Genomic DNA, 142656 nt, shown 5'->3' with positions numbered 1-142656 from the left:
CACATGTGTGTTTATCTACTAATACTTGTGCAGTTAACTGACAATAAAATTCTTAAATATGGTTTAACAAAGCAATTTATTACTCTATAATTACTGCTTCATATTCAGTACTTGTTTGGCTGGCAGTTGGACATCTGCCACTCCAAATGGTAACAGAGCAGTGGCATTTGTACAATTTAGTTTTGCTTATGTGCACACTAGGACAGACAGGTTTATGAACTGCATGGATATGAATTTGCAGGATACATACTTGTAGCTAGAAATAGGAAGATTAATGTAAAATAAATGATGGTAAATAAACACTGCTGACTTTTAAATGCCTTTAAATGAGCCTTTAGTCACAGATAAAAAAGCTGTTGTCATAATTGAAAGACAAAAATGTCTTTAGTTGGGGGTTTGTGTCTCTTTGTCGACGCGTGTAACTGCTATTTGTGTAATGCATTTTCCATATTTGCTGGAGCCTTTCGCAGATCAGTGGGGAAGATGTTTTTTAAACAAAAGAAAGATTTAATAATCACTGCAAAAATGTTCAGAGGAACTCTGGGAGTTGTCTCCAGTCCCAACAGCTCAGCAGTATATGATCGTTTTATCTTGCAACATGCAAGTGCTAACACAGTTGACTCTTTCTCTGACTATCTCAAAAGCTTGAAGAGGAACACAGAAATGTTCATGGATCTTAAAAGGTTAAGAAAATGCACAGAGTTCCTTTATTTCAAAATATGTATCAAAAAATGAAATTTATAATGCTAGAAGGGATCCCACTCACGAGTGGTTATTAGGGAGAAGATGTCTACCTTTGATTGCTTTGAGTTTTCTAGACATGGGATTCTTTACACAAGCCTCATTAATTACAGCCATTTTTCAGTCATTAGCAGAGAAGCTGAGCTGCTGCATGAATTAAAGGTTCTTGGTTATTCTGTGGTTGTGGAAGTACTACAAAGAAGGAAGGAGGGTGTCAGGAGGAGAGAAGCTTCTAGAGAATGTTACAACTCAAAAAAAACCCAGAGCAGCACTGCTTTACTGTCGATCTCTTACTATTAATTGATCTGAATATTCCCAGTAGGCAAACTCTGGGTAGACTCTCAGTGATTTTGCTGGGCACTGTTTACATTTAAGGTTTTAGGTACAGATCCTTTTGTGCACTTGAAAATACAGCTGTAAAATACTTGAGGTTTTTGTGCTAACTCAAAAACCTGAAGTGTCTGACCAGGATATGTTTTTCCTATCTGTTTTTACAAATTAATTTCCTTGAAGAAATATGCTGCGTATGCACTGTGATCAGTGACTGAAAAACGGACATTTTCTGAGCAATCAGTGCAGTCAGGATATGCAGGGTCATTATTTCCCTTACAGTAAGGTCCAGTGACCTCTGGCAGAATACCTACTTGAGTACAACTGGGGTTCGGGAGGCAGAAGTAGCCCTCTCTGTCAATCCCAGCAGGGCAATGCACCCTTTGTGCCCTCCCTCCCCAGCCTCACAAGGTTCCTCTCCAGTTCTTTGCCTTTCCAGCAACTGGTGACTCAACCTGCCCTCCACGTTGCACAGCTTTCCTGAGGGAAATTCCAAACTTTATTTCAAAATTGAGATTAGTGTCCAGCAACATAGCTGTTTCCCAGCTGTGTCCTGGGGCTTTTATTTTATTTGGTTTTGCATTATTCCTTGGTTTCTTTGGACTTGCTTTCCGAATCCAGTGTCCTTGGAGTAACCCTGCAATGATGTGTTGCAGAGTGTGTGTCTCTTAAAGGATCTCCAGCTAGCTTTGTGAGCAAGAGAGTATTTTCTCTTGCAGCCTAGTCCAGCCATTGTTGTCCTGATTCTCCTCTCAAACAGAGGAGCTGGAGAAGGGGACAGGAGTGTGGGCTGGTTCAGCTGGAGAAGGTTCAGGATGTTAGTTTGAGACTTGACTTTTAGCTTTGAGGAGAAGGCAAGGCTTGGTGGTCTTTAGGCAGGAAAGCAGACAAGCCAAATTAGAAAAAGACGTGGTGTTGGGGGTGAGCTGAACATCTGCCTCTACCTAACAGCATGAGGTGAGTGAAGCCAGGCCAGTGTACATAACTCATACTGGCTGTGTCTCTCCCTCAGTTTCTTCCTTCACGTCTGCTTTTCTGTGAGTCATGGGTATATGGCACAGGACACCAGAGTATGTTTTGTATGAATTCCAACTAGTAGGATTTCAACTTTATAGTCATAAAACATGACCCTGGAAGCTCTCTGATTTATACAGTGTTTTAATGAGCTCATTATTTGCAGCGGAAGCTCAAGATGCTACTACCCCGTAGGCTGGATTTTTAGTAATTGCTAATTCCAGTTGGATAAGGATTTTCATTTGGACAAGATCCATCATCTAGGAATCAGATGCAGTATTAGATCAGAGAAGTCCGATAGAGCTGTGTAGCATAGTTGACCATTAAAAATAGTCTGGACACTGACAATCTTGGGACAGAGTATTTCTGTCATTTGTTCATCAGGTTTTCTTCATCTTCCCCGGTCAGCACCATTTGTTCAGGCAGAGACCTGCCTTCCAACTGGAAAGCAGCTACTGTGATTGATTCTAATGGGTGTTTTTACCTTACAGTGAGGAAACTCAAGGATACCTGAAAAATTACTTACATATCTTTGAGAAATATGGTCTGCAGATCTGGCTTTCTCTGAAATCAAATGGGTCACCAATAACAGAGAGCTAAAATGACCCAGAGAAACGGTTTTATTGTCACAGAGTGGAACTGCACATTTCTTCTAGGTACAATGGGTGTATTTTTCCTCTACAAGTACTCACAGTTTGCTGTGTAAGAAAGGGTATGTTTGTGTAATTCTCATTATAGACTTGATTGCTCTTGGAGGGAGTTTCCAGTGCTGTCCTCCTGCCAGAGACTGCCAGGTCTAGCACTGGGCCCAGATGGCAGCAGGGGTTGAGCTGCAGGGGTATTTCTACAGAGATTCCCTTTGTTCCCCCCACAGGATACAGATTTTTTTTTTTAGGTTTTAAGTCTTGTAGACTTAATGAAAAAAAAAAAAAAAAAAAACATAAACTAAGAGGTGCTCCAGGTGATATTTTGCTCATGAATGAAAACTGATGCCTTTACATTTTTGTCTTCCTTCAGGTTTTTCTTATTTTTTCAAGTCCTATTCACAATTGTGGCAATGACCCATATAAGCAGAGAGAACTAACTGTATGCAACATGCTGATCAGTGCATGAGTAAACAGCCTGGAAAACTGAAGAAGCAAAACATTTTTCTTTCTGGTACTAAATTGAAAAAATAAATTCAGAAAGAAGATGAGCAATGCACTTAGCGCCCTGTATCTGCAGGTCTAGCTTCTGCAAATGGGTACAGGTTAATGCCATCTCCATGAAGCTCCAGCTAGCAGCAGCAGTGTGGAAGTTCATGGCTTTCTTTACAAGTAACAGAGTGAAAACCAGTTGAGTGTTGCCAGTTTGTATGGCTCGAGCCTATTTTGAGCTGGTGAGTGCAGCCTCTAATAAGAATCAGCTCAATTGAATTGTGTAGATGCCTTGGGAAGCAGCAGAGAAGTGTAACGTGGTAGTGAAATCATACAGCAGATGTTGTTTTCGTTCACTTAAACAAACTGCTATGGCTTTGTGATCTGTGATATCACAGTTGCTTTTCACTTGGAGGTTTGGGGTTTGCTGGCTGCTAAATCTTTTGAGGCCCAAGTTTTATCTTCCTGTGAGGCCCTTCAGAATATAGTCTTCAGCACAGTACTCAAATGTTAAAACTCTTGAGTCCATCACAATTTCATTTTTCTTGTCCTTCTTTCTCTGTTCTGTAGGCTGCAGAGAATGATTTTAAAGACATTTCCTTTCCTTAAACACATTCCCTTCCAAGCTCTTAAGATATTCCCTCCCCCCCCCGCCTGCCTTTAAACTCTTCCATGCTGATTTCAATATGGTTTTTATATTAACTTTTTTTTTCTGCTTTATGGTACTTTTTCCACACTTGTCTCAAATTTGTCCTCTGAAAGTTTCCTCTGCCAATCTTTGGGCTACCATTTGTGCTGGGGACTTGGTTGATTTTGTGTACGGTTTTCAACTGTTTCATATCATTATTCAGTAAAACTAACTTCTGCCTGAATGCTTGCCACCCACCTTATTAACTTTTACTGTGTAGATACTATATTAAGTTACATATATAACAAAAAAAACAGTGTTTAAAGCTCGAACCTTCAATGTCTTGTATATCTCTTCCTGTATTTGGTTTAGATTGTGAGATACATAAGATCTGGACTTTGATCTTACTGTCTTTGTGGAGAAGAAGCTTCATTTTCCCTCTAGATAAAAAGCTTTTGCCAAGGTTTGTGGGTGGATCAGCAACTACCATTTTTTTTAATTTTCCTTTTTCAAGCAAGAACAGTATCTTGAAATGACAGTTGGATAGTGACTAAAGAATAGAGTTGGAGTTAGAAATTTTTGACCAGGAGTGACAAACTTTGAGTCTTGGGTTAGTGAATTAATTGGGCACTACTGAAAGCTTTTGATGGAGGTTGTCATATTAACTGGAAAAAGTTATGAAGACTTTAGAGAAAAGAAGTGCCTACATAAAAGAGATAAAGTTGGGCATTTAGGAGTGAAGATGAAGAGTCTGAGTCACTTCTGAGATCAGGTGCCTTTCTTTTATGACGTGTTCCAGGTAGCCTTAGGATTTTTCCTGTAAAGCAGTCCTCCAAAAAAAGATAGTTACAGATGGGATTTTCTATTAGTACTGCTGATAAGGGAAGGAATGTCACCAATCAGTGTTTGAATGGTTGCCGTGTATCTGAATCAGATTGTGGCTGCTGACTAGTTTCATTAGTCCCATATTTTCTGTTTTACATTTGTCACATAACATCTCACTTTTAATTTCCTGCCATCCGAGTAGGACAAAATGCAAAAGAATGTCATGAGTCATTAGTAGGAGAGACTTCAATCGTGCTGGACACCCAGGGGAAATCCACACTGATAGCAAGAAAGGGAGGAAAACAAGAGGATTTGAATTTTGAAGAAAGGCTACTCAAACTAATGCTACAAATATCTGGAAAAGAGCACCAGTGTGCATTATTCTCTGCCAGCTGCCATCCAGTGAGCATGCTAGGTTCTCCTAATGCTCAGCTCTCCTATCTCACGGCACAGTGCCTGGAAGGACTCTACCAGAGCTCTGAGGTAATACCCACAGCTTACTGTGCCACAAGTTGATATCTTTATTTGTGGTGAGGACTGGCAGATGCTGTGCTGGGTATACCCTGGTAACTCAAAACTGGCAGCTGCCAAAAGCTGTGCTTTCTGCTTGGGACAGACCCTTAAGCTTCGAGGAGTTGGCCAGGGTGCTGACACGAATATAGAAGAAGAAAGGTTGGAAGGAGTTAAGTATGATGAAAATTAAATGGATGATCACTCTGACGTTGTATTGGTGGTCACTGCTTAGTTTTAGCAGTAGCTGACAAGTAAGCTTCCTCATCTTAGTTGTTTCCTTCCAGTCTGACATCATCAACCTGTTTTAAAATAACATTTTAAATATGTTTTATTTTGTTTTCCAGTAAAGGCAATAATAGAAGCAAATCTGCCCTTCAGCAACAAGCTTATTGCATGTAATATTCTAACTTTACATCATCTCAGCCTAATCTCTTTAGACTTTGATTGCATTTTCCAGCTGTAAGCACTTGCTTTTAGTGAGCTTTCTAGATTGGTATTTCAAATGATCTGCCTATGTCAACTGTTTTCACTTGAAATTTACTTGCAAAATCCTTCCAGGTGTACTGCAAAGTAATAAGTCTGCTTGCTATCATCTTAGGTGCACATTTATCAAAGAACTGATGCTTTCTTTTCCATGAGGCTTCCGAAACTCTTGAAAAGCGTCGTTAAAATATGACAGGATGGTGTATCAGCTAATTGTAAAGCAAGTTTTTTCCTTGTAGTCCAGTTAATTGTCAATATCTTGGATTAGGAACACATTTCTGTAAAGGAGCTGTGTATTGTCATATTTGTCCACGCTGTTTCCTACAATCACAAGAAATGGCCAAGGATAGATTCTAACACTTTTGTTACATCCTTAAATACTGTTATTTTTTGTGTAATGGTCCCTTCAAAACCCCCCAACCATTTATTAATGCTTCAGAATGCCCTGCACTTGTGATAGGCAGAGTTAAAACCATGGTAAGAAAATTAGCAAAACTGGCTGCAAAAGTGAAGAACATGTCTGTTTGATTTAGCTGTTGATGTAGCTACCTTTATTCTGGCCTGTCACTTCAGAATATTTTTCCTTGCAATTGCTTTCATAATTAACTGCATAGTTGGTCCTCCACATTTTGTAATCTGCCCTATTAACCCTCTTCTGAGGAACAGCATCTCATGCAGATATCAGACTTCACTCATGAAAGACTTCAAGACAGATCCCTCTAGAAAAAAAAAAAAAAAATCAGTCATCCTTCCTCAAAAAAACCCATCAATCCAAGTTCTGGGTCTTTAGACATTTTTTCTTAATTTTTGTTAGCCTTTAAGAATTCCAGGAGGAGGAGTACAACTCCATTAAGCTAACCTTAAGTACTGGTAACAGAAACATTGCTTCTGGAAGGTACTGAGTTCTTATTCTGATGTACTTTGAAGCTTTATATATGAGATGTGTTTGGTGAAGTTGTTCATTTTTATTGTGTCAGGTAAGGATGGTCTAGTGTCTAGAGGAAGTTTGGTGTTTGAAAGTCCTGGCTTCAGTTTTATGCAGGTTTTTTTGTGGCTCAGGCACAATCTTCTAGCCTGTACTCCTCTTGCAGGGTTGTTGAGGATAAGTACACAGAAGACTGGGGTTGCTCAGACACTGCAGTAATGGAGACTAAATAGGTAACAAGGTTCTAGATTTGAGGGGGATGAGCAAAAACTTCTTAGTCCAGCAATGGATGTTTCACCATCTAAGTTTAAGTCTGCATTATGAATGCAGTTGTTGGATTTCTGGGATCACAAGGCTATCAGTTTTTTGTGAAGAAACATGTGGATCTTTAAAATTTGGACTTGTGTAGTAATAGCTTTCTCTCATTTATTTTTAGTATTATATACTTAAGAAGTAAGGTCAGCCTTAGTACAATCCCCTGTTAGGTTCTAATTTTCTAGTGTCTTTACTACACAGTAGCAAAGCACTTTGCAGAGAGAGGTGAGGGTAAAGAAAGGATAGCTTAATTGTAACCTAGGGCAATTCAGAAGCAGTTTAATAAGTGCTTTTTCTAAGACGTGCATACCAAAGAGAGGCTTGTGCATTAGAAAATACACCCACACTTTACAGGTTTGAACTGAGCTTTCTTGTGTGTGCACTTTGTTAGTCAGGAGTGTCAAGCGCTTTATTCTAATTACCTTTTGATTGTTTTGAAGAACACAAATGTAACGTGAAATACTGTAATCAGAGTAAAAACATCTACAAAAATATTGGCTGAACTAGTATGATGAATGCCAAGGGAATGAATTGTGCAGCTGGAATATAAAGCTTGTAGGGCCATAAATCGGAACGTATGACTTGACATAGCATGTTGGAACCACTCATAAATGAGCACCGGGAATAAAAATAAAATTGTGTCGTTAATAATTAATTTATTTTTTTCTAAAATTACCTCATTATCCCTCCCCAATCCAGTAAATCACTGAAATGGTTTACCTTTTTAGAATGGTACCAGCGTACATTTCCATATCCTGGAAAAACGAAGGCCTGGCAAGGGAGAAGCAGCCTATAAGATATAAAAGCACTGCCCAGCACGCTGACTTTAAACACTAAAACCTCCCAGTTGGCCACCAGCTCTGCAGCAGCAATGCTGCCTTTAGTTTTTTTGGCCTTATCCCAGCACTTTGCCTTACTGGGAGCTGCGCTCTGTTGCGGCCGGGGCTGAGACGCGTGTGGCTGAAGCCCAGTGTGCTCACACTAGTGGTATGCATCAGTGTTGGTGCTAGCACTGAGGGGGAGGCTCTCTTCCTGCCTCCTTTGCTTCCTTTCTTTGCCCATGGTGGATTTTTTTTTTTTTTTTTTCATCTATCTGGCAGCGTGTTGTCTGTTCTTTGAAACTGGTCCACGATTTGTGGCTTCTTTTGGGAGATGTTGCTGCTGCCAAATAAACTGGACTTCTAGATGTTCTACCTAAACTTCCCTTTTCCTTCTTTCAGTCTGTTACTGCTGATCAGAACACTCTTCTTTAGTAATACAAATATTATTTTTCAGTCCTTCCCCCATTTGGGGGGGGCGGGGGGGAAATCCCATGGATTGCATGTTGGATTGCTAAGATTTAGATAGCTGTTTGGTTTTGTTGTTTGTTTGTTGTTATTTTTTAAATTTAAGATCTTTCTTTTCCTTTTTAGTACTCCTTGTTGCTATATCTGACCCCTCTCTCTCATTTGTCCCTTAGTTTTTCTCATAATAGTATGCCAGCATCTATACAGAGCTAGATTAATGCAGCATTCTTTTGTAATGTATTCACTTTATCACATTTTTCTACGGTGTTTTATCTACCTTTTTAATTTTATCATTGCTATGGTCTATATGAACTTGCTCTTTAGATTTCTGATTTTATTTTAAATACCTAGGGAGATCTAATAGTCCCTCTAATAACCCATTAGCTTGAAGTGTTATTTATCTGTACCCATTTTTATAGTTCTTCAGGAAGCTTTCATATGTAGCTTATACAGTTCAGTAATTGCTTCACTATTTGTTTCCTTTGGTACCTTTCCCATATTTTTTTTTTTTTTTAATTAGAAATGTGGTGACTGATACCAATTGTAGCTGAATTGCTGAAGTTGCAACTTCAGTTAATGTCCAGGTAAACAAAATCAAGGCTTGCTTGGTATCTAGAAAGGAGAATTACAGGAGGTAAGAAATGGATCTTGTTGCTTAAAAATAAACACTTTCAACACCGCCTGCCACCATTTTTTATTTTTAAAGTTAGTGTTGGTCCTGTGCTCCAGCCTGGAGAAACACTGTGTTGTGTTTTACTGAGTAACAGGAAGTTTATATTGATCCTTCATGCACATTAGCTCGTAAGGAGTTTAGTAATTACATATTGGCAAAATTCCCATCGGGATGACTCTGTTTTCTCCCCTTGAGGTTCTTCTGAAATATCAAACGGAGACAGGAGTTTTCATTTCCTGACATTCTGAAGTGCAGTTATTGTAGACTTTGAAGTGGAAGATATAAAAAATGGCTGGTGGAAGTGAAAATCTAATTGCTATACTGCCCTCCTGGTGATAAGCTGTAAGCGAAAACAGCACAAGATTGAAGTTAGTGGCCAAACCAGCTGATTCTGTGTAGTTGGGTCTTCTGAACAATCATGAAATGCCTGTATTTTGAAACGTCAGCGATCCAAACCTCCTCTGGGTTCCAGCTTAGTTATTATCAACTGATAATATATAGCATATGCTATATGGAAGCTTGCTGGATTTTTTTCATATTAATTCCTCTGTTGATACTTACAATGCTGTGATAGGTGAGCTATGAAGTACTTGTATCTTAGCAAGGACTCTTGTATTAGGTTTGAATAATTTTCTTATAAGGAAGTACTTTAATCCTTCTTCAGTCTTTAAGCTGTTAGGCCATGTACTACTCCAGTTCAAATCTAATTTCCAAACACGTTTTTGTCTTTCATTGTTTCACCTTATCTGGTGCTGCTGGGCTACAGGACTACTCTTTTTATGTCTTTTTTCTTTTTTTTTTCCTGTTATTCTCTATGTACGTTCATCTTTCATATCTAGAAGATCCTTCCTAGAGATCCTTCCAAGAGAAAAATCTTTCTTTAAAAGAGAGGGTACCTAATGGTAGCTGGCAATGCTTTCAAATGTGCCTGACTTGTGTTGCTTCACAATTTCTTTACATTTGGTAAACCCTCTAATAACGAACAACTAGCAGCGAACAACTATGTACTTGGGGAAATGAAAACTTCATGAAAGTAAGGCCCTTCAAATTTGTGTACTCTGTAACTGTACCAAGCTGTCTGTATAACAGCATGCAGTATATTGTGCCCATGTTTGCCATATTTCCTCTTTGAGTTTTTGTCTTTGAGGTGGTCAGTCATTGTACAGATATTTGTGCGTTTATGATAAGACGCATATTTTTTTAGGACTTGAAGATGACTGAATGTACATGCATCGTAAAAAAAGACTTGTTGGTTTTGCTGTTGTAGAACAGGGTGCAGATGTGGTTTAACACTCATACAGCTGTCCTTCCTGTAGACAGAGGCCTGTTGAAATGATGTTTTGCATAAATTTGATTTTGTTCTGGTACCCATATGGCATTCTCTCAATGAATAAAACAGTATTTTGAAACAATGGTTTGCATTTAAACAGGCTTAAAGACTTCTATGAAAATTTGTAAGGTCAGTCACGCAGTCTACATTTATCATGATCAGACATTAATTTAACTTTATCTAGTATCTTTTTAATCTTTGTGGACATAGTCTGTTTTACTACTGTGGTAGGCCACCACATCGTGTAATCTGGTTCTTGAGTTTACTGAGCTTCACCCTGAAAGCAGGTGGGTTCATCGTGCTGCCCATTCCTGTTGGGAAGCATTTGTAAATATCTCCTCTTCAGTAGGAAGCTTTCCTGTTAATTCTAGCCCACCTTTATTAAGGGTCAGTATTATCCTTTAGTTCACATCGCTCCCTTTCGTTCTTGGCATTTACCCATGGTATATTTACAGAGCGCAGTTTTATTCCATCCAGCTGTTGTTCTGTTAGGCTAAGTGAGCTAAGCAGTTTTCGTCCCTTCTGATGTTGTAAGCTCCTGTTCATCACACTCATCTGAGTGATGCTTCTCTGCACCTGATGAGCTTTCTCTTCTCTTGTATCAATAACTAGAGAACAGTGTATTCTACTGTTGGCTTGCATGAAGACATTACTGTTTTTCCTGCCTCTGCTGGAAATAAATTTAGGTAATTTGGTGCCTACAATGGTGGCTTATGGTCAGTCACTCATCTTCCTCTTCAACTGGATTAATCCTACATTTAGAATAAGGATTCATATTCACATTGAAAGGCATGTTCTTGACCATCATATTTAATCCCATTCCTGTCATTTCAGTCCGTGAGTTCATTCATTTATTCTTCTGATAATCTAGTTGCCTTTCTGTTGACAGACCTTCTGATGATAAAGTGCTGAGAAAGCAGTCTTTGGTCAGTAAGGAAAAATGAGATCATTCTGTGGACCAGTATTCAAGGAATCCAGTATTCAAATATAAGAATAGTGCACAGAGTTAAATCCAGGTCCATCCATGTGCATTCCTCTAATTTCTGATATGCTGTATTTCTTACAGGCGTAACCAGTAATCTCTTCTTTAATTATTTTGCATACTTTCTACCTCATGCCTTAGTTGCAAATTCTCCAGTCTCTGGTTTGTCCCAAGGAGATCTGCTGCATTTTTTTTTCTTTTTTTCAAAAAAAGAAGAAAATCTGGTGAAAAAGGAAAATATTAGGTTTCCTGACAGTTCAACAAAAAAGGAAGTGAAACAAGTTTAGAAGGAAATACATAGTGAAGTTGAAAATAGGAAAAAAGTTCATTAACTTTAGAGTTATGGGTCTGTAGTTGTGTCACCTTTTCCTTCTTTCTTGGTATTGTTTGCTAATCTCTGTGCATATCCCACTGCTGTTTTTTGATGGAATTAGTAAAAATCCCTTTTAATGAATTTATAAGATGTTCTGTGTGAGGATAATCCTGTGAAGACTGGCTAGACTTTTATGAAATACACACTCCTAGGGACCTTGGGTTTGAAAGAGGCCTTGTAGTTTTTGTTCTTGAAAGAAGTAATTTTTCTAGCAGAACACCAGAGGACTTCATTGTTTCCCCACCCCCATTTCCCTTTTTAAAAAAATCTGCACAACTTTCAATAAATATGTTTTGCAAATAGGCTTGCTTAATTCATGCCATAAATGTTCTGAATAATATGGGCCAAAAAGTGCAGAAAAGGAGTGGCAGGAATTTACAGCTAGATTAGGTCTACGGTATTTCCTCTCTCAGCAAGATGGTCCTAGATTAAACACTCGTAAATTTTCCATAATTTAACATAATTATAGCTTTACAGGAAGCGTTGAAACCTTCTCTTTCCTACAGAAGAATCTGTTTTCTACATTCTTACATCCATCTGAAGTCTCTTATCCTACTGCAACTCTCTTCCGAAGTCACGTGCCTTCCCAGTTGCGGATAAACATCATGGGTTTTCTTTTGTTCAGCATTTTCATATTTGGATTTTTGCCAGATTTTTGACAGTTTCATAACGACATGACCTTGAACAGCGATATTTATATAATGGCTAATAACTTTCTTGAAACTGGGCATCATTAAGAACTGCTTTAGAAAGCAACAGATTCACTATCCAGACTACATGGCCTTTACTATACTTTTTGAGGCTGGATGACATCTTTGCATGATTTGTGGGAGGACGTGGTCAGTGTACCACACAATACCGAGTTTTAGTGGATTTCTTCCAAACCTGGTCTCCAATGAATCACTGCCCGTTGCAATGCTGAGGGAATGCGGTAAAAGGTTAATGATTCCCCAAAGAATTTAAGCATGAAAAAGGCCTTTTATATCGGTATAAACTTGTATGTCTCCGCAGAGCTGTTTTGATTTCAGCTGAGCTTCTTTTACATGGAGGAACTTACTGCAGAGCTGACTAGAGGAGTAAGATCTCTGGCACATCTCTGGTTTGCTTGTTATAACTCGGTGAAATTTATGGTTGTGCAGATGATGTTAAATCAATAAGTGATTTAAAGAAAGTCTCAAAAGAGATGCAGTTTTTATCTGGTTGAGAAGAATGTCTGAAACTGAGGTTGGAATCTACTTTGTGAGAATTTAGAAGAGCTAACTTCTTAAAGATAACTAGGAACACTTCTGCTTCATGTGTTCTGAAATAACCTTTCTTCCATTAGGGTTTGAATTTTCTGTAAACCTATAAAGTATGGATTTCTGTTCCCAGAGGTGCTGTCATACTTTGGGGTTGTATGATCATAGTTTGGTAGTTTTGACTTTTCTTTGGGATGGATCCTGAGAAGTAAAACTCCTGAAAAATTGTCTGAATCACTCCCCTAATTCAAGCATGTCCTGCTCACTCTTGTTCATTGTTTTAGAAAGTGAAACTCTTCTGAGATTTTCTGCTGAATAAAAAAGCCAGAACTAGAATGATTCTGGCCTCTCCATAGCCTCATACATTGTATTTTTCATTGAGATATTTGGAAATTGGAGTTTCAATTTTATATATATTTAACTAACTGATGGTGTGTGAAAGTGTGTGGTTTAATTTATGTAAGCAACATTCTGCCTTTTTTTTAATAGATTTGCTCTTTTTCCCAAATTGCATGTCATTTTATTCCCATTACATAATCTTTATGCTCAAAATTGTGATTTGTGGTTAGGCTGAAAAGCTGAATCTGCATCCCTTCTGCTGAGAAATGTACCATTTCCTTATGGTACTTTCCCTTTAAACTTCTCAATATTTCATTGTACTTTTGCATAGGCCAGGGCAGTTTGACAAAAACCATCTAAATCAGACTGGGAGAGTAGTCTTAATGAAAAAAAAAAAAAAAAGGTTCCTCCATGTTCTCCAGTGCTGGAAGAGTTGTCATGGCCCCTGGTATCAGAGCTGGGCTCTTGGCTTGTTCTTACTTTCTCCAATCTCTGCAACATGTGTCATTTCTTTGAGTTGCATCCCAGCTTCAGCAGGAGGGATGGAGAGCAGTGATGTCTTGCTGAATTTCAGGCTCTTGATAAGCTTTGACAGTTGCCTCTCATGCCAATCAGTAGTGGCTTCTGACTTTTTGCTATTCCTTATCGTGCCCTCTTACAGTCTTTGGTTTTATGCTGTGATCTGTGATGTAGCATCCCATCCGGCTTGGTCTGTGTGTGTGCGGTGAGTAGCACACTAGTAGCAAAGGTCGAACTGGTTTCATTTGGGAACGAGTCACCTCAAAGTATCTGAAGGGAGTGTGGAGGAGAAAGTTCCAAGAATAGGTTTAAGAAAAGAAAAAACAAACATTAAAATATCAGGCTTGAACTATTTGGGGCTTGTATCTGCTTAAGGAATCATGTTTTAATTCATGAGCTGTGCGGTCAAGGTAACCCTGGTTTTCTGCCTACTGCCAAGAAAGTAACCACCATCTAAGTCAAACCTTTTAGTTAAATTAGTATTATATTACTATCCACATATGTGAAAAAGTCAGAAGAGTTAAAATGTTCTTAGACTTCAAGTAGTTAACTGTGTTGTACCAACATTTAGCTTTGTATTATGTGTAAAAGCAGAAGACAACTTCCAGAAGGGTGTAGCTTTCAGGATGAAAACTATTGAACCTGTCTTTAATGCATGAATGGAGCTTTATTTATTTAAAGTGCATAGTACCCAATCCTAAATCTCTGCTTTTTGTTTCTGTCCCACAGGGAACACAGTGAGTAACCTGATTTTCATTCTACCTCCAATCTATGGTGCGATTCAGACCTATAAAGATGGCCTTGAAAAACGGTATTTAGCTGCATATTTTTGTCTTGCAGGTATGTGTAAAACTTAATTTGCTCTTTCATTATAAAGAGAGGTCAGATGTGCAATGAATATCCAAATATTTATAAACTAAGTACTTAAATCCAAATACTATGTGTGTGAAACATAAACCCCAATTTGTTATACTTGTTAATATTTACAAAAAAATGGTATTTGTTGGAGGGACATGAAGTTAGAATTCACTGAATAACTTTATGAGATTTTAATGTGATCTTTTTCTGACTTTAAGTCCCGCTCAGTGCATCTTAGCTTACTGTGTGCTTTTGTGATGATTTACAGAAGATGTCTTAATTGTCCTACTTTCAAACAGTTTCACACTATATTAATATTTTTGTGACAAGAAATGTCCAAGATCTTGAAGGAACTGGAAAAGCATTCTTTCATGAGTTTGAATTTGTTTTCAGTTTGTCTTTGGCATATATCACCCCACAACCTAACTGCCATTGTATCTGGACGTTCTGCAAGGGTGGAAGAACAATGGGATATTTGTACATAGGTGAACTGAAGGGTGGTCTTTTTTTTTTCTGAAACAGCAAAATCCAAAAAGAACCAACTTCCTTTAAAACTTGAATTATGCAACTAGAAGTCGTGTTCCTTATGAGAAAAGATGATGCTTGAGGATGGTTCAGTTTTGGCAGTTGGGTCTTGAAGTAGATTTTGCAGAATTTGTGTTTCACAAGATTTCTGTTTGCTACAGCTCCTCTCTCTTTGGAGGCTATCTATCCCAGTCTTCTCAGGGTGTGAGATTGTTTTATTGTAGATATTACTTTTAAGATTGGCAAACTTAAGTATTTGGACAACCATTGTTGAAAACCACATGTCCATATGCTAAAGGTATTCTTGAATCCAATTAAACTGTAATATACATTAAGAACAACTTTGTGGTTTTTCAGTTATGTCAGCTTTGCTGGTATGTGTGAAAGATAAGCAGCAACAAGGTACAGCTTTGGATGTTGTCTGAACACTTCCCAAATAGCCATTTGTAGGCTTTTTGTGGTTTTAAGTTTCATTTTTGTCTCAGTTTGGCAGCAGGAATTCCTGAAGGTCAGGGTTCCCTTTTAAAAAAGGAAAGAAACAATATGTTAGCGTTTGCTGAAGTTGACTCTTTGCATGTTCTTGGATCAAAATATCCTATGCTGCCATTCTTTTCTAAACTAAAAAAAAGGTAAAACTCGGTGTTTGAGACTTAGTATTGACCATAACTTGTGGTTACCTTTGTCAGTGACACTTCATGATGGACAAAGCATGCCACTATCTGACCAGAATGTTAGGCTGTCACACCAAGACTGCCCTGAGTGGGAATTTCTCGTATACTGTTTAATGTCTAATCAAAAAAACCCCAAAACTGTCTTTGATCACAATAAATACCACGGACTTCAGTTTGAGACTGTGCTTGATATTCGTGAAGGGGAGTTGAGCCTGGGTGTTTGTGGGCAGTGCTGGAGGGCGGTCCTGAGTTCCAGCTGGGCTCTGCTCATCTGTGACTGGGATGCCTTTGACTCCTGTCTGAAGTGATAAATGCTTGCATGGCTTGATTTTTATCTCATATGTTGGAACCTAACATTAAAGGTCACTCCCAAAAACCTTTCTCTTCTGTTTTGCTTCTGCTTCAGTATTCATAACGCTGGACTGTTTTATTGAAAGATGTGAAGGAGTATAGAAGGCTTTATAGTTTCTCAGTGAAAAACAGGAACAGGGTGGTTTGGAATCACAAGTGCCTTAACATTTATTCTACTACAGAATAAATGCAGCAAATTAGAAGATAAACAAAGTTTTAAATATAGTTGAAACGTGCCAGGAACATTGGCATTCTTTCTGTGCATGTGACTGCATGAGAAGCATAATGGAGATAGAGTAAGTGGACTGAAATTTCTTTTTGGAAGAAAGTAGCAGAGAGAATTCTTTCCCTTACAGTAATTTTATTTATTGACAGATTTCACTCTACTTACTTAATTTGTAACAAACAAGTACAGATTTCATCTGTAAAGGGATAGCAAATTTAACAGAAACTTCTGGTTTCACTTCGGGCACCATACTTCATTAAATACCATATAGCAGAGCTTCTAACTACCTGGTCGTATCTAAGGTTTGTTTTGATAAGGTAGAAATTATTTACCAATTCTGCTATGAAGATGGTGGAAGGGAGAGCATTTTAGTTATGTTTTAACAACTTTGAATCATTACTGAGATTTTACAAGATGTTAAAAAGACAGCTGTCAAAGTAGACATTAAAATTAAATCTCTTAGCATTTGAGAACATAGGCAGTGTTGTTTCTAGATGGTTTTTGGTCCAAATCAGCTGTTTCTTTTGGGTGCTTCCAGACATTTAGGTGATTGTCAGTTCCTTTGTGTTTTACCATGCCATGTTCAGTGCTTCACTTTATACCCCACAATTTCTTTTGCTGACATTTATTTCCGCTCTGAACCAAATGCGTTTTGAACTAGGGAAGCACTGTTCATTTCACATACATGCTAAGATCCAAAGTTGGCGGGACAAGAAGGGGGATTTCTAAATAACTGTTCAAATAAATTTCTTGTTCATTCTGGTGCCGAGACTGCACTTTTCAGCAAGTTCTTTGAGATACAGCACACTGTTCTCAGCCCTTATTTCTGCTGCCTTTCAGCTCAAAGGGCACGTTGTCAATGAACTCACTAGGAACCGGATACAATTTTTAAGCTTTAGAGAACTATTTAATCAACCTATAAATTATGATGAATAATCTTAAGCAATTACTTAACATGTTGCATCTCATGAATTAGATGGAACAAATCGTCAGACTCTCGCTATCTCAAAGAATAAGCAGATGTTTTTGGATGGCTCCTATGATGCTGTGGTATTGTAGCAGGTTCTGCCATATGTCATTTCCTCACTCATCCTGGGAAATTTATTCCCAATGATTCATATTCTAGATGGGTCTTGATTTTTAAAAAAATTAAAAAAAAAAAAAGAGAGTGTAAATCTTTTGGACCCAAGAAGATGAGAAAAAGCACTCAATGGGGTTATATACTTTATTAGATGCTTTACTTGAAATTTGGAAGGATTATTCAGTTTTTTATTTCTCTGGACTGTTTAACAGGGCTCAGTCATTCAAGCTGTGCCAAATCAGAGAAAGAAAAGGGTGCAAAGAGTTCTAAGTTAGACGTAGCCATGGGACTTCATAAACAACTTACTAAACTTCATTTCCAGTAAAACTCTGTATCTATGAAAACAGTTGTTAGAAGCCCTTCAGTCAAAGTTAATTCCCTTATTCTTACCTAACAGCCATAGAGGAGGTGCTTAGGCCATGTCGACGTTAGTAAATCAAATATGCGCAGGAACATTCCTGAGTGCTGAAGCCAAGTAGCGTGGAACAGCCCGTGTCTGTTCGTCTTAGCCTCCAAAACAAGGTGACCACATAGATATTCACTGCTGGGCACGGGCCCTGGGCTCTTCTGGCTGCTGGACTGTGCCTGGGAGCTGCTTGGGGAAAGGGCTGGTTAGAGCAGGACGGGTTCATGCTGCAGACTGTTCCAACAATTCACTAGTGCAGACGGTTCATTACAACGTCTGGGAACAGTCCCAGCCAAGCTCGAGATTACTTGTAGAGCTGGACCCTTGGAGTCAACAAGGTCTCTCCTGTCTCTTATGCTGTACAGGGAAACCATTACAGAACATAATAATTAAATAAAAATTGTTCATTTAATTCTCCTTTTTCATCTTGTTTCATCCCTGGACTGTTTACTGTTGTGTTGTTGTTTGGTTCAGGTCTATCACTGTAAGAAGCTATAGCTGGAATTCAGCTCTAGATTCAAACACCTAAACTTGTGTGTCTACCTGTGCAGAGGGATCTGCTTCCCACTGCAGTCAGTAAAGAATCATTTGGCTTATCGTAAAATATCCCCTTATTTGGCTAGCTGAATTATTCATTATAATGCCATTGTCTTTTGTGGAAGCTCTGACACCTAGTTCATGTGTAGATACCTAAATAAAGGTGTTTGCATCTGGAGAGTTTTTTCATACAGTGCCTGTATAATTTAAATTCAAACCACATCTATGAAATCCTAATAAGCTGCTTTTTCTATAAAGGCTTTAGGCTTATTATAAGACTTTTGAATGCTGATGTATAGTTTTGTATCAAAAGGAATTATTACTGATTATGGAATACTTCTGATTCTTCCTAAAACTATTGAAAGATGCACAGGGAGTATTTGTCCCTCTGGGGTTCAAATCCTGAGAGTTTATATGGAGCTGGATCTCCTGTATAATGTGAGATTATTTCTAGCATGGATATTACCCTGAAGACTTTGATGGTGTTGGAGCACAGTGAAATAACTGTGTATGAAATAAAGTTTGCAGATGCGTTGCTTTTAGGTCATCACTAACACAGCTATTTGATCAACTAGCTGTTACCATACACTGTGTTTGCTGCAGGACAAAAAAGACTGTGTTACTCTATATATAGCAGCTAACCTGACTTTGCATTTCCAGTCTTTTTAAGTGCTATTCTGATCCTATAATATTGAGACTTAATGTGTATTCTGTGCTTAATACATAATTTATGTATATCCCTTGTAACTTGAGAGGTTCGTTGATGTAAAAATGCTGAGTGACTTGTATCTATGAAAACTGAGTTACAGTAGTTAGAGAAGAAATGGTATTGCTTCAGATGGTGTTAAAACTTCCCAACCAAAAGCCTAAAACAAAAACTGTAACCCCCGCTTACAAGATAAGGAGCAAATCTATTGCTCGGTTTGTCAATGGCTGTATGGGAAAGTTGCTTCTGTTGAAAACTGGTATAATTGCAGTGATTGTGTTCACTCGTATTTTGAGAAGTACAAAGCTGATAGAACATCTTATTGCAGTGAGGATTTTTGTGAAGTAAATAAATCCCCTAGGAATGTTTTGATCCTGAAGTTATGCAATGAGGAGTGTACCTAAAGATACCTGCATTCCTGCAGAACCGCAGGTAGAAGATACATCTGAAGACATCCGAGTTTAAGTATTAAACCACTATTTACTGGAGACAAATACATGTCAAGCCCCTTGTAAATTTACAAGTTAGACTTTGTGTGACAAAAAGGTAGTGTGCTCTGGGCATGACAGAGGAAATAAAGATTTCCTTGTAATTCTTGGCACGTGATAGGTGTTTCCTCTTTTTATCCTGCAATGTTTCCAGCACCGAACGCTTTAACCCAGCATTAGGCCACGAGACAGCAACTCTGACCAGCGCAGCTCTTGGCTCACTGAGTGCAGTATTAGGTGTTTGTTCCCATCTGCTGGAGTTTACCCGTTATACAGCGATGTTAGTGAAGCAGAATTGACATACGCTTCAGCTGCTACAGTTCAGTTCATCATCTTTTAATGCAGTTTCCATCCTTCTTTTTGAAGAGGTTCATGAAGCTTTTTGCACCATTCTGTGTTAAGCTATAACATATGCCAAAGGTAGCAAATGAGAAACTTGGTTATTAGCTCGTTCCATATCTAGATGTAAAACGTTTTTAAGTTATCCCTCTGCAATGTAAAACATGCCTTTTTAAGCTATGCCTCTGCAATGAACAGGTATAAATGGATTATGTAAAGAATTCTGTTTCATTCTTTAGTCTTCACTTAAACCCTCTCTTCAGAAAGTTGCTATTGTGCATAGTTGCCATTAATAGTGTTTGAGCAAATGTTTGTGCAGTCTTGAGAGTGAGTGTCATCTGATGAATAATCTAGTCATATAATTTCAGCAGTTATCTACTGAATGCACTTAAGTACCAGACAGACTTGACCATGTTTGTGAGCTCTGTCAAGACTGCAGCAAGCAATATTACAGTCATTTCCAGTAGATATTTTTTATTTGTTTAACAAGTTTTCTTGTTTCAGGTAAGTATTTTCTTGCTATGAAATTATAGGTAAAGCATCATTCTCCAGCACATAGTAAAATCTCATAATCAGAGATTCTTCAAGTGTGATCATTACACAGAAGCAAGAGGGTTTTTTAATTATTTTTGGAAATGCATTGTAGCTGTGGGATTAATGACCTGAAACACTAATATCTGCAGCATTCTTGATTTTTTTCAAAGACTGGAAAGGAAAAACAATGTAGAAATAACTGCTTCTAATTACACAGGAGGAAGGGGAGGAGTTCAATAGCTGATTCTTAAGATTTATTGACACCAATAATTTTAACAAAAACCCCCCAAAAAACCCCAACAACAACATATTTTGTTAATTTAAAATTGGTTGGAATTTCTTATGCAATGATTTTACCCATATTTAAAAATTACACTTGTTACAAATTTTAAAGAGTTTGTGTCATGAAGATACTGAAGTCACTGTGACAGCGAGGATAATAGATGGTGCTGTTTTAATGATGATTTTAATGTGTTTTTTTCTTCAGAGTGAACAGTAGGTGTAATCTATTCTGTATATATCGAAAAATGGCTATGAAAATTTCTCATTAAAATTTCAATGAAGGTGAAAAACAGTTGTTGCTTATTGTTTGGAAAGGTTTTTCAGAAGCAAAACAATTTAATCGGAACTCACAGAAGTGCATATGGTTGTTTATATTCTGGTAGACAGCCATGCTAAATTTTTCCAAAGAATTAATGACATTAAAGTATACGGCAATAAGGTTTTAAATGCAGCTGTATTAGTTTTCTGTTTCAGTAAAGTTAGGTATTTCATTTCATTGAATGTACATAATCACAATTTTAGTCTAATGGCGTCTAAAGAAATTGTCTCCAGATATGTCTGTCAGCTGTCTTGGGAATCCTTTACAAAATGCACAGTTTGTTAGAGAGGGGTCTGTTTATCCATCAGTGAAATCTAGATGATGTAGGAAACATTATGCTCTTGCTGCAAAGCACAGCAGCAGTACCCAGTGATCAAGGCTTGACTTCAAATCTCTTTGCTTTCTCTGAAACTAGAGTCTGACGTTAAGCATAATTTCTTGAAGGAAGACAAGACATCGCATTAATGTACTAGTTCTTGCAAAATAAAAATGAGCTGGTGCTTAATGAGAGTGTTTAACTGATAACACTTCAAAGTAATGAGTGATACATTAAATACCAGCTTTGCTCTAAACAGTGAAATCTAACTTCCAAGAAACATTGTCCTTGTCTGACTGAAAAAAATGTGTGTGGGCAAAGTAAGTGTCTCAAATTAATTTCAGAAGTAAATTCAGAGTTTAAAAATAAAATATTTCAAATCAATAAAAATCATTACGTAGAAGGATGAGCTTCCAAGGAGAAGACTTGGAAATGGTGATCTTGTTTCACAGAACGTATCCATACTGTTGAATTTTGTTTACCCTGAATTTCTAGTTCTGAATTGTAGAAGCAATTCATTTCTGCTTCTAGAGCTGACAGAAAGCTCCTTGTAAAATTTACCTTTTAAAACTGGACAATAAGCAGAAATATCACAGGCTTTCAGGAGTACTAGCAGTTGAATGATGCTTTGCGTTACAGGATTGAGACGGATGTAGTTAATGTACTTAAAAAGAGGAACAGAATGATAATGTTGTATTCATTCTGGGTTCCCTCTGCTCCTCATCTCACTGAGATTACAGCAGTTCATAGGAGACAGTATTGAGAGGAGAGGAAGAGGACACCCGCCCCCCAAAAAACAAATTCAAGGACATCACTGGTGATTAAAGTAGGTAGCTGTGAAAAATTGGGGTTTTGTCCCTGAAATAGGATGCTGATGTTCTAATTTATTTTTTTTTCCAGTGAAGTTCATGCATTTAAGAAAATGTACCTGAAAGTTTCCCTTCTAGACTTCTATGTTAATCATAGTTTTGATTTGTTTTCAGCTGTGGGATTGGGATCTTGGTGCTTCCACATGACCCTGAAGTATGAAATGCAGGTGAGTATTGATAAGCAGCTGTGAATCATTTTATGTGTGTATCTCACTATATAGTCACACTGCCATTTCTTGACTAGATGAAATTCATATAATGTGAGTTAATCTACCTTCGGTATCATTGTACGTGACTCATGCTCTCAACAAAGAGAGGAGCATAGGTCTTGTTTCATTAGATATTTTCCACTGATAGATATACAGGAATATATACTTGCATCTAAAATAAGAACTATAATCAATTACTTACATTGGTGGAAGACACTATCCTTTGGGAAATCATATATTCTTTTTACCTGAGTTGCTATTCTAGAATTTTTACAGCTTTGGATTAATAGCAAGTAGTATAGGCTAGAGTTACTGTTATTTATTGTATCCTTTTTTTATCTTAAGGTTTCCTATTACGATTTCTATTTATCTAGATGTACTTGTAGCATTAATGTGGAAGTAATTATCTTTTGAGTAGCAATAATTGAGTCTTCTCTCTTATTCTCAAGTAGAAGGCATTCTGTAATAAATCACTGGGCCTAAGGATTTGGTCCTGATGTTTCCTGTTTTCTAAAGGGACACAAAGAGTCTTGTCCTGTTGTCCTGTTTTAGGTCTGAGAAGATTAAGGAAATTAATCTTTGAATCTAAGGGTGAAGTGAGATTCATTTCAACTTAAAAAAACCCAAAACCCTTGTGTTTAAAAGTATGTGCTGGCAGTCTGTGCTCTCACCATAGTCAACAGAAACACAGTTACATCGGTGGAGTTTAGAGCTGGGCTGAATCATTCTGCAGACTCCAGTGGCACTCTTAACTTGAATATCATTCCTTTGTCTGAATATAGGTGTTTAGTGTCATTTTAGACCCCGTGAGTGTTCTGTCTGGCCTCCAGCTGCCATCCCACAAAGGTGCAGGTCTCTCAGACCCCCTGTCACATCTGCAAGGCTTGGGTTGGGTGTGTTGGAGGTGACAGAGCGTCTCAGATGGCATTAGGTGCCTATGTGGTGGCAACTGAATTGAATCCTGGATTAATGCTGATCATAATGGGACCAGAGACACTGCATACATGGGCACCAAAAGTTATGTGTCTTAAACTGTAACTGAATGACCATCTGTAGTGAGATTTGTCTCTGTAATGCTCTGTTTTATATCTCTGGCACGTGCTGGAAACTGTCAGCCTGTATGGAGCATACTGTTGCCACCACGTAAGAATATCTGGTGCTTTTCTTGGCATGAAAAAGGCAGTTTCTGGAACCATTTTACCACTCCCTCCCAAATTGAGGTGTGATTTACCTATATTCTCTTCAGTGGTAAAACTGCCTTGAATTTCCACCTTTTCATCTCTCTTCCCTCAGCTGCTTGTTCCTAACCCTGCCAGTTCTTTCTTACACAGATGCAGAGGTTAGCCAGGCTACTCTGAAACCTAGATCATTAAAGTGATCCAGGCTTAAAACATTCTTATGTGTGGTGGGATTAGGTTTTTTGTTTGTTTGGGGTTTTTTTTTGCGTGTGTAGAGCCTATTTTAATCCAAGTCACTTTGATGCTGCTTACCCTGTAGTTCTGGTGTTGCATCAGAACAACTAAGGAGCCTGTGAGCTGTGGTAAGTAAAGGGTGGGTGGAAGCAGGTGAGAGGGGAGCAGGAATGTCTTGCATCATCTTTCCAACTGGTGTAAAGGGCTTCGTGTGAGGCAGAGAAAGTACACTTATTATTTTGGCAGCCAAGTGAAATCCACAAGTGGCCCATAATTACTCTTGATTGCTAGCTCAGGAATCACTGTAGAGGAAACCAGTAAATAATCTTTCCTCATTCACTTTGTCTGTTGTTAGGATTAAAAGTAAGCATTGATAGCTGTTTGAAGAGATTTTTTTTTTTTTTTTTTTACATTTGTTTCTCAATCTTAATACTATAGATGGTCAATTCAAATTGCTTAATTAGGAGAAATGTGAAAACTTCTGTTCCTGAAAGCAGTTATTTAGAATACTTCTGGAGCAATCACTGCTGAATACTTCTGAAGCATAAAAAATTATTTTTATGGGAATCTGAGTGTGCATCCCTCAAGAATCCAAAATGCTTATTTAACCAGCAAAATCAGCTCACTGAGTTTCCTTCTATCCATGTTTCTTCATTGTTCAGACATGCTCTTGACAGTATTTCTGGAAGCGTTAATTCCTTTGGATACATATGCCGTTGTCTTCTGCAAGCAAATTCTAACTTGGATCTTTTGAGAGGCTCTTGGATGTTACCACTGTGTCCCTGAAATGCTGCCAGCATAGAGTGTAATCAGCTGTCCAAATTTGAAAAAATTTGCTGTATTTCTTTCCCCCCCCCCTTTTTCTTTTATGAGGCCTTAAATGACTCACACTCTTAGAGCTGCATGAATTAATCCTGCAGCTAATTCCTATCAGACTTGGTAAAGCATATCACTGAATTTATAATAGCTATTAGTACAAAACTGAATTCAGCTATTGCTTCTGGTTTTTTCCTCTCTAAGGCATCACAACAAAGATAAACTAATGTGGTGACCAGGTGCCAACCTAACACACCCGTCCAGCTGCCACCTATGTTCCTGATACTTTCTATGTGCCACCTGTTGTGGTCCCTGGCTCTATAATGCATGGATTCAGGGATTTAAACTCTTTTCTGCAGGGTTAGTTGTGTGCTGGATCTGTTGTTGGAAGTGGCACACTGTGGGACAGATTGAGAGAAGTGGTGGGAGTGTGGGTGAAGAAGTAAGACTTGCCTTGTCAGTGGCAGCTACTCTGTAGATCTGTTTAGCAATATTGCAAAACGTTTCCTGAAGTTTATGTGACCAAAAGCTAATAGTTCACACTCATCACTGATGATGAGACCACAAACACTAGATCACTGCTTTTTCCAACATGAAATTTCAAAAATAAAAGAAAGTTTTTGTCTGCGCAGTTAAAAAAATTCTCCCAAACCAAGGAGAATCAAGTTGGCTTTATTAGAAGGGTTTGTGTAAACTGATACTGCTCTTAATGCATCTCATTATTCAGAAAAATATGGTTGTGTACTTGTTAAGTATCCTATCCCAGTAGTGGGAAGGTAATTCTGTCCAGGCAAGGCCATCAACAACTTTCAGACTGATGATGTAAAAAAAGATCAAAATCTTGTTTGCATCCAGTTCTTGCTTTTCCTAGGGAGAAATCAAACCTGTAACAAATCTAAGATGCCAACTATTAACGTTTGCTTAACATATTAGAAATCAGAGTTAGTGGATCTTCATTGATCCATTTGTATGCTTTTGCATTTTCATGATTTTCAGTCCTTTATAAAAGGAGGTAAGTTTAGCTATATATTTATGAGCAGAAATTTCTTAATGTTCTTTAAGAAAAGATTTAGAAGAAAATTATGCTTTTTTTTTTTTCCCCCTCTAATGATGATTAAATGGCAATTTTGAACATACTTGTTCTTGAGAAATCACCTTGTTTGTGATTACTATTTTAATTCCATCTCCACTAAGGCGGCAGGTTCCTGAAGAAGTAACTGTTTTAGCAGTAATACACCGGTCTTCTCACAAAGTATATAAATTACTTAAGACAATAAAACGTCATATGGCAGCCATAATTTGGGAAAGAAACCAAACAAGAACCCCACAACAAACTAACCAAAAAGACCTGTCTCTGAATTAAAACAATGTAAGAAATTTCAAAAATTAGGAAGGGAACGTGGAAGCACGTTGCAAGGTACTTCCAGTGGGCTAAAGTTCTATTTTATGTTATGGAAAAAAAAATATTTCAGGTTTTCTGTGAAGTTTGTACAGAAGTAAGAAAACGCTACTGGCTGTATTGAACAGGCTATAAATGGGGTGGTCTTATTCAATCTGAGTTTATAAAATAATTCTTACAAATGTTTGAAGAGGTATGAACAGCGCAAATGGCATGATTCTTTGAAGGCGTGGGCTTTTTATGAAACGTAATAGTCAAAAGATTCAGAGCAATAAGCTTATTAACACAGCAAGCTTTCAGCAGTTTAATAGGATTTGACACTGCTGAGTAAAGTACAGTTAAGAAGGTGGATATCCAAATGACTTAAAAACTCCTGTTTTCTTAAGACTTATCTCTCCTTAATTAACTCTATAGACAACCGTGTGAGTTTAAAGTAGTTTTCATGTTTTGATGTCTCTGCTTTTTGTAGCTGTTGGATGAACTGCCAATGATATACAGTTGTTGTGTGTTTGTCTACTGCCTGTAAGTATTTGTTAAATGTTTTTTTCTGAATATTTATGAAATACTAACTTTTGGAATGTAGAATCTGTGAAGCCCGATCTAGTGTATAGTGAGGCTGATGCTGAAACTTCTAATGATTTCAGTGAGATCTGTTTTGCCAGCAGTACAACATTATGACTTGCCCATCAGACCACCAGGCTGGCTTTAGTCCTAGGTTTTGCTAATTTAGAGATGTTTTACCAAGGTTTTTTTTTTAACAGGGGAAAAAAAAACCACAACCTCTTGTTAAAGACTTTGTGTAGTATGCCACCAGAGCTCAGGGTTACTTGGTATGTAAACAGCAGACACAATAAAATCAACTTCAGTAATTCCTACAAAATTATCAGCATTGTAATTTATTTGAGCTGTATTTCTATGATGTAGTCTGACTCCAAATGCAAATTTCAGATTTCTGGTTAAACCTGCTTTTCCACTCATCTGGAAAATTAAAGAAAAGGTTTTATGAAGAGTTGAGAGCACATTTTGTGGAGAATGTCTTGGAAAATGCATGACAGCTTAATGCCATGCCAGGATGTTTTCTCCCCTTTAATTTCAGGAGCAACGTAGCATTTGGTGACTGTAAAGATACCGTAAGTTGGCTTTTTCTTGCCTGTTGCTGCAAGGCCTGGATTTAACATGATTTGTTCTGTCACTCGGAAAATCCAAATGATAAATCAACTTGTTGCAGAGAAAAGGACAAAAAAAAAAATAAAAGTCTTTTTAGTTCTGAACAGATCAAATATTCAGCTGTTGAAAATTGGAATAACTTTGGTGAAGATTACTGGTAACTTGCAATGGAGATGGGATGCTGTGGGGCTAAACCCACATCTGTGGAAATTACCATCAGTTTGTGATTCATACAGTAGAACGATTTGTGCAGACTCAGGAGCAGAATCATAATGCCCCTGTTAAGTGGAAATATTTCCATTGTAGCTCCCTATCTCCTTGAAATTGCCTTTGCATTTATTTTGTCTGATTTGAATGTGATTGGGGAAAAAGATGAGAAGTGGCTGTAAAAATCTGTTTGAACCAATAATCAGGCTTATTTTGTGCAATGGTTACTCGATTATCTTCAAAAGCACTGAAGTCTGTTACTGCATTTATAGCTCTAATAAGATTCTTTGTGTGTATGTTTGGTAGTAATTAAAATGTTCTGAAGAATGACCTAATGTTTAGTTTAGGAGGCCTTTAATAATCGTTTTGGTTTTCTTGAAGGTAGGTGGTGGGGTGGTTCTGCACGGGACATTCCCTTATGCATCATTCAGCCCTACCAACTCTGCGTAATTACTTTGGCAAGCCATTTTGCAATGTAGCACATCATGCTGTCTTGTAGGTTTTGTTGGTTTTTGTTTGTTGGTTGTTTTTTTTTTTCCCAGATACTCCTATCTCTTTTTTTTTTTTTTTTTTTTCATCTATTCATCCATAATGGTGTCTGTTTCCAAAAGTTTCTAACCAAATAAACAAGGCAGATGTAACTTGGAGTTATATAAACAACTTCCTCTAGCCCTAATGATTTTGTGCTTGTCAAAGTTCATCTTTGTTGGGTTTTTTGGTCCTTTTTTTCTGATGGAGATATGATCTGGGATGTGTGTGTGTAATTCCATCACAACTGTGACTGAAGTGTAGTGTAGAGATTGCAAAACCGATTTTAATTAGTTGCTTTACATACTGGGAGCAATTAGCTGTTTTTACCTTCTACTTCTACCAGTACCCAATCTAGCAAATTTACTGCACTGTGACTGTTGTAAAGCCATAAACAATCTGCATTTTAACAGATCTCTAGAGTTCACTGTTTTGTAAGGCAGTCCGTTTCCCATGCTGTCTTTAGCTCACAGATGTAATGTTTTTTTGGCAGCTGTATTGCATTTTAAACTCATTTCTAATTTGCCATCCATTATCACCCCTTAAGCACCTTCTGAAAGTGCTTCTGCTTCCCAAACTCTTTCCACTGGTTGGGTTATTTTTTGTGTATGTGTGAGTTTATGGGGCGCTTTTGTACTATTTAAAAAAAAAAAAAAATAATCACTTTTACCAATAAATTTACACATCTTTATTGGAACAGCTACAATTTCTTGAAGGGCCTGAAACTCATTTGGATCAATTTTCTCACAAATTTTGTGATAATATACCTTGAAAAAATGCATCCTTTATATGGTAAGTGATGAATGTTATTGCTCTCCTTTCTGTTCTGTTCCAGGTATGAATGTTTCAAGTACAAGAACACAGTCAATTATCCACTGCTTTTCTTGTTAATAACATACAGCTTCGTAGTCAGCATAGTAAGTACCTTTTTCTAATACGGCATTTTCACCTGTAAATTGACAGTTTTCTTGCCAATGAAGGAACGTTCCACAGGCAACACTGAATCTCTCTCACTTCCAGTCAAGAAGGACAAATTATTCTTTTGTTGGGAAAATTATGTCCTGACCAGAGAACCCTGAAACCTTTCTATCTAAACAACTGTCTAGAATAAATGAAGAAGAAAAGCAGTAATCCAGTTGCTGGAGTAGGAATGTGAGAAAAACAGTCACTGTTGACTTGTTATGAGACCTTGGACAAGCTGCATTCCTCATCTTTCCTCACTTTAATTCATCTACAGAAATGAGAATAAGCCTGTTCAATAGACTGCAAAAAGTGAACTGTTATACACAGTCCAGGATATTTACTGGTGTTGTAAAGCAACAGCTAGAATAAGAAAGGAACTTTGCTGTTAAAAAAATTAGAAGAATTTTAACTGTGTCATGGCTAACTTGATTACCTTTGTCGGTGCAGTGTGCCCTCTTTATGAATAAAATGAGTTTTGTGCTGGCTGTCAACCACAGATGGAATCTCCTGGATTGTTTGTATTGATAACCATTTAAAAAAAAAAAAAAAAAGGTAGTATTATAGGTTGTCATCTACCTTCAAAATACTTGCCTGTTCTCCCTAAAATTTTTTACACTTGTGGCATGTTATGTCTAAGGTCTAGTGCCCTTCTGTCTTCAAAAGCAGAAACAATAGGAAGAACTACTATTTTTTTGTAAGATCAATTGAAATGTTAATGCATTGTCAAAAACATTAATAATAGCAAATCAAAGTAGAGTACATTTTCTTCTTGCAATGCATATTGAGAATGTGTCTGGTAATTTCTGCATCTTAATTGGTTTTGTATGTGTTGCAACTCTGCTAAATGAGGATATTTTAGATGTTAAAATCTGTATTTGTGCTTCTTAATTTAACATAATTCCACAGTTCCTAACCTCAAGTTTTGCCAGAGGAAACTTCAGGTGTTTAATCAATTTTAATGGTGCGTGGATAGGCACCTGTGTCTTGATTCTAACAGAACAAGTCTTGGCAATATTTAGATGAATAATGTTCTAATTGTTCTCTGTTGCAAATTGTCTTTTATTTTTTTTTTTTATCTTTCCAGGTTTACTTAAATTTGAAAGAGCCTGTGTTCCATCAGGTAAATCTTGCTCTGTTGGAGAAGCTAATCTTGTTTTAAAGTATGCTGGTTTAGTGGAGTGTTTTACAGGATTTTATAGCTGAAAGAAAGATGGAAGGCAAGCACAATTTGCCTTTTTCTTTAAGCAGTATTGCTTCATGTCACATTGCCATCCTCTTACTTGGTGACTTGAAAAACTAGAATGGTTTAATGCATGTTGTGTCTTAACATTTGATCTAATATTTCACGTGGTTTTCGTCAGTGACAAGTGTAACGAGGTGATATTGGCTGTGGGCTAAGGGGGGGGGTGTGTGTGTGTGATTTAATGAGTCCTTGTCTGCTGCTTTCCAGTAGCAGCTGCTGTGAAACTGTGACATGGCTTAGCACTGTGTTCTTCTCTCCACTTTAACATATTAGTTTGGGCTTTTTTAACCATTCAGTTTTACTTTGTGCAAGTTCAAGCTGAATTTAAACACAGAATGTCTTCTAGAGTTACGTAGCAAGCCTGGTTGTTACGGTCTTACAGCCTTAGTGGCATTTCTGGTACAGGTTCCTTAGGAGGTTACAAATCATGCCTGTTTATATATGCCATGAGGAGTTTTCCCTCATTTAGGATTTTCTGATTAGGGATAACAGCTGAAAAATTGCCAAGCAAAAGCACTGAGCGCTTTGCAGGACAGGGCTTTAAAGCTTTAATTTCTGAAATTGGTAGTGCCGTTGCTTGTCAAAATGTGCCTGCTGCATCAGCAGTTGTAAAAATGATACGTGATTCCTGTTGGTGGATTAGTGAAGCGCTGATGAATAAAATAAATTCCCAGCTGCTCCAGATAATCTCTCCTAGAAACATGAATTGTTACTCTACCTGTAGATAAAAAGAGAAACTTTCAGGGTTTTTTTTTCGATAATCTTAATTAAATCCTTTTTTTTCCCCCACTTAGATTTCTAGCAGGAAAATGCTGGCTAGGGTGAAAGTGGAAATTGCTGATGCTTTTACTGAGCTGCTTATAACTGGTTTTGAATGAAGTGACAAAGTAATTTTGTTAACAGGATTTACTACTGATATTGGACTTTTATTTCTTCAATCAGTGATCTACTCAATCTACATTTATTGCAATAAATACATTACACCTTCACTATATTCCAGTTTGATGCATTGCCATAGGTATTGTCTCATGTCACAAATGCTAAGTAAAATGAAAGATATTATGACTTGTTGAGAAAAAGGGAAATAGGGAAATTTTAAACTGTCACCCCAGACCTTTAATTTTTTGCATCTGGTTTCTTTTAGGTTCAGAATATGAATTCCCTGTTATAATTTATACATGAGGAATCAATGTAGAAAAGATTTAGGCCCATAAAAGTGCTGGACTTTTTACAACAACTCTTTCCAAATTGATTTTTATGGAGAACATACAGTTATGGCCAAATTCCAAATGTTCAAGTACTGCACTCATTTTTTCACAGTCTTTGCCAAATATGTTGTAAATCCAGAGGAAACTTTTTTCTGACTGCACAGCTAAGCAAGGTTATTTTCATAATACTTGTCCTTTATTTTAAAGTGCACCAAAAAAAAAAAAAAATCTCAATATAGTTTCAGTAAGTATTTTCCAAATGAATGGGTCTCATAGACTTGAAGTAAAGTTAAATATGCTCATGCAATCATAGTTTAGATCACAGTTTCAGTCCCTTAACTGTATTGGAAAGCAGCATCAGGACATAAAGCAGAGTTTGATTCCTCTAGGTATTTGTCTGTGATCATCATCATTTGTCAGCCTTGCAAAAAGGGGAATAACTACATGGACAGCTTTATATGGTTCATTGTTTCAGTGTGGTTTTTTTCCCCTGAAAAGAGCAATAAGAATGGAAAAAGATCCTATTATATTTAGTAGCCAGGATCCAAGCCTCATTTTTCAGTGAATTACTTTCAACTTTCCTTCCCAACTTAGGCTCATAAATTGCTCACTGCCAGCAGGGCATGAAGGGGATTTCAGTTTGCCATTGTGCCATGAATAACAACAGAGACCAACTTACTTTTCTTCGTCCACATATTGCAGATCTTTAAGGGTGTTAGTGCTTTAACCGTAGGAGCGATGAGATGCACGTTTTGGTCAGTTGGAGGTTGCACATCGTTGGAAGGAAGAAACCACTTCCCTGCCTGACAGCTGATCTGGTATTTTTTGCCAGCTCATCAATTAAAAGAAAGATAGCAATGGCCTTTACAAGCATGTATTGTCTTGTTTATGTCAAAATCTCTCAGGCTACAGCACTGTTATTACCTAATTTCTGTGGTGCTAAACAATCCTACATCCCAGTTTCCTAGTTTTATTTAAGCCAGCATCATTGTCAAAGAAAACAGATGGGGCCCTCCCCCCTTTTCCATCTGGCACACAAATTTACTCTCTGATGTGAATTTGACTGGGGAACTCAACAGGTTAAAACTCTCCTTAGTTTTAAATCAGATTAGTGGCTCATCCCTCTTTACCACATGTGTATTTGCGCTTATACAAGGAGAGGGGTGGGGGCAGACTAGCTGTTGGTGTGGAGTGATCCACAGACACACAATTATAAGACAGCCCTGAAAGTAGAAGAAATTACCCTGGCAGTTAAACTTTTAGACTTAAGTCTTACAAGTAGTCTTCTTTCTAATATTATATGGCCTAGAAAGCTGTCACCTAGAAAGCATTATTTTCCATCCTAATTTGTTTACCCGATACATACCACTTGCTGGCTATATACCTGTAGTGGTCAAAAACCTCATTCAGCTAGTGAGCCAAGTTATGTGAATAATGATCTAAAAACCTGTTTTCATAGTCATCTGCTGCAAGAGTTTGAAGCAAATTTTGAGCAAACAAATAATTAAAAGATAAATAGAAAACTAGAATAAGTTGATGTTTCTTCTACGTTAGAAAATGTGATTTTTAAAAAATGTCTTGTGTATAGACATTCCAGAATTGTTGTTATGGTGTCCCATGAGAAACTAAGCAAGCTGGAGAAGTAGATCAATATGAGAATTGCAAATAGGGTAAGGGAGTGAGTGACTGGTGGAAAATGACTAAAGGAGAAGATGAAAGGCAGTCTCAGTCTGGACTTTCTCAAGATCAGTAGTGGGACTGGTTTTATTTAACGACCTGTAGCAGGAAAAACAGAGTCGTGTACTGATGATATTTGTGATGATACAAAGTTCAGAGATATTGTTGAGTACAGAGGAGGAGGTGAAGAGATAAGTGCGAGACCTTGAGGAGTAGGATGACAAATGATTTGAAATGGAAGAGCATGCAGAAATGGGCAAATACCAACTATTTGTGTTCTAAACTGCACATAGATCTCAGAGGGAGGGAGGGTGGGAGTGCCTGGTTGTTTGCTGATCACAGCGCAATGATATGACCAGTAAATTTTCTACAACAGTGATACAAGTAAAATACAAGTATTGGATTTACCAATCAAGGTGACTTTGGGTAAGAGGGAGAGTGTGAGTGTGACAGAAAAAAAGTGTTTCATTTGCCTCCATGAAAAAATGAATAAAACTGTTCTCCACAGGTGTTTTAAATATACAAATGCAAAGGAAGTGAAATCACAATGAAATGTGTATGTGAAGTACATATGGGAGCCTGAAACCACGTGAAGAATATGTTATGTCAGGACACAACCTGTTCAGACGTAGAAGACTTCTCATTCTGGGCAATCTGTGTGGACCCACTTGGTGTCCTACAGCTCTCCAGGGTCCCTCCTGCTGCTAAGGCAACAGTTAGTTGTAGGCTTAGTATATTGTGCCTTTTAGTGGAACGTGTTCTTGCTTTCTACATGTTCAGGTTGCCAAGCAGTCTGTTAAAAATGACCTTTTCAGGGCATCTCTTCACCACAGAGCTTTTTCTACTTGGGTATTGTCCTGCCGAAGACCACGTATAAAACTAATTCGAGTGACATTTCACTCTGTTACACAGCTTGTTTGGGGATGTCTTCCAGAAAGCGACTACAGCTTTTATTCTGGGTAGTACTTCCACCTGCACAACAGCTTACGGAATGTGGAAGGACGTTCAGAGTCTCCATAGGATCAGCTCTGTAGGTCATTGAAGGGGAAGCTCAGTTTACTGCTGCAGTGTCCCAGAAGCTCTGGATTGCTGCTCGGTGCCAGGCAGCAGCAGTGACTTTTGTGTCACTTTGCCGTCACATACATGCATCTAAACAGGACCAAACCAACTGAATCGAAATTAGTTCTTTCAGGAGCTGTCAGGGCAGCTGTAGTACTAAGCAGCCATAGCTATGCCCGGTTACTCTGTGTTTCAGTGTCATCCTGCGGACTGTCTTTCCTTTTTCTCTCTGCTCAGATTTCTTTTCCAGAAATCCAAGAACATGTAGAAGTTGGTTTTCTCTGTTGTAAATTACAAATGCAGTTTCCAGCTTCAAGTACTTAGGCTAACTATCTTTTGATAGCTGGTTGGTATATTAATAGATAAGCAGTGGTCGCCAAGAACCCAAAATCTCTCCGTGCAGTTCCCAATGTGTACACTAATATTTGAGGCAGATAAATTGACTTTTATTAACCAAGGATGGGCAGAAGGCCAGGAGAAGTGGAAATAAGAGGCTATTTCTACTTTCTGTGCTAGGAGGGTAGGTGAAGAATCAGTTTTGTATGCTCCCCCCGGAGTGGAGTACCAACCTTGCCTCTGACTTGCACAGGAAATAATTTGCTTAATTGCCTCCACATCAAAAATGCTGCCAAACACAGCCCTGAAATGCTTATTCCCATTTGTGAATTAGAAGGATGTTCTTCATATTTGGCCTTCTTATCAGGTAATCCACTGTGTATTAATAAGAGTTCGGGTTTTTCCCCCATTGCAATGATACAAGCTTCAAAGCTGAAATACATGGAGCTTTATTTGCATCTTAAACAGCAAAGAGGGAACTGTCTGGTGGTAACAAAAGATGATGAGATTCTGCTGTTTCCTTTTGTTTCAATTGTAAGGCAAGGGTGTTCTTTGGCATACGATTCAAAGGCACTGTGAGACAAAATAGCACAAAACTTGCTTGGGTTTTCATCTGTCACTTAAACAATGTGTTAAAGAAGAAGAACAAAGGGAGCTACAGGAACTGAAAAATTTGAATCAACTTGAATAAGGTAGATTTTTTTTTCCTTTTTTTTTTTTTTTTTTCTTTTTTGATTTATTTTATACTTTATCCTCCATTGGGTGGACGGATAATCCCTAACAAATTTTTGGCATGGTACAAATAGTAAATCCATGGGTGGTAAAGGAGTAAAAGTAAGCATTGCTCCCTGAAGTATAAACTTAAATTGTGTAGCTTGGTTTATAGGCCTCTAGTAAGAACCAGCTGTAGCAAGACGTGCAGCTACAGTCTCTGCATATCAGAGCAACACCTCCTTGGTGCTTGCCTTCCGTGTGGAGAGGATTGGAGCGTGCAAGGCAGAACAGTTTGTTGTGCCAATCTTTCACAGGCTTTTAAACACGAATGTGTTTTACTGCTAACAACCTGTTTGTGTGGGGGAGCGGAAAAGGCAAGAAATTGAAGTGTCAACCGTGGGCATATTTTTCTTCACTCACTGCAAGGTTCTTTTTGGTTTTTTTCCTTCTTACCTCCATTAAGACTGTCCTCTTCTGCAAGCCATTAAGCAACTCACTAGGAGATACTAAGCTGGAGGCTCTGGAAAGAAAGCTTTTCTTAGCTTTTGGTCTTTGCTGCTTTTAGCAGCTGCTGCAAAAAATAGCACTTTTAGCCTGTGTTTTACCTGGGCATTGGGCTGCCTATTAAGCCGTGTTTCTCTAGGCATAGTCTGACACTATTTATCTCCTTCTACAAAGAACCCACGAACAAATTAGATAAAAGCATGAAGGTGGTCACACCCTTAACAAGTATAATAGAAATTTCTCATCATGTGTAGGTTTTTCATGTGTCTGTGCTGCAGAAGAACATTTTAGCAGGGGAAATTGTAGGAAGATCATCAGCAAGGAAAGGGCATCAAACTGTGATTTGGATTCCAGAGGAGCCTTTCTATGAGTTTCTTCCTCTGTGTCATCTCTCTCTTAGAATAAATTATTGAATTTGATTAGGAAAACTAAATAGGCTGTTTTAAATGAGACTGATGAAGTAAAATGGCATTTAAGTTTTAAATTTAGTCTGTATTTGTTACACGATGGGGTATTTTTTGGCAAAATGTCAGCGATGAAGGACTGTACCAGCATGCAGCACCTTTCCCTTTTCCCTTTCTACTTTTACCTTGGGACTGATAAGCACTTGATATTTGGGCTGTGTCTAGTGGGTTTTGTTGTTTGGGGAGTTTTTTTCCACAATTTATGTGCCGTACCCAAGCAAGCGTTTTGTATAAAGGACAAGCCAGAACCAATTAGCCTTTCAAATAGTTTTGCTTTGTTTAGCTCTACAGAGCAGAAAACACAGCAGTAGTAGTTCAGTTACTGAAGTTATTTGATCTCGCTCTGAATGCAAATAAAAAGCTGCTCTGCTGAATGCCTTTGCATAGTCAATATTGGAGCTTAGTTTTACCTGTTGTCAAACATAAGCGCTCTGTTGTCTGTCTTGTTCTGTATATATGCACTGATAATATGGTGCGTGCTATTAACCTCATAGTTAAAGCTAAAAGGAGTTTGAAAATTTGCCTTTATGGACTTTTGAAAGGTAGGCTTCACTTTGCATTATAGCAGTCTGTTTTATGTCAGATGAGTAGACACATGCATGTGCTTGCAGGTTAGTAATAGCTGAATGCCCTGGTTACAGTGGAGTAAGAGGTAATCCTTGGCTTGACAGTGTGGTCTAAAAGAAGAAAAGGTATGAGGAGGTCAGTGGAACATGGTAAGGACACAGGTTTGTAAACACACCTCTGAGTTTAGTGGCTTTTAAAAATAGGCAGCAAAGGTTTCTCGTTTTGCTGTTTGATGTAAAACAAGGCAGCATTAGACAGGAGCTAAGTAAAAGCAAAATGAGAAAGGAAAGTCAGTGAACAAGGAAGCGAAGAATAGCGAGGGGCTTGTAGGCCGACGGAGAGAGGCAAAGGGCAAGGCACAACTGCTTGGAACAAACTGCCTTTTGGCAGGAGGAGAACAGTGTTCGGAATAAAAAGCATGGAGAGTTATTTAACATTACCAGTGTTTGAAAATCCTCACTGCTGCAGTGGCTTCTGCATCACTTCTCAGGCACGACTGACCACATCTCTTCTTTAGTCTGTGCATCTGGGAGATGGTATGTGGATCCTAAGCTTGTGAATAAAAAAAAAGAGTGATTTAAAGATCACGAGGCAGAAAATAAATTATTACTTTGACTTTTTATATAAGTCAAGCGATTACATTCAAATTCATCAAGCCTACAGTGAGCCAGATTTTGCTCATGGATCTTTTCAGAGCGTGTAGCCTTCCCACTGTATAATTAGTTTGAATCCCAACAATGTGTAATAGCTGGTTTTAAATACTTCCTGGAAAGTTTCTTCCATACTTGTGTGAGCACAGTGCATAGTCTATTCAGGTGTTTGGTTTCAGGTAAAATTATTAATCAAATATCAGTGAAGGAAGTATAACTTTCCAAAACGTTTTTAGCAGATGGTTACACAATCCTGGCCTAAAATGCACAGATACAGAAGAGATGATAGGAGTTAGTTACTGTTTTGATTTTAGGATGCTTACGGAGTGCCATCTAGTGTTTGCTTTCTAATTCAAAAAAAGGGAAACTGGTTTTGCACAACTGACTTTTCCTGTAATTGCTTAAAGGGCATGATTTATAATCATATTTTTATTTGAAATTTTTATAGAAGACTTCCTGGAGAGAAAGTTAGAGCGGATACTGTTTTCCCGAGATGAAAAATAAAAATCAACAGAGGTTTCAAAAATCTTTTACTCCTGTTGTGTTTTATAAAGTATCTTGAATCCAACCGTTGAATTTTATCTCTTTCTATTTCCAGGTCATGTATGGAACACTAGTTTCCATTATAGTTCTACGATCTGTTTATATAGTATTATGGTAAGTAACCATTTAGTTCAGCATTATAAGATATAACTTGTCATTTGCATCTATTTTTGGTAGGCTTAACATGAGAAATTGGCAATGGCAAAATTTCTTTACCTAGGTGCCTAATGCTAGCTCCTCTGCTCTGCTTGGCTTAAAAGGAATGGCTCATCTCCTTACATTTTTTTTGAAGCTGGCGGGAAAACATTGAACAAAATGGTGATTTCTACACCTATGATCAGTTTTCACTGCCAGGTGTTCTGCTAGTGGCTTGAGTTGTTAGCCTGGGACTCCAAGTGGAACGGAGTTTCTGTCTTCATATTGCTGGGTAACATGAAATCTGTTGCCAGTGTCCAAACTGCTTGGAGAGAGGTGAGAGTAAGACTGCAGAGCTGAACCATCAGTTAATATTTTCCTTTCCTCTTCCATAACTCAAGTATCTAAAATTCAAATGTAAAAGATAATGACACAGAAGGCTAAATGATAGTTTTCCTTACAGTTTTGTCTGGGTAAAGTTAGGTATACATTATGGAAATTGGAATATAAACTAAACCAAACAAAAGGGTATTAGAAGTGTTAAGAGACACTGAGAAGCGTTAGAACCATCAGAGCACAGACTTGACGGGTAGAAGTGAAGAAAAAGGAATTGAATCAGTACTGAACACATACCTTTAGCTCTCAGGGGTTTGGTTGGCTGCCCCCTCCTGTCTCTCCCCTATGAATAATTGGTGTTCTCATTGTTTGGGGATTGCCCCTGAAAATTACTGATTTCTCTCCACTGTCTTCATTCTAAATGTGCTTTTCTTTAAACTTTCTTTTGAGTTACACACGTATCTGTTCAGGAACACAAGGAAGAATTTAACAAAAGGTGTGAATTTAAAGTAGATTCACTGAATCGCCTTCCAGTTGCAATTTCAATTAATTCGGATTGACTCTCCCCAATAAATCCCAACAGACCAAGTGTAAATGTTGAGTGACTTTTATTAAACAAGAATAACTTAAAACTGATAGCGTGTTGCTTGCAGCTTTAGAAATCACCATCACTTTAAGGCATTCTTCAAACGCATGAACATGGAAATTTTAATCCTAACCTAGAGCTCTTTAGTGCTATTACCTTAATTCACTTTCAAGGGAAACTAAGTTGAATCAAGTTCAAGCCATTCTAGTTTTATTCTTATACAAGGATTTAGCACAGTTCTAGTCACTTAAATTAAATTTTTTTCTCTCTGTGTAGACAAACCCTTGGGCCTTCTATCTTTCCAGTTCTGCAGTTTCCACACACTTGTGCATTCTCATTATTTCTGAAGCATTTCATTGTCTTCTGTCATTATCAATAACACCACCATCCTCCCTCCCAGGGAATCATTTATTGTTTTCCTCCAGCAAAGTCTGTCTCTGAAGTTCCACCTACTTTTTTGCATCAGTTTTAGAGGTTTGGAGTGTATTTTCCTAATTAGCTAGATCGCTTCATTGCAACATGGCCCTCCAAAGACTTGCTTCCTTCCCCCTTTGGTTATGTTATGCAAACTGGTGACAAAGTTGGGATGGGGAGAGAAGTAGGTTCTCAATTTTAACTAAATTGCTACTAATTTTAAATTAGTTCTGCTAGAGAAGCTGTGCTAACCTGCAGGTGCCCTTTCTTTTCTCTTAAAAGTCATCCTCAAGTACAACTTTTGGATTTACTTTCTCTGCATTGCTAAAACATATCCCTGTCTTTCCATGGATAGTTCTAACACCTGTCCAAGCATGTTTCAACTTACGTATCAGCCCCAATCTCTACTTGTTTTGTTTCTGACTTTTAAAATATATATTAGCTTCCTCTCATTCATATTTCTTGGTTCAGGGCTTGAAGTCACTCTGAGTTTAGAGTAAAAAATCTCAAAGAACAGCATGTTATGCCTTCCAGGCTGCTGCCTCCTCCTGTCCTCATCATTTGTTGCTGTTCTGCCTGTTTACTTCACACTTCTAATCTCTTTCTTGGGTCTGCTTCCTTCCCAAGATTACAGCTTGGCAAATGTTCTCTGTTCACGAAGCATGTTCCCCATTAATAAGTGATGCCAGCCTCTCTCTCTTTCCTTCACAAAACACCACCATTTATTCCCTGAACAATTCTAGCTATAATTACCTAATTACCAGCATGTATAACATACCATTTAGTGCTCTTTCATGTCCTGGGCTTGCTTATGTCTCTAGAGCACTGAGTTGGGAATATTACAGTGTAGACTCTGCCATGTACCACATGGTGCTCCATGCATTTATTAGGCTAAACAAATAATAATTTTGCTCATTTATATTGGCAGTACACTTGTGAACATGTACAACTTGTATCTGGTTAGCTTGTCCTGTGGCAGAAGCTCTACCTCTTGTGTTTTGCACATTTTGGTTGCCAGTGCTCACAGCTCTGGCTAACACAGCGGAGAACCAGCAGCTCAGGAATGTGTTTTAACTGAGAATCTAAACTGTGCATTCATAGTGCTTAAAAATAACTTGAGCAGTATTTCATGGCAACCTTTTAGGGTTGGAATTAGGTTTGCTTTTGGACTTGTCTTATTAGTGGGAAAGGAGCAAACGCTACCAACTTCCATGTAGGAAGTTTACAATTCTGTGGGGCAACCTGAATGAAGGTAGCAAGGGTACATTTATTAATGATGCCCTTTCTTGCATCTGCTTCTTCATTGTGTCTCCCATATCGTAAAGAGGACTTTTTTTTTTTCCTCCCAAAATGAAATTGATGTTTTTCCATCCCCAGTAGCACTCAAAGATAAAATACAACATGAAATTACTGTTTTCTAAAACCACTCGTTTAGTTGTTGGTCACGGTGGTCTATGTTCACAAAAGACTACGGTCATTTTGAAAGATCTTATTTAAACAAATGCCCCGGTACAGGGTTGTTATGTATTGGAAAAGAGCTTTTTCTTTTGGGGGAGTCCTAATTTGTAATGTGACTATTTTTTAACTGAAAGATTATACATGGGACTGAAGAATTAGTACCTTTTAGCCAACTTCAGTTTTTCCACTTGTTGCATTAGGAGAGAGCAGTATTTAAGGGAGCAATTAGAAATATAGAAGTAAAACATTTAAAAGACCAGTCTTGAAGAATGTGAATTGCGGGGGGGTAAAATGCGGTACTTAAATAGATGAGATTTGAAGTTGATATTTTTCCTTTTGGGAAAAAGAAGGCAGTTTATTTCTATGTAATAGTATTTATGTATGTTACAAGCTGCTGTTAAAGCATCTTGAGCTAAATTTTGCATTATTTCTCTCTCTCTCTAGGGTATACCCATGGCTCAGAGGTCTAGGCTATACATCTTTAACTGTATTTTTAATGGGATTTTTTCTCTGGAATGTGGACAACATTTTCTGTGATAAATTGAGGTGAGTTTTTTCCACTTTGTCTGGATATCTCTTAATAGACTTCTAGCATAAAGCTTTGTATTTTCTGTGGTGTATGTTCAAGTCCATCTCATGGTATGTGTTGTACACTGCCTACAGAACATTCATGAGGGTATTATCCAGTTTGGTCATGACTATAGATTCAACAGTCAACAGGTTTTTATTTTAACTATTTTTTTTTCCACGAATAGATTTATTTTTTAAAATAATTGATATTCCTCTTTAACTTCAATTTAAATTGAGAGAAACTAATGTCACTGAAGTAATTTTGAGGATCTGTAGCTTACTAAAGCCTGCTATTCACAGTTGATTTCATCTGAATGAGTTTTTTATCCTGCTTTTTTGTTGTTGTTGTTTCTGCTCTTGCTGTTTCCCAGGATAATATCAAAAGCAATAGTTCTGCAGGTTAAAGAAATATCTGTTGCAATATATCTGCCACCAATAAACAATAGCTGTTTGACTGTCTCAGAAAGAAGTGAGCCGGTATGCTGTGCTTGGCTGTCGTAGTCTGAGGCCTTCTGGCTTAGCACTGGCAGAGGAGGCCAGGAATGGCTTCCTCTCTGTTTAGCATATTGCCAAATGGAGTACAAAAGGTCTCTAGACAAAGCTTGTAGGAGCCCACCATCTTGTCGTGTGGCTAGATATCCTGTCTGTGCAAGAAAACACCAGCCCAACACGTCGTTCTCTTGACGTGTGATCCTCTGGAACTGGACAGCTGCATCGTGGCACCTTTCTTTCACTTTGTCGTGATGCTTGTGTTTCACCAGAAGCTGGAGAAGATGGAAAGGTTGATGCCAGCACCCAGAAAATCCGTTCTGGAGTATCTGATACACTGTTATGTTGCTGAATCTGTGGTGTACAGAATTGTCCTCGTGGGTTGTTTTGTCAGGGTCAGATCACAGTGTCCTGTAAATAAATTCTGGTGGTTTCCATCTGTCTTTTTTGGCTCTCTAGTCCCTGCACTAGATTAGGCCAATTGAAAGTTCTCTTGAAACTTTATTTTAAAAAAATACAGGTGTACTGAATATAATACATGGTGCCTCATCCCTAGAAACACTTGATACAGATGGGATAGAAAAGTTATTTGCCAGCACAAGTGGGTTGGGTATACAGTGACTTTGCAAATATTGGCATCAGGGTTGATTTTTGCAGCTGCATCACATCACTGGTGAGATCATAACCCACAATTCACCAAGCCTCCTGAGCTGCTGCAGGTCCACGGGGCTTTTGAACTTGTTCCTAGACAAAGATTACACCAGCTGCTGAAGCGGTTTTTTCCATCCTCATTTTGTAAGGGGAAAAAGATGTTACCATGTTTCCTGTAATACTTGTTTGGTTATGGTGCTGGAAAAAAATAAATACGCTTGTTTGTTCGCTTTAACCAGATGTCTGCAGAGCCTTTCATTTCTCTAGGTGGTATTAGAACTTGAACCTTTGGAGAAAATACATTCCAGTTCCTTATAATTTTTTATTCTCTAAAGATCTAACTAACACCTACCAGCTCTTTTTGGTTTTAATGTTCAAAATTGGATTTTGCTTCAGGTTTTGCTTTTCCATATTTCATTCAATCTGGAGTTTGTTTAAAAAAAAATAATAATAAAATCTGTAGCACTCAAATTCCCTGGTTGGATCCATGTACTTTTGAACTTGAGCTTTGAGATTTCCTGCCATCCAAAGACTCGGAGGCTGTGCTGGGGTGACTGTATGTGTGTTCTACTATGTCATGCCCGGGCTGACTGAATCAAAGTTGTGTTTTCATATTTGTGACTGAACAGCTCTGGAAACCAAGCAGTAGCTCAGGGATTAGCATTTAGTCAGGGGGACTGATCACTATAACATCAAGCAGTAAATCAGTATTAGAGAAGCAGCGGATTTTTCTTCCTTAATACCTTCAGTCCTTGTTTTCCTTTTTTTGTTTTGACTGAATATGAAATGAAAGTCAAAAAAGAAGACAGGCAGATGCAAACATTTGCTCCACCATCAACCAAAATAAGCATTATCTGCAGAGGCCTAGTGAGCAGGGGAAATGGGGTCAACGTAGTTCCTTCCCTTTTTTTCTCTATCTCCATCCCTTAGCCTTTTCCCAAGTAACTCTCACCCCATGACCATGCAAAATACAAAGCATTTTCATGGAGTATTTTCACACCTTCTGTTTTCATTGCTTGCTCACTAAACAGTCGTTTTGTCCCTGGTTTAGAATGCAACAGAGAAAGGCAAGCTAAGCTTCCATGGAGCTGGAGAATAGATGGAGTCATTGCCAAATGTAAAGTGGTAATGTCTGATGGATGCCATTTCTTCTCTCAGACCTTAAATTCAGCATTTCATCTGATGGACAGTAGTTCACAGAGTTTTAGGGAGGAGAATGGTCGAACTCATTTGGAACTGTGGGATACCATAAATGTATTGCCTGAAATTTGAATCCAGAAGTAAAATTTGAAACCGGATCACTCAAGAAGTGATCACTGAAGAAGTGTGTGCTTTCTTTAAGCGTGTAAGAAAGACAGTTTGTTAAATATCTTTCTGTGCTGGCAGTATAAGGTGTAACTGCTGTTCCTCACCTGCTGAAAGCCTGACTACATAAAGCTTCACTTATGAAGGACATGCCTGAGATACAAAAACAGTAACGTGTGTTCTGACAATCAAGCACTCCTGTTTGAGATTGCTTAGCTTGGAAAAAAAAAAAACACCAAAAAAAAAAAAAAGAAACCAAAAAAAAAAAGAAGAAAAAAACAAACAAACAAACAAAACATTGCATGGTGTTTCTTTCTTACAGAGCACTACGAGAGAAAATGCCTCCTGTTGTGGGAGCTGTGACACAGTTTCATGCATGGTGGCATATCCTCACAGGCCTGGGCTCTTACCTTCATATCCTGCTAAGGTAGGAAATGTTTTCTAAACAGGATGTTCATAAAGCAGGCTTAGGAGTTTTCCCAGGTTCAGATTTACTTAAAAATGTTGTATTGTCTAGAAGAGCAGGAAAATTACTACTTATTAAACTGGTGGGAGTTTTTCTTTCCTCCTTGCAACTGGTCTATAAACTATCTAAAAGTAATTTTTGTTCTGCGAAATTTAATTGTTACTCTTTAAATAGTCGTGGTTCTTCAGGAAAATGCAAATCAGAAATGGGAACCCCACAGCAGTTAAACTTCAAAACTATTTGACGGTATAGTAATTTCAAAATGTAAACTATTAATACCTTTCTGTTCTTAAGCAGCAATCCTGAAGTACTTAAACATGTTTAATTTTAGAAGCATAACTAATCTTTTCGATAGGCACTGTCACTCCTGAAAACTAACAGGCATCATGCTACAGAGCAGAGGGGTGATGGCTGAAGTGGTTGGAGCAGAGCTGTTCTAAGATATGCAGGGTATTAGTTTTAGAAGGAGACTTAAATGAGAACCTAAATTAGCAAATCTGCAGCCAGATTTTTGTCTCTGTTTTTGCTCTATACCACCATCTAGTGGAACCAGAAACAAAACCAGAATTTAAGCTGGAATCTGAAGCGTTTCTGTATTTGTTCATTATGTAATGAAATAAAGTCTTACCGTTTAACAGATAGATTCTACGTGGTTGAGAAAACTTGATTGCGTATCAGTTTTGGTACATCTAACCCAGTATTCTCCTTTTGACAGATGTTAAAAAAGCTAGTAAAAGGAAAATGCAAGGAAAATAAGTACATTTCCAGTAGCTATTCTGATAACTTTTTAATATATAGACTTACATACATTCATGTATATGTGGATATGTATCTACATATGTGTGTGTATATATATGTGTACATGTAATATAAGTCATGGTGTTTGAAAAACAGCTGCTCCATTTTGGCTGACAGGTTATCTGCTGCCCTAAACAGCTTGAGATAATCTTTTGAAGAGAATTCCTTACAGAAAGCGAACTGATGCAGACAGTTTGGATAGCATAGGCAAGGTTTTTCCAGCATGCTGCACAGAGAAAATAATTTGGGTTTTCATCCTCTAGCCCTTGGGAAATGTGCAGATGACTAATTTGTCTGTCCTACCCCAATGAACTACATGCTTTCCCTGCAGTGGTTTCCCTAGTATTTTTTTCTCAGTCACGAAGTGGCACCACCTGTGTCTGTTTAAAAAAGTGGGGTCGTACACAGGAAAACATCTACTGAAGGGAAAGTGTGTATAAGAACAAAAATGAGATACAGAATCAAGCTGTGCTGCTTCCCTACCCACCCCCCCCACCCCCCCACCCCCCCCTTAACATCTGCTATGTTTTGTGGTACACTAATTTAATTTCATCCTTCCAAAATTACAGACTTTAGTCTTTTCCACAGGGGAGAGAGAATTTGCTTCTCTGGGTTTCTCCCTTTCTCCCCACATAAGCGATAGGGCTAGATTAGTTTCCTAATCATAGTCTAGGACAGAAAGATTTACTGTAGTTTAGTGTCTCCTATTTCGTGTAAATCTAGGCAGAATGAGTAGTTCTGCAATCACAGAAGCAATTCTTTTCTAGTTGGAAAATAAAACTGGGATTAGTACGTCATTGTTATTTTATGTGCTGTCTTATACGTGAAATTATAAGCACAATTTTTTTTCCTTTTCTTCAGTTTATATACAAGGACACTTTTCTTGAAACACAGGCCAAAGGTGAAGGTAAGCAAGCAATATTTTGTGTCCATTAATGCACTGCAGCACTCGGATATCTCACGCTTTGAACTTGCATTGGGCCTCACTGATGAGGCCTGTTAGGGTACTACCTTTGATTTGTGTTTACAACCAAGAAATGCAGTTGAAATGATGCTTAACAGTGTTTGGTTTCTGTTCCAAGAAACATAATATTCCAGGAAATTTTTTCCCCTCTTCCTGTTTTTCTTTTGACAGTTTGTTTTTGGAATATGGCCTGTTCTTCTTGTGGAGCCGCCCAAGAAGCTTTGACTGAGACCTAGGCAGTCCCATGCGATCACCTAGCCTGTTTGAATAAAGTGATTCAACAGTTACTCTGGCTGAAGTGTCAAAACTATGATCAATTCAAGTACCATTGCTATAAAAGGACTTCTCTGTGTTACTACGCCAACCAGCCAGAACAGAGCAAAGAGTTGGCACACTAGGGAAATGTTTAGTACAGCTTTATTCTAAGTTGTTAAAACAAAGATAAAGACACAATATTTTTATGTATATATTGTATAGCTGATGATACTGAGCTAATATTTCGTGCTGGTCACAGAAAACTAATCATTTTTGAAGTGGATTGCATACGTTTTTCATTCAGTTGTCGTTCTTTCTGTGGTTTAAACTAATATTAGTAACTGAATGACAAAAACAGGCCATTGATGGCCAAGCTAAGCATTTGTGTGGCCTATAGTGAACTGAATGCTTAACCTGAACTACTTTCATCTTGCACTTTTATACAAGTAGTGAAGTATGTAATGATTTGTTTAGGACTTTATTCTATCTTGCTTTTCCACAGCCTCCTTTCCAATTTATATTTTAAGCAAAACGGTTGGGATACCTGTACCATTTAGTTCATTTTGAACCGAACTTCTACTTTCTCTTTAGTCCAACTGAGGTACATCATGGAGGATGTTCCAGGGTGTGATCGGCAGAAGACACTTAAGATGGTGAAGAAAGGGGTTTTTGTTTGTGTGTGGAAACGGAATTCCTACTTTGTTTGGCCAGTGATCCATCGGGAGACTGCAGGGTGACTGCATAAACACAAGAATCACTTTTTAAATTTTTTATAATCATTATTTACATGTCTCCCTTTTCTATCCCTACTTTTTACTCCCCATGTCCCATTTATACTACAGATCAACAGACACCTTAGACGTGTGCTGGTTCAGCTTTGAATTCATTTCTTACCCTTATTTTACAAGTCTTAAAATATTGGTCTGACTTTCAGAAGCATCTTGCTATTCAGAAATATTGAAGAAAGAGCAAAGAACAAGATTGATGTTGAGGATACCCCAAAATATAAGTGGCAGCACTTTGATTGCTCTTAATCTGTCCATCACACGGTTACTCTGGAAAGTTGACTACCTTTTCAAAACCAAACTTTGGGGTTAATGAAGGGGAAAAGTCCTCTGGTTTCTGCAATCTTTATCTACCCAGCTGATGAAAGTTAATAAGTAATCATAAAGAAAACATCGAGCTAACAGTTTTTCAAAATATACCTCATATTGGAGGCTGTGGTTTTGACTCTTCAAATCATGGGGCAACTACACGGAGTCTGTCTCTGGGCCTCCTAGCTGCCATGCTATGCAATTTTTACCTGCTTTTGATGCTCTGAGGGATTTGTCCTTCTCGCCATGAAGGAAAAAAGGGAAATGCTCAGGCTGGCTGGAAATCCTATTCTGTATTGATTTGAAACGTGTCCACAGCAGCAAGGCACGGTAGTATAGCTATAAAGCTGTCTCCCAGATCACAAAGTCCTGGCTATTGTATAATCAGCACTGACTAAAATGGTCTCCTCCCTTTAATGTCCTTTTTTCCTATTTGCAGATTAGCTGCGTCTTGTGTCCATCAGTAGCACTCCTACTGATGAGAATCTCCAAATAAATTCGTGGCTTTAGTTATGTGACTGACTCACTCTTGGGATAAAATAGACCCAAACTTGGGGCTAGAAAAAGATACTTAACCTTGAGCAACTTCAGTGAGGTTTAAGCACGTGCTGACAGCAGTGCGTTTCAACCTGTAAATGACTGTAAAGACTCCTGAATTGTAATTTCAGAAGAAATTTGTTGTCAGTAGATTCCAGTTCCACGGACAAGGTCAGCATCTATGTTGGGAAATTCGTGTGATCTTCAGGCTGAAAGAGATTAAAATAACTAGCATAGAGGTAGGAAAATGCCATCTTGGAACAAATGTCTTTATCCAGAAGGCATATTTTTTTGTAAAGAGATTTCAGAACGGTTTTAAAAATGTAGCTTAAAAATAAGTGCCTGCCTATTCATCTCCAGGCTCTCTCAAGCATGCTTCTGCACACTGTAACTGATTTTCTTATTTAGTACGTTTACGTGTTTTCATAAATTAGGGAGAGAGTCCCTTAATAGGAGCAGTGCAGCAACAAGACATGTCAGCAGTCACTTGTGACATCTGCTAGGTATAGTATTATTTTTAAGAAGGTGAACAAAACCTTTATTTTGGTGGCCTTCATTTTGTTACTGGAAGATCTGGGGGCTCTGTTTGGTTTCCCTGCAATTGCAGGAACCAGAACGTGCTGAAAAGCCACTTTTTTTTAATTGATAAGGCATCTCTACAATGATATATTCTAAAGAAATTTGTGGATTCTTCCACACATTTGCAGCTAGTAAATATTTTTTTTTCCAGATCTTGTTGAATTAAACTGTCAGGATTTAAAAAGCAAAGTCGGAAAAGCTCTTGTTTTAATGTTATGCTGCTGTTAGCTTTTCATTCATATATCATTTGTCATTGACGTTTTTATCTTTAAAAAAATTATACAAATTGGCTTCTTCCTTTATTCCAGGGGTGACCAAAACATGCACACTTGTACCACCCTTACAGCAGCCTTTCTTTCAGGTTATGTTAGAGCCTAAAGAATGTAATTTAAGTGTATATCCTTCTAAGCATAAATAATCTGAAATTGTGGGTGCTTTGGTTTGACTGCCTTGTCTTGTGAGTGATACTGCAAATGGCAAGCCAGTTTTAACTGCATGTCACTGAAATTCAGACTGCTTTTCCAGTGCCTGGAAAGACGTACATCCTTACTCCTGTAATGTGTTAAATGTCTGTTAAATTGCTTTTTATTTGTAACACTTGTAAAACATGCTGATTTTTTTTTTTCTACAAACCTTAGAGCAGAGTATCCCAAACTTTTCTTGCACTACATCTTACAAGGTGGGTCATCTTTGATCCTATTTTTCAAGTAGGATTCAGACAGCAGCTACTTTAAAGGGAATTATGGAAGTAGCAGGTGTCATTTAATATGAATCCTACAGGATGTGTTGGATGACCCGATAGCAATGAACTATTATTCTTTAACATCCATGAGGAACCAGGGAATCTGCCTTACAACCACCGGCTTGACACAGATCAGCAGCAAGTAGTTCTGCAGACTGAGTTGAAAAATTCTTCCTTGGAAATAAGAGAAAAACCTCAAAATTACTCTCCCAGTGTGGATCAACACCATACCTTATGCCAGGAATCTAGATTTTTGCTGGATACAGCTCAAGACGTGCGTTATCCAGAACTGAAGACAGGACACGATAAATAAATCTGCCATCTGGAGGAATCTCACCCATGTTTTGAAGGCAGTGTTGTTGGCTAGCAGTATTAGTCATCTCCGAACTTTATTCTACTGCTTTTTCTTTTAGCACAGGGAAGGTGTGCTACCTGCAAGTGTTTGGAAGACTACCCCATAGTCACAGTTGGAATATGCAGTCTATCACTTGCCGATCTACCTCTGTCGTGTATTGTACAATACCTGTGCCCTTAATTATACCTGCCTGAATGTGCAGAAGGTAGAGCAGCCTCACCTGGACCGTGCAGCCCCTGAGGTTGGCAACAGTATTGTACTGATCCGTGGCTGACTCTGTTCACTGTGTGTAAACAGCCTGACTTGTTTGGTCTCTGTCACTTTTAGGTTGTGCTCGGTCTGGTGTTCATCTGCGTGCAGAAGTCCAGCTGCTTTAGAAAGAGAGATACGTAGGAGGACTTAAATTCAGACAGCCGAAGTGAAACCTTTTTGGCAGTTAAGTTACATTTAAAGCTAAGATGCAAACGGTATAGCTTGTTTTACATGATTTTGGAAGGGATGGGATGGAAAATAGTTTTATAATTATTTCTGATTCTCTTTTCATCAAATACTGTGCTGTCTTGTTTGGCTGAAGGGAAATTGTATGATTTGAAATGCAGTTGATTCTTGTGGCTGTAGTGCATTTGTTTCCAACACCTGATTTAGAACAAGAGAGTGAGGTTTTCAGCTAACTCCTCCATGTGAAACTCTCAGCAACAGAAAATCCTCCTTGTGTCAGACTGTTTCTCACAGTCATTACCGCCTTGTTTAGTCTGCATTCAAGAATTTTTGGGAATACTGATTTTTTTAAAAAAAAAAAAAAAAATGTTTCTGTGGATATATTTTTGGCATTTGGTAGCAGGGGGTGAAACAATTCAATATACTACTTCTCAGTGGAAGATGAGGTCTAACAAAGCAGCACTGCTGTTTTCTTCAGTAGACCTCAGAATCCAGGAACACACCTTAACTTTAGCAGACTGTGTGCCCCATAATTTAAATTAACATATTCAGGTAAAACAGTTGGTTTACTTTAAAGAAATCCCATTTACACTGTATAAGTAGGTGGTGGGAGGCTGTAGCTGCAAAGTACTGTTTAACTGTGAGACTTAGTATGGAGAGGGATAAATGATGGAGTCTTTATTACCCATGAGAAGTGAAGGCCAGAAGGAGATTAAGAAATCTTACATAGAAAGAGAATAACAAAAGATTAAGCACAAAATCCCATAGTATTACGTCAACCACCCTCCTGATAACTGCACTTTAAATACTTATGTAACAAGCTTGAATGTTTTGCTATTTATACATTTAACTTTCCCTGCTGACTCTTCGCTCTTTGCCATAGAAGTGCTGTAGTCTCTGTTATATTCAGTTCATTGTAGATTATTCAGCCGTTTTGGGTTTTTTTATGAGGATGGAACGTGACACAGATTGTTTTGTACATGAATGAACACATTTCTTACCCATCTGGAACGTCCTCTGCCAGCTTTGTTTGAGGGTCCGTAACGTAACTACAGAGAACGTGCTGTATAACTGTTAAGATTGGGTTTGGATTTCTTTGTTGTTTCTCGCTCACGACTGCCTATGACTGCCAAGTGCCTGATCTCTCTGTCGCAAGTCTTTTCTGAAAGCTGAGGCTGTGTTTTCTACTGGAGGTCTGTAAGACAAGGTCCTTGGTAGATGGAGGGCATCAGTTTGGTTTTTTTTGTGAAAAATCCTCCTATTGCAGAAGTCACAGCACTCTTTTTATAATCACTTTCCAGAAACATAATTATCCAGTACGCGGCTCATACTTGAGCCTGACTACCCCACGTCCTTGATGCTGTTGCATCTTTTCAGATTTTGAAAGCTGGTTGAGGGATTTCGCCCGACAGCTGTTTATTTTAGCGTGTGTAATTCAGTGCCAGGCAGTGTGAGGGCGCAGCAGTCAAACAAGCACTTTATCCAGAGCCCCCTTACTGGAGCTGTTCCAAGCCCGACTGGGGATATGGGGATTCATATGTACAATTTTGGGGTCAGGGTTGATGCCTGAACCTCTTCAGAACTCTCCCTGTTAAAAGTGTTTAGATTTGATTAAGCATCTAATTGCAGATTTAAGAACCACCAAGTTCAGAATCCAGATAATGAGAGACCCTAAACCAGTGCCTGAAATTATTTTTTTTTTTTTTGCACATATTTCGCACAAGTTGAATCTGCCTGATGGTTAGAGCAGATTGTTGAGATTTTAAAAATGCAAAGATAAAGGGTCTTTTATTATTCGTCCACAGGAATAGCTGTAAGCACAATCTCAGATTTACCCTTCTATCCCCAGAGCTCTGGAACATATATATGTTTCTCCAAAGCCAATGTTGAATAGAATGAGCTTTCACACATGTTCATAGCAAATCCTGTACCAAAATGTTTTCTAAATTGAAGCCTTGGTCATTCACTGCAGAAGAATTTTGGTTGTGTATCCTATTGCTGGCTGGATTTTAGAAGACTTTCAAGAGGCATAAGCAGTAGTTACTCCTTAGGCTGAACAGGAACTGATTTTTCTCTTGATCTTCCAAATTGATGTTGACTATTTGATGTTGACTGTTGAACTCAGCTTAATGCACTGATGATGTTTACTGTCTTAGCAAATAACATCTGTCCACCTGTAATGGACATGAAATACCCCACGTGTTATGTGACCAAACTTTCTGACACTATTAGTTCTAACATGGGCTTTTTTTCCTGAAATTCAGTATATTGTTGCAGGTAGATGATGACACTGTGACAGAAGAATAGCAGCTGACTTGTAAAACTCAGCTGCATTGAGCAATGTTTATTGACAATTTTGATATACTGAACTGATTCTTTGTACCAAACCAGCTGGTAACTAACATTAAGCTTATATGTATCAGCATACCTTGTTTTGAAAAGCACAGTAGCTTTGAAATATTTAATGTATTTCATTTGTTATTCATGCTGCAGTCAAGCACTAATTTGTGTCTTTATAGTTCAAATTATTAAAGAATTTTGTTTTAAATACAACTTTTCCCAGGTGTTTCTTGGCTTTTGTGTTGCGCAGGGCTGGCCGGTTCATCTCGATGCTATTGAGAAGTTGGGTGGTGGTAAGTCTGGGCTGGTGGGTGCACATGTAGAACAGCAGGATTTGTGTGACCTGCACTGGTGGGGAAGCTGCCTGCCCACAGCTACGACAGCCTGAGTCCCTGCAGTAGTAGCACAGAACTTGGTCATCTTGGCTTCTCGCCTGCAGCCATCCAGCAAACACAAGAAACATTTTAAAATGGAGATGTGGTTGCATTCATTTTGAACCCCAGTGCAAGGCCGGCTGAGGTTCCCCAGTCTTTACTGCTTTGTGCTGGGGCCCTTTGAGCACTGGACCTTGCTTGGGGGTATAGTGCAGGATCTTCTCACCTTCAGAGGCCTTTCCCAGTACACACCAGTGAGAAGGGAATTCAGGTGCTTGACACAGGTGGGAGAGGAAAAGGCGGGAGTCGAGTGAACGTGCTGTCAGCTTAGAGCGTGCAGTTTGCACACCCTTTGCCTCATCCTCCTCCGTGTTTTTTTCAGTGAGAGAGAAGGATAATCACTGCAGGGCAGAACGTCTCCAGGCAGAAATCACAGACCAGTAGGCACTTACCCAGCAAGACTCACCACACCCCAGCAGCCAGGGTCAGGTAGCGACCATCAGCTATTTCCCCCACTTCTGGCAGCTCTTCCAGGTCCTACTCGGAGACTTTTCCCTGCTCGTGTCTGCAGCTGTGTCTCTGCAAGGACATCCTTGAACTAAACATTCAAGGGCCAAACCACAGGGCAGGAAACCTCAAAACCAGTGGTGTAAATGTCCGGGGGAACCAGTGCCATCTCCCCTCGGTGCTTGCCTGGTGGTGCTACAAAGAGGCACATCCAAACTCTGCAGACAAGCACTGCCTGAATGCTGGGCTGGGTGAAATCCAGCTTTGCATTTTGAGCTTGCGGCTAGCCTAGAACTGAGTAATACTTCGAAATTTCCCTGGGGATAAAAACATTGTGGTTCTGTCAAAGACCGCCTCCCAACCAGAAAATTAAATTTTGAACTTGACAATTCCCTTCAAGACTGCCAGTTTACTTGCAGCTTTATTAATTTCCCGTTCCCTCTTTCCCCTCCACTACTCCCCTGTTGTTTTTTTTCTTTATTCAACCTGTTCAAAGGCTAAAACTGAAGCTATATATTTGCAACGCTTTAATCCTGATGGCTCTAACCAGAGACCTGGCTGTGCTTGGTTCTGGACCCACAACGGAGATAGTTGCTACCAGTTTGACAGAGGAGCTGGTGATCCAGCCTAGACCTTCGGTGCTATGTGCATGGAGGCAACAGGCTCGCTGATGGAGCTGTGATGGATTTGTCTCCTCTGTGGGTCAGTGGGTGACTCCTTCTTGCTGCGAATGTACCTCAAGCAGCCCAAGTGATCTTGGCTTGGCTCTTACCCGGAGGCATCAAGCACTCAACATGCTTGTGTTATCTCCTGGCCTTACGGAAAACAAGACAAACTGGCTGGAGGTGAGATCGGTGATTTGGCATTACCCGGGAGAGCTCTGTGTCCTGGGAGAACATCTTCGGGGCCATCTGCCCCATCTCTGCCTCCCCAAACAACCCCTTCTCCAACAACTCAGACAGAGCAAACTTGGGTTGCCTGAAGGGGTAGGTCCAACACCAGACTGGGGTTCAGCAGGGCTCCTCTGATGGGTCCCTGTGGGAACAGGACAGACAGACAGACAGACAACACCACGGTTGTGCTGGTGTGGGAGGAAGGATCGACAGAGGCAAGACAAGGACAAGTGTCTGGATTCAGCCTCAGTCTCCTGAGAACCTGAGAGGTAATAATGTGGTGAGACCTGAAGCTCAGCAGGTGCCCTGCACCCCAAGCAGAGACAGAGCTGGGGTGACGTCCTCGTTCACCTTGGGCATGTGAGGGACCCTGCATCTGCCAACACAGAACTAACGTGTGGAGATGCGTGGATTAAACATCCCAACCGACAAGGAGAAACTGCACGGACTTGCTTGAGACCTATTTTGCAATCAATATAGTTAATTCAGCATCCTGGCTCCTAAATTCCTTACCAAGGTAAGACACCCCCAAGCTGAGTGGACCGTGCACCCACAGCACAGCACCCAGCGACACCTTGAGGCATCGAGGGCTCTGACTCAGTGATTTCTCATCACTGGGATCAGGTAGGTGAATGCTTATAAATAGCAGTTCACATAATCCCATGAAAATTGAATTAATGGAGTTACTCTGCTGATGTAAACTGATGTCAAACCCCTAATATTTATAGGCTGACCAAACATCAGAGCTGTGGTGATTTATGTGGATGCCTAACCTTAGCATTGCTTCTTCCTCATAGCTGGCTTGTTGACTCACTGCGGAACAGTGGAACAGAGTAAATCTGTTAAAATAGAAGTGTTGTAGAAGCCTGGGGACAGGTCCAACTTCTTCTCCTCAGGTAAAAGAAGTGATGAACAAACAGGACAACCAAATCCACTCTGCACCCAGGCAAACCTGTCCAGGCACTTGTGAGTCATTGCTTAACAAGATTTTGTTCCTTTGGAGTCCTCTAAGGGGTTTGGGGTTTTTTTAATCTTTTTTTTTCCTTCTTCTTCTATTTGTTTGCTTTTTTCTTTAATCTTGTTTTCAACATCCCACCTTGGCTGGAATGAAAACAAGATTAAGTGCAAGTTACAAGATGAAAGTGAGCAACGAACTTGCCAGCAACAGTGTCAAAGCAGAGCTGTTAGAGAAGGGATATTTTTATACAGGTTATCTGAAAAGCAAACAAACTTCAGCTGTGTTTTCTTGCTGCTGGCATTAGCTGAAGCAGGAGGGCTGATCAACATCACGGACTCGTTTCTTCCACGTCCCCCTGAATTTGATGGTTTGTTATCAGTTTGCTTTGCAGTTGATGTGCTCATGGCCACCCCTCTGGAGCGGTTGTGGCTCTTCAGCAACACCCAGACATCTGATGTTCAGGGGGTGTGTTCATGTTCAGGATGGGGTAAAAGACCTTTTTCCCATACCACGATCCATGTTACATCCCAGCAGACCCCTTCCTCTCCAGTAAGCGTCAGCAGCCTCACGTCAGGTTTGTACAACCATCACAGCAACAACCCCAGCCCAGACCCCTGGTGAGGTTTTGGCGTGGATCAGGGTTTAGGGGAAATCAATGTTTAAACACCACTCAGGACATACTGTTTTAAAGAGAAAATCCCAAATCAACATAAAAACCTGACCATTCTTGCCTTAAGTAGATTTAAGCACTACACAGAGTGCTGGAGGCGATTACCTCCAGCAAGCATGGTGGTGTGTATCTGGAGCAGAAACATTCTCAAGTGGGAGGGGCTGGAGGTGGAGGAGAACAAGAGCCTCTGATTTCAAATGAAACCCTGGTGTTTTCCTGCCTGAATTCATGCCCAGCGAGGCTATTTTTGCTTAGAGAGCTGTATTTTAATTACATATATATATATATATATACACACACACAGTCTGATAATACCCTAGATGGCTCCTGCAGCTTGATTTCAGAAGTCAGCAAATCAGCGAGAGCAGAAGGAGTCTCCAATGTTATTAATTAAGGTGTGACAGTAGTTGTAAGTCTTAAACATTGGTCCCAGAAAGAAACATATATCTATATGAGCTGTGAAGGTCTGGCCCATGTCAATGTGAAGAGTAAAGCCCTACTGCACAAAGACCTTGTTTCTTTTTTTTTTTTCTCAGCTTGCTTAAGGAGAAGTCGCCCACCTGGTTCTTCACAATGACCGACGTGATTTCTGCAGTCACTTGCACTGACCCAGGTATGAGACTCTGGGATTTCTCTTGGCAGACCTGGGTTCAACAACATCAATCTGTGGGTACGAGTGGAGCAGCACCTCGATTAAGGTGCCCAGAGGAAGGGACGATGCCCCGTGTGTCCCTGGCTGAGCTGTTTCACTGGTTAACTCACATCTCCCCCAGATAAAAACCAGCACGCAGCAATGCTGTGGCAGTGGGAACCATACCCAAAAGCACAGGGGTGCTTGTGCCTGGGGGTCGCCTTCTTCCCCTTTGCTGTCCCCTCATGCCATGCCCTAGCACAACCTTCCCAAGGTGCTGTTTGAAACCTCTAGGGACAGGGATGCTGCAGCCTCCCCTGCCCACCTGCTCCAAAGCTAGACTTGCAAAGTTTTCCTTAATATCTCAGTTAGATACAAGCCTTGTACCTTCTTTGGGCTTCTCTCCTTGTGAAAAGCTGGATGTGAAGGGGATTTCCATCTTTTCTTCTCTAAAATGTAGATGTCACTGAACTGGAGATTTTTTTTCCCCCTGTCTTCAGAGTTGAAATAGAAACTTTTCAATTTTGAAACCCTTTTTTCCTCTCTTTTTAGCATCAATGCCTTCTTTCTGGCAAAGACATACAGCAACATGAAGGCATTTCATTGGCTGTGTATATCATTAGACATTAAAATACCACGTGCAAAGAGGAAATAATCCGGATGCTTTGGGATGGATTGATGTTCTTTTACAGTATGATTTTCCAGCCTCATCCATAGTGGTTGGTCTTTTTGTGCTATATGACCACAGCTGGATCTGTTTTTTCTCTCTCTTTCCTCTTTAAAACACAGAGATGAGACAGTGCCAATGCCACTGGGAACCCTTTGAGCAAGACCTAAACACTTCTGAAAGGATGCAGCATCTGGGTCAGACAACCCAAGCCTGTCCCACCGGCCCCATGCAGCAGCAAATATCTCCTCCCACAGCCCAGACCACCTGAGGTCCACTGAAAGCACCAGAGCAAGTCCTGGGGCTGGATTTAGGCTACAAACACTTGCCCAGATGAAACAAGAGGTTCCGCTGAGAGTTCAAAGCAAAGCTAATCATTTTATCTTTGTTTTTCCTTACCAAATGCATCACGCAATGCACTTGGTTGCTAATTAAGACAGCCCTTTCTTCACAACTGACAAGTAAGTGAGATTACTTGAGTTATTAAAAAATAAGGAGGACCTCAGATCGTAAGGAGGACCATATCATTATCTAGCTGGCTGCTGTCCCCTATTGCTAGCCTGGGATATTAATTATTTTCCTGCTGATTCAGAGGGAAGATAGCCAAGCTGTGAATCAGCCCTGCCACTTCTTGCAACACCTGTCTTTTCCCTAGATCTCCTCTCCAAATCCCAGCTAGGTCTGGCAGCGCTTTGTTAATGAGATCAGATGTAATTGCAGCACGAGCCGGTAAGTTTGCAGAGACAGGAGAGAATTGGAGTAACTGCTCTTCCTTCCGCACTGCAAAACAGAAAATGCTAACTGAGTTGGATGCATTTTCCTCCAAAAGATGGATTAACGTTTGCTTTTTTGCAGGATCAGAGGGTTCCCGGTTGCTTCCCCGTTGTTCTTCCTATGGACTGTGCAACGCCGACTCCTTTAAAAAAACCACTGTGAATCTGAAACACAAAATTCTCAATTTCTGTACACTGTCCAGCAGCCAAGACATGTATCCTTGTGTGAGTGAAAGTAGATATGAGACAGGTTTAATGAGGCAACAGCTTCTTGGCAGCACTACAGGTCTGCTCAGAAGCTGTATCGTTACTCATTTACTTGACTAATGCAGTTGTGTTGTGCAAAGGAGGGGGAAGGCTATCTGGAGGGCCAAGTAAATGAGCTTTAAAAAACCCCAGTGTAGCTAACTGAGCAGGGTTTGATGAAGCTTTGATGGGACTTACGCATATCGTATTTTTGGGGTTGGTGGAGATGCCTTCCTGGGAACCCTCTGAAGATTTAGGGGGCCCCATCACAATGCCTGAGCTTGCACTGGCTACACAGAGCATTTAAAACTAGTGCCACATTCCCCTCGAGATTTCTGATTGAGACATCCCTGTTCTCTAAAGCAGGAAAGGAGGGGAATCAAGGCACACAAGATACCACTGGTATCATTGTCATCTGTATTGCTGGTGTGTGAGGGGAGTACCTGCACGACACAGGTGGTAACCAGCAGTTGCATCAGTGGTGCTGGATAATTGCTGCTTTTCCCAGTATATGACAAAAAGGCGTATCCAGAGCTTTTAAAATGATGGTTGAGTCCGCTTCACAAACTGGCAGCAATGAAAAACTACTGGTGTCAAAGATCTCTTTGGGAAAAGTACATTTGGGAACATCTCCTTCTCCTACACGCTCGTTTTGGCTACAGTACAGTGTTTTCCTCTAAAATATAAAACTTGCGGAGGAGGAAGGGGCAGAAGCCAATCGCTAGGCACTGTAAGAAAAGAGGATGATTTCTGAGCGTTCGTTGAGGGGCTGTCCCCAAGTCAAGGCTCTTGTTGACTCCCAAACGCAGCAGCTGAATGACGGTTCAGGGGTTAGACAAGGATGCTGAGCTGTGCCTCGCTGCTGGGGTTTACTGAAGAACTACATCGTTGTTTTTTCCCACACCCTCGGCTCCACCTTTCCAGCCAATCTGTACTGCAGCAAATAAATCTCGACTGCGCTAATGGTTTTATGCTTCCATACTGTTTGAAGCTAAGCCCGGATGAAGCTGAGATATAGAGGTGACCTCTCTAATTAATACTCAGGCAAATTCCCCAAGCTCTGTAATCGGAGACAGGCAGGAGCAGAGGTTGGAGTTGGCTTCCTCACCAAGTGCAGGAGCCAGCACAACTGCGGGAGCTGCTGCATGCTGACGTTGGGGTAAGGTTAGGCTGATAAGCAATATGTAGGAGAAGATACCTTAGAAGCCTGCAGGACATGTCCTAGAGATGTTCCTTGCAGGAGAGTAGGTCACAGAGTGAAAATATCTGCCTTGGAAATGGTGGGGAAGTTTCCATATGACAAGTTCTCATGGGATGAGAGTGATGGAAACATGGGTGCATGGCTCCTGGTGTAGGGGGGTGAAGGAACTGCTGGGACATGGTCACCATGGCACATTATCCTCAGCCCCTCTGAAACCTCTGTTTCCTTGAAATGCCAGGGGTGTGAGTGGCCAGCCCACAGGTCCTGGTGGATGTTGGAGGCAGTTCCGTCAGAAATATGTTACACAAAATGAGTAAATCCCTGGGGAAATTTGTCCTTTCAAATCCACTGGCTACTTGTCTTACTGCCTTGTCTTGTAGGGAATCATCTGAGTCATCTTTCTTCTTCTGGGAGCTTTGCTCTGCATATGTGGTGGCAAGGACTTGGGCAAGGGTGTTCCCATGAGGTCCAATGTTTGCCTGCTCCTCTTCCCCAGACTTGGCCACTCCAAAAGCCAAGGAGGGCAGCCCAAAAGTGACGCCTGAGAGTCACCATCTGGAAGGACAGTGTCTCTTCTGACACAGGAACTAGGCAGTGCTTTGATGTAAGTATGCATTATAAATGAGTAGTACTATTAGGCAACTGGGAAACAAAGAGAAACTCAAAAGAGCAACATTTTTTAAGATTTGCTTAGGAAAAGCAAATCCTGCCTTTCTGCGAGTCCTTCAGAAACAAGCCACCAGTTTGCACAGTGAGTGTGACTGGAAGGAGAGGGAAGCTGTTGTCAGGCAAAACTTGGTGTCAGCTCCGCCAGTGTAAATCCAAAGTCATTCCACCAATCCCAGAGCTGTTCTAGGCTTCTGAAGCCAGGATCAGAATTTGTCCTGATACCACAACAAGCTGCTTATTTGTAAGAAGAGTTGTGTGGAAGAGCCTTGATGTGTGGCTCTACCTTGCCCAGTGCTTTGTGCTCTTGGAGCTGCTGGAAGTGGGAGCTTCAGATGTCTCTCTGCTGGGAGCTGAAGGCAGAGATGGTGACAGAATGGAAAAAAAAAAATCCTGTATTTGTCTCTGGGGTGAAGAGAAGGATTAGCAGGAAAATTGCCTAAAAATCTCTTGGCAGGATTGCTTGGAGCCAGCATTTGTAAAGATGGCTTCTGACCCATCATAAATAAAGAGCAGCTGAGAGGACAGTGGTAGCATTTGCTCCTTTCCTTCCTTCCTTTCTGCTCCAGGGAATGTGGGATTGCTGGCAACCCGCTTATTTTCCAAACTGTCTTGCTTCTCAGTGTGGAAAACCCCATGGAAAAATCAAGGTCATTGACTGAACTCCTTCCTGAACTCTGCTCCCAAGCAGAGGTGAGTCCCTGCCAAAGCAGCTGAGCCCTGGTCCCCTCCAGCTGGGTGGTCATGGCTGAGCAATGACCAAAGTCCTGGTGGGTTTGTGGCCCTCAGATGTTGACTTCTAAGTGCTCCAGTGCTGCTTGTGCCATGAGAAGCCCTGGCGAGGTGGGAGCTCTTGGCCAGCGCCTTTATCTACTGCTGTCTCTGGGCTTTGGCAGAGGGCAGCACCCACAGGTTGTTACCTCCTTGTTTTCTGTGGTAGCCCAGCAAAAGGATGGATGGCAGGTGAGATGGAAGTTTACCACTGGCTGTTACTCATCACTCTACTATTCCTGGGTCTATCAGCTTATATCTGGAAGCCTTGAAAATTTGAGGATTTCTCTGCTCTGTTGAAAAGATGGGTCCAGGCTCTTTGAAAGCCCAGGAATAGAGCGGCCATGTCATGCTCAGCTCCTGGAGCCCAGAAGGTATTACAGTGGGTTAAAAGGGTGGGAAATGCTCACACCTGTATCCTCCACGCTCTCTTTAGGTGGTATCTCCCTGTTCTGCACAGTAGTTTAGCTGTTGAGCCACCCAGCTGCAAACCCAACTGGGGTTTAGCCAGGATGCTTGCCCCAACCTCATCTCCTTAAATGCAGATTACCCCAAAGTGCTGCAGGGCTGGGCCGGCACTGTTGAGTTTAATATCGCAGCACATCCCTAGACCAGGCTTTGCAACGTTGTCTTTTTTTTTTTTTTTCAGCACTTAGGCATTTTCCTCTGAAGTCGCTTATTCATAAGCAGGCGAGCACTTGCATATGAGAACAGATCAATGTGGGGTAGAAAAACTGTTAGACTAAGCCCAGCTCTCCTGTAATTATGCACTCCTGAGCAAAAGGCTGCTCAGACAGCCAGGGGACTGGGGACCTGAGCCCCGTTTCCCACACTGTGTCACCTGGTGTCACCCCGAGGAGAAGAATTCAAGGAGGAGTCAAGATGGAGGCGCAGATTAAATGCTCAAGCAGCCCCGTGCTGCCAGAGCTTGATTTGTGATGCCCGAGTTACCTTCTGTAGAAATAATCGTACCACGCCTCTGCTGATTTATGTTGCTAGCTTTTCAGGGGAAGGCCAATTTCTTAGCATCTCTCTGGGCCACAGCTCTCGCCCTAATCTCATCCGCTACATCAACTCTCTCCTCCACTATAAACCCCGATGTCATGTTTACGTTCCTCTTCAAGCAAGATTCTTGCTGGTTGACTTTTGTCTTGCTTAATAGCAGCTGGCCCGTTAAAAAGCTAGCCCGATTTGTGACTGTGCAGAAGCAAGCGCTGATACAGACAATTAAGTGGAGAATTTAATGGTATGGATTTCCCAGCGGAGTTATCAATTAGCACAAGCTGTTTGCCAGCCGGCTGCTGTGCGGATCACGGCGTGGGCACATCCTGAACTGTGGCTGATGTGTGTTCACCGGGGCAACGAGGCAGAGGGTGGGTTTCATCAGGGTTTATGGTTCCCACCTTGCATTTTATGCAGAAACAGGGGAAAAGATGGGCCTTTTCATGATGAAAGGTTTTGATATGGATCTTTGGATGGGAACGTCTCTTCTGGCCAGGCATTGTCATCATTAAAAATCTGGCTGCCCTGATCATGCTGCTCTAATAAGCTACAAGGTGTGGATTTGTTGGCTCCCAGTCACTCCAGATCATTCCTGCCCAGTTTACTCACTGATTTTCCTACCTTAGGTGGTCCGTAGTAGTGCGTGGTAGAGGAGAATGGAAAGGGAGGAGATGCCTGATGTTAGGGAGCTCTTAAACTAGGAGGAAAAGGATATTGCAAGGTCTTATAGCTGCAAGAAGGTGCCGGTGAAGTTCAAATGGGAAATGAAACACAAGTATTAATAACAGAAAGGATATGCAGCTTCTGCACCATCTGCCAAGAAAGTTGGCAAAAATCTCAGGCAAGGACCTGTCGGCATGAGCAACCAAAGTATCGCGGATGCCCTCTGAGTCCTCCACCCCTGCTAAGCACCTCCCCAGCCACTACCCGAGTGTCTTTGCAGAAGGAACATCACCAAGTTCAGCGCCGAGCTGGACTCTCCAAGGGGGAACTCCCCGGCCCGTGCCTTGTGGGGCTCCACAGGGTCCCCATGAGCATCACAGCACTGCCTTTCAGTAGCCTCAACTTCTCCGTTGTGGTCAAGGACAGCAATTTGGCTTCTCATCCAAGAGCTGCTTCTGCCAAAAAACAAGAGGAGTTTCTATAGTTTCCCTTTTCATTACCAACTTTGGTCACGATGACCCCCATAAATAAAACAGCTAATTAACGCCCTTCTCCTCCCATCAGTGATTGACTCTGACCTTGAACGACCTTGCTTAATTTAACTTTCTCAACCAGCTATTTTTGACAGCGAATAATTTAACATCCTTGTGACCCCAGTCTTGTCTCTCTCCTGCCAACTGGCTCTGCAGTTTAAATGAATGGCAATAAATAAATACATATCTGCAGAGGGACCTAAATGACTCCCATTACTGGAGCATCTGAAGGCCTGCTTAAATAAATCAAGTGAGTAGGAGATTATGCTGCAATCATGTGGAGAGGGAAAGGAGAGAATACATTACTGGTATTCCAGAGGCAGCAGCCGGGGTGAACAACTTTGTAGAATTCAGAAAAATGAGGTTTCATTCAAGTGCGGATGGATGACAAGAGGAAACATCTTCAAAGGGAGCAGAAGACTGCAACTTGGTAGGATCAACAGTGCTCAGCTGGGGATGGAGCCATCAGAGGTTGCTTCCTGCATCTCCACAGTGTGAACGTGAGCATACAGGCAACAGCCACCCAGCTGCGGTCATTTTCTCACTTTTCTCCCCCAAATGTGCCCTCAAAGGGGAGAGCTGGCCTTGCATGGGAGCGGGCAGTTCTTCACCTCCCACTGCTCTGGGCTCCCCCCCTCACCTTGAACCACCCACGACCAAACCTCACCTTGGGGGTCCCCTGCATGAGCAAGAACAACACATTTCTCCCAGGAGAGAGGAAAACCTCACTAAGTCATCTGCTTTGAAATCCCAGAACAAATCCTGAAATCCCATTTGTTGGAAGAATCACCAGCTGCAATTTTCCTCCTCCACGTTGCCTTTTACCTTATTCCTACCTATTCCCAGGATCTACTTTTAAAGCATCACTATTTCTTCCTTCCCCCCTGCTCAGCCCCCTCCCTCGTCACCACGGCTTCATTTGCATCACGCCGAGGAGCAACAGGGCGTCGTTATAAATCGTATTTACATCATTTTCCTTCCCCTGCTGAGGCTGAAATCGAAAATGCAACTAAGTTAATCTGCAGGATCTGGGCCTGTGATGAGAGCGGGCCCGGGCTCCGCATCCCTGTAGGGAGATGAGAGCAGCTGGGGACCCACTCGCTGCCTTAATTCAGCAGAGGAACTTTTCCCTGATGCTTTCCAGCCCGTTAACAAAATCAAAGCCGGGCTCCTGCTGCTGACTCGTCTCAAGGGTGAGCCCATTTTCTCTTGTTTTTCTTTTTTCCTTCCTCTTCTTTCCCATCCCTTCATCCAGCACTGTGTGCATCACTCATCGCCCCTGCAGGTGACAAACTCCTCCATGTGCCCCCCGGTCCCCACGTCCCCAGCAGCGAGATGCTCCCCCTTAGCAGTTTTGGGGTCAAATTGGTGAAACAGCACAATTAGAATTTACCTGTTTACATCCATCACCGTTAAAGCGAGCACCGTGGCAGCTAACTGGGCAGGGGGTGTCTGTACTGGGGGGGAGGAATGATGGATGATGATATTAATTAATTAACACTGATGGAGTGTCTCCCCGTTTAAGCACATCACAGATCAAAATGGGTTCTGCACTCTCCCTGCTCCCCCCAGGGAGCAGCAGCAGCATCCATCCCTGCCCTAGCCTGCCTGGTAGCTCCTTTTAGGGCCACTACTGATGATTCTGGGCTTGCAGTTGGAGACCTGTGTAGGATGTACTCTTCCCTTCTACAAATATTCAGAAACTGAGGGCTTGGTTGGTTTGGGTTTTTTTTTTCTTCCCCTTTTTTCAGTCCTTATCATTTGCTGTTAGAGTTTCCCACTATGGTTAGGGTGATGGTCAGCACTGTGCTCAGCTGAGTCCAGACCTAATACAGGGTCCTAAATATAGAGTCCGAAAACCCTGTGGGTTTTAGGGTTGTTTTCCTAGGTGAATTTTGTTGAGGGGTGAGAAAACTGGGCCTTTGCACTGACCTGGTTTTGAGCACAACCAGATCACAGCAGCCCTGAGCTCTGTGGGGGAGAGGGGAAAACAGGCAAAGAGAAAGAAAACATTAGAAAATGGCCTTTGCTGCTAAAGAAAACATTCGTGGAACTGCAGATTTTTGGCTTTCTTATTCCTTTAACTAATAAAGGAATTAAAATAATTGTAACATGAAGAATATTTAATGAATTGTGTAAGTAATGAAATTATTATATTAACAGAAAAATACCAAGAACCTTAATATGAAAAGTCCAAAAGGGTTTCAGATAATAAACCTGAGGAAGGGGCAGGCCCCGGAGGAGGTGAGTCACCCCCATGATTTGGGGTGATCACACAGAGCTGCAGGTGACACCTCGGGGGGACCAGGAGCTCATGCCAGGATAATGCTGCTCCCAGCACGGCCCCCTTTCTAATTTTATCACTGAAATGTCACTGCATTACCACAGTTGTGGCAAGCAGATGTCCTTAAGCATTCACTCTGTCACTGGCAGGCAGCAGCTAACTAACCTTTAGCCAGCATTTTTTTTTTTTTTTTTTTTTTTGTTTAAAGGAGTCTGATCACCCATAATTTTGAATGGGAACTGTTTATTCCCGTAATTTACAACTGTTTTCTTTAATCGTTCTTCCCCTGACGCCTCTTTTCAGCCTAATTTATGCTAAACCTTGAATACAGCCAGTGATGCTTGTGCATCAAGTTAGAGCATGAGATCAGAACTGCCCATGACACAGGGTCTGTAAAACCCCGCTGGCTTCTTCCCACCACAGAGGATGCACTTTTGGGTGGGCCATGTTTATTTTTCCCCTCTTGGATTAATTTTTGTGGGCTGGGAGTGCAGGTTTTCCACCGTGGGGGCACCGCTGGTCCAGCCACCTCGGCCCCATCGCATGCCCCGTGACACCCGTCGCGTGTCCACCTCCATGGATGTGCAGGGGGGCCACGTTCCTGCCCAGCCATTGACCCCCCTCCCCAGTGCCTCAGTTTCCCTCTTGCAAAACAGAAAAGGGGAATAACTTTGGTCTTGGGCTGGAAAACACATCTCCTTCAAGTGCTGTGATCCTGCCCTGCACCTTTCCTGATGGGGGGGATGTCCCCTTTGCACCCCAATCCTACAACCCTCGATGATTCTCCCCTACACCCTCCATGGGCGATGTCCTAACGCACCCCAGCTGCCTGGGTGGCCCTGGCGTGCAGCACCCAGGTGCTGCTGGTGCATGGTGTTCCAGTTTGCCCAGTTCCCAGTCCCAGTAGGAGGTCCCAGGCAGAGCCAGTGGGACCCTCTCCCAGCATCCAGTGCCAGGGCAATGCTGGTCCCAGTGCCTGGGAGGTCCCAGTGGCTGGTGCCAGTGCCCAGGTGATCCAGTTGCTGGTCTCAGTACCCAGCTGGTGGTGCTGGTGCCTGGGCAGCTCCAGTTCCCCATCCCAGTTCTCCATCTGGGTGGTGCCAGCCGCCGTTCTCACTGACGGGCGCCGTTTCCAGATGATCCCAGACTTTAGGGGAATCTTAGGGTGCCTGGGGAATACCGGTCCCAGTTCCAACGGGGGGTCCCAGTTCACCAAACCGGTCCCCAGGACCGGACGCAGGTCCTGGACCAGCGCCAGCCGCTGCCGCTCCCATTTCCCACTGCTGGGCGGTGCCAGTCCCGGCTCCCAGCGGTGGGGAGCGCCCCTTCCCGGTGCCGGTTCCCGTTCCCGGTGCCGGTTCCCGGTGCGGTCCCAGCGCAGGCGCAGCGGCGGCGGCCGCTGCCCGCCCCGTCGGGGCGGTGCTTGCGGGAGGCGAAACGCTGCGGGGAAGCGGCGGCACCGGCATCGGGCAACGGCACCGGCAACGGGAAGGTAAGGCGAGCCCCGGTCCTGGGGAGAGGGGGGGCGGCTTGTCCCTGTACACGCACCCCCCCCGCCGATGCTGCCCCCTCCGCCGGGAGGCAGCTCCGCGCCCTGTCCCGGGGGGGGGGAGTTTCCAGCCTCCCCCTCGAGGGATGCTCAGGGCACCTGTGGCTTTGGGAATCGGGGGCAGCTGTACTGAGGAAGGGGGTGGGCTGGGTGTATAACACTATTTTGGGGCAAAAAAAGCGTGAAAAGCAGGCACGCACCTCCTCCCCTGCGCTGCCTTGCGTGGAGCGCATTGCCCTTGCCTTTAGCGAGCCCTGGTGTGAGGTTTAGCTTTTGGGGATGTGAAAGTTGGGGTGCTTGGGGCTGGGGCATCTGGAAGTTGTACCCCAGATGGTTAAAAGCCCGCAGCTGCTCCCAGTTCGGCTTGTTTCTGCTGGCAGAGCCCAGCTGGACAGAAACTTTCAGCAGCGAGGCCTCGGTGCTGGCTGGAGAGGAGGATTTCTGTGCCGGGGAAAAAATCCTGAGGTTTCAGTATTGTTCTTTGTTCCATTTTTTTGGTACAAACCCAAGCGCTTTTAGTAAGTTGCGTGGAAAGTTAAGGCAAGAGAGAGCTCCTGCCCCCGGGGCAGGCCAGGCTGCTGCTGGGGCGCAGGGAACTGAGGTCTCTTCAGGTTTCCAGGCTGGGATTTGGATTTCCCATATCCCGGGGGTGAAAGGCATCATCCCTTGCTTCCTGCCCTGAAAATGTTATTTTGGACTAGAGGAATAAGCCCGGTGCTTTCTACTGGAGGGTTTTCCACCAGAAGTGGTTCTGGTTCTCCATCCCCCCACCTCCCGCTCCATCAGCTGCCAGGTGAGCCCGGGCTGCTCACCTGGTCCTGCAGATCCACCCGTGTGTGATACTTGGATTTATTATTAATTATTTATTACTAATTATCATTCTGTTTCTGCCTGGATGCTGCTTAGCTCTGAGCTTGGTGGGGAGCGGGGGCAGACGTGGCAAATGGAGATGAAAGCAGGGCAGCGAGCACGGCGGGGAGCGGAGGATGCTGTTAAATCCTCAGCTGCTTTTCTTGCTGCATCCAACAAGAACCGTGCTGCAGACTTTCCCCGGGGCGCCTTTCATCTCCATCTACTCTCACATTTTTAGGGAGCTCGGATCCCCCTCCCAGCCTCAGCCTGGTGTCCAGATGTGCTGAACTGGTGTTATACTGGGGTGAGGGAAAGACAGCAGCTGCGCCTCCCACCCCATGCTCTGCACATGGTGGTGGGTAGGTAGCCCAAGGCAGGTGCAGAGGGCCTGGCTGGCCATGCTGCTCGGCGGAGCAAGTGAAGTGAGGAGGGACAAGTTTACAGATGCAGGCAAGAGCAGGTATCACCTGTTGGGGCTGCAGGAGAAGCAGCAGAGCCTGGCATGGATGGAGGAGCAGTGCCTGATCCGGATGCTCTCCGCTTATCTCCTGCTCGGTGCAACATCTTGGTACAGGCACATCTATCCTGGCACGATCTATTTTCCCCCTCCCTTCACCAGGAACATCAGCTGCCTGCTAAAGTAATTCTTTAACATGAATCACCTGGGGCTTAGCTCTAGCTCATGAGCCAGGCAGCAGGGTTGTATAACCCAAGAGGGACCAATGTTTGAGACACCCTCCACCCTTGGGAGCTGGATGGGACGTCTCGATCCCCCCTGCAAGGGATGCATGTGTATAAATGCTGCTGCCTGTGTAGGGGCTGGATTGCTCAGTGTCTGGTGCTTGCCAGGAGCCATGTGCCAGAATGGGTTGGGAAAAACTTTCTCCTTGGCAGCAGAGTTGAGGATCAAGGCATTAGCGAAAGGAAAAGCAGGTTCTGAGGAAGGCAGTGGGGCTTGCTGTAGCAGGCCCTGCTCAGAGTAGAAATCAAGCTCCTTCGTCATGTTCTAGGGACACCGCACGTGACACGCAGAAATAATAATCCTGTCTGCAAAACGGTGACACATAAAAAGGGGGCAAAGTGACATGACCAAGGCACTTGGGAGGTTCATGGCAGAATCCAGTCCAACCGTGATCTTTGCCACCAGCCCCAGGTCCTTGCCTGTTCTGGCGAGAAATGACTTAGGTGGGACTTTGATGTGGCCACAAGCCCAGCAAAATCCCTGCTCAGCTGCTGTCGTCTGTTCAAGGGAGCTCTTTCATGGTGAACTACCATGGGCATCCTCAAGCCCCCGGGGTGGAAACCCAGGACTGTTACCAAAGGGGCCTGTGCAGGACTGACCTGGAGCTCTGATCTTATTTTTAGGCAAAGAATATGCTACAGATCTCCCTTACCTGGACTTGATGAGGCTTTACCCACTCAGTGAAGTATATCAGTGGAGAAGACTTCTGCCAGGGGCTAGGGGAGGTGGCAAAGGGCCCCATGCAGGAGAGCTTAAAACTGCTTAAAGCTTTTAAAGGAAGATCTGAGATCATTCTCATTCTTCATGCCAAGATTCAGCTGCAAAACCAAGCTGAGAGGCACTGTCCGTCAGGGTTGAATGCGATGCTTGGCCGGAGGGAACTGGCTGACCTCAAGGATGAGCTGCAGGGTGTGGGGATGTCCCCTCGGGCATCCATCAGGCCATACAGTGCGGTGCTGTACGGCTGGGCTTTGTGCTGTCTTTGGAGGTTGAATCATTTTGGGATGGCTGAGACCGGGGTTTCAGGGCTGGTTTGGTCGTGGGTGCCTCTGAGGGGGTTACAAAAAGGCAAGGGGAAGCAGGCAAAGGGTGTTGGTGGGACAAAGGTATGGAAGAGTTAATGTGGAAGGACCGGGCTCTGAGATATCTGGTGCTTGAGAGGGATTAACTCAGCCTGGAGCAGGTGCAGGGAAGCAGGACTCTGAGGCTGAGCAGGGGGATGGAGAGCGATTATACAAGGCTATAAAAGCCAAGTGAAACAAAGGCGGAGAGGGGATGTGCTTGCTGCCTATAAATACATCCAAGGGGTGAACACCAGGGAGGCAGAAGAGCTGTTTAAACTGGAGAACAGTGCTGGCGTGGGGGAAAAAATGGGTGTAAATTTTACCTTGGGAGACTTATGTAGAGGCTCTGCAACTGCACCCCATCAGAGGAGGGTAGGAGGGTGGGAATTAGGACGCATCACCTTCCTTCTAAGGTGTTTGACTGTGATATAAAGAGCATTTAGGGCTTGTCGTGGTAGGAGGCTGGGACTGTCTGGTCCAGACACCCTGTCCTGGTATCTCCTTTGGGAGGGGCTGTGTTAGCTGAACGGGTCTCTCCACCAGACCAGGCATGAAGCAGATGAGGCCCAGCCATATCACCAAGCTAATTTTTCTCTTTGATTATGCCTCAGGAAAAAAAAAAAAAAAAACGAAACAACTAAAATCCATCTCTCCCTTCCCTGGTCTTTGCACAGATTAGTAACAAAGCATCGATGCTTTAAGAAGGCTTTGGATCTGATCCCAAGAGCAGATTTAGACAGTGTTTGTGCTTTGGTATGATACTAAGAATGGGTGCATCGTCTAAGTCTGGTCATGCTTGTGCATTCATTACCAGATAATTCTGGCCAGTTTAGAGGTGCCAAGACCCCTCTCCTAACGCTTACTTCAAGCAGAGCAGCAGCAGGTTAATACGTGGAGAATGAGAAGGATGCAGCTGTGCCTTGAAGGCTGGGACCAGGCACACTCCCTCCTCCTCCTCCCTAATCTCTAGAGGTGTCAGCTCCTTTCTCTGCAGATGTCCAGAGGTGAAACCTTTTCCATACCTGCCGGTGGGTTTCAGCCCGTAGAGGGGCGTCCATCATCCTTTGCTCATGCCGTGGTGTCATGGGGCACACTTGGGTACCATTTATCTGCTTATATCTTCATGCCTGAGCCTACACCTGCTCTGCTGAGCTGCTTGTGGAGCACAAAGGCTCAACAACGGGCTTGCGTTGACCTGCTCCAGTGCTCCTCCATGTCCTGACCCCGCAGGCAGCATCCTGGATGGGGAGTGAGTGCAGTGATTACTCCAGCTCTGCTCACTTCCAGCTGATTACCCAGGAAGAAAGGGTCGGGCTCTGGGCGCTGCAGAAAATGGACACAGACCCATTGGCTTCATGGGCGCTGCTTTTTTCCTCAGTGGAGCATCTGTCTGGCTGAAACATTAACCCTTCCCCTGCTCTTAGCTCTCCCCTTCGCACCGTGGAGTCTTTTCATCCATGGGTTATTCCTGCTAAATTAGCTTACGCGGTAGGAGAGACTCCCGTTCTGGTGCCTCGATACAGGGGTAACTTCTTGAGGTCATGGTGGAAATAGGAATGGTTGCCATTGAGTTTTTCACCCCCTCCGGGAAAAGATCCATTCCACTCCACCCTCTAGGACTGGGAAGGTTTCAACAGCTTTCTCCTTGCTGCACGGTGCATTAGTTTCCAGCTGGTATTGCAGATCTTTATGCTTTGGGGATCCTCCTGTGCTGGAGATGTGACAGATGATACCCCTGCAAAGCCGTGCTGGGAGCCCGTGGGCTTTGCAGCTTGTAGGGGAGAGAACCAGCTCCTTTGGGCCTGATCCAGCCCTTCAGAGGAGGCTGGGCTGAGCTCCTCACCCCCCTCCTGCTCGTGCATCCTGTAGGCAGCTTTCACGTGCTCTAGGGGGTATGTCCCAATTCAATAACGCTTTGACACATTTTACCTTAAAATACTCTTCCGGCACAGAAAAGTGCTTCCTGCCCCTTGGTTTGCCCTTGTGCAAAAATGACCAGTTTTAGTCCTCCCGCTGTGCATCTGAGCATCATCTCTGCTCGCTTGTGTCCTGCGATTTCAATTGGTCTGGAATGTAGGTTAAGGGGAGAGGGGACGGTAAAGCATCCCAACCACCTTGATGCTGGGAAACATTAATGGGGAGCTCTGAAACGATACGCGGGAGAGGGTTTCTTTTCCCCACAGTGCAGGAACCTCCTTAGCTTATCGGGCAAATGGTCTCCTTGGCTGGCTGCAGCTTGTCCTCAGATGAGGGAGGCTGCAGCCCTCGTTTATTCAAGGTTTATCCTGTAATCTGGCCATAACTAATCAAACAAGGCTGCAGCAGCCTGGGGCAGGGCTGTGCTTTTACCATCAGGGAAAGGGACACGTAATAGTGCTTTTCACTGCGTTACACCCTGACAGGCAGCAGGTCTCTGATTGCTGGGTGAAAAGGGCAGTGCTCCAGCTCTGCTCCTGCCTGGCCTTCCTTTAAACCAAGATGCTTTTCCCCTCACTGTGTTCTTGTTGTTGTTCTTGTTGGGTTTTGTTGTATCTCCAGCTAATTCATACAGAGAATTCCCCGGGTGAGAAAACACATCCCTCCCTTTGCAGTGAGCACCCTCCATCCCAGTTTACATTGCATTTCTACTGGTTTGAGGTTCCCTGTCTCACTGGTGGGGGATGCAGATGGCTCTGGTTGACTCCATCCCTTCCCAGCCTGCCCTGAGCTGTTCCACCATTGACCCCAGACTCCTTATAAAGTAGAAGGAAGAACGCCTGTTTGTTGCTCAGAGTTCGGGGTTGGTTTGTTTTATTTTGTTTGCAAGCCACACCCTGGCAAGCAAGAGCTTCCTACAAAGTATTAGCAGACCTGATGCTCTGAAAGCCTTGCAGAGCTGGTCCTACCAGTTATCTGAGCATGTGTAAATACTGGAAGGATTGCTGCTGGATGATTAAGGCAGGTGATTTCCCTGTCGAGCAAAGGGAAGTCTTGGGCTGGTAAAAGATGCAGCTGCAAACTCTGTTTTTGCAAGGAGCCGGGCCACCTGCTGCTGTGTGGGCTCTGGATGGGGATGGTGTCTGTTGGCTGCTTGCCTGGCAAGTCTCGCCTTTGGCTGCCTGGCAGGTCTTCCCGCAGGAGCAGGAGAGCAGTGATTTATTGTGTCTAACGCGGGGCTGTGGCCGGGGCTGCAGCAGGATTCTGTCCCATGCATGGAGGTGAAACTCCTCCCCATGTCACAGGGTAATTCTTGTCCCAGCTCAGGGCTGCTGCAGCGTGATATCTAAAGAGACATGGAGCAAGGACTTCCAGCAGGATGTCTTGTGGGAGAGGAGGCAGCGCCTCGGTCCCCATCGCAGAGCCCTGTGCTCAGGCCGTGCTCTCCTGCTCACTGTTAACTGTGCAGTGGTGACGGGCCCTGAGCCACCTCCTGCAGACAAACCAGTGCCTGCTCCAGCTTTGGGCAGAGTTTCTGGGCAGACATCGGAGCAGTGACAGATATTTTTGCTGGGATGAGAGCAGGGATGATGGATCCAGCTGCCAGCTATGGCAGCAGGAGCAAGCACCAGCCATGCTGGGCTGCAGCAAAGCAAGAGGTCTTCAAAAGAGGAGAAAACCTCATCTGTAAGAAATCTTTTGACCTGGGTGGATGGCAGCTTTTTTAACCTGTGTAGGGTGTCCCCTGATGCTGCTGCCTGTAATCCCTTGGGGGCAGCCCCAGGAGGGCGAGTGCCACAGGTCAGTGGATGCTCTCATAGGAGTGAAGATTTTGGATTTTGCCCCCAAACATGAGGTTGGAGTTGCAGCAGGGTTTTAGTCTCACTGTTCCATGTTTGTGGCTTGGTGATGGGTTAGTTTGACCTGAGGAACCTGCCTGAGGGCACATCTTGGGATGTTAAGGAAGCGCTAGCAAAGGGCAGGGTCTTCTGGGTTACCACAGGAAGGTCCCCAGAGGACCATGTGGAGCCCATGGGTGCAGAGGTCCTACCTTGCCCTCTGGACCACCTGGAGCAGGATGACGTGGGGATGCATCAGATCCTGATGGCTGGTCCTGGCACGGAAATGTGGGGAAGCCGAAGGGAGCAAAGGCAGGCACTGCACTGGAGCATGACCCCCTACCAAAGGTCACGTTGGGTTGGTGCATGGAGCCCTCCTACACTTTCTGGAGGTCACTATCCCTTGTAAAATGGATGGGTCCCTCCCTGAGTATTTCTGCTGTGCACAAAGAGCAAAAAGCATTTCCATGGCAGGAGACAGCCCATCCCTGCGCCGGTGTCAGCCACAGCACACTGCAGCAGCTCTTGTGGCTTTGACCATGCAGCTGTAGGTCATGGACCAGTTGTGGCAAATGGGAGGTGTCCATCCAGCCTCCTGCTGCTTGTTAGGGGAGATGCTCAACAGGGACGTGAGGCTGAATGGAGATAACCTGTTGTGCTCAACACTGTGACCCTGGGGGAGGAAAGCTGGTGTCTCGTCCCTGCCTGGTAAAAAGCTGCAGCCTTTCAGCTCTGAGGGCAGTATGGAAAACTCCTGCCTCTGTACTAATATGCACTGCTGAAAGAAATGAAGGAATAAAGGGGAAATAGTTGGCTGAGAGGTGGGGGAAGTTGAAGCATCCAAGGCAGAAACACAACTTGGAGAGCTCAAACTGGGATGGCTCAAACTGGAACTTCCAATCAGCCCTTTCAGCTTGTAAGAGCTGGATGGATCCAGTGATAAAGATTTCTAATAAATCACACGAATTTGAGGTGGTCCAATCTACCCGAAAGAGGCTTCCCTCTTCAAAAGCACTAGCAACTTGAGTTGCTATAGGACTTTAAATACGACTTTTGTGCTCGTGATACTTTACAAGAGCCACAGAAAGAAAAGCTCATTAAAGACAGGGAGGAAAATGGAGGTAAAATTAAAAAAATGGAGCTCAATCTAAGGCAGATCTTCCTGACCCAGACTGAAAGTTTTGCAGACAAGGGGAGTGCTCCTAGGCAGTACTCAGGTTGATATTTGCTGTTGTGACCATGGGATTTATAGGACGTGCAGCTCAGGAAGGGGCTTGCAAGTGGCTTATGCGCCTATCAAAGGGAAAACTGAAAATGGAGAACCCAAGCTGGAGGAAGGCAAGGAGCAGAACGCCTCAGTGCTTTTATTCAAGTCTAGGTCAGGCAAAGACAAAATACTAAAACTGTTAGGCAAAGCTGGGTGATGCTATCTTGGCAGAGGTTTGAGTCCTGCCTTGGGGCCAGGAGCTGTAGTGTTGGGGCAAAGCCTGGAGTGTGGAGCCCGTTTAGGGGCAGTGGGGAGCTGCCATTGTCTGCAATTGCAGGTGATGTTTGGATCCTGGTTGGTTTGAACTGGAGCAGGTCAAGGGACACGTTGCTGGTACGGCCAGGAGTCTCTCAAGAGGAGACGTGAAGGACTTGGTTGTATCTCTAGGCCTCCAAGGCGACAGAGTTTTGGGCTCTGCTTGCACCAAGGGGTGAGGATGAGGGAGAAAGAAGAAACCCGTAGCCCTGGGGACGGTGCTGGTGTTATGATGTGATCTGGGCTGAAGCTGCAGGAGGAGGGATGCTTTAGATCAGCCAGGGGCACAAACCGCACAGCTACTCTGGGAGGGATGATCTTGTAGGATCCAGCTGCCTCCATTCAGTCTCTTACAGAGTAGCTGCAGCCCCATTATCTCTTCTGCTCCTCCGGCACGCTCCTCCGCATCTTTTGAAGTTCAATTGCTTTAATTATCCCAGAGGCTGCAGAAGCTATTGAAGGCAGATCATTTGCATGGAGACGTGCTGAATTTTATCTGTGCTAATGATGAGTTTTCTGAATGAATTTGCTCGTTACCCAAACCTCTTAAGGAAGCATCTCTGTAACCCATAATGCCTCAGGAAAAGGCTCTTCAGGCATCCTCAAGCAATGCCCCGTGACCCTGCTGTCCTTCCCTCTAGCCACATCACAGAGGTACAGGTCCGTCTTCAGACTATAATATTTTTGTCCAGCTGACAAAAGAAAAACAGTGCAAGTATTTTTATGTGGTGCAAAGCTTCCAGTGGAGTCAGTGTGACCGGATTTAGAAGAAGCTGGTCCAGACGTTCAAGTAGAAGCCCTGAATAAATAAATAGAAATACATGTTCGGTCCACTCCTGCAAAGATAGCATCATTTTTTTACATTTTTAAATTTTTAATGCAAAAAGTGATCAAAATGGGTGCTGATAAGGGCACAGCACTCCTGTTACCTCGTGGGGTGGGCGGTCTGTGTCCAACGCAATGCATGTGTGGGGCAACATCCCTCTTGGGATAAGGAAGGCTGGACAACCACCGATGGAGGTGGCTCTATCCTGCATGTGCAGCTCTGCTCCTCCTAAGCTGTATTTCTCTGATGCCTGAAAACTGGCTCTGTATGAGCCATGCCGTGTCTGAACATAGACCTTGCTAGAGGATACCAGCCCCACATCCCTGTGCAACTCCATCCTGGCTCAGGATGCCATATATAAACCTGGGGGAGCCCTGGAGAAGGTTCCTGCTGCCAGCAAGGTTTTGTTGGGAAGCTCCAGGGCTCCTGAGGGAATTCAGGAGTGCTTTGTTATTGCTGGTGCTCTGAGCTGCTCCTTGCAATTATTAACCAGGGTCACGGTCGGGGTGCTGGGGCGTGGAGGGTTAGCAAAGCCATGGCTTTTCTCCAGGGGCTGGGCATTAGCAAAGCCTGTTAATTCACCTTTCAGTGCTTGTCCTGCAACTTCTGCTGATGTACAAGTGGTTTTAACCCTGCTGTGGCTGGGGGAATGAGCCTAATGTAACCTTGTCTTTCCATGGTAAGGCTGGCTCAGGGCTTGAACAGCACCTGGGGACGTGCTGGGGGATACCCAAAACGGAGGTTCTGTGTTCTCCCCAAACCTTGAGGGAGTTGGGATGAGCTAGACCCAGAGTGGTGAATATCTTCAGCTCCTCTCTGCTTCTTTCAGCCGAGGCTGGCTGCCTGCTGGCATGTCAGAGCCTCCCTTTTCCCCCTGCTTTTGGGTCTGTCCTTCTGCCATCTCCTTTTGCTGTTCTTCCACCCCTGTCCCTGCTTGTCCTGAGTCTCTCCAGCATTTGCTGGTATGGTGGGGGATGCTGCCACCAGCTTTGCTTTGAGCTTGTTACTCCTGCCCGTGCCAGGATGCCTTCAGACATATGTCCTGGTCCCATCTGACCTTAACGTCTGTCTTGAGCAGGAGGGCCAGAGTCTGGCTGGTGCCACAAACGCATTTTGTGTGCAACGCTCTCGCCAGGCAGAGCTTGCCGCCAACGCAGGGTTATGAGGGTGTTTACAGTGCAGGGCTGCCCTCTCTTCCTGCAGCTCCGACATCGACTCCGTTTGCAAACGGTGACTCATATCTACAAGGAATGAGGAACTCCCGAGGCCAAAGGCGTCCCCCGGTGTGAGTTATCCAAGCGAAAGGGAACAACTGGCCATCACACCCAGCTGGCTCCTGCAGGAGATGGGTGTCCAAGGATGGCCAGACCCTCCCGTTAACTCCAGACTTCCCAGGAAAAAAAAAACAAAACACAACAACAACAAATGCTGCACCTCCATGCAAACCTGCTGGGTCTCTCCCTGTGCCATCTTCTTGCCATTAAGCAACGAAGGAGCAATGTTTGAAATGAAAAAAACCGGAGAGAATAAAGCAAGCATGATAAAAATCACAGTGTTGCTGGAAACAGCCTCCAAATGTGACATCTGACCTTGACTGTTGATTTTGTTGCAGATATTGCTAGCTGGGCTCGCTTTGCTAATACAGAGTCACTTGCAGTAGTTTTCTGCTAGGACAAGTGACCCTGGCCCCTTCCCAGGCTGTGCTGGAAATGCACTTTTTAGTGAAAGATTACATTTTTCTTGAGGTTTTTACAGTAATAGCCAGCTGTTAGACAACACCTTCCTCTGCAGGTTTCAGATTGCTTTGCAGAAGGGATCAGGATCCCTGCGGATGGAGAGTGATGCTTTTTCCCACTCCATAGAGGAGCTGGAGATATCATCAGGGAACATTTGCCATTCTTACGTGCTTGCAAAAAGCCGTATCGATGCAGCGGGTTTAGTCACTCAGAACAAACAGCCCTTAAAGCATCAGGATTTTTTTGAGACTAAATCCACTCCATCTACACCAAGTTTTTAAAGGGGGATGTCTTATCCTCGTGTGCACACACGCCAGATTAACGCTCTGGCTGAAAGGTGCTGTGTTCAGGTGTCTGGATTTAGACCCTAGCTGTGCTGCAGCAAATCGCTGGCAAACATCAGAGCTTGATATGAATATAATTAAGAACAAAAATGGTTGTTTCACCTTTAGCCTAGTGGAGTTTTAGCCCTTAGATGAGAACAGAGATACTACCGGATAAAGCGGAGAGATAAAGGCTAGAAAAGAACATTCAGTCTTCTGTTCTTCAGCAGTTTTATTTCAGCAAGTAACCTCTGTAAATGCTCAGTAATTTGCATTTTGGCTAAAGCAGCTGCTCTGGTCAGAAACATCTGGAGATGAACTACCTATGACTCCCCATAAGAAATAGCTCCCCTGTTTAGCCGCAGTCAATTTGAAAAGAAATGATGTCTTGTTTTCTAATTTTCATCAGTGTGGCTTCACCTTCCAGGCCTTGTGGACTCTGCTAATGCAGGATGCTACGCAGTGCTGCTGGCTCTGGGCCATGCCTCTTGAAGTCCAAAGCAAAGCTTCAGTAGAATCAGCTCAGACCTGCTGTGGACCATGTGCTGATGGTCCTGGTGGCCTTTCAATAGGATTGTCACTTTGTAGCCCATGACTTGAGGCTTTTTTGTTCATAGAGATGTTGGCTAAGAGGTATGAAGTGCTTATCTCTTATATTATGAATATGAGATTATATGATGACTATAATTATAAAATTATATTATAAATATAATCTCTTATATTATGAAGTGTTTGGTGTAGAAAGTGACTCATGGTTCAATGGCATCTTCCCTGCGTTGTGGAGAAAGGGTTTATACAGCTGTTCTTGTGTCAGCAGTGTTTCCTCTGCTGAGCTGGACTTTCGTGTTGGTAGATGGAAGGGCAATCCCAGTGTTTTCCCATGTCTGTCAATAGAAACACCAAAGGAGGCTGGAAAAAAACAATTTAAATATCATTTTTAGAAAGAGCCTGGCTGCTTTGAACACCTTGCTGTTGGGCTGCAGTGTTGTAGGTGGCCCCCATAAGATGGCAACTGGTTGGGGCTTGGGCAACCCCATGCCTGTGTCCTGCTTCATCTTCTCCTTGGCCGATCCTATGCCTTTGCAATGTGATATCAAGGATTTCTCCTGTTTAGTGAGAACAGAGCTGGAGAAAACAGGCCAGCAGATCCTGTCCTCCGAGGACAAAAGGGTTTTGTCTGACCTAGAGGCAGACAACTGTAGGATCTACAAGCAAGGAGCCCTTTGCTCCTGGCCGGGGTGCAGCCTTAGGACAACGCAAGCGTGGTGAGCCCGTGCCAGCTAGCTGTGCTACAGGAGCCTCCGAGCTGAAAGGGAAGGAGAGGAAGCGGTTTGTGCACGAGGAAGGAAGAGCCTTTCAGCAAGATTTGGTCCTGGCCGATGCAGGCACTTTCAATCCTTCTGGTTGCAGAGCTGAGCTGTGATCGTTACCAGCTGGCAGGAGCTGGAATGTCTGGAGGATGCTGGAGGTGAAAAGGGGGAGTCCACAACATCCCGGAGTCATAAGTCTGGCTCAGTCCTCCATCAAAATAGTTTTCTGTTTAACTCCTTCGCGGCTGGACTGAGGTTGGGCTCATACCTGTTTCCAAAAATTCATCTCTGCGAAGGGTTGTGAGTGCAGATGCCGCTCCCTTCTCGCACACAAACACGTACACGTGCATGTGTAGGGTTGTTAATTCGGTCCAGGCATGAAAACACCCAGTTCTTGTGCTCCTGGAGTGTCCTAACTTGCTGCAAGAAGGCAAAGAGTAATTAGGTAGCCCTTGAGCATTTTAATGTGGCAAATCTGAAGTTCAGCCTGGCAAGCATGAAATGCTGCAAATTAGAGAGTGTAATGAATTTTAACACTGCCCTAAGAACATTCCCCCCGCCCCTTCCTTTTAATTATTTTGCAAGGGTTTTTTAAAAAAATTATCCTGAACAGTGTGCCGTCTCGTTCTGTTTGGCATTTCCTTTGCAACTCAAATCCATCTCCACCCTCCTATGTGAGAGCAGCCCCGCAGTGAGGACAGATGGTTGTCGAGGTGACAGTCACCGTGGGGTGGGATAGCAGGGCAAGGAGTTGGCCCTTTTTCCCCCGGGTAAATGAGGGTGGAAGAAAGGCTGGAGCTGCTTGGCTGAGAGGACTGGGAGCCCCGTTCTTGTAGGGACAGGCATTGCCCAGGGTGTCTTGTGGAAGTTGGTGTTGGAAAATGCAGCTCCAAGCTGTCACTGCAGAGCTGCCTGGGGAGGAGCAGTAATTTTATGAATGAGCAGCCAAGTGCCAGCCCTCGGCCACGGGACAGGCTGAAGAGCAGCATCAAGCATCTCCCACGTCAAACCCGTAACTCCTGCCTTAACGCGAGCGTGGCTTTTAGAAAGGCGCCAGACCTCCCTCTCCTCCTCTCCAGGCTCTCTTCCTAAATCTCCCTGGTTCTTTCTGCACAACCTCCAGTGGAAATGTCCTTTCCCATCTGTCAGCCCAGCTCATGCACTAGTCCGAGCAATTCATCTTGTATCTCAGATAACAGCAGCATCCTCCTCTCTCAGCCTGTTGTATTCATGCAGAAGGCAGCTCCCAACCCTCCTTCCCCAGCAGAGCTGCTTTCCCCGTGTCTCTCTGCAGCAGTTGAGTGCTGTCACTGTGAACGTCCTGCCTGATTGTCACTCAGAAGGAGCTCATTCACCACCAAGATGTCCCAGTGACCTCCCTGGGGACATCTCCCTTGCCCTTCACCCTCTTTCTCTGCTGAAATTCCAGAGACTGGCTCGTTCCCTGGCCCTCCTAGCAGGGTGGATGGATGGATGGATGGATGGATGGATGGATGGATGGATGGATGTTTTGACTACCTGACAGGTTCCCTAACTGCTCAGTGAGGCTATCTGCTTTTCTGCAAGGAGTAAAATCTGGTCTACTCTTCAGGTTTTGATATTGGGCCGTTCATTTTTAAGGCTTTTCTGAGGGCAGGTGAGGCACTTGGGCCTCTTTGTAGCATCTGGGAACTGGTCATGATGCCAAGGAGAAAATCCCATGAGCGTTGCTGTAAACCCTTTACAACCCAGCACCTCAGTGCATTGTTGAGCTGTCTTCAAAGGCTCCTGTATGAATTAATACTTCTGTAACTGGCCTTACGCAGGCAAGGTCCTAGACATCTTTGGCCTGCAAGCAAAAATGTTATGAACTATAAAATCTCAGATTAATAATCCTGGAAGATTATCACTGGAATGCTCACTGTGTATGAGAAGAGGAGGCTGAGGGGAGACCTCATTGTCCTCTACAGCTCCCTGAAAGGAGGGTGCAGAGAGCTGGGGATGAGCCTCTTTAACCTAGTAGTAAGCAACAGGACAAGAGGGAATGGCCTCAAGTTGTTCCAGGGAAGGCTTAGACTGGATATCAGGAAGCATTTCTTTGCAGAAGGGGCTGTTGGGCGTTGGAATGGGCTGCCCAGGGAGGTGGTGGAGTCCCCATCCCTGGAGGGGTTGAAGAGTCGGGTCGACATAGCGCTGAAGGATCTGGTGGAGTTGGGAACGGTCAGTGCTGGGTTAACGGTTGGACTGGATGATCTTCAAGGTCTTTTCCAACTTAGATGATTCTGTGATTCTTCCTCCACATCGGCGACGTGGGAGTAGAGACATCGGGGGAGGTGGGTTGTTGGCCATCCAGTGCCAATGGTCTCCTCATGGGATATACATCTACCTGTTACCCCAGTCCATCCTATGCAGTCCACCCAGGGTGATGCCTCTCTCGCAGTTCAGATCATGTTTAATTAAAGGCCTAACAGTCCCTTTGCACAGTTATTTGCAGTCGCTGCATCTCAGGGCATGGGGCTGGGACATGCTGGGTGATTTGGAGAAAGGTGGCTGGCTGGCACAAAGCACCCCACAAGCTGTTTTAGCACCCGATCCTCAGCAGCAGAGACCTGTGGAGCAGCCAACAAGGGGGTTATTTTGGGTTCACTTAAGCTCTGAGTGATGAACACTTGTGCTGCTCATCAGGCTGATAAATACCGTCGATTAACAGCTATGCTTTGCTCTTTTGCTCTGCAGAAGTGAAGTGTTTTCATCTCTTCCAGATGAGAGGAGGCTGGCTGGCTGGGTGATGCTTTCAAAGGATTGCTCTGATCAGCACGGGCCTTGGTTTAGCTCTCAGACACCTACTTTCCTTCAGCTAACTCTATCAATTCATTAACAAGGGATGTGGCACCGCTCCTAAATTGATGCCCAGCTGTATGTGATTGTATAATCCCTTTGTATAATCCCTGGGATTTTGGATGTTTATAGATTAGCTGCTTCCAATTAGCATTTATTGCAACTTCCTTGTCCTATCACATGTGATGATACCACAAGCATGTGGTTTCTCTGTGTCTCACTGGGAGCAATGAGTTAGGACAGCTTGCTGAATGCATCTGCCCGCTGGATGGGGCACCCTTCGTTTTACTGCGGGTGGTGTTGGAGACGGTTGGGGTTATGTGGCACGCAGAACGTCATTTCTTTAGGAAACCAGGGTAGATGTTTCCACGCTAGGGTCACTAATGGTCAACGTTTTGGAAAGGACATCGCATTTTGGGGAGAGAGAAGGACTGTATGTGATTGTTATGAATAAATACAGAGAAACTTTATGGAAGGAGCTTTGGAAGAAGGTCTGTGATTTAGTAAAGGGGAACTATGTAGAGCACCCCCTTCCCTCGTGCCTGCTATGGGACCAGGGTGAATTGACCTGTGTGGTAGAGGGATGAGGACCCGACCAAAGCGGTTGGTACCCAGTGACCAAACGTCAGGGGTGATGGAGAGGTGCTGCTCTCTCTCTGGGGGGCATTTGGGCAAAAGTTTCCTGCTGTCTTCTGGATTGCTAAATTCACATCTCTGCCCTGGAAGCTAGATGCTTGTCAAGACAGAATAATTAATCCAGGAACATGTGGCACTCTGCCAGGAGGCTTTTTTTAATTAAAACCAGATCTGATAAAGCCTACCAATAAACTGGCGTCTCTGATGGAATCATGAAATGTATGTCTGTAATTGAGGGCTGCATGGTGGGGGTGGTTTGTGTAGGGCTCAGCCCCCATAAACCTGTGCACGCCCATCTTGCAGGGGATGTCTTCTCCTCCAAAGGCTGTGTTTTTCCCAAATGAGTTACGAATTCACTAAAAGGTGGGACACCAGTTATCATCTCCTACATTTTCTCTTTTGGGGGTGTTTGGCCAGCTCTGGTGGAAATAGGAGGCCCAAGTCCAGGGGATCAGCAAGGTACACCCAAGCTTTGAGGAGTCTTCCATCTCTCCTCATCTGGATGCAGGATTTTCCTTGCCTGTTTAAACTGGTGATGGAACATGCTGATACCTCCTGGAGTGAGCCAGAGGTGCTTCATGGGACTATAAATGTGGGGTCTAGTGATGTAGGACAGCCAGATCTGGGGGAAGTCACAGAGAGAGGCTGAGTGGTTGTCTCCGGTCACAACATTTTGGTCCTGCTGCCCAGATGCTGCAGAGGAGGATTGAGTGTCCCTGGCCAGACACTGCCCCATCTCACTCCCGCTCTGCCTGTCCTCCCAGGGCCGGTGGGGAAGGATGTTTTCCTCGGTGAAGCCATACGAGAACCAGCGCTACGCCTCCCTGAAGAAGGAGTGTCAGAGGCGGAAGCAGCTCTTTGAGGACCCGCTTTTCCCTGCCAATGACGATTCGCTGTTCTACAAGTCCAGGATCCAGGGCATCCAGTGGAAGCGGCCAAAAGTAAGTGTGCTTGTCCCCTTGCACCTCGCCACTGCTTTACACCATCTCTGCTCTCAGGCATCCCTGACAATGTACAGCACATCCTTCACCAAAGGTGCCAAGCCCCAGCCAACATCTTCTCTCCCCAGCAGGGTTTATTTGCCCACGTTCAGCATCGTGAGCCTCTGGGATGCCAGGGAGACCTGCTGCACCCAGGTCCAGGCTGTTCTGCCCCCTGTGTGGCTCAAGAGCAAAGAAGGCTTCTCTGTGACTCAGTTTCCCCATACATAAAACAGAGAGATGGTTTGCAGGCCAGGTTGGTGTTGGGTTCTCTTGTTAAGCCCGGTGGGTTCAGCAGGGCAAAGTGTTCTCTCTGAATACTCTTGGTGGTCCATTTGGAAAGGGAAAAGAAAATAAGCTTTGGGTAACTGAGGTGGTTCTGGGGACTTTGAAAGGTAGGTGGTCTGACCCATCATAGAATCAAAAAATGGTTTGGAGTGGAAGAGACCTTAAAGCTCATCCAGTTCCAACCCCTCTGCCACAGCAGGGCCACCTTCCACCAGCCCAGGTTGCCCAAAGCCCCGTCCAACCTGGCCTTGAACCCTTCCAGGGAGGGGGCAGCCACAGCTTCTCTGGGCAGCCTGTGCCAGGGCCTCACCACCCTCACAGGGAACAATTTGTTCTTTATATCGCATCTAAATCTCCCCTCTGACAGTTTAAACCTTTTACCTTCCATCCTATCCCTACACCCCCTGATGACGAGTCCCTCCCCCCGTTCCTGCAGCCCCTTTCAGCCCTGGGGGGCCGCTCTAAGGTCTCCCCGGAGCCTTCTCTTCTCCAGCTGAACCCCCCAACTCTCTCAGCCTGTCCTCACAGGGGGGCTCCAGCCCCCCCAGCATCTCCGTGGCTCCTCTGGCCCCACTGGAGCAGGTCCGTGTCCTTCTGCTGTTGGTGCCCCCGAGCTGGACCCAGCCCTGCAGGGGGGTCTCCCAGAGCGGAGCAGAGGGGAGAATCCCCCCCCGGCCCTGTGCCCCCCCTGCTCTGGGTGCAGCCCAGCACACGGGGCCTTTCTGGGCTGTGAGAGCACATTGCTGGCTCATAGTCATCCTTCCTCTTCTGCGCAAAGCCAGTGTCCTCTGCATGTCCTCTGCAAAAATCACTGTGTTCTCCACGCTGCTCTGTCTGACATGGAGGCAGGTTGTGGCAGGCTGGGAGTAACATTGCCTGTCCCTAGTGCTGCCTGTCCCCCTTCTTCTATCCTCAGTGCCTGCCCAAAAGATGGACATCAGGGCCTGAGGGCACTATGTCTTGGGTAATTGTATGTCCTGGCATGGCCACCTGCTTGGGTTTGACCATGAGGCCACTTCTCTGACCGCCATGAAACACAAGGCGTTCCAGGAAGCAACAATAATTGAAGGTGGGGAGAGGCAGTATCACAGCATCTAAACACACCTGGGTTCCCTTCCTTGCCTGTGGGGAGAAGTAGCCCTCACTGCCCAGGCCATGCTGTTTCGCACACAGCTTGGTGGCATTTCAGCGTGGCAGGGTCGCCTGAGCTGTCATTTGTCGACTTTGTCCCCACCAGCAGCCCAGAAAATCATCTGGCCTTTTGCAAGACAGTGCTGTGTCTGTCTGGGTGAGGGCAGTCTGGCGGGGTGGACAAAAAGGCTTTGTGTGAGGAGAGGGATGGAGCTGAACGGGCTCTTTCTGTGTGGCAGGAGGGGCTGGGCCCCCAGCACCCCATCGGGCTCCTCGTGGGAGGAGGTCTGGCTTCCCTCTGCTCTGCCTGGACACAGGGTTTGTGTAAAACTCTGTGTGTTTTCGTTTATTCCCCTTGTCCACTGGAGTGGAAAGATGCTCTGTGTACAGCTGCCTTCTGAAGACAGAACCCACCATGCTTTGGTATCGTTGTGGGGGACAACATGAACACACCTTGCACATCCCATTTATATAGCAGATAGGTGACGCCTATTTCTGAACAAATTTCTCTGGGACTAAAGGCTGTATTGACACTCCCTTGCTGGTGTGCATCCAGATACACACACTTTAATTCAGCCACATGTCTAATGACAGAGGGTTGGATGCAATTGTAGAGGGGCAAAGTGTGCTCGTCTTCTGCTGAGCGTCTACGTCTCAGAGCTTTTCTCCATCTGCTTTTCTGGCTTTCAGCTCACGTGCAGCCCTTGGTGTTCAGGCATGTGGCATCCTCTCTTGCTTAGGAAGACTTGAGGTCAACCAGCAAGGTATCATCCTCTTGCTGCCTTGCTCCGGAGAGAATGAGGTCTTTCTAAGAAAGCTTTCTGAACCTCCTGGTCTTCACTTGCAAAATGGCATGCTTATCTAGTCCAAGCCCATCTCTGCTGAAATTGGAGTGAATTCCAGTTCTTTCCAACCAGCCAGCTCTGCAGTTTCATAGAATCATAGAATAGTTTGGGTTAGAAGGGACCTTTAAAGGTGAAGCAGTTGTCAGAGGATGGTTGAACAGGGATCCTTCCTGGCATGGGCTGGCAGTGGGAGTGTGTGCTGGAAGCGGGTCCCACGTCCAAACAAGGTCCTGTGAGCTTAACTAGAGGTGGAGATGGTCCCTCTTTCACTGTTTCTGCGCCAGACAAAGGGAACTTTGCCAGCAATTTCGGCACCAGGAGGAGTCTGTGCTGAGCAATAGCAGACTCCTTGATGCCACTGTCTGGCAGGATCATTTGATGAGACCTTTTTAGCTGCCTTGACCATAAAATCACCATAAAAAAAGAATTTGAGCTCACATCTGCCCTGGTTACTGCTGAAGTTTCCAGAAGCCTTCTCTCACTAAAGGACTTCTCCAGGTTCTTTCTTTCAGTTGTCCGTTTTGGCAAAAGTGACTGAGTTCCATGGGGAGAACAACTGCTTTGTGCCAGCCAGCCCATGCAAAGTGACAGTTTTAGTTGCTGGACCCAATTCTGCCTGAATTCATAGCAGCTTTCTAAGGGACAGAGCCCAGCAAAAGGTCCCAGCATCTTCTGCAAGAAAGCAAAACGCATCTGGATGTTAGGGATCTTGATCTATCTTACCACTTCGCTGTGTGCAAGAGCAAATGGGAAACACCATCGGCTTCTCCAGTTCAGTGCAGTATTCAGTAGGGTCCAAAATGTCCACGAAGTCCAAATCAACTGCTCTGCTTGTGTGGTAATTGCACATTACAGTTATTAAGCCACACTAAGCCCCTACAGCATCCTCTTTCTATTACAACCAACAAATTTTTTTTTCCTTAGGCAACCACATTTTATTCTTGTTTAGAAAAAAACAAACAGAGGGATACTCTCAGCTTTTGGCACATGCTCTTTTGTGAGATTTCCTGACCCAGAAATGGAGTCTGCTGGTCCCAGGGACGCTGTCTGCAGGGAGGGGATGGTGCGTACACACCTCTGTTATCTCTCAGGGCCATGGCCATGGTTTGTTTTGGAGAGTTTCAGCTGCAACTGCCTGATAAAATGCAAGAGCTCATCATGCCTCCAGCCTTGCTGTGAGAGCAGAGTGGGTGAAGAGCGGAAATAAAAGGCATCGGCTATTAAAAACAACTGTTTGCTTTCTCAGAAAGGCTGTCGCTTATGATCTATGCAGAGAAGTGATACGTAGGAACCTACTTTTTCAGGCAAAGCACTTGTAAGTGAAAAGTAACTGTAGTGGGGTAGTGGGCATGAGCTTTGGCAGAGGCAGCATCTCATTCCCATGCATTTACATGACAATAATACAGACCTAAACAATCCATCCCTTGTGTGTGCATCCCCTCCTTCTCAACCAGGACTTGGTGTCATCCTTTCTGCTTCTCCACGTGCTCCCAAAGCCCAAGGTTGCCTGGGGGGGGGATTAAAAAAAAAAAAAGGCAATCTCTGCAGTGATCTCCCTCTTTCTTGAGATTTCGCTGGGCAGGGGCGAAAAGGCAAGGCTGAAGGGACAGCTCATGAATAACCCTTCCCAGGTCAGGCTATTTTGCTTCAACTTCCTCCTGCATCTGGCGTTGCAGCATTTCCTGGAACAGGCTCAGCCTTATGCTTTCCAGAGGGGTGTCCCTCCTCCCTCCCTTCCTCCCTGCTTTCCCCTGGCCTCCAGCCCTGCTCTGGATGCTGCCAGATCCTTGCAGAGGGAGCAGCTGTTTGAGCCCTCTAATCGGGCTTTGGCTTCAGTGGTTGTTTGCCGGACGTCTTCGTCATGCAGCCCAGCAAAGCCAGAGAGCTAATTGCTGGGATGTATTGGAGGGAAGGAAGCCACAGCATCAGCCTACGCTGGGAAGGGGGTCCTGAAGATCTTTGTTTTAGTGCATCCACTTAAAAATGAGACTGGATGCTCATTGCTGAGCCAAAGCAGACTTTGGAGCTGGCTAGGGGAGCATCAGTGGCTCTTTCTGGCAGCAACACTTGGCTGTTTCGTTACAAATTAAACCTAGCATTTTGGCCTAAGCCCAAATCGTACTTCCTCGCTCGAAACTCCTTCTCTCTTGCACTCTGCTTGCTCCCATAGGAAGGCAAGGGAGGTCTCTGTATTCAGGCAAGAAGTACCACCCGTAGAGAAAGTCTTAGCCTGGTCCTCAAGCTCTGGGTTTGACACTCCCCGTTTGAGACAGGAACACTGTCAATGCAGCATGGGAGTGGGAGTTTTAGTCTGTGCATTGGTGAGCTGATCTGGGCTTTTGGGAGGTAGGTAAATGGAAAAGGGTGGTACTGAGAAGAAGGGAAAGAGATGGATGAGATGCAGGCTGGAAGACAGAAATAAGGGGGGTCTGGGGCACCTGGCCATGTCTGCTGATCCCCTGGGAAAAAAAACAGGAATGACCCAGGGCAGAAGGGACTCATCTACCCTGTGGGAAAACAGTTCATCTCTTCTAATCATCACTGTCCCGAACTCTCTTCTTGGGTCCAGGCCACTTCAAGTGGCGCCATGGGATTGGTACAGGGTTAAATTAAGTACCCCTGGGCCTTAGCAAGGGCTTGCTTTCTCTCTGCAGCAAGGAGGGCCATCTGGTTCAGGTTCAGTCCACCAGGTGATGACCTGCAGCTGAGACTGGTCACTAGTCAGGACAAATTTGGGCATCACTGTGCCCCTGTGGGAAGCAAATGAAACCTGGTGGGAAGCTTGCGCCACGCACAGATGTGATGTTGAACCACGTGGACAGTGTGCTCTGGCCCTTCAGCTCTTCCCAGGGAGCAAGGTTGAACCCGGGGAAGGTTTTTTCCTCCCTGCCCTGGGAGGCAAACTGGGCTGCTGTGTGCTGTTTCCCTGTCCAGAGCAGTGTATCTATCACAGGACTTTGCAGAGGCACCTCATGGTCTTCCGTAAGATGCAGAGTGGTTGGGGCAGGAGATCCCAAAAATGCTTGAAGGGAACATGGTGGCAACTCAGTGCTGAGCTGCACCGAAGGTGCTGTGACGAGAGAGGCTGTGACAAAGCACAAGGGTTTCCAAGCAGGCTGTTGTCACAGTGACTGGGTGGCTCAAGGTGACGTGCGGTGATGGTTGAACCTGAGCTGCACCTCTGCACTGTGAGTTCAAGCCTGGCTGGTTGCAACCATCAGAGAAATTCTCTTGGATGTAATCTACACCCTCCTGTCTCCAGGAGAAGAGTTTTGCCCTCCGACTCTGTTTCTCAGTATTTTTATATCTCGTCAGTGTTTGCTTGCAAGTGCCGAGTTATCTCTGCAGGAATTGTCAAGGGAGGTTGTCACTGATTAAACAGCGCGAAGGTAGATTCTTGCTCAATGGCAGTATTGTTTTATCTGGGTGCAGAGGCAATGTCATTTGGAGGGGAAAGTCTGAAAGTCAGAGTCGGTTTTGGAGAGATAGAGGCCAGGCATTTTGGGAAAAATCGTGGGAAGCAGGAGGTCTTAGGGCACGAGGGCCATGGCATTTTCAGCCCTACTGTGGCACTGGGGAGAGACGCCTCATTCACACCCCTGTGGTTTGTGGTTTTTGTCTTTTTTTTTTTTTTCCAGACAGACAAGAGAACTCTTGGTTTAGAAACTGAGAAAGTATCATTTTTCGGTAGCTACTTCTCTGTCAGCCTAACATATATCTAGACTGACATGCGTATAGCGGTTTTGTCCGTTATACCCATTGCCTCCTGAATTAGATGCTGTTGTGTTGGGAGGATGAGGAGATGTAGCAGGATGGGAGAGCATCTTTCAGATCCCCTTTTCCTTGCGTTATTAAGCACTTAGCTCCTTTCGCTTGCTGAGTGAGGGTTATACAATCAATCCCCGCAGGGTTTTCCTGGAAGGGGAAAAGAGTCAATGAACTAATTCACTAAAAGCAGGACCGGCACTTGCCTGCCCGCAAATTTCTGCATTAAAAGGTCTTTTTCCCCAGTGTATAGCACAGGCTAGGAAGCTGGCAAAAACACAAGAGTGAAGATAATGGGGAAGAGAGAGATTAAGTTCTTGCAGTTCTTTGCTTCTCAGAGCTCACCTGAAGCAGAAGAGAATTAAAATGGCAATGGTCAAGGAGCAATAACCTTCTGGTGCCCCTGTATTCCACTTGGACCTTCTTCTGCCAGAAACACTGACCTCTGGCACCTGTGTTGCAGGGATGTCTTTGCTCAGCTTTTTGCAGCTTTTTGGCCGGTCTTGTTCAGTTTTGGTCCTGCTTAGAGGATGCTTGAGGTTAGCACCGATGCTGTGGCTCCTCCGTGCTGCTGGATGGACTGAGGGACCGTCTGCTCTGAGCAGAGTCTGTCATCTGTCTGTGATCCATCATGGGAGTCGCAGTCCTTCCAGGCGTTTGCATTTCTCAGCTTTGGAATTTATGAGCTGCTCGCCTGTTAATTTATCTGCTGTTTTCAGTAAAGCCTGGAAATGATTGCCAGTCTGGTCACTCCTTGCCAGGAAAGATTTGGTCACCATTTAATGCAATCTCTGAATTGACCTTGCTTTTACATTTTTTAAACCATTTACAGGCTCCCCCCCCATCCCTTTCCCTCAAGGATGGACAACAGAAATTTTGTTACTGTTTATGCTTATTTTAAAAGGTCTCTCCTCTCATTAAACATGACCCTGACTGTGTTTCTGCAGATCTCGCTGGATCTTCATCATGGTGCCGGGCAAACACAGTGTCCCTCTTTGCCCCTTTGAGGATGGGGTGTGATAAGCTGCCCAGCGTGGGTACAGCTCACTGCAGCCTTTGATAAGAAATTAGCCTGCCAATTCTCTCTGCCCTCATCATCAGAAGGACACAGCCTTAAATGCAAACCCAACAGTAAAATCAGTGGTTTAGATTCATTGCCTGCTTCCTAATGCAACTGCGGGTTGTTGTCTGGAAATTACTGTGCTGGTAATGGGGAAGAGCATAACGATAGCAGAGGGTGTTGCAGGAAGGAGCCCTGGGCAGCTGCTGCCCTCTGAGCTCCATGGGACGGAATGGTGTAAATCCTCCCGGATTTGGCTCTGGGCTACCAGAGGGGCACATTCAGTACAGAACTCGTTATGCACTGGATCAGCCCAGGCTTTTAACCTTGGTGCAAAATGGGAGATGCTGCACTGCCTGTCAGCCCTAATTTTTGAGCCGTCAGGGAGGATGGGATTTTGGGGTGATTTGCCTGTGTTAAGGGCAGGCTTGGTCCTGCTGGAACAAATGTCCCTTGCAAAGTCCCCGTGCAAAGACTTGATCAGGCACAGTGCTGCCTCTTGCAGAAGGAAAATAAAGCATGACGTGCAGTAAAACCGAGGGCTGAGTCTGGCTGTTGGAAGAAGTGGTTAGAGAAAGAAACAAATAGGAAGAAGCGTTGGTGGGAGGACAGCAGCTGGAGCCATGCTGACCCTGCGGTTGGAGCAGAAAAGATGTTTCCTTGGTCTGGCAAATTTGAAGCCAGAGGGGACCATTGTCGATGCGTCGGCTGGTTTCTGCGTAATGAGGGGTCATGGCACTTCCTTGAATTAACTCCCCGTTGAACTAAACTTGACTTGCTTCCTCTAAGCACCATCCAGTTTTGTTTTTCTAGGAGAGGAAAATCCAGCTTGGCTCTGGATCGCTTGCTTTAAAGACCAGTCCCTGCCTTTTTTTTTTTTTTTTTTTTTTTTTTTTTTTAAGTGTGAATTGGCTTAGCTTCAGCATACAACCCTTGGATTTTGTGTGCATATTCTCTTACTTCTGCATTTCTGTTCCCTTTAAATGTATGGTAACACTGTAATGCATATGTGGTTGGGGCAGAGGGATACCTACACCTGTAAAGAAACAGGTGCAAGCCTTCTCTCCATCATCCTTCCTTCTTGCCTTGCTCAGCAGAGCCTGAACTCCTGTCCAGTCCAGGAGCATTAATGGGCTGACCAGGGATCAATAAATGCAGCTAGCGTCTGTCTTTGTGAACACCCCAGGGCAAGGGCTTGTCCTTTCCTTGCTGCCAAACGATTGATGCCATCTGAATTATTTGTACAGAGCATTAAATACTCCAAGTCATCCCTTTTTAAAATAAAACCCCGATGCATTTTGACAGTAAGTGGAATGACACTGTTTCTCCTCTGATAGATATAATTTAACACGGAGCCTGTGAAAATACTGCCCCAAAGCCCTGCAAAGATTACAAACCTGTTTATGAGGCAGACTGAAATGTGCAGTGCAGGGTGGGATTTTTGTCCTCGGCAAAGGCACTTAGCCCAATGCAATCATCTAGACCTGTGTGTGCTGAAACGCTGTGCAGTGGGGGGGTGAATTACTTGGGACTGTGCTGCCCTTCTGGACCATCCTACCCACGTTCATGGCCATCTGTCCCCTACCAGTGTTCTGTCTCTCTGCCATGTGCAGTGGTAGGGGGCTGGTGCTCAGCTCCCTGCTATGCCTGAGGCACCCCTAGACAAGACAAGTCTTGAACTGGGGCACTTGGAGAAGTGGAGGAGAATGAAAAACATCCTTGAGGAAGGACAGAGCCTTCAGGTGTTGGCAGTGCCCTGGAGCACAGCACAGGCGCTTGGTAGTTGAGCTTGCCAAGACCAAGCCTGCACAGCGGGGTGCCAACCTGTGTCATCTGTTGACCCCTTCACATCCTCATCTGGATGCTCATCTCTATGAAAATCCACCCCTTTTAGACTATCCTTCGGCACAGAAAGTGCAGCCAACAGCAGCACTCCAGGGTGATGTTCTCGTGGGAGTTTGCCAGATGCTCTGGCTTCACCCCCTTTTTAGCCTGGGCTACTCAGGTGCCCTAAAAGCTATCAGTGCTTCAGCCACCGTTCCCACTCCCTGTGAGGCAGGGACAAGCTGGCACCACTTCTCCACCCCTTGAGGTGTCTTGCTCAGATCTCACAAGAAGAAATCAGGTCCACAAGGGTAAACTGAAGCATCTGTCCCCTTCAGGTGAGAGCTGAACCCAGTGTTGTCCAACAAGGCATCTTGGGAGGGGTGACCTGTGTGTTAACAGCAAGACAAAACAAAGCCTCCCACATCTTTGATATTTCTGGATCTTTGGGAAGAAACCACAGCTGGGTGATACGCTCCTCCCAGTTGCCCTCCAAGAGGGAAAAGGCTGGACAAAGCATCTTAATAGAGATTGGTCACGGATGGTTAAAACTTGACTGTGGTCTGATACAAATACCACTGATAGAGGTTATGTAAGAATTAGTCATGAAACACATAAACAGAGTGCTTTCTTAGCCAGCTATGGGACAAACTGGCTAAAAGTCTAACCATACACATGTTTAGCTTGTATACAACCCGTGTAAACTATGTAGTAAGTTTGTGTGGAGACCCTGTGCTACCTATTGCTGGGAGAGCTTGTGCATGTTCCTGCCTGGGAGCTGCTGCTGCTGTACCTGCGTTGTTGTGTCTCTCAGTAAACCGACAGCAAACTGAGCAGGAGTTGAAGGCTTCAAAGTCTTGTCTGGAAATGCTGAGTATTGCCTCTGTTACTGGGAAAGTCGAGCCACGTCACGAGGAAATCACCGTAGGGGAAAGTGATATTACCAAGGAGAGGTGACGCTTGCTTGAGTTTGACGTTTTTGTGAACTGCAGTTTCATGACTCAAGGCCATGTCTCCATGGGAAGATCCCCACTGGTTGTTAAATACAGGCTTCATCCTTTTTGGTGAATGCCCCCTTGGAGGTGCCAGCCAGGGCCAGTTAACTCTGGGTGCTTATGGCCAAAACTGCTGCCAAATTCCTCTCCATTTCCTTCTCTCAACAGTGGGAGGAGCTTGGCCTTTTCCTGGCAGCTGAATCATTTTCTCTAAATAATTCCCCTTTTTGTCCCTTCTCCCAGCTAACAGAAGCTCATAAGCCTGCATTTCTAGAGAGTGGTTTTCTCATAAAGTGGGTTTCTCTCTTTGTAAAGCTACACCCAGGGTATGAATAACCAGTATAGGTGTGGCCTGGAAGTAATTTCTTTACATGGCTTAAACTCATGATAACTTCTTCATTGTCATTGCGTAGTCAGGGATTAACTTGGACTGTCGTGGGGTCAAATCCTGGTCTTGGATCAAGATGCTGCTGTGCTATAAATATGACACCATCACAAACCAAAGGGCAGTTTCTCACCCTGGAACAGTGTGGCTCAAGGGCGTGTGGGAGGTATCCCCGTGGAAAAGTAAAGAGGTTTTGATCTGAGATATGCACAGTGGAGGGCGGAGGTAATTTTCCTTTGCAGCTTTGGGTTGTTTCTTTTCCCATTAATAACTTGACTCTTAGGATAATAACAAAACAAAACAAACCCTGCATGATTTAGATTCCTAAATCCAGTTTTAGAAAATTGGCTTTTGGTGAGACACAGGAATTGGGATTCAGGCAGGGCAGCGTTCAGCAGGCATGAGTGCCAAACCTGAATTATGTTACTTGGAGGCAGAAACAGCGCAGCTGAGCTTGTGACCACATCAGCTTGCTCCAGGATTTCATAATAGCTCTGTGTTGAGTGGGTGGTTTTGGACCATTCCTCCCAAAATATTGTGGTTTCTCACAGCAGGGTTTACTTCAATAGGTTCCTCCCCACCAACACATCCCCACCACCATGTCCTCCAGGGTGGGGACTGATGGCTCAGAAGTGGTGCAAGCTATGGAACATCGTCATGGCTCATGCCTGTGGTTCACAGTCCCTCACTTCTACCAACATGACTGTGAGCAAGAACAAGTTTGAGGCCTGATGCAGAGAGTTCTGAGCCAAAGCAGTTCCTGTGGTTGAGGTTAGACTCCACAACCAGAAGTGCTGGCACAACTGAGGATGCAACGTGCCACATTGAGAGGACAGGCTTTGGAGGGTGGGTGTATTTTAAACCCATGGTGCTGCCAAACCAGGGTTGTTCCTCACCCTGCAAGTCCTTAACAGTGTCCCAAGGGAGCTGGGTCAAAGGACATCCGTAGGAGAGCTCAAGACTGGGGTATGGTGTAGGATCGGGGGACTTGGGAGTAGGTGACCAGCAGCACTGTGGTGAATCTGAGAGGTATATCTGTCACAGGGTGTTAAAGTTAGAACAGCCATGGGAGCTTATTTTTATTTCTCCTCCACTTCTCTGGTGTAGCTCCTTAGAGCCCATGCCTACGTGCACAGATTTAAGGGAAGGAGACCAGGTGCAGACAGCCGAGAGCTGCTGCGTTTGCTCAGCGTCTTCTCCTTCAATCCATAAGACTGTAGTTGTGTGCACTTGCAAGGGTCAGGCTGGCTCAGGTGATGCTGCATGAAAAGGAGCCAGGTGACATCATTTCCATAAAGGTAAGATGGGCTTGTGTGGTGACCAGACTGCTGGGACTTGAAAACACTTTTGCCCCTGGATGGGATAACCTGGGGCATGTCCTCTTACCGCTCTGAGCATCCCGCTCCCCAGTTTGTCAGTGAGGCATGTGAAGACCTTCCTGCTTCAGTGCTGAGATCTGCAGATCTCAGGGCTGTCAGGATCCAGGGATTATTTTTTTCTTAGTGGCTCTGCAACCAGACACATCAAAACAACTCACTGTCAGAGAGGCAATTTAGGGAGATCTGCATCTGAACGCATGGAGATGCTAAAAACCAGGCTGTGGTGGCCTCTGCATCAGTCTTGGCTGGGTAGAGACCAAAGAAGTCCTGGCCTGAGTAATGGTGAGGCTTTCCAAGAGTGCATCCCTGGAGAGTGCGGGCGGGAGGAACAGGAACGGTGGGTCTGAGGTCTCTGCACTGGTTCGAGTCTCCTTCCCATCCTTCTCCCTCTCGGTCTGCTCCTGGGGAAGTGCAGTGCTCTCACAGCATGTTGCATCTCTCCCCATCTCATTGCTTTAGCAGAAACTTCTTTGGTGCCTTCGTACTTTGGACACCCGAAAGATAAAACCGCAGAGGGACCTGTCAAGGCTGCTAAACCTGCACATTGTCCTTTAGATCTTATTTTCCACTGTCCCCGCTCTTCCTGGTGCCAAAACAAACATCACAGTGTGGTGCTGAGGTACACAAGCAGAGTCGTGGGCTTGGTGGGGGAGTGTATTTTTTTGACGCTTCCCTTTACAAACGAGTCCTGTTTGCTGTGGGTGGAGCGTCCAACGCCCTTTACATGGTGTGAGAGCTGATAGCAGGTACAAATGTGTATGCACTGAGACATTCTGGGTGGATTAGCGTTAGGGATGACTGACTGAGGCAACACAAACCTGCACAGTTTTACAGAGTATAGGTATTGCCAACCAAACCTGTCCTTTGATGTATGTGAAACTGAGCCACTGAGGATAGAATTTTTAGTAGAGCCCGTAGCAATAGGACAAGGGGTAATGGTTTTAAATTAAAAGAGGGTAGACTCAGACTAGCTCTAAGGAAGAAATTTTTTATTCTGAAGGTGGTGAGACACTGGCACAAGTTGCCCAGAGAGGTGGTAGATGCTCCATCCCTGGAAACATTCAAGGTCAGGCTAGACGGGGCTCTGAGCAACCTGGTCTGGTGGAAGATGTCCCTGCCCATGGCAGGGGGTTGGACTAGATGACCTTTAAATGTCCCTTCTGACCCAAACCGTTCTGTGATTCTATGATTCTATAATAATCCTTCTGAAAACATAGAACCCTGGTTTTCTAAACTCACCCTATTTCCCTGCCCTTCCCTTTGTCACCCTGGTGCAAATTTTTTTAATTTCCCTTTTTGCAAAATCACATTTCCAATGCAGGTACCTGCAGCACAGGGACCTTTGTGTCAGCTGTGTCATCGTTGCTCGCTGCACTTGGACGCCTCTTGCTCTCTTGGTTGTGTGAGTGACATTTAAGATACAGGATCCTTTTGGTTCCCCATTGCCCAGGAGGAGGGGGGAAGAGCAGCCACGTTAATAGATTATCTTGCTGATTTTGCAAGTCTGAGTGAAAGCACTGTTCCTCAAACAGCCGGGCTCTGCGATGCAATTAGACTAGTCTGCTCCTTGCAAAATCTTGTTAGTAAAAAATGGTCTTGGCGTGAAGCAGATGTTTTATGTCACATGGTTATTTTGCACCCACCCCCCCCTAGTTTTGTCCCTCCCCACAGCTGTCTTGACAAAATCCAGATCCCCAGTAGATCGAAAGCTCAGAAATCTGCACTGGGAAACATTTATGATAAAGTCACCAATTCTAAAGGCAATTAGAGGGTGATTTGCTCATTACTACCCTGGGTGGAATTGAACTAACTGGAGAAGATGAGGGTGATATTTTCTGGTTTAAATGCATTTGGAGTGAAATCATATGTGTTGGGGGAAAAGAGTGCCAAAGGGGAGAGCAGAGGAAGAGCCCACATACTTTTTGGTGGGAAGCGAAATTACACCACCAAGCGCAAGGTAATTGCACTGAGCCTTTTTTTTTCCTTAATGGACTTCAATAACCCAAAGCCAGAGGGAGCAAACTGGCCCATTCTGGGCTCCCATAAGCCAGACCTGGTGCCTCTGCAATCAGCCTCTCATCAGCAGGGACCTCAAAGTCCTCTCCCAGCCCCAGCTCTGATTTCCACCTCTGCCCCGTATCCCTTGCAGGCAGAAGGATGTAGGAAGGCGTATATGAACCACCAGAACTTTGAATCATTAGTTTGGCCCTCCCTGTGTTATCAGGCTGTATCTTTCCATAGGACCATCTGCACAGGCTTTCTTTAAATTGTATTTTGTTGCCTGGAGCTCAGTGGCCATTTCAGCAGGCACTTTTAGAGAGGGCAGATCATCTATGATGGTGCTTAGCATCCTTGGGATCCTTCAAGACAAGTTCTCCTTGTGGGTAAAGAGCCATGGATGGCTCTCTTGGCCAAGGCAGAGTTAAGAGCAACACATCGAGGCCATAGCTTGCCTGCAACCACAGCTTTTGGCTTTCCCCTGCTCTTCCTTGCTGTTTGCCATCTGTGTCCAGACTAGGAACAGCCACAATCCAGGATCTGGCTGTGATGTGATGAGGGACAGGATGGACTCACTGTTTGCTGAAGCCTTGGGTGCCACGGGGCAGTTTGAGCTGGTTTTGTGGTGGCTGATGCCTGAACCCACGCTCTGGGTGTGTGTGGGTGTGCATGTTTGAGTGCTGCCCTCTTCTCTCAGGCTTCTAGTGCTGAGAGGGGGATGTGGTGCTTGTCTTTTGGAGAAGTGCCTGCTTGGGTCAATATTTTTGCTCATCTGGTTTCTGTCTGCTGCACGGAGGGAGGGGAGGCAACCAAGGTGATGACCTTCTATGATCAGAGCATCTCTGCTTCTCTCCTCCCCTTGCACATAGGAACACGAGGCCCTGTAATTCAGTCGGGCTGCAGAACAAGCTCTTTATTTCTTTCAGCTGTGTCCGCAGGAAAAGGAAAACTAAATTCAGTGTTTTTCTTGGCTCTTTTTGACCTAGTTCCCACGGGTCTGTAATTCATCACTCACCTCTGCATGTGGGCATGGTGCTTCACAGCTCTGAGTGTGCTTTGCACCCTGAAGGTGCTGTATCACACACCAGGGCCCCACTGCACTCTGTGCAATCCTGGGGGCATTGCAGCCTTGCTGAAGCAGTGCCTTGGCCACTTGTTCCCACCTCAGTACAGGCAGAGCACCCAGGGAATGTCATCCTTGTGGATTGAAGGTCACGCAGTCTAGACCAGTGCCAAAATGTGTGAGTGGGAGCTCAGCAGCTTCAGTGAGGACCGAAGAATCTAAGTAATTTAATATTGGGAAGCTCCAGTCTAAGAGATTTGGGAAACCTTCTCAGGAGGTTTTGCTGGGAGGACTGACCCATGGATGAGTCTTAACCTGATGAGCTCAGTTCTGCAGCATTAGAGCAAGGAAGCAATGCTGCCCTGCCCTGTGCGAGTGCAGCAAAGGGCTCTGAAGATCATTAAGGGACTGGAGCATCTGACACGAGGAGAGGCTGAGAGAACTGGGACTCTTCAGTCTGGAGAACAGAAGGCTCAGGGAGATCTTAACAATGTGTATAAATACCTGATAGCAGAGAATGGAAAAGACAGAGCCAGACTTCTCAGTGATGCCCAATGACAGGATAAGAGACAGTGAGCATGAAGGGAAAAACATGAAATTCCATTTAACCATGAGAAAAAGACTTTTTTACTGTGAGGGTGATCCAAACACTGGCACAGGTTTCCCAGAGAGATTGTGGAGTTTCCATCCCTGGAGATACTCAAAACCTGAAAGCTGTCCTAAGCAATCTGCTCTAGCTGACCCTGTTTTGAGTAGGTGGGATGGTCTGGATGATCTCCAGAAGTTCCTTCTAACTGCATTGATTTGGTGATTCTGTGCTTTAGGATCACTGGGAGCCCACTGGGATGGAGCTCAGTCTTAGGGCTTGAGGGTGTGATCCTTCTGCTGGGATCATGGCAGCCCCTCTCTGCCCTTCAGGGTGGACACCTGGGAAGACTCACTGAGCATTTTGGGATTTGCACAAGTTCTGTGCAGAGCTAACGTGGTGTTTCCTTCCAGCCAGGCCTGTATGTTGTGCTGGGCTGATCCTTGTGCAAAACATCACTTCTTCTCCGAGGCCGATGCATCTCCAGGCACCAGGCCTGCGAGATCCTGGGTCAAGGGAGAGGCTGTCACTCCCTGCCACAGCAGAGGATTGTGGCATTTAGCAACCTTCTTTATCCTAGGAAGCTTCCAATTCAGCTGCACATCCGAGTGTGCACCTGAATGGGAAACGCCTACTGCAGGATCTGAAGAGCTGCCTGAATGAATCCTTCAAGAACGCTATGCCCTTAGGAATCCATCTGCATTAGTGGGAAGAGAAGCTGAGAATTGTGAGGATTCTCGTGAGAACTGTGTTTTGCAAAGGGAGCCTGCTCTGGCATGAGCGTTTCCAGCTGTGGCATCTTTGACGCTGCCACGGTTCCAAGAGAGTCGGGTCTTACGAGCTGTACCCTCATCTGTGCCAGGGCAGGCTGCTCTTCTGATGAGTACATAGGGCTTCCCTCTATTAAAATGATCAACCACAGGGTTTTAATTGGCAAACTCTTTCCGGGTGATGGGGAAATCACAGATAAGTGGCATCTCTGCTCCTAGGAAAGGTCCCTGAGCATCTGACACGCTCTACCCTATGATAATTTCTGTCCATCAGGATATGTTTGTCATGCTTTCACGTTCTCCCCTGTCTACATAATACCAAGTGACTCCTTTTTTGTACACTGCAGATTCACCCAAGGGTAGAAAGGGCAGCTGTGGTCCTCAAACGGGACAAACACGGTGCCTCTGCCCCACAGAGCAGGATCACTAAGAGCTGATCTTGCAGACATCCCCATCACCAGCGGACAGGACGGTCGCATCCCCTGCTGCTGGGTGCTTCCTCGGTGGTATGAAACAGGAATGAAACCCCACTGCTTCTCTCCCAGCCCTGTCTGCACTCAGCGATGCTGAGAAGTGCATTTGGTTCTTCCCTTTGGTGGCTGTCAGCTTGCCTCCCTCTAGCGCTTATTGCCATCTCCTGCAACTGGAAGGGAATTAGTCCTCTCCCTTGGGTTTGGTCGCTGCCCAGTTTGTGTCTGGATGGAGCTCAGGTTATTTTTTAGGTCTATGGTGCTGGCTGGGTTAGGTGGGGATAGCAGGAGGTGCTTACAAAGCAGCGATTCCTTTTTCTCCCCACGATGGGCAGAGTCACTGCAAATCCTCGTGTGCAAAGTTTTGAGGGAACATGTTATTCCGAGTGCAGCCAGCCTGAAAAACTGGAAGGTGTGGGGGAAGAAGGAAAATCTGCTTTTCCTTTCCCCCCCTTCCAATTAAATGTAATAACAAAGGGGAAAAGATTCTTCCAGCTCTTAGCCAGGCTTCTAGCCTCCAGCTGGACATGACCTTCCAAACTGGACTGATCAGGAGAAAAAAATTTTTTTAGGAAAAAAAAAAGGCAGTGTGTCACATGAAACTTGCTTAACACCCTCTGTTATTTAAGTGCTTTCTTGGCCAGGCTCTAAATGGGAGTGAGAAGAGAGGAGGGCAGCCTGGCAGAAGCCGGGCAGAGGAGAGGCGATGCGCTTGGTGCCTGAGTAGGGATGAGCTCACCTCCTACCTAAATTTCTCCATTCGTGGTGCCTGTGCAGAATCCCCCGTGCTGGTTCTGCTATCAGCCTGACATTTAATCCTCCTGGCCTGGCTGCAAAGCTTTTGGCTTACTGAATTTTCTCCATCTGCTGTGCTAAGATCTGGAAGGACAGACGTCCTAGGTGAGGACACTTGGCTTCTTGCAACCAAGTCTGAGCCCTCAATCTGCGCTGAGCTTTCCTGGGTGAACTCTCTGATTTAGACACTGAGATTCTTCATCTAAATGCCTGGCTTTGCCCTTCTCCTGCAGGTTGTTTGGTGGGTTTTTTTTTGATAGATCCACAAGTTCCAGTATGGAGACAGTGGGTTTGGGTGATGCTCTTATACTCTCCAGAGCAAAATAAGAGAGGGAGAAGCTGATAAAGCAATCACAGAGTAAAGAGAGCTGAAGGACTTATGAGAAATAACAAAGAGTCAACTTAGAAGATGGGATGGGCACTAGGGCTGTAGTGATGTGAAAACATACCATTATCACCAGCAAAGCTGTGCTGGTGCTGGAACAGAATAGGGAGTAAGTCTGGTGTCACTTCAGCAGTGATGTCCTGGTGAGAGGGAGGGGGTCCTTCTGCCACCAGCATTATGAGTGAGGCCAACAGAAAACTGCAGATGGGATTTAAATGGAGCCTGGGGAAGAGAGAAAAAGATTTTGCTTTGCCAGGAAGTTTTGTTCCTGATTTTCTTGTCTCCTCGCTTACCCCGTGTGTCTGTTTCTCTCCTGTCCCACAGGAAATCTGCAATGATCCTCATCTCTTTGTGGACGGGATCAGCTCCCATGACTTACACCAGGGCCAGGTTGGGAACTGCTGGTTTGTGGCTGCCTGCTCCTCCCTGGCATCCCGGGAATCTCTGTGGCAGAAGGTAAGCAGGTCCCAACGCCTGGGGAAAGCCTGTCTTCAACACCTTGACTTCGTGTCCTGTTTGTTGGGCTCAAAAACTGGTTCTTGAGGGATGCCTCAGGTCCTGAAAAACTGTTCAAAAACCTCCCTTAAAGGACTATCTTTCAAGGGGAATTAGTCATAATGACTGCAGTCACATCACACTCAAGCCAAACCCTTGGCTGGTTTCTCCTTAACCAAGTGGATCAAGTCCCGCCCTGTCCTTCAAATCCCAAATCTGACCCTCCCCACTCCAAAATAACCTAAAAAAACAACCAGAAGAACAAAATTCAGGATGCTCAGCTGCAACATGTGTCCGTTTCCCTAGTTCCCATGGTGTAACCTCTCTTTGGTTGCTGGAGCAGGTAGAGTGATTTGAGGCTATTAGCATCTCTCCCAAGCCACTGCTTGCCCAAAGCATCCAACTCTGGCATGCCCCAAGGCTGGATTGCACCATGTAGCAGTGCTCCCTCGAGTGTGGGGTACAAAGGGAGTCTGTTGTGGGCCAGAAAGCCACCTAGGAGCTGCACCAGAGCAAGGGTCTGCAGACCTGGGAAGCAGCCACAGAGGTACAGGGGGGAAGGAGATGCTCAGTGCCACATCCTTGAACAGTCTGGGCCTGTCTCCACCATATCCTCAGCTACAAAAGGAATCAGTCCTGTGAAAGCCAAGGCAGGAGGACTTCAGACCTTGGTACAGGCATGCCTCATCATAAAACAAGAGATGAGCAAGCTGCAATCACCTTTTTGTAGATTTTACTGCAAAAGGCAGCCACCAAAGTCCTACAGGGTGAGCACAGCATCACCTGCTTCACCTGCAACCTTCTACTGCAGTGGACCCCAAAGGGGTTCCTCCACCCTACTTATGCCTTTGCATCTGCTCTGTGTGCTCGGGTACTTCCAGTCTCTACTGTGTGTGAGTTTTAAGCTCAGGAATTTGTGTTTGTTGCAGCATCCCTGTTTTCTGTTAAAATCGAGGTTTTTCTTTATCAGGGAACAGGCTAGCAGCTGTTGGTTTCTGAGTAAGCAGCAAGGTTTCCTCCCATCGTGGCTGTGGTGACTGTTGTAGCTGTTACAGGTGTGGTGCAAAGGGTTGCTTAGCTTGTTCCCCAGCATCGATCTCTCCCAGGGGTGAGCAGGAGAGTTGTCTTCCCTCCTCACCATCCGCTTCCAGCCCTGCCCTGGGACGTGCCAACCGAACAGAAGCCGGGTCCCTTTGGACACCTCATTATTTCAGTTTGCCAATGGCACTGCTTTTCCTCCCCTGGCAATTTGGCTGTGGGTGTTTATGGCTTCTCATTTTCCATGCCCCTAAGTCTCAGAAGCTCTTCTTTACCTGCCTCCTCTTTCTTTTAGAAAGGTTTGTTTTCTGACAAAAGCACAAGCCGCAGACCTCTCCCCCAGCCTTCCCTCCCAGTGATGTTCATTTTGCTGTGGCGTTCACTATAGGGCTCTGGTCAGACATGCTTCCACACACTCCTGCTTTTGGAGACCTCAGAATTAGATGGGACCTTTGATCCCGCTCTGCAAGGGTCTTTAAGAGGGTGTGATGAACTGCAAGGAGTAGGCACGGCAATAAACTGCAGCAGCAACTTTTAAAGCAAAGTGGGAAACATCAAGCGCACAGATTAACCTCTGGGCCCAAAGAGACACCAGCTCTGCTGGATGTGCTGGGATTAGAGCATGGCCCTTGCCTAAGATCATGGAGCCCTTTATTGGCCCAAAAATAGTGGACCTCTTAGCCCCTGGCACAGTTGCATGTGCAAATGTGATAATGTTGCACATCGGACCCAGTGCCTACAGGGCAAACCTCTAATCCTGACTGCTCAATATGCTGATGCAAGCAACAGTTGAGAGAACAGACAAGGCAGCAGAACACTAGATTTTAAAATCTAGTTTTAGTGTCTTTAGACACCAACGCAACTCTGATTCAGGGTCCAGGACGAGCGGAAAGATGCTGACACAGGTGTTACTATCACTGAAATGTGGGTACAGGGATCTTGGACCAGGTCTCCCATTGCTCGTAGAAAGTGTAACCCTGATTTACACCATGATGTAACTTAGGGTCTGTGTGTCCCTTGCTCCACTTGACACAGAGAAACTGTCTCTCTCAAGTGTGGGGAGGGGAAATACCTTCAAGAGAATAGGAAGGGCCAGCACATCCCTGTGTATCCCAAGAGATGTTTTTATTCACATGCTTTCTTTCACTTCACCCCAAGGCTCCCTCTGTGTCCCTACTTCCCACTAAACCTGTGTTGTTTGAGTCATTGGGTAGGAATGGGGTGCTGGAATTTAATTTAAAGCTGTTTTTTACATTCCTGAGTCTTGGCTGACCCTACATGGCTTTAGCTGTGATCTGGCTCTGTAACACCCTTTCTGTGACTCTTCAGAGGTGTCTAGCTCTTATGAAAAGAAATTAAGGCCTTGAAATGGGGAGATTGAAATATTTTCCAGCAGCACTTTTTTCCTAAAGGGTTTTCTGAATCTGTACCTGTGCTCCCACAGGTTGCATTGGTATTGCTCAACAAACGAGGGACAAGGGCCGGGCTCTGAAGCCAAGTGGTTCAGACAACCCTGCATCTCGACCACTTTGCCTGGTCTCCTTCCCCCTCAGTCACTTCCAGAGAACAGGCAGTCTTGGGTGGGACACTGTCACGGATGTTTTAGATCACTTAAAGAATTTGTAAAGGTGCAACTTAACAGAGTTCGATGGCAAGGTTCACTCTATTACTTACTACATGGGAGAAACATACACAGGAAAATCAAGTTAGAATTGATTTAGAATGATTTACAGAGAGTCTGAAGATGTGAAAAGGTAAGGGAGACCCTTCTGTTGAGACATGAGGTTCGGAATGAACTCTCTTGCTTTCTAAACTCCTCCTCAGAGAGGAGTCTAGGTGTGGCTGGATCCAATCTTAGCCCCGGACTTGGTCAGTGGTTTATACTGAAGAGATAAAAAGGGTAAGAAAAACCTCCTGTTGAGTCATCAGGTTCAGAAAGTACCCCCTTGCTTTCTAAACTCCTCTCAGAGAGGAGTTTAGGTGTGGATGGATCCAGACTTAGTCCCAGACTTGGTCAGGGGTTTATGACTAAAGGATTATATGTGTGCAGTCAATCCTTTCTATCACTATCCCAACTAGATTTTAAAGTTTAGCATGCTATTAATCACTTACCTCCCATCCAGGTGTAGCTCGAGCTGGGTGCCTCTGGAGAGGGAGGATGGGTGCGGACCTGAACAAGAAAATCCCTGGGCAGTTATACTTGTTCACCCACCTGATGTTCTGAGCCTGTATTGGATTCCTTCACTGTCTCCAGACAGGCTGTTATCTTGTCTAGTTGCAGCTTCTCTTGATGCTTGTAGCCTTGAAATTATCTTCTGATTTATGCTGGCTCTGGAGACCCCTGTTTTGACTAAGTAGGTACAGGTTCAGTAAGCCTAGGTGAAAGTTTAGAGCTTGTGGCCTAAGGCTTCAGCAAATCTAGCGACTCATGCTAAGTAAAGCTAAGCAAACAGCATACTAAATCACACAACTTTATAACTCTAAGTGATTCTTTCTATTTAAAACTCATCTAAGCTAAATGACTAGTATCTCTTAATACTGAGAGGTGTCCTTGCTCAAGGGGAGGGTTGCCTGGCGTGCAGTCCAGTTGCTGTCCAGGAAGAACTCCAGTTTGGCTCATCCAATGATCTGTTGTTGGTAAAAGATCTCATTGCTTCAAGGAGCAACCTTGAGAGGAGTTTTGGCTCAAGGAGAGATCTCTGCCATGCAGCCACGCTGCTAGCAGGGGCAGCTCAAGGAGGGCTCACTTACGCTCTCATATTTATGGGGTAAAGTGGTTGACTTGTTGTCAACTTGCACACAATGGGAGAGGTATACACAAGACTCCTTGTACCCACAACTTACTTTGTTCAGTCTGCTCCTTTGTGGGTTTCCTAGAGTTCTTGGCCCAGCTGCCGTCCAGGTCTTTACCTCCTTTGGAGCCTGTACCAAACCACTGCTAGTTAGTTAAGGAGGGGTCGAGTGCATCCATCACAGATGCCGTGAGCAAATGGCTCTGAAGGTATCTGCCTCCCAAAGTCCATTTTGCATGTCTTCTACAACCTGGGGTTAGTTAGTGCTCTCTGGGAATACCCTAAAGTCTAATCTTGTACCTCAGCAGGGCAGGGAAGGAACGTCATGTGGTGTCTGGGGGCTGGACCCCCACTGCAGTCTGTTCATCATTAGGTGCAAGGTCATTGCTCCTTCCGCTGCCACCACATATGGGGGTAAAAGAAACAAGGCAGTCCAAGCAAGGTCTGTGTGACATTGTCACATGTAGCTCAGCTCAAAAAAGTCTCCAGGGTTACCTGAAAGCATTTTTAACTTCTAAAACCCAAGGGTTGGATCGACAGTTGTTGGTAAAAGTGTTTTAAAGCTAGTAAACGAGTGAAGCAAGAGCTCAGAGAACAGCCAGAAGGGTCAGGTTTCCTCAAACTTCTCTTTTGTCCCTTCAAATGGGTCTGTGTAGCTCTTAGCTTTCCTGACTCTGTCCTCATGTCCTCAGTAACAGCGGACTGGTGACTGTAAGACAATTCCCAGGAAAGTGACCCACCTTGGACGCCTGGTGTCTGTGGCTTGTCTGGCCAAGGCCAGCTTCTGATGGTCTTTTTTGGGACTTCCTGAAGTCAAAATGATAGCCTCCAGGGATGATACTGGGTAGCTGTGAGTCAAGTGTCACACAGTGCAGGTGCTGGCACAAGTGTCTTTCGGAAAACTGTTTTCTGAAGTTATTTAACAGTTTGAGCTCCCAAAGTGCCCTGCAAACATGGCATGTGGCAGAAGCCAAAATGAATCACAGATAGGATGGAGACAACCCAAACAACCTGACTCCACACAATGTCCATGCTGAAACTTTCTGCTGAAACACTGTCCGAGGGTTCAGACCAGTGACTGTAATCCAGAGATACCACAGCATGCTCACAGGAGCCAGGCCTTTTCCATGGTGCGCCTAAAACTGTGGCTGTGGTTTAGCTGTTGTGTCACGGGGCCACTTGTCGTAAGGAGGCATAGCTTGGCATGGCACCTCTCTTCAGGATCTGGAGCCTCTTGGAGCCACCCAGAACCCTGCAAACAGGAATGTGTTCACCACTGTCCTCCTTTATCCCATCCACTGTTTGGGCAACCCACCAGCACACCACCAGTGCTCTGGATTTAATTGCACCCAGCAATTGCTGGGGAATGAGTGGTTCCAGGTTGAGTACAGTGGTCTTGCTGGTGCTTTTCAGGCTTCAGAGCATGTGTACAGTGCCTGGGAAGAGCTTGCTTGCATCTTGGACCTGCTTCTCCACCTGGCCCAAAGAGACAAGCATTGAGGTGAAGACTGTACCCGAGTTCCCCTTTCCCAGGCACCCTAGGTTGAAGCCCACATGTGAGCACCCTCTCCAACATCGGGCTGGTCCATTTGAAGGCAAGCAGACCCACGCTGAGCTGCTGGTGCCCACCTACTGCTGCAGAAGCAGTGTGGAGCCTGACTCCTGCCAGCTGTGCCATCCAGAGAAGGACACGGGGTCCTGAGGGACAAGTGAACTAGAAGTCAAACATGTACCATTGTGGAGACGAAGGCCAAGTACACATGGGCCCAGACTAACATGAGTGCAGCCAGCAGGTTGAGGGAAATTATTCTTTCCCCCTGTCTGACATTTGTTATTCCCCAGCTGGGCACTGTTTTGGGGTCCCCAGAAGAAGACAGTGGCAAGCTGAAGCAAGCCTGATGAAGGCCATGAAGATGGTCTGGAGCACAGGACATATGAGGAGAGGCTGAGAGGAGCAGATTTGTACACCCAGCAGAAGGGATGGAGGAGGTTATTGATGTCTGCAGCTACCTAATGGAAGGACACAGGATGAGACGGAGCCAGACTCTTGCTGGGGATGCACAGTCACAGGACAAAAGACAACAGCACAAGCTGCAGCTTATCTTCAGCATGAGCATGGCCAGACAGTGGAACAGAGGCCTAGAGAGGCTGTGGGATCACCATCCGTGGAGATACTTAAAGATGGACTGGACAAAGCCCTGAGCAACCTGATCTAATCTTGAAGTAAGTCCTGCTTTGAGTGGCAGGTTGGACCAGACCCCTCCAGAGTCTCCTTCCAACCTGAATTATCCCATAAGCCTACGCTCGGAGAAAGCCGCAGCCACCCAGACCCCACTGCAGGCCCTCATTTTGGGATAACGAGCCACGGTTGTCAGGGAGGTTGCCAGGGAGGCTGACACCAGACATCCCTTCCCTATAGATTATCGTGCACAGCAGCACCATCAGTTGCTGATCTGCAAACGAGGCAGGAGGGCACCCAGAGGAAGCCCCAGAGGGTGTTTTGCGTCACTGGTCCGGGTTGCCTAGCACTGCTGGGACCGTAGAGAGGGGCCAGCAGCTCTGGGGGCTTGGTGCCTTTTTCTCCCTGCGTGTCCTTTTTGAGAGTCAGACGTTGCCAAGGACCTGGCAGAGGAGCAGCTGAGGTGATGGCAGCTGAGGCAGGGATGCTCGAGCTGCCCTTCGTCCGTGATGACCAGCTCACCCGGTGCATGCGGCTGCGATTCCAGAGCCTGCAGCAAAAAAACGTGAGGCCCCAGGATGGTGAGAAGCTGCTGCGTTCCAACGAGCACGTCTACCGAGTGGATTTCATCCGGCAGCACAACCTACGCTTCCTCCACTGGGACATCCAGATGGAGAGACCTGGGAAGGTCACGGTGACCGGCACCTCCCAGCACTGGACTCCTGATCTCACCCACCTTATGAACCGGCAGCTGCTGGAGCCGGTGGGCATCTTCTGGAAGAATCCAGGGGCCAAAGATGTAGAGTGCAATGAGGCAGATGCCCAGGAATTTGGGGAGCGGATAGCGGAGTTAGCCCAGATCCGCAAGGTGATGTATTTCCTCCTCGCTTTCACTGACGGCCTCGAACCAGCTCAGCTGAAGGGCTCCATTGTTTTTAAAGCCTGATCCCCTCTTGCTCGGCCCTTCTTGCTCCAGCTATGCTTTTGTCTTTGTTTTTCTTTTTTCTCAGTTCAGTTCTTTGTTCAGTTTTTACGTGGTTTTATTGTTTGGTTTTTTTAATGAGGGACGGCATCATGAAAAAGTGGAGGACAGTTTGATGTTTCTGAAGCCCTTCAGCCCTGTGAAATGTTCCCCATATGTGCTGTCCTCTGTCTGAATGATGGGGAGGAGGGGGCCATGAGCTTGCTGCTGTATTTGCCTAGAGTATAAGACTGAATGCTTGTGAACTCAGCAGGGATTCACCAGGTCTGGCTGGCACAGGGTCTTGCTGGCTTGGAAATATGAGGCTGCCCTAAGCCCTCTAACTGTGGCAACTGCATACCAAAAGCCTGATAGAAAAATAAGGTCTTGCCATACTAGAAACAAGAGAGACAACCTGGAGAGAGCCCTGGCTTCCAGTTTCCATCCTAGCCATTAAAAAGGGAGAGCCTATTTGCGATGGAGTGCTTCTCCTTGCAAGGATGCTGAGTGCTTGCAGGCTGCAGTGACTCCTGCTGCGACTGTGACTGCGTGGTGTCTCTGAAGACCATTCCCATGGAGGATCACCTCACCGTGAAGCTGAAGTACATTTGGACACGCTGTATGCTGCAGGTTGCAAACCCACTGGACAAACTGGTACAGGGAAGTTGGACCACCCTTTTCCTGACAGCCACCACCATTTCTTGCCGGGGTCACTGTGGGGAGGTGTACTCCAGCATGTTGCTCACCTGGAGACCGTTGGTCCTGAGATGGGTCGGAGCAGTCGTGCATGTGTGTGCAGAGGGGGCAAGTGAGCCAGCAGCCCAGAGCAGGCTGTAGGTCTGAGCCAGCAGTGAGTCCCCCTGCAGCAAAAACAATCAGTGCATTGTCACGGCCTTAAAACACCCATGAATATATTTCTTCTGAAGCGTCTATAGAGAGCCATGAGGCTGCAGAGCACTTTGAGAACCACAGGGAAGGAACCTGCTGCTGCTGTCCCCAAAAGCAGTGTCTCCTACTCTCTACAAATGCTGAGGCAAGGAGCAGTGTCTGTGTGGCCATGGAAGCAGAGCAGAAACGGTACTTTTGCAAATTTAGGAGCAGGAATGTGGTTTGTGCCTGGCTTGTCCCATGACTGTGAATAAACTACTAACTTTGGACATTCCCTTTTCCTCCACCGAAAAGTGAAAGGTACTTTGGTGAAGTTTCTTGAGACCCATCACTAGAAATGTCCTTTGAAAGAGTCAAGTATTAATACAATTGGTCCTTTGATAAGATTGTACTCAAATGTGGGTGAAAGCTCCTCAAGGTACGGCCTGAGATGTGTAAGGAGAGAGCAGTGATGAGAGAGCCAGGACAAGGTGACTCTGCACTCATGGTTTGCTGACTTGTGCAGACCATCCCCAAAAGTGCCCAACTTCAAAACCTCCAGAGATGCAGACGCCATGCCCAGCCCAACAATAGATTATAAAATGATATGCACAAGCTAGGCCAGGCAGATAGGAGAAGGAAAGCAGGAAGATCAGATACTGGCTGAAGAGGTGGTGGGAGCTTTGAGTCTTGCCCACAACCAAAGCTCAGGAACCACTGAATCACACAGCCATGCCATGGGCATTGCCAGAGAAGTCAGTGTCTTTGTTTAGACCCCAAGAAATGCTGGACTTAATGAGTAAAGATAAAAGTGGATGCACCCCTGCTTGGCCATACATGAACCTATTGTGGGCCAAACCCACTTCTAGGGTCCTGGCAGACTTTCCCACGGGACATCCCTCCTTGTACATCCTAGAGCAAAGCTCCTGACTACAAACCACATTAAACCCAATTACAGGAGCCACTACCAACATCCAAAGGGGTTTTTGCATGCCAGGTCTCACAATATGCCATTGCTATGTTGCTGGTTGCTGGGGTAGAGTTCTTGCTGCAGATACCTCACTGGGTATTGATGTACCACAGTAAATAAAAACCGAGTTAACAGGGCTCCCCTTAAGGACTGAGGCTGTGTGTGTCTTCTTCATACTCTTTCTGGAAGCTTCCCCAATCCTGCATGCAATAAAGCAGCACCCACCAATTTTCAACTCACTGTTGGTATTTTTGAGCACCTCTTTATCTCCAGTAAAAAAGTAAAATGAACATTTACCTTCTTTTCTCTTGGTTTTAAAGGTTTAATGGAGCATTTAGCAGTTTTGTGTTGTTTGGGGGGTGTGAAGCTGGGGAAAGAAGGGGAAATGATCCTCGGGTGGATCCTCCTTTACATCAGAGCTGGGGGTGGGTGGTCAGTGGGGCAGTGTGATCTCTCTCTGCTGCAGGGAAGATGAGCCTCTTTATACCAGTCACTGAAACTCTCCCTACACAGTTTCAGCATCCTAGAAAGGCTTTCAGATACACCACTCTGTCCCATCTCCCAAGGGAATTTCATCCTGGTTTGTACCATGCTTAGCAGACGGGCACAGCTGGGTTCCTCCCTCCCCTTCCTAATCTGTTGGAAAGTTCCCAACAGAAGAGCCCCTGCTTGGAGGAATTGGCATCTACCAATTCCTCCTTCTAATCAGGGATGTTTCTCCAGGGTCACCAGTGCCGTTCCTCTTAATTAGCCACTCTTAAAAAAAAAAAAAAAAAAAAAAGAGAGAGAAAATCTCTAAATCAGCTTAGGGAAACGAGCCTCGTGTTTCTGGTCTCCCAGTTTACCTGTCTCTGAGCCCTTTCGCTGTGAATTTGTTCCACTAAAGGTTGTTACAGCTCCAGATCTTGGGAGCCCCTAAGTGAAAAGCAGCACAGTTGGATGCATGAGGAGACATGGTTTCCCCTGCCTCAGGGCTACACAATGGAGTTCAGACCAAGACTCGGTGGGATCCTGGGATGGGTGATCCATGGCATGTTCCCCAGCATCCACTGAGGAGGAAGATGTCTGGGGCTGTTCCCCGGGTGGGAGCCGTGGACCTCAGTTGCATGATGATCTTCTGGAGGCATCTGGGCTCCAGCTACTGCTGGGATTTGTAGATTGTGTCCCAGATTAATCCTTTAGGTAATATGCAGCGTCAGGGTCAGCATGCAGCACAACAGCAGGGGTTGTGCTGTATGTCTTCAAGTGTGGTGTCCTGATAGGAACTTCATCCAGAGCTGCCACTTCTCTCTTACAGCCAGGGGACCCACAGACACCTTGGCCAGGGGGTGAAGCAACTGGAGGGATCCTTGACCAGGGGGGATGCTGTGCTCTGGGAGGAGCTGGGAGAAGGAACCTGATGTTTGAGCTCACACCTTGCACTTTGGCAGGTTGAGGACACAGAGCAGGCTCCTCCCATTTCCCCTTGGGTTGGTGTAGAGCACAACCAGTCCTTGTTCCTGGATCCTGCTCTGCATGAAGGCTGATGGCTTTTCCTGCCTTCAGCGGCCAAGGGTGTTTTCGGCACTGTCCCCAAGTAAAGGGAGGATGGTGGGGACCAGTATCCCGTGCCACCACTGACAGGAACAGTGAGTCTCAGAACCAGCCAGCTGGAAGCTGTCGCTACCAGCTCTGGCTGACGAACTGCCTCTAATCAATGCCGTGATCATTTCTAAGCCTGCATTAATAGCAAGTTGATTAGCACAATGGTCCTCTATGACAATTCATTAGGATGAGCTCCAGTCAGGAGGGAATCTATGGGGACTGATGGAGGGCTGTCTGACCTTTCCTGGCGCTCTCCCAGAGGGAGTCTGGCACTCCTGGAAAACGCCAACCCCTCCAAAAGCAGCTCTTTCATGGCTCGCTCTGCTCTGCTTCTATTGATCCAGACAACTCAAGAGTGCTAGTGAGCTCGCAGGACTAATAGAATCATTAATATTTCAGTGTAGGAGCAATAAAAGCCTTGGGCTGGATTGTTGCTGGTAGCTAACGAGTTGGGGGGCTCTCTGGAGAGAATTCTTTCTGCAGGGTTATGGCTTTGTGACAGCAGCCAAAAAAAAAGCAGAAGGCTCCAGCAGCTGGATGAGGACCAAGGCACAGTGCAGGGGCTCTCACCATGGCCCTGGACTTCCCGAAGAACTTCTGCATGCAATGTAGCTGTGTCCTGTCCTATCCCACCCCAACACTGGCAGCTGACTCCACCGGATAGTGATTATTTGGTGTATCGGAACATATTTTTCCCTGTGGGCATGTTGGGGTTTTTCCTCGCTTAGGTCATGATGCTTTGGGAGCTACTAAGTAAAAAAGAAAAGCTGTGGACAGTTGGTCACATTACTACAGCTAAATCTGTCAGTACTTGTCAGCTCTCGACTATGTTAACTACATGGCCTCACAGCCCAGCCTGGCCATGAAATAAAAACATGTTGCCTTCACCTTCAGCAAAAGCTAAGCTGTGGTGGGGCAGTTCCTTGCTGTGTGCCTCTATGTCCTGGTTGCAAATAAAATGCAGATCCTTCTAGATGTAGCATCTGCACATAGCTGTGCCCATTTCTGTCTCAGCTGTTGGGTGGATTTTCCATCCAAAGCAAAGCTTGTGGTGCCTGCAACCATGAAGGGCTATGGGCTTTGGTAGTTACCCTCCGTTTGTGCCTGTCCTACTGGCAGTGCAGATGGCAGTGACACCAAACCTGTGCTCCCTCAGCCCCACAGCTGCTCCAGGGCTTCTTTCACTCCAGGACCTCTTTTCCTTCTTTCAACTAGTCACCTCCCTATGCTTGATCGGATGAGTATGGTAGCGCTTGACAGGGAAAAATGGAGATGTTGTGGGGATGGGGATCTCGTTTTTCTTGCTTTTTTTTTTTTTTAGCAGAGTAAATGTATGGAGAGTGTCTAGTCCCTGTTTATTGCCATCAGGTAGATGAGCACTTGCCCTTGGGCCGGTCAAGTCACATCAGAATGAAGTAAGAGAATCAGAGAAGGTGCCCTCTTTTAGTGGTACCCTACTGACACTAAAATGAACAAAAATGTGATCATAAAAATATCCATCCCTGGTCAGACCAAGGACACCAAGGACACTTCTGCTCCAATATCCTGTCTACAGCAGTAGATGGCAGCAGATGTCCAGGGTAGAATTATAAGAAAGAGGACAAGGATCTCCTGCTCTGTATTCCAAGGTGCAATGAAGTCTAAACTATTCTAGTACATGTTTATCTAGTTTGCACTGGAGCAACCAGGTCCAAAATCTGGCCCCAACAGGCCGTAAGCAAGTCCATCCCCCTCACATTCTTCCTTATCTTTGATATTGTCTGTGTTATTTCCAGGATGGGAGTCAAAATCAGCAAAAAAGGGAATAACCTAGGTGCATGTGCCTCTTCTCTTGCAGGTCATCCCAGACTGGAAGGAGCAGGAGTGGAATCCTGAGAAACCCGAGAGCTACGTGGGAATCTTCCACTTCCAGTTCTGGCGTTTCGGTCAGTGGCTGGACGTGGTGATAGATGACCGCCTGCCCACACTCCACAACCAGCTCATCTACTGCCACTCCAACTCCAGGAACGAGTTCTGGTGTGCCTTGGTGGAGAAAGCTTATGCCAAGTAGGTACCCAGGCAGTTGCAGGACAAACTGGGACCTGGGCACCCTGGTTTTCTGTTCATTTGTCGGTTGGTTTGCACCAGTGGAAACAACAGCTTTCCTGGGGAGGAGTAGGACATATCTCAAGCAGATAGAAACTTTAAGAAAAAAACAAAACCAAACCTTCTCTAGCCTTAATTTACCCTCAAGGCAAAATATTCTCCAACTCCACATTTATTTAACACCTATCCCAGAGATTTCAAGTTCCCTTTACTTTGTCTTATGACAGCAAGAGTGCTGCAAGCAGCATGAGTTATTTTTTTACCCTAGTTTGCTGTGCCCACCCACTGAAAGTTTTATTACAAATCTCTGTTCCCCAGTCTGCCCCAGGAACTGTTCTAGACCCCTTAAAATGTTAAGCCAGTGTTGTTATGCCAACCCTGTACCCTGTTTCAGGTTGTCAGGCTGTTATGAGGCCCTGGATGGAGGCAACACAGCTGATGCCCTGGTAGACTTTACTGGTGGGGTCTCTGAACCTATTGACCTGACCGAAGGGGACTACATTGCTGATGAAGCCAAGAGAAACCTCCTCTTTGAGCGTGTGTTGAAGGTGCACGGCCGGGGAGGCCTCATCAGCTGCTCCATCAAAGTAAGCAATGTTACCTGTATAATCACGGTCCCGTGGGAATAGGTATTTTAGGATGTGGTTGTCTTATGCTGTCGGAGACCTCTAAATTAGATCAGGTGAATTATGGTCAAGGGTTTCTGCTTCTTGTGATGGCAAAAGGAGTCAAGCCTAGATATCAGCCCTCTTTATTCCTCATTGCTATGTCCAAGAGCCCAGATTCATCCCACCACTGTTTAAATGTTAGGAGATGTTTCACTTCCAGAGAAGGGCGTTTTGGTGTCTGCACGTGGACATCTCTACAAACGCTGGGTGCCAGACCTCCCGTTATAGCCAGTCGAATGAGCTGTATTGGTTGACAACATGCGAGCTCAGAGACCTCATGCAGCAGATGAAGACCAGGATCTAGCACTTAAAATAGCATCTGATACATCTGCCAAGGCAACTGGCACTATCTCTGAGCATTGGTGCTCTTCTTTTTGGCTCAGAGAAACCTGCAGAGAAATCTGAGCTCCTATTTTTTCCCAGTCCCTGCAAAGACAGTCGCATCCTCCTGGTCCAAGCACTGTCTGTGTCCCCCTGCCCAGGCGACATCAGCAGCTGACATGGAGGCCCGCCTGGACTGCGGACTGGTGAAGGGCCACGCGTACGCAGTGACGGACGTGCGGAAGGTCCGCCTGGGCCATGGCCTGCTGTCCTTCTTCAAGTCAGAGAAACTGGACATGATCCGCATGCGCAACCCGTGGGGAGAGCGGGAGTGGAACGGACCTTGGAGTGACACGTGAGTTAGGATGGGCAACCAGCAGCACCTTTTTTTGGAGGGAAAAGCTGGGTTGGAGCAAGCTTTGAGACATGAGACAATTTGACTACATCCATACCTGTAGGATAACATTGTATGGGCAGTTGGGGGATGCTGCTTCAACACATGTCCTAAACCTACTATTTCATTCCTTGCCCTGGCGTCCCGGGAGGGTGGCTGAGCTTGGAAGACCTTCTCATTAAGGTTCTGGTGGGTGTTGTGGTGAAATTGCCAGGATGTTCACACTAGTGCAGGATGATTATAATTCACCTTTCTGCTCCCAGTCTTGTTCCAGAAAAAATAGCATCCAATAGAATCAACCTCTACCACTAGTGACTGCTGTGATGTTTGTGGATGGGATGAGGAACCAAGAGCTGGTGAAACCAGAGCCTTTGGCTGGAGTCCATTTTGTTATCTTCACCAATAGGGTTTTGAAATTACTGGCCAAACAAAATCTTGCCAAGTTGGATTGAGCCCTACTGGTCAGGAAGGAAGTTGAATCCCCAAGCCATGCTGCACTCCCCCCACGTCTGGAAGATGAGCTAACCAGAGCACTGTGGGGACTGTTTGCATGGCTGGAGCTTTATACAGGCCTTGTGCCCCTGACAGATCCTGCCGAGGCCAGGTAGCCCCTTGAATTCTCATGTGTCCCCTTGCCCTCAGAGTAATGATCCTGTACTCTTCCCACAGCTCTGAAGAATGGCAGAAAGTGAGTAAAAGTGAGAGAGAGAAGATGGGGATGACGGTAGAAGACGACGGAGAGTTCTGGTGAGTCCCTCCTAGGGTTGCCACTACAGGCCATGCCCACAGAGTCCTCCCACCCCATGAAGCATGTGAGTCATTTCCATGCATACATCTATCCAGAGCAAACAGCCTTCCAAGCCCTAGGGATATTTAGTGAAGCCTCCTCCTTTGAATGTTAACTTTGAATGGCCGTGACCCTCGGTTTGCAAGCTGCTCTGTATCACGCTATGTCCAAACTATTATGGAACCTGTTATGAATGTGCTGAACTTAACAGCCTCACCAGGTATGTTTCAATACATCCATGTGTTGAGGAAGGGCCACTACCGTGCTCCTCACACTCCAAAACACATAGCTCTGTTGCTTAAACTGCAGAAGAAGTATTGGCTGCGTGCATGGAGGCAGGTACCTCCATCTCTTTTGTTATTCAGCAGCCATCAGAGCCTACCCACACACAGTCTCTAACAGGTGATGAAGAAAATCCCTGCAGCATACTGTTCAGGGGAATGAAGCAGCATAACGAGGCTCTGTCCTTTCCTAACTTAGGATGACCTTCGAAGATTTCTGCAAATACTTCACGGACATCATCAAGTGCCGTCTCATCAACACATCCTACCTGAGCATCCACAAGACCTGGGAGGAGGCAGTGCTACATGGGGCATGGACCAGAAACAATGACCCCTTGAAGAACCGCTGTGGAGGCTGTATCAACCACAAGGACACCTTTTTGCAGAACCCCCAAGTGAGTCATGGAACAGAGGACCTTCTGGAGCCTTCACATGTGCTTCCAAGTGCTTAAATCTCCTACAGGGACCTAGAAGGCCAAAATGGCTGCCAGACCTCTAGTAGATTAAATGTGCTTGCAACCATTCTTTGGCTGACATATGTGCTCACAATCATTCCTGGCACAGCGTGACCAGTATCCAGGCCAACTCTATTAACCTTATCCCTCTTATCAGGGGGACTGCGTCCAAGTGCCTGGTGTAGAGCATCTTGGCACAAGTAAACAGCAAACTGCACCACAGGGTAGCAGTGTTAGCTGGTGCCAGTCAAACAGGGCCAGGAACCATTTCCAACAATTTGCATGTCTAAACGATCAAATTCCAGTTCCTTTGCCCAATCCTTGGCACTGTTAAGTTTACCAGGACAGGTGTAGTCTGTAGGGACTGTTTCCTTCTAGCCTGGCCTTCAGAAAAGGCCCTGCTCTGAAGTTCATCTCCTGGAACAAGTGTTTCTGTCCTATCCTGCTCTGAACTGGGATTCTCAGTAACATGAGACAAGTTCTTGTGAGTCCTTCATCTAACAAGCAGATGAAGGATGGTCTGGTCCGTTGCAGGAATTGTCATCAAGGTTGTTTCCTGCTTCCAGCTCTTCATTAGCCTTCATCTTAGTTCTCTGTGAACATCAGTTTCTCCTTCCATGCCTTGTAGTAGGACTTGTGGCAGACTGCAAGGGGTGAAAGTCTCTGGTATGAGACTGCATCTAGATTCCTTGGATTCTGCCAAGCAATTCCAAGACTGGATTTCCCAGTCTTTCTCTAAGATGAGCCAAAAAGGTCTCTGGCTTGGCAAGATGATACCAGTTCCCAAGAGGAGTGGCTAGAGGCTCTCAATGCTGGTACTGAAACCAGACTGTCCCTGCAGTGAGGTGAATGAGGAGAAGCTGAGGTTTACTCTAGTATGTGTCTACCCCCACCCATGCCCAGTGGTCCTGTCGTTGTAGAAGTCCTTTCCTTACATTCCTCCCTTTGCTTCTAGTATGTGTTTGATGTGAAGAAAGCAGAAGATGAAGTGCTGATCTCCATCCAGCAGAAGCCAAAAAGGACCAGCCGCAAAGAGGGCAAAGGAGAGAACTTGGCCATAGGCTTTGATATCCATAAGGTAGACCATGCATGTTGGCCTGGATACCCCCATAAGTTTGTTTAGTGGTGGAGTGGTACATCAGTCCTGTGTGACCATTGGTATTGTTCATTTAAGCATCATCAGGATGCCTCAGGGGTGCCTTCAGCACAGCCTGCCCCCCTCTAGAGATGATGAGAGATTTCAGAGGTGAGCAGCGGCAGCATGGACAAGTTCTCCTTGCTAAAAGCACTGGTTAGTCTGTTACCTCCACATGTTGAAATCCATTAGACTGATCCTTATGTGTTTCTTGCTGGGTCCATAGTGTCACGCTGGAACGCAAGAGCAAGTCCCCAAGCCAACAGAGTTGGGAGAGCCATATCCACACTTGTTTTCCATCCAGCCCAGTTGGGACCATTTTGCTGGTTCTCTTAACATCAGCTCTCCAGCACTTTGGGGTCAGTCCTTGCAGTCTGGCCCCCCCGAGGTGGATACCAATACACTGTCTGTCAGTGCTGCTGAGCATCCCGCTGTGGTTTCTGCCCAGGTGGAGCTCAACAGGAACTACCGGATGCACACCCTGCAGCAGAAGGTGGCCAGCTCCATTTACATCAACTCCCGCAGCGTCTTCCTGAGGACGGACCTGAAGGAAGGCCGTTACGTCATCATCCCCACCACTTTTGACCCTGGTCATGTAGGCGAGTTCCTTCTCAGGATTTTCACAGATGTGCCTTCAGATTGCCGGTAAGAAGCAACGGCAGGGATGGGGAGGAGCTGGCTATTTGGAGAAAACCCTGTGCTTTTGAGATGTGGTTTTCCTGATCGGAATTGGTCATAGTCTTGCCTGGAGCTGGCGTCTGACTTCCTTTGAAGGGTGGCCAAGAGATAGGGCATCTTTACAGGTCTCACCACAGACATGCAGAGAAGCTCCCACTCTGCTTCTAAGCAAGACATGGGAGAGCATCCCAAACCCAGGCTGAGGAGCTTGGACCGGGGAGCAGAGTCTGACAGGGGACAGTGTGTGGTCCTTCCATCCTGGTAGAACAAACTCTCTGGCTTGCACATGGGGTAAGGCTGGGCACCTCTCAAAGGCCACATGTCTTTCCTTGCAGAGAGCTGACACTGGATGAGCCAGCACACACCTGCTGGAGTGGGATGTGTGGTTACCCACAAGTGGTATCCCAGATCCATGTCCTTGCCGCAGCCGGGCTCAAGAATCAGGACTCCCAAGGAGGTACTGGTCTTTCCCTGCCTGTTGTCTAGTCCTGGAGAAGTTGGGATGGTTGTTTCAGTGGGAAGAGAGGGGAGGTGGCTTCATGAGGTGGGAGGTTGCTGGGATTTATTATGTCCTCAGATAATTTTTTCAGTGAACATGACTGATTCAGACGCCAGAGGAGGAGAAAGTCCATGGAGAATCAAACTCACTTCTTGCTGTGGACATGATCTGGGAGCTCTTATATTTAGGCTGTTGTCTAAGATCCTCAGGAGACCCTCCCAAATCTTCCCCAAAGCCCTTAGCAGTGGTCCTGTAACAATCCAGACTTTCCTCCTGACTATGAACAGCTGTAAGAGTCAGGAATAGTATGTAAAGGTTTTTTTTTTGTAGGAAGAACAGAGAAGCAGTGGAACAGCTGATTGATGTGATGTAGTGTTCATCACCAGAGGCTGGATAAATGCCCATCAGTAGAGAGTAGGTCAAATTTAGCTCATTTTGGGATAGTGTGGATCGAGAGTCTCTCCCTCTATTTCCTGTAAATCCCACTCCACACTTGGCTCCTAGGAGCCCTCTGAGGTGACCTGAGCCACCACCAGCACAGTGCACTGTGTTTCTGCCTCCTTGGTCCTGCCAAGGTTCATTGTCATGGTCCTCTGATGCAATTTTGACATCCAACACTTGTCTTGCATGAAAGACAGCAGCAGCACCATGCCTCACCATGTCCTGCGGCCACACAGAAGCTCATAGCAATAGCCCCGTGTTCAGTCATTCTGGGGTATCTGGACTGAGAAATCAAGGGGTAGTGATGATTTGTACTGGGAGATCACTGAAGTTGTCTTCAGACAGCTTCTAGAGACTGTGATTAGAGAAGCAAATGCCTTTCCACCGTGGGAACAGACCAGATTCTAGCCTTTTTCCTCCATTTCCTGAGTCAAGGACCTGTTGAATGTGGCACTAGCAAGACAAAATAAAAGTATAAAAATTGAAAGCTTAAAATTAAAAAAGTCTAAATTAAAAAAAATATTTTTTTTTTCCTTCACCCAAGCATTATTGTCAGGGATGCATTATCACTAGAGCCCTGCAAGTAATGAGCAGGATTCTTCCTTAGGGCAAGGACTAGCCCAATTTTCTTATTTATCACATGCCACATATCCTGTCTGCTGTTTGGGGAGGGAATTCAACCCAGGTAGGCTGTTTTCTCTTGTGTTACTCGCATAGCTCAGTGTATCTGTAGGAACGCAGGGAAATCTGTAGCCAAAAGTCTCTGAAGTGTTCACAGAAACGAGGAGATCTGTCTTTCCTTCAGTCAAGGGTACATGTGGATTCTGAAGCCATAAAACATTTTTTCAGCAAGAGACCCTTGGGAAGAGGTTTTTTTCCAGCTGTTTTCCAGCTGTTCATCTCCCACCACCAGCAGTCTGCATGTGTGGTGCTTTCCAGTGCAATGGCATCTTTTGTGTCCTCCAGCCCAGGCCTTCCACACTACTTTGGAAATAGTGATTTACGGACAGGAATTGGCTCCGGCTGATGGAATATGAGGATTTAGTGGGACATCCCAAAAGACTAGTCTAGTCTGGAAAAACAGCTGTGAAATCCAGCAGCTGTGTCTCACCAGGGGAGCCAGGTCCTTGCAAACAAAAAGCTAGCGAGGAGGTGGTCTGGCAATCAAAGATGTGGTTCTTAAATCCTTGGCCTTCAGAAAGGGGTGGTTTGTTCCTCCTCATTTCCACATTTCCCTTGGACAAGAAAACTCATCTACCTGGTCTGTGTTTCCATCATAGCCGCTAAAGCTTATCATAAAAAAATGCATTTTGGCAGCTAAATTTCATAGCAATAGCTCATTCTCTACTGAAATTCCCAAAACAAGCATTTGTTTCCTAAGGGGAAAATGTTCACTAATGAGGGACTCTTTCCCTCTCCTGGAAGCTCAGGTACTGTCCAGCTGTAAGCTGGTAGTCTGTGAACTTGGTAATTTTACTCTCCATCTTTGTGGCCTGTTTGTTCCCCATGACTATCTTGTTCCAGCTGGGATATTTCTGTAACTTTCCTTTCCCACTTTCTCCTCCCCTTCCCACTCATTTCCCCTGGTTGCCCCTCAGTGCCCAATCTTTCTCTTCGCCATGTCTCAAACTGCCACCAATGATCCTTTTGATCTTCTCCATGAGTTCCTGCCCACAACAAATACTCTAAGAACCATTTTCACCTCTTTAAAAGGCTTCTAAATACATTTCCATCCTAAGGCTCCTCATTCATTGGTTGTTCACCAAACCTTCTTAGTGCTCAAGTGGTCTCATTTTTGGATCTCATAACTTAACATATCTTGACACTTAATTTTGGCTCAGTGTTGTGCTGTCTCTCATCACCTTGACCACCCAACATTTTTCTTAACCCCAACATTAGTCATTGTACTGACAGCCCCTGCAACGTTGAGTCTCACTGAGTCTAGGAGGAAGATGTGCCAGTGATTTGAGCATGGGGTTGAAACGCACAGTCCCTGCTGAGGTAGCTAGTTATCACCTTAAAGTAAAACTAAAGTTAGCCTGACTTGGGAGTATATGAGCTGCAGTGGAAGCAAGTGGGTTTTTGCAGCTTGAAGGCACTTGCCTTCTTGGTGTTTACTTCTGTGAAACAATCTGTGAGCCTGTTTCTCTTCTCCGTGGCTTTATTTCTGCCTGCCTTCAGCAGAGCAAATCTTGAAAGGAGAACTGAACAAGGTGGTGTCTTCTGTGAAAAATTTATCCAAAAGCTCAGGAGAATTTGGAGTTGTGAAGGAGTGTTTATGTAGAATATGGTGTCAAGGAAGAGGCGGCCATTTCATAGCAGTCCATCACTACCTACTGCCCAGGGACACTTAACAGAAGCAAGCCTGAGCCCAACAGCTGAGCTTCGTGGACATCATCTGGGTGTGATGAACTCTTTGGTAGAAATTCATCTCCTCTGGTGGGGTGTAGAGGAAAAGTGCTGCATGACACCCCTGGGAAAGGTCTCTGGGGAATTACAGGAGCTACAAGAACGCAAAAATTCCCTTTTCTCTCCCCAGGAGCTGACCCTTATGTGATCATGAAGTGTGAAGGGCAGAAAGTGCGCTCTCCAGTGAAGAAGAACACGGTGTCTCCAGAGTTTGATGTGAAAGGGCTCTTCTACCGCAAGAAGCCAGGCCAACCCATCATTGTTCAGGTACCCAGCAGGCTGAGGGATGGAGACCCTCTCTCATTTGAACCCCTCCACTTCCCCTCTCCTCACACTGTCCACAGCGAGTCTGTTCCCCCAGGCTGAGCATTATCAGTTCACACAGCTCAACCTCTCAGCACCACAGCTGAGCCACCTTGAGCACCTCCACGGCTCCAGCTGGGAGCAGGTCCTCAATGACACCTTCTCCTCTCCAGTGCTGCATCCTTCAAGGAACTGCCCTCCTGTCTATTTTGTTTCCCCAGATCTGGAACCACAACTTAATAAGTGACGAGTTCTTGGGCCAAGTGGTGCTCACGGGGGATCCCGGCGACCGGCAGTCAGTGCACACGCTGCACCTCCAGGACAAGGGGAACAGGAGATCAAACGATCTCTCTGGAACCATCGCTGTGAAGCTGCTCAGCAGTAACATCCTCACCAACGTCTAAATACTCAAGGACTCTTCTGGTGCCACATATGTGTATATAAACATGCACACATACATACGTATATATATATATATATACACACACACAGAGCCTACTTACCATCTGCAAAGTGTATATGAACTATGCATGCATTCCACTCAAAGGAGCCAATCTTGTGTTTTCAATGTTAAAAAAATGGTGCCTTTTTGGGGAACCGCAACGATCCTTCTGCTGGCATCCTCTGCAGCCCCCATCGCCGCCGTGTGCCCTGTGGGATTGCTGCGAGCACGCTGTGTGTCCTGACAGCCAGAGCACAATGCCCTGATGCTGTTTGTTTACACGGGCTGGCACACACGTGCCGCCACGCACACGTGTGGCCTCTGCAGTCCCACCAGCCGCTTCAATGCATCTTCGATGTCTCTGCTTGGTTTTAGAGTAGCGTGTGTGAAGTCGTCTCCCGTGAAACTGCCATTTAATCGCTTCTCTGTGGAGGCACCTCAGCAAAGGAGAAGTGGAAAAAAAGATTGGGGCCTTTTGGATGTTTTCTGGGTCTGGGTTAGCGTACTGCAACTAGAAGGAAAATGCACCAAGGCAGTCCCAAATCCCAAATCCACAGGGGCAACAAGACTAATGGCTGCATCATTTTAGGGGTGAGCTGTCTCGTCCTGAGTCTTGTTCAACCCCATGCAAGCGTGAAGGATACAAAGATGCCAACAACCATAGTGGGACAACTGTTCTCTGGGGTCAAGTTTTTGAATTGGTCTGGACTCAGCTCTTGCATGTGCCTCTTGAATGCCATGGTGCCTGCTGTCTCCATGTCTTCATGCAGTCCCCATCCCAAGAGCTCACCCCAGTAGCTGGGGTGGGTTGTCTGCTGGGGCCCTTCAGTGTTTAGATTAAAGGAGATCAGTTCCTGTGAAGGCCAAAGCATCAGGTCCGAGGGATGGGGAGCTTTGCTCAGTAGGCTTCATCTTTACTGCTGCATAAAGTGCATCATTTCTCAGTGCCTCGCTTTCCCAAATTCTTTTAAAAAATAGCGGGATTTTAGCTTGTGCTAGAGGAGAAAAGAGGAGCACTGCTCCCAGTGCAGCTTGGAAATGCTGGGAATGTGTAATTCATACCAGTGTTCATCTTTCACCTTTAATTTCCAGTCTACTGGCCTGGAGGATGCGTTGCAGAGTGCTGGAGGCAGTCTCACAAGCACAACCCAAACACATCCTTGGGGCCGTGTCTAGGGCCATGCTCTGCCCCTGTTCGCCATGAAGACTGGGTTTATCTGCCTTATTCCACTGGGTGGCAGAATCTGGCTTCTTATAAACCATCCCAGATAAGCCAAACAACAAACCCTCCTCTGGCCTTTCAGCAGCTGATCAGGGCAGGTTTCAAAACATTTTTTCTCCTGTTGTTTAGGTGGTTGTTTTTTTGTTTTTTGGTTTTTTTTATTCATGTGCCTTTAAAAATAGTGCAAGTTAAGGGGTTTTTCTGTCAGATTTTCTAACAAGCTAATCTTTTGCAGTCACCTGCATACGAAGTGGTGTAATCTTGGTAGATTTTGGCCTGAGCAGAGTCCTCTGCCTGCAAGGACAAGTGAAGAGAAAAGCCTTCTTTTGCCATAGTAAGTAGGGTTTCTGCTTGTTCTACTAGATGCCCATGTTTGTGCTGCAAGTCTGGTGTTGTTTTTTTAAAGTCCCTAAAGATCTGCAAAGTCTGTAATGTGCGAAGATGTTCCCCTAAGTCACATTACCTGCCAGCTCAATTCTTGGTGCGTCCAGAAGCGTATGGTACAAATTAATCGATTTTTTGGAGGCTGTTTTTCCCTTTTCCTCATCTTTAGAGTTTACCTGTGGTTGTGAACGTTTTTTTTACCAAATTGCTTATTTTCTTAGGCCATTTTTTGCAGGACTTAGAGACAAGCAGAGGCCCACAAGATACTCTTTCCACATCTCAACTATTCCTGGCCTGCACTGGGCACCCTCCAGCTCCTGGTGCCATCACTGGGACCTAGTTTAGTTCAGTATCTTGCAGAATTGGCTCAAATGCTCCTAGTTTGGTAAGGTGACATTTTGACCCCCAAAGTCAAAGCAAATCCTTGAATTTGGGCAGGCCAATTCAGAGATATTTTGATTTTATTGTCATTTTGTTCATGGGACTTATCACTGAAAATAAACGAAAGCGGTATTGCGGGGCTAGAAGGCATGATTTAATTCTTAGGAGAAGATCTCACAGGCTCATGTTCAGAGGGGTATGTGAGAGGGACTGTGATGCCCAAAGATACCTCACCTGGCAGGGAGGAGAGCTGTTTAGCTAAGGAAGAACATCACAGGAGCTTTGCACCATCATCATCAGATGGGGGTAGCCAGCCTGCCTGTATTAGCCTTGTTTTCTCAGGAAATCAGGCTACTGATAGCTTCGGGATACAAGAGCCATTTGGCCAGGAGTGCCCTGACATGTGCCAAACCTCACCGTGATCCCCAAGGAACGGCGTTGAAGCTTGCCAAGGAGTAGCGGTGCCCTGGTACTCCTGGGCAGCCTCCTTCCTTCCTACAGAGAATCAAGCCATAAAGAGAGGAAAGGCAGCTTTTTCACAGCTTCTTTTAAAAAAAAATAAAATAAAAATCATCACACTATATCAGGACCAAAATGTCTTAATGTCAGTAATATTTGTCCTTTTCTCTTTCAAAAACTTTTGAAAAGTTAGAGCAGAAGCCTTCTTCCCCCTACATTTCCAATGGAATAACAAAAATTACCTTTGTTCCTTTGTTCTTTTTTTTTTTTTTTTGGTCTTGTCTGTAGAGCAGATGGGAGAGGTCAATTATTGAAATGCCATTCCTAATGTTGATTCCTTTTGTCTTTGAATGAAGTAAACAGAAATATTCAGGATATTTTGTCTGAGGGGAGGGCAGGTCTGATAAGCACTTTGCAGTCCCTCTCAGGTGGTGTATGACATGTCTCTGATTTATTTTCCATTTCTTTTGTTAATCATTTCAATGGTCGCAAGTAGCCTGCCGTTACCCTCTGTGAAATCCATTTCTTTTTGACATCTACATGTTAAAACAGGCTATGACTTGTTTTCATCTCCAAAGGCACTGACGTGTCATGCTGCACAAGATCAGAGAGTGGTCCAAACAGAAAGCCAACGTTGTACAGCTGTAAACCTCCTATAAATAAATTGTGTATATTTTATTCAGATTCTCTGCCTTTAAATTGCTGTGTTCTTCCAGAACCCTTTTGGTGGGCACAGGGTGGCTCTGCAGAGCCTTTTTTCATTTGCTTGATTTCACTAAACTCTATTCAAATTGTTTTCTCTGCAGACTTTGAGACTGAGACAAGGCAATCTGCATGAAGGTTTCATGCAAGGTTACACTCATGTTCACTGGGAAAAGCCACAGAGGGGAAGGGTAACCTCCTCTGACTGTAAAAACTTTACATCCTATGCCTCAGAGTCACCACAATGCAGGGGACTTTGTTATTTGAGCCTCATCTGACTCAGAAGAATCTCTGCAGATTGCCAAAAAAAAGTTTTTAAAAAATAATTATGAGCAAAGCAGCAAGAAGATGTGATTTTTGGCTGGCCTTCCCTCAAAGAACAAACAGGCAGGTTGCACGTTGGGAGCCTTTGAAGAACAAAAAGCCAGTCCCTGCCCATGGGAGTCTCTGGTCTTGCTGCTGTAACAGTCCCAAGGGTCTTGCTCCCATCTCAGATTCCAGCCCCCAGCTCCATCACCTGCCTGTGCTCGAGGTCTCTGTAGCATGGAGGAGCTATGCCCTTCTGCAGCCCATCCTCCAGGACCTGGAGGAAGCATCTGGAAAAAGCTTTCTTATTGTGGGGTGAGGGAACCCATCCAGATCATCCTGCTCCTGGGATCATGCCCTGGGACAAAGTGTGTCACCAAACCCTAGATAGAGAAAGGGGCATCCTACTCCTCTGCCTCCACCACTGAAACAGCTTGCAAGGACTGTTTTTCGGGGGGGGAGCCTCACAAACATCTCAACCTCATAAACATCCTAATACAATCCTGAAGGGTGTTCTGAGCAGCAGACATGGCTGAGCATCGACGGGGCTGTGGTACTTGTTGCTGGATATAACACAAGAGCTCTGGTGTAGACCAGGTGGCTTTGCCAAGTCCTGCTTTGTACACATTCAGAAAAAGGGTCTATGCAAGCCTGGATAAGCCACAAATCATCCTGTAGGCATGGAGGTCCTGCTTCCCCACCAGCACCCACATCTCAGTTTTGCTGGTAGCAGGGCAGTGGGCTTGAAAGTGGAGGCTGCTTTGCCAGTCCCTGTGCCGGTGGTGCACGCTGACATGTGGGCTGGCAGCCTGGGCAGGGATGCTGGAATTGGTGTGGGACTCCAGCACATCAGTGTGGCGATGGGAGGAGCTCGGTGCACATTCCGAGACCAGCAGCAGGTAGCAGAACGGTGCACAGCTCCGGGCAGGATCCAGCCCAGGCTCCCCAAGGGTTCTGCAGCATCTCCTCATCCCTCCACTGCTGCCGTCTGTCAGGGATTTCTGCTCACTAACAAACTGACTAAACCAACACTTCAGTCTCCATTTGACCTGCAAGAGCATCTTCATGGAGGAACAGACATCTTACCATGGGTACAAGGTGAGGCTGGAATATTTCTCCTTGGTGTTGGGTGCCCTACAGGCTGCAACGTCCCACCCTAACGCCTGTATACATCCCCCCCATATGGATATGAGCTTCCCGCTGCTCAAAAGGACGAGGGATTTCTAGCAAGAAGGGCTACAGAGGTAGCAGGGCTTTCAGCAAGGGGATGGGTTCATTGTCTCAGAGCTGCTCAGGTGATACCACATCTGTGGCCAATGTCCCAGGCATTAAATACCAAGGGATTAGCCCGTGACCCACAGCCATGATGGTCTGCTGAGCAGGAGGCATCCAAAGGCTCCTTGAGCTCTTTAAATCCCACTTCCAAAGCCAGTGATGCAGGCAGAGGAGCATGTCCAGCCTCGTGGCCCTGGCAGAGCCTCCCTCGCTGCCTTCCCACACACCCATGGGACACGCTGGGCACAAGAAAGGGCTGCCCGAGGCTGGAGCCTTTCCAGGCACATCGGATGTGGTCCAGAACAAAGCAATTCCCGGGCACAGCCAGTATCTGCCCTCACATCCACACAAACCACATTGGCACAGTGAGTAGGGCTTCAGTGAAACCTGGCACGGCCCCAGGTGGTCATAAAACATCTCTCTTGAGCTTAAAGTCAACGGAGTCTTTTCACAGCTGGTTCCCATGAGAGGGCTGGGCAGCCGTGGGGAGTTTCGAAGGGCTGAGGAAGGCACAGGGTGGCCATGACGTGACTTGTCCCACATTTGAGCAGAGTTCCTGGTGCAGCTTTGGAGGAAGGAGGCTCCTTCTGCAGTACCAGAAAAACTAAGTCATCCTTGTCCCCAGGAGGGGTTCAGGCCCCCTCATCCAAAGCAGAGCTTAGAAACACCTTGTGTGTTAAAACTGCAAATAAAAAGGCATGTTTTGCACCATTCACTAGCTAAAACGTCATGCTTCATACCTAAGTAAGAAACCTCAGTGATGTTTCACAGCACAATTAAAAGCCAACCCCACCTTTCTCAGCAGGAAGGAAAGAAGACACAAGCCCAGATTTGGGCAGGGAGTCACCAGGTCAGAGTTAAGCTCCTAGGCAAAACCTCAGCTCTGAGTTTCCTGGTCCTCAAGCGTTTATTTCTCCCACTTTCCACATTGATAAGTGCAGGCTGGTGCATTCAAACCAGAATGTCTGTCAGCTCCTGGCCCCATCCCACAGGACTTCAATATCATCCCTTGCAGAGCTCAGAGACCTCTTTGCGTGGGGCAGAGGGACCCTCCCAGCTATCCCCCAACAGCAGAAGGACACGGACCTGCTCGAGCGGGGCCAGAGGAGGCCACGGAGATGCTGGGGGGGCTGGAGCCCCCCCTGTGAGGAGAGGCTGAGAGAGTTGGGGGTTCAGCTGGAGAAGAGAAGGCTCCGGGGAGACCTTAGAGCGGCCCCCCAGGGCTGAAAGGGGCTGCAGGAATGGGGGGGGGGGGGGGGGGGGACTCGTCATCAGGGGGGAGGGATAGGATGAGGGGGAACAGTTTTAAACTGAAAGGGGAGATTTAGGTTAGAGCTAAGGCAGAAATTGTTCCCTGTGAGGGGGGTGAGGCCCTGGCACAGGTTACCCAGAGAAGCTGTGGCTGCCCCCTCCCTGGAAGGGTTCAAGGCCAGGTTGGACGGGGCTTTGGGCAGCCTGGGCTAGTGGAAGGTGGCCCTTCCCGGGGCAGGGGGTTGGCACTGGATGATCTTTAAGGTCCCTTCCAACCCAAACCAGTCCGTGATTCTGTGACTTGAAAACGCAGCTGAACCGGTAGCAGGGCTCTTCACAGGTACCACGGTCTGGGGCAGACCCCAGGGATGCAGGAGGATACATTTTTGGGGTGTGGGGATGCGGGGGGAGCGCGGCGCGGGCGGTGCTCCCGGGCCGGAGGTATCACACCCCCACCCACCCCCATTCCCCCCCCAGGGGCTGGCTGTATCTCGGCTCCTCCCCCGTTAAGAGGCTCAGCGGCGGGCCGGGCCGGCGCTGCCCTCGCTCCGTGCCGGAGGCAGCGCGGCTCCGCGCCGGGCACCAGCGCCCCGGCCCCGGCCATGCCCCTCTAAGGTAAGGCGGAGGGGAGGGGGGGGGCCCTCTGCTCCCCCCCTCGGTGGGGAGGGAGGGGACGGGACCATGCTGAGGGCTGGGGATGCTGCGGATGGGGTGCGAGGGGGATGCGGTGGGGTGCGGCGGTTGCAGAGGGGTGGGATGGAGCTGGGGTCCCCCCGCCGGGTTTGCGTGGCAGCGAGCCCCCTCCAGCCTCCGGATCAAACCTGGGGAAGGGGCTGGGCTGGATGGGAGGTGGCGGGGGGGAGCAGACATGACCGCAGACCTGCCAGGAATGCCCGGCAGCCCCGAGCCAGCTCGGCTCCTGCAGCACGGATTAGCGTCTCGATAATTTCTAGCTGCTGCTTAATTTAGCTTGGGTCACCTAGCAGTGAGCTGGGATGGGGGTCATTTCCCTCCTGTGCTGCGCTATGCAGCCCCCCACCCCTTCGCTCCACAGCCCTTTCCTATTGAGGGATACGTCTGGAATTACGTGCTTAAGGATGGGGAGAGGCTGTTTGCTGGGGATGTGCCCGCTGCAGTGGCACAAGACCCCCGGTGTCCCCCCAGTCCCATCGGTCCCGGGACCACCTCACCCTCTCCCTGCTCTGACCCAGCTCCAAACGCCCCCCCCGGGCAGTTAAAGCACAACCTGCTCAGCAGGAGTTTCCCCTGGTTGCAGGGTAACGCAGCTCGTGTCCAGGCTGTGTTTTGGTGGTGCATCCCCTGGGTCACACCAGTGCTGGTAAGCAGTGCCCAGGACCTTCCCAGGCTGTTTGAATTATTAGGGCCATCCCTGGGCAGGGACTGAGACCCAGCATGGGACAAGCAATTCCCACAAAGCAGTTTGCATTTTGCAGCCCGGTTTGGGAGTACAATGGGCTTGGATTGTGCTGGACCAGATGAGCACCGTACCAAAAAACACTCCCAGGCTTTGCAGTCATGATACCCTAACCTATTTCCAGTCGTGATATCCTAACAAAGGTGGAACTGGCATCTCTGGGAAGACTGGGGTGTACAGTGGAGGACCTGTCTTGTAGGCAACACAGAGGGAGAGGTTGAAAGGCAACAGGCCAGTGGGTCTAGGATTGCCTGGTTGCCCCTGGCTGCTAAATCCTCCCTGCAGAAGGAGCTGGCAGGAGAGGAGGTGGTCTTCCCACAGCCCCAGGCTGTTGTGTTGGTGTGAGAGTGCTTCTCTTCATAGTTGGGCAAAAGGATGTTCGAGAACCAACCCCATGGGGTTAACCTGTGCTTTGTGTCAAGATGTTAAGGATGTGGGTTGTGTTGCAAGCTGACTCTTCTCCCCTCCTTCTCCAATGTATGATGCTGTGGGTCTTATCTCTCTTCCCACGAGGTGAGAGACTGCAAGGTCCCAACAGTGGTGGTGTGAACAATGGAATTTGCAGCTTTGGACTGAGCTTTGCCAATGCTTCAGTCAAAACCTGCATCCCTGTGAGACCCTGTGCAAGTCTTCCCCCTGCCCTGTGTCTGAGCCATCCCAGGGACAGCAGAGGAGGGACACACAAGGGCAACACCAGGACAGCAATTCCCTCCTGTTGATTGACACCCGGAGTGTTTTCAGCCATGGCTTTGCAATCTCTGAACGCCACCGATTTCCAAATATTTGTCTAAATCATGTTTAGCATTAAGTCATGGTGATGGGCCGGCAACAAACCGTCTTTCTTTTCTGCCTGACCTCGGTGAAAGCTTTGCTCTTCTGTGAAACCAACTTGTCGGGCCAAAGTCTCTTCTTGGGCTTTTTAGGGTGAGTCTGGAGTAACTTCTTGAAGTTACAGTACCTCCCCACTGACACCAGCATTTATGAGATCTGAATCCAGCCCAGGGATGAGCCCCTTTTCCAAGGCAGTATTATTTCTAACTCACTCATTTCCCCTCCTCAGAGCTGTCAATTCATCTCACTCACTATTAAGTTTCCACTGTCCAGGGGCTGCTGTACAGTGTTTCTGTCTTATGCTTGCTAACTTGTGACTTCGCAATCCTTGGGTTGCCATGGAAAGGATTATGCTGTGATTAATGAAGGCATTGTCAGCTCGTAGTTTTTTTTCAAAGCCTTTCCTGGAGCTGCAGAGAACAGCTTCCAAGGCTGGCAGAACGGGGCTGACGGAAGAGGCGGCTTCAGGCACTCAGTCCCAGGCATGGTTTTGGTTATCTGTACCAACACTGTACTATCAGGTAGCAGTTGGTACCTCCACTCGCTGCCAGATCAGCTCTGCTGGTCCTTTTTGAGGAGAAATGGGGATTTCTATTGTTCACTTGGGGCAGAGCCAGAGGTTTCTTGCTCCTGAAGCGGAGTGGGACAAGTGTCACTGTACCAAGGGGCTGGCAGGATGTGGAGACAGTGTATCAGAGAGCTTTGCGCCGTGAAACGCTCCTCTCTGCTAGGCAACGTGCAAGGAGAACCTGATACGGGATGAGCTGGTGTGTTTGTGATGGTCTGGTCCACCGCCGAGCTGCTATGTAGAACCAGAAAGCTTCTCGGGACAGGGCTGCCCCAGCAGTGTCTGTTCTTAGGTTGTCCATCCATCCATGCCCAGGTAACACCCCCAAACCCCACTGTGCCCAGAGCCTGTGCACAAAGCCCCTGTTCTGAATAGCTCTTGCAGTCAGGATACTGGGAGAGAGCGAGTGCAGTTGTTCCCACTTCTCAAGGGTCATGCAAGGTGTGGAAATCCAATGAAAAACAAGCATTTGAAGTAGATTGAGTGCCAAATAAAGATACAAAAGTTCAAAATCCAAAGCCAAAAATCTCCTCATTTCTTGGCACCGTTGGCTGAGTCCTCTCCAGACCTGCCCAGCTCGGTACCAACTCCCACCTCAGCCCAGCTGGGATCTGAAAACCGAGTGCTCGATCCCATTGTCAGTCTCAAAGCAATTGCAGAAAAGCACTGAGCTCCTCTTGGACCTCGGTCCTAGCAAGTTCCTTTCACAGCCTGTTGGTTCAGCTGCTGCCATCCCCTTTCCTGCATTTAACCTGGTATAATAAGCCAGTTTTCCCAGGGCACAGATGACCCAAATACAGTTTCCACATGCATGAAAGGAGTTAAAACTTATGCTTTAGGTTGATTATAGACTTACAGACTGCCTTGGGTGGAGGTTTCCACTGCTGTTGTTGCTGCACAAGCAGCCCGGCCTCCAACTTTAAGATGAGTAGAGGGAGGAAATCTTGCAAGAGGACATGCCCGAGGTTATGCTGAGTGTTGGGAGAACTGAGCCCCTGTGAATCCTGATCTTGTCCTCTCTTCTCATCTGACACTGGGTTGTATAATGGGAGCTGTAATGGGAGGCAGCTTCACCCCAGGAGACAAAGCCACTCACTGCAGCGGCTCCTGACTTTGGAAATGGTAATAGAAATCTGGGACCATGGCAGAGCTGGAGAGAGGATGGGTACAACGTGGAGGTTGGCAAGGGAGGATAAATAGGAGGTACCTACTGTCCCTGGATGAAGGTGGCTCTTATGGGCAGCATGTAAATGTAAAGACTTCTAGGAATATTATGGGTTAGTCTCAGAGTGCTTGCAGGTTGCAGTTGTGAAATACCTTCCACCTGAAAGAGCTTTGCAAATGCTGGGCAGGACTCACCTGCCCAACACACTGAGACATAAGGAAAAGGTGCTCTGAGCCCTACCCGGGCTGTGCTAGACTTTGGACCAAGGCCCATCTCTTGGGACCAGGATCTTGTGTGTTCCCCAGGGTATCTGTCATTCACTCCTCTGTTGACTTACCTCATTTCAAGTGATCCAAAGCAAAAAAGCCAAAACAGATGTCAGGAGAGAAATGAAGAATGAAACAGCATTGCACATTTGTGAGTCCCTGGCATGCCTGCAGCTGGACTACTGCGTGCTGTTCTGGTTCCTCCATCCCCAAAACAAGGTAGGTCAACTGGGGAGGAACCAGGGGAAGGAAGGATTATATAATATAAAATAATATAAAAATTAGGGAGAATCAAATAAAGGTAACAGAGAACAGGTTCACAGTATAAAAGAGTTCACACAACCTGGCATCTGTGATACTCCTTACTGCAGGACCTTACAGATCCTAAAAGTATTGAAGGGTTAAAAAAGCATTTGGACAAATTCATTGATGAAAAGCATCTCAAAATATATATATTAAAGACCAAATCTTCCCTTCTTTGGCTCTAGAAGTTCCTGAGCTACAAATTATTAGCGCCTGGGGGAGTATGATGGAGTAGTGCTACTAAATCTTTACCCTGCTTTTATACAGCTCCCCAGGCATCCTCTGGGGATGAGAACTACAGTAGATGGGGACCCCACAAGCTGGATCCAGTGTGGGCTTTTTTATGTAGAGCTCATGCTTCCACTCACTAAGACTTGTTCATGTCCTTAGATCTTCCTTGAAATAATTCTTCTATTTGCCTCGCTGCACTTCTTAGTTGCCTCAGAGAAGATAAGGTGTCAGCCTTAGCACTTCAGTAGCAGTGCCATGTACCGTGTGGGTCAAGGAAAAGAAAGCCTGTTCTCTTCCTCTTTCATTGTGACAATACTTTCATGTTGGCAAATACAGAGAGGAGCTTAATAGGATTTCTTGCAGGTTCTGTATCAGATCTCTTGTAGGCCATTAGGGAATTGCCACAGAGCTGGTGATCACTACTAGAAAGGCTGGGGTTTGTGGGCGGTGTCCTGTGAATCCCAGAGCTGACCCAAGCTGCTGTTAGGCTGAGGTTTGCTTTGCAAGCCAGCGAGATGGTTTTCCACGTTCCCAGCATGTGGTGGTGTGGGGGAGTTTGGATCCTTGCTGGCCTGAGAGGCTGGGAGAAAAAAATACTTTGCTTCTTGGTGGCACCAAGTTTCCAGTCTGGGCAAAAGTCCCACTGAGCTCATGTGGGACCAAAGAGCTTCACAATAACAGTGGGGCTCAAAGGGAAGGGAGGGGAGCACCCACACACCATAACACCTCCCATCATCAGAGATGGGGTCCCCTTGACTGGCTGAGGCTGTTGGGAGGGGCGCAGCAAGTGCATGTTGTAGTGAGTTGGAAGGAGCCCTGTAAGCCTAGCTGGAGTGCATCAAAGTTCTGCCTCCTGTGTCTGAGCCTTTGGGTGTTTTCCAGCATCAGTGGTTGTTGCCATTACACTGTGCTGCCCCAGCTATTTCTGTCCTGCTTCTCTCATCTCTCAGTTTTGCTGGATCAACACCCATCATCAAGGCCAGCAGGTTTACCCTGGGCTGAGATGAACTCTAGCAACCTCACACACACTGGGTTTGTCTCTCCTATAGCCTGCAGAAGGTTTCGATCTGTAGAAATAAAGGAGGGGGGGGGGGGGGGTATTTCATCTGTAACCTCCGTGCAGGAGCCTTCCTCAAGCCCATTGGGAAGCTGCACACAGAGGGCTGTCAGAGTGAGCAAGGCGATCGCTGTTTGCTCTTCAGCTCCTCTGCTCAGTTTCTTGGCTGCCTTTAATCCCAGTAGAACGACAGAGTCAGGGTAACCCGGACTTCTGTGGTCTGTCTTTGGAAGTAAAGCCCAGGAAAAAGTCAGGCATAGCTGGCTTTATGGGGAGGGGTGGGGGGTTGTATGCTGGAGAGCTGCAAGGGCCCAGAGTGGTCTTTGGCGCAGACATGAGAAAACATCGTATTGCTGGAATTACTGAAAGTCTCTGTGAGCTGCCAGCAGTGTTAGTAACACACCTCCTAAACATGCCCCCATGCCGGGCTGGTGGTGCCACGGCATCCTTGACCCAAAAAAAAAAAAAAGGATGGACAAAACTATCCAATAGTCCTTTAGGATTTCCTTTTATATCTTCAGGCCTTCAGAGCTACCAACTATCTCAGAGCACTTGGGGTGCCAAGACACAGCCTGCCCGGGGATCAGGATCCGTAGCAGGAACTATTAGACCTTTTATGTAATTCAGTAAAGTGGTACATGAAGACTTATAAACAATTAATGAGCAGGTCAGCCCAATCTGCTGTCATGCCAGGGAGGTCGCTCAGAGCAAGGATACTGCAAAGACACCATCCCTCCGTGTAAGAAATTGCTTCTCTCCAGCACAATATGGGGGAAGCTTTGCCTGGTGATGCCACCAGTGCTTGTGGGTGATGGAGCAGGTCCTTGTCCCAGGGCGAGGACAGTGTAGCTGTGTTACTCCAGCAAGGCACCGAAATGCTTCTTCCACTGCTAAATGTCATGTCTGCACCCAAAGCATAAGGGGGGAGACAAGAGAGCACCCAGTGATCTTGGCCAAATTACTGTGAGAGCCATGTCATCTTGGAATACCATGATGGGGCAAATCAGGACTGCTGTTCATTCAGGTTAATTGTACCAGTATAGGTTAGGGTGGTGGGTAACAAAAGGTAAAAGTTGTTTGGGCAGCATTACTGCTCTTAGAAATAACCCTCTGGATCTTCCCCAGTGCCCTGTTGTAGCTGCTTTTTTTGCCCAGAGCAGGCTACAGTTTGGAGTAGCAAACCAGGTCCTGTCCTCCCAGCACTGAGCTCAGCAGTCAGGGAAGATATTAAATAAAAAGGACTGGAACAAAAGTCAAGCTTTTCAGGTGCAGCTGTGATGTTGAACTCAGCCTGGGGCGTGAGACTTGTCTCCAGCAAACACCCATTTCTTATGTGTAGCTGAGAGCAAATCACAAATAGCAACAGCCACCCCTTTCCTCGGAGGAATATCTCAAAACACTGCAAACAAGGGTGGGAATGGAGCAGCTTGTTAAAACTGGGCTCAAATAAATGCCTGATTAAAGCTAACTTGCTCATCTAGTCTAATTTCCATAGGCAATAAGGCCTGTGTGGTCACACTGCCTTTCTCTTTAGATGTGTCACCCAATCACGGTAGTTTGTTGACCAAGTTCGTTCCAAATTTGACAGAGCTAGCAAGGAAATGAAGTTCCTAGGCACTTCATAAAAATACGTGGGAGAAAACTAGTATCCTGCAGCATAATGGCAGTTCCCATCAGACACCAAAGAGCCCAGGTAGGGTGAGAAAGCTCTCCTGGATATGACCTACCTGCAGGAACGGCTTCTCGGGGGGACTATGCCCTTTGACTGTCAAGGAATCTTAATGTTTGGAGTTCCATGGTTGTAAATGAGGCATTTGTTAGCTCTGCTGTTTGCAGAGGGACTTCTATCATTTCTGGTTCTGCTCTTTACCAGGTGGGAACTTGGCATGGAGCAAAGTCACTTCACCTCCTGCAGCCTCCAGTTCTTTTGTCCATCCAGGCTGCTCGGGGGTGCACTGATTTTATGCCTGTGCGACACTGACCATGTCATAGAATCACAGCGTGGTCTGTGTTGGAAGGCACCTTCAAAGATCATCTAGTTCTAACACCCATACCACAGGCAGGGCCACCTTCCACCAGCCCAGGTTGCCCAAAGCCTTGTCCAACCTGGCCTTGAACCCTTTCAGGGAGGGGGCAGCCACAGCTGCTCTGGGCAACTTGTTTCAGTGTCTCACTGCCCTCACTGTAAAGAATTTCTTCCTGATATCCAATCTAAATCTACCCTCTTATATGTGCTTTAGTCTAACTCTGCTTTGGCAAAGACCTACAAGCACGATTTCAGCTCAGCCAGCTGGTGCCCTTGAGAGATCATCCCGTGTGCTGAAGCACCCCTAGAGACTTGATACGTCACCAAAACGTGAAGAGCAGTAGATGGAGCAGGAGACAGCCCCCGTGACTCAGTTTCCTCAGGGGCAAAATTAGTAGAACATTTTGGATGTGCAGCCAATGAGTCAGGGATCGTCTGTCCCCCTCTCATCCAGGCTATTACAGGGCTGATGTCTTCCAGAACTGCCTCATGCTGCTCTGAGGGATGAGATGGTAATTGCACCAAAGGCACCCTGGAAGGGAAGAGCAGAGTCTCTACTTAATTTGTACAGTCCCTGTTCAAGCAAAACTCACTCTGGACTCATCAGGAGTCTCAACAGGATAAAACAGGGTTGGTATCTTCTGATCTGAACCCACTTAATCCTACTAGTCCCTGCATTTGAGGCTGACCCCAGTCGTCCTGAATTTCTCCAGGACCACAAGAGATAAGAGGATAGTATCGAGGCGGGCAGAGGGAGGATTTCACTGAAAATCCCAGCAGAGGGGTTCCTGCTGAGAAAAAAACCTTGCAGGATTATAACAGCTTGCAGAATCCCTGCTCCAGCCAGCACTAATAGCGCTGAGAGAGACTGAACAGCCAAGGACAGACCATTAGGGACCAGCAAGAGTAGTCTGTGAGACAGCTGCTTATTAGGACAATTTAAGGACAGAGAAGAGCAGGGGAGCTGCCTTTATTAAAGGTATTTTGATCTGGAGTCATAGGCACAGACTAAGCTGTCTGCAAGAGACACATCGCACCATCCTGCTTCTCCTGCATGACCTTGGGGAAAGTCACATTCTCCCTCTGTGCCTCAGTTTCCCTCTGTGAAATGAGGATAGCATCGTCCCCTCCTCCTTAAATAGGCTGGGATTTGTGAGGGAATAACACAAACTAATAGCTTACTGGAGTGATGACTAAAACAGGGGCTGTAGTGAAGACTCTCTTTAATGAACCTCTCCATAGGAAAAAAAAAAACAAAACAGCAGTAGCTTAATAATTAAGTTATTGAACTGAGATTAGTCCAGTGTTCAGATCTTACCTCTGCCATACGTTGCCTAGGTGGTGTCAGAAGAGCTAGAGAATGTTTTAAAAGGGAGAACTTCATGGGACTTAGAGTCCAAGTACCTAAGTTCCTCTGAAACCACTTCAGGAACAAGCTCGTGTGCCACAGGACCATCACCAGGAATTTCATTTTGGGGCTCTGGACCCAGCCTATAATGGGTGCAGTGCTCCTTCTCCTGCCCTCTGTCTTGGAGCAAGACCTGTGACAGTCTTGCAGATTCATGAGATAGCTGGGAGGGCCGAGAAGATGATCCAGTCCAAACTCCTTCATAACATGGCTCAGTTATTCCGAACTGGAGCCAGTAATATAGGATTGGCCAGAGTGGATATCTAGGGGACATAGATATCATTCTATATAGGCTATATACACTTATATACACACACCTTCCCTTGGATCTTCATGGTGGCCTTCTCATATTATAGTCTTTGTAGCTGCCTGAGCAATACAACCAAAGGATTAAACCTGCATCTGAGCTGAGGCTAACGGCTGTGGTTCAGCTGCAGGGCTGGCAGAGCCCACATGGCTGAGGAGGTTGCTGCCTCCTGAACCTGGCCCAAAACAGGACATGCCACATCGATCTCATCCCAAATTCATACATTCATGGTGAGACACATCAGCCTGAAGGCAACCACCACCTCTACGTGTACGCCATGCTCAGGGGCTGAGCAGCCCATGAAGGAGCAGGTCCATGGTGACCCAACCAACACTTGTTGATCTGCTCAGCTCAGGCTAGCTGGCATCCCTTGAGCATGGGTGGGCAGGATCTGAGCTCTGATCTTGACACAGTACTGTGTGGATATCCCAGTGAGCTCAGGGCCATCAAGGGGGCTTCCAGAACAGACCAGCACTGTGCAGGACAGCCTGCTCCAAAAAGGAGAGTCTTGAGAGCACGTTCATGTGCTAAATCACCCTCAATTTCAAATATAGGCTTTACTCCAAATTTGTTCTTGGCGTGTGCCAGGCCCAACGTGTAGACCCTAGCAAGACTGGAAGTTCATCTATGGACAAAGAAGAGATGAAAACAGATTGCAAATACTGTCCGACCAACCTGCAAGTGCAGTGTTTTGCCTAGATCAGCTCAGTCTGCTAGGTCTGGATTATGCTGAAATTACACCTGACCGCCTTGCAAAAGGATACTTTATTTGATTAATTATTGTGGCTGTTGAAAAATACTCAATCAGCAGTAGAGGCTGGTGCACAAAGGGAAATCGCCCTCCTCAGGAGGCTGCGACGAGCACTCTGCGCCGAGCTGGGATCGGATGCCGCCGTGGCCCATTGTTCTGCTCTTGCTACGTGAAAGCCCAGGGAGGGAGAAAAGGTCAGGTCTTTTGTTCAGCTGCTCTACCTGCCGGGCTTTTCGGGGGGATTGAATGCAGAGCAAATCTATTGAACTTCCTGCTGGAGGCTTAAAAAATTGATGCCCGTTTCCTCACTACTCTCAGATGAACAGAAGATAAATATTGATTCTCTGACTTACCAGAGAAGCGAGTTTTCTGTGGGGTTTTTTGCACTGTAGCTTTTTTGGTTGGGACTCATTCAGATGAGGTGTCTCTCTGTGGCACTGCTACCAAGACCCTTCGAATAGTGGTTTGAGGGCCAAACCAGTCCCACAGAGTCAGCTAAGTGGTCTTTTGACATATTCCTGGTTGTTGGGGGAGCACAGGAATGCAAGAAAGGAGGGGACATCAAAATGATACCAATCACCTCAGGCTTCCTTGATAGTCAATGGGGAGAAATAATGCTTCAACATACAACAGACTGAGTGAATCTCCAACAGACTGTTCTTCAATAGATGGAGTGAATCAGTTCTTGGCAGCATCTATTTGCCCCCATAGTCATGAAGGTGACCTTGGTTGACTTGATCAAATGCTGTGTCTGTAATCTGAACAGCTCAGTCCCACTTTGGGTGTCAGATGGGACTTGGAGCACAAAAAAAGAGATGGAGAGGCACAAGGTCACAACACGATCACTGGTGAGAGGACAATATGTGGCAGTTTAGTGCGGAAAGCCAAGGCAGAGATGTGTAACAATGAACTCCCGTTGTAGGATTTGCATGCTTCTGTCTTTCTTCATGTGTATAAACACAGGTGACACTGATATCAGCTTCCAGCTCTCTTGTGATCTGTGCATGTGGCCAGGAGGAGGCAAGGAAAGGCTCAGGCATTGCTTCACATCATTCCTAGGTAGTAAGTGCATCACAGGACAGGCTCTTGGCTTTGTGGAAGCTGTAGCTTTTGTCTTGCGCTCTATTTAAAATCACATTCTAATGCCTGCAATGTTTTTTGGTTGGTTTCGTTTCTTTCAATACGGCGAGACATGTCCTATGAACACATGGTGTCAACTCAGTGTTGCACTCTTGCCCCCTCCGTATAACTAAACACGCATGCACTGTCAGTCTCGCTGGGGAATTGTCTACCTCGTCCTAATCCAAAACAGGAAAAAGTTTGGGAAATTGGTCCTGGCATGCAGAGGACCAAACAAGCTCTGAGATCCTACAGCTGGACTTGAGTGTCCGTGGTCCTTTCACTGACCTGTGCAAAGCTTTGCAAGGGTAAACAGGATGGCACAGCCTGGAGCTGTCATCGAGGGCTGTGATTAATGCCTGCAGCTCCTGGCAGAGGAAGGCACAGAGGATCACATTCCTTTCACTTGCTGTCTTTCAAAACCCTTCACACCCAGCCTCCAGAGGCGTCACTGCCTCGGCATTTCATGATGCCCTGATTCTCAAATCACGGAAATCTGCACAGTTGGGCTGAAGTCAGATGTGTCTCAGACATTTCATACTGCTGGGGGTCTGGCCAGTGAGGTTTTTTAGCTGGGTCAAAAGAAATAACAGTGTTTACATTTTTAGCTGATCCACAGTCCACCTGACAAATGAGGAGAGACCAGGACATGGTTTAAGCACTCAGTTTTCAGGCAGAAGTCAGATTTTTTTTTAGAAGCTTTCAGTTCTACCTGAGGTCTGTTGAAAATTGAGCCCTAATTTTGGGTGCTGAAGCCTTTGGCTGGAAACCCTACCTGCTGCACAAGCCCTGACACTTCTCCGTCATTCACGTTGAGTAGATGACACCCTATTTATTGGTGGTTTCAGTTACTAGCATCATTTCCCTGGGTTTCAGTTGCATTTGCAGAATGACTGATTGCAGTGTGCATTAGTGCTGCGCTGTCTTCCTTGGGCTACTTGCGTGAAAAAATCCCTGATGTTCAAAATGCAAAGTTATCTGTGTATCTAAGGCATGAAGACTCCTCCCACCCTGGGCTGTTTTACTGCAGAAAGCCACCTTGACACCTGCAGTCTTTTCTCCCTTTAGCTGTTCGTCTAACTGATTAGCAGGTTGGATGTGTTCTTCTGTGTAGGAAAGGTTGCTTTTATTAAGAGTAGCTGGAATTTTCTGTGTTTGGAGAACCCAGGTCTACAAGATGATTGGAACATCCCTTTTTGTAAAAAAAAAAAAAAATCAAGCAACACACTAGCAGGTCTTCCCTGGGAACAGCATCCACCCACCAAAAAGAGAAGCTTGACGGGAGTACCCTCAAATCTAATTAGTGCCTAATCCTGTGGTTCTCATCACTGTAAGGCTGAATGCTGCAGGGGTAGCTAGAGAAAAATATGCATGTTCCCTAAAACAGCCCCTGCAGCCTGTTATTTAGTTCTGTGGTGTTGCATCCATGAGTAGACACCGAGGAGCCTTTCTGAGGATCCAGGGCTTCATGATGGATCTTTACTCCCCGCTATCGCCTATACCTTTACCTGTCAGCTTGCAGATCTGCCTGAATCTCTCCTTTTCCCTCAGTTGTCCAGGCAGCTGCACCCACAGCTGATGGGGAAGTAATTCTTTACACCAAAATTAATTTTTTGTTCAAAGCAGCTGTTTCTCTGTCTCCTGATACCAGCATTCACTGGAAAGCTGGTGGATCAAGGTCTGATCCAAAGGCTGTAGGAAAGGCTTTTCTTGACTTTCAATGAACTTGGATCAGGATTTCTCCAGGAAAACACGCTCTGTGCTGATCACCTCCCAGGGCATGCAGAGCCTGCAGGCAGGCTGTGTCACAGGATCATGTGAGAAATGGTAATTCCACTGTTTTCTGCAGCTTATTGCTGTTGTGACCTGCCTTGATGAGCTGACAGCTTTCTCGGTTTCTTCACATCACCTGTCAGCACCGCCTCAAACTGATCCTCAGTTAAGACGTAAACAAGGGAACTTTCTCAGCATGGTGGCAGGCAACGTGCTGGCTGCGTGGTGCTCACCACCTCCCCAAATCTCCATCATGAGAGTCTCATACTGTTTTCTCACTTGTAAAAACTCAGGGCGTGCCATCCTGTGTGTAAAAAAAAAAAAAAAAAAACAGAAATACTCTGAGTGAATTCCTGTTGCCTTTGCATTGAGGGCAATACTGCTGCTTTTAAGGGGAATGCATCTTTTCTCCACATTAAAAGAGATGACAGATAACAAAACCAGAAGACTGGATTTATCCTATGCACTGGAGGAGTTAGAAATTATTATTTCTTCTTGCAAGGGTGAAGATATTTGTGCCATAGGAGAAGGGATGGTGTAAGTCAATGGCCGTTACCATGAATGTTTCAGTCCAAAGCTCAAGAAGGGGGAAATGGGGGAGATGCTCATGTTTTAAGCATTAGCCC

General features: G+C 45.4%; 3 protein-coding genes across 5 annotated transcripts in view; all 3 read left to right on the top strand.

Annotated features, from left to right (window-relative positions):
• Positions 1–46283, top strand: part of ACER3 (alkaline ceramidase 3) — a 52002-nt gene extending 5719 nt beyond the window's left edge. The window contains exons 2-11 of one of the 2 annotated variants that reach the window (XM_074918594.1): positions 14380–14490; positions 22273–22325; positions 26464–26516; positions 28732–28813; positions 29944–29979; positions 37880–37938; positions 41198–41299; positions 44091–44195; positions 45894–45939; positions 46168–46283. In XM_074918594.1, coding sequence (XP_074774695.1) covers positions 14380–14490; positions 22273–22325; positions 26464–26516; positions 28732–28813; positions 29944–29979; positions 37880–37938; positions 41198–41299; positions 44091–44195; positions 45894–45939; positions 46168–46221 — 701 coding nt within the window. In that variant the 3' untranslated portion in view covers positions 46222–46283. The remainder of the gene's footprint in view (positions 1–14379; positions 14491–22272; positions 22326–26463; positions 26517–28731; positions 28814–29943; positions 29980–37879; positions 37939–41197; positions 41300–44090; positions 44196–45893; positions 45940–46167) is intronic. The other variant, XM_074918603.1, reaches the window with a different exon arrangement.
• Positions 46284–66597: 20314 nt separating this feature from the next.
• Positions 66598–125914, top strand: CAPN5 (calpain 5). 2 transcript variants are annotated; one of them, XM_074918572.1, is made up of 13 exons: positions 66598–66667; positions 83072–83248; positions 101351–101482; positions 113750–113958; positions 114392–114584; positions 115148–115341; positions 116050–116127; positions 116648–116843; positions 117859–117981; positions 118487–118683; positions 119052–119173; positions 122196–122332; positions 122590–125914. In XM_074918572.1, exons 2-13 carry the CDS (start codon positions 83087–83089, stop codon positions 122770–122772), a joined length of 1926 nt encoding a protein of 641 aa, XP_074774673.1. In that variant the 5' UTR covers positions 66598–66667; positions 83072–83086; the 3' UTR covers positions 122773–125914. The 2 variants fall into 2 exon arrangements, with proteins under 2 accessions (XP_074774673.1, XP_074774681.1); XM_074918580.1 differs by lacking the exon at positions 117859–117981.
• On the top strand, positions 107899–110639 carry OMP (olfactory marker protein). Its single transcript, XM_074933006.1, has one exon. It carries the CDS (start codon positions 107997–107999, stop codon positions 108474–108476), a length of 480 nt encoding a protein of 159 aa, XP_074789107.1. The 5' UTR covers positions 107899–107996; the 3' UTR covers positions 108477–110639.
• Positions 125915–142656: the final 16742 nt, after the last annotated feature.

The sequence above is a fragment of the Athene noctua genome, chromosome 1 (genome assembly GCF_965140245.1).
Source record: "Athene noctua chromosome 1, bAthNoc1.hap1.1, whole genome shotgun sequence".
Taxonomy (NCBI): domain Eukaryota; kingdom Metazoa; phylum Chordata; class Aves; order Strigiformes; family Strigidae; genus Athene; species Athene noctua.
This window is presented reverse-complemented; position numbering and strand designations above follow the sequence as displayed.

Bases quoted from the DNA above. Each gene is read 5' to 3' on its own strand.
- CAPN5 (XM_074918572.1), top strand. From the start codon at position 83,087: ATGTTTTCCTCGGTGAAGCCATACGAGAACCAGCGCTACGCCTCCCTG. The intron at 83,249-101,350 runs GTAAGTGTGCTT...CCTGTCCCACAG, and splicing joins TCCAGTGGAAGCGGCCAAAA to GAAATCTGCAATGATCCTCA. The intron at 117,982-118,486 runs GTAGACCATGCA...GTTTCTGCCCAG, and splicing joins TAGGCTTTGATATCCATAAG to GTGGAGCTCAACAGGAACTA.
- OMP (XM_074933006.1), top strand. From the start codon at position 107,997: ATGGCAGCTGAGGCAGGGATGCTCGAGCTGCCCTTCGTCCGTGATGAC.